The sequence below is a fragment of the Ambystoma mexicanum genome, chromosome 6q (assembly GCF_040938575.1).
Source record: "Ambystoma mexicanum isolate Mex_15411 chromosome 6q, UKY_AmexF1_1, whole genome shotgun sequence".
NCBI classification, from domain to species: domain Eukaryota; kingdom Metazoa; phylum Chordata; class Amphibia; order Caudata; family Ambystomatidae; genus Ambystoma; species Ambystoma mexicanum.
In genome coordinates this window covers 182602837-182747015 of record NC_090937.1, presented here as the reverse complement: position 1 = coordinate 182747015, position 144179 = coordinate 182602837, and the positions used below count along the sequence as shown (strand labels likewise).

The window sequence follows — 144179 nt, the reverse complement described above, 5'->3', positions numbered from 1 at the left end:
TATCATTCTAACGCATGTAAGTCGTTCAATAGTGTGCATTGTCTAGATAGCATTTGTCCGTGTAGAATGCCATTAGTTACAAGAATTGTCATTGACAACAAACGTTTATTAAACTTATCTTGGTCATTTAAAAACAGTTTGTTTCATTCCTTTTCACAGGTGGTACAGGCTGGTGGCCTATCGTTCCTTTACATGGTGGCTCCACGGGAGGCTTGGACACCGCGTTCGAAGAGTGATACCCGCCTGTGCCGTTTGTGCCATTAGAGAAACGTTCCCGAGTGACAACGGTCAGTACAGGGGATTTTCTCTCGCTGTGCTGCAACCTGACCTGTATAATCTTTAAAGTCTTGTATTTTTGTGTCATGAAAATAAGATACAAAATAAAACACCACATATATTTTAACAACGGTTGTTTCGATTTTTTTAAATGAATCAAGTGTGTCTCCATTCAAGGATGGACGTCAGACATCTGTGCTCCGAATGGGTGAAGGTTTGGTCGCTGTGAAGCAGGGTGGTCACTATCGATCTAAGCTAACATAACATATTCTCGATAATGCATGCACTAAATAACACTTGTTCAAAGTCTTTCAGTAGGTTATGTCTCTATAAAAGTCACACATATATCTATACTAACAATTACCATTGGATTATACAGGCCTAAGGGTCTTGACCACTATAATACACCAGTTGAAGTGTGGGTCTGTGCTCACAAGAATCTCCGGTATGTGGCATTTGTTATTGATAAGCAACGATATACTATCAAAGGCGGTTCGCGCTAGTGGATGAGCGCTGGCATGGGGGGCTGTCAGGGGCGCGAAAGGCCAAGGTGCCAAACTGCATGTACACTTCAATAGGTATCCCACGCCAAGGGGCCATCGGTCACATGGCCTCCTCAGACCCCGTGTCTCCAGCCAGGCCTCCCCTTGAAGCAGGCCGCCCCCCTGCAATCCACATAAGTGTCTCCATTCAGCAGTCTTCCTGTGCCTTATCTGCACGCCCCAGGCCCATCCATCCCACCCCCCTCTATCAAAGGTGGTTCGCACTCGGGGATGAGCGCTGGCATGCGGGGCTGTCAGGGGCGCGAAAGGCCAAGGTGCCAAACTGCATGTACACTTCAAAAGGTATCCCACGCCAAGGGGCCATCGGTCACATGGCCTCCTCAGACCCTGTGTCTCCAGCCAGGCCTCTCCTTGAAGCAGGCCGCCCCCCTAAGACCACGACATACATACGTCATTCATTCACAAACACACCCCTGTTTCTAATACTTTATAAACCACTTGATATGTCTCATGAGAACATCTTTGTGCTTTGCAAGTCAACTCCTGGACGTGTTACCTGGCAACCACTGAGATCTACGCTAATCTGCTCGTCGTCGTGCTATCCGTGAACTTCTGTGACCGCTTAGAGCAAACCCATCAGTGTGCTACCTGTGGCCACCCACCTATTCTCCTGCAACATACTGCTCTGCTTGCTGAATCCAACTGTTTGTTGGTCAAGATAAGGCCATGTATCCTAGTCATATTTCGCAGATTTTTAAATTTCTATTTGCGAGTAGAGTACACAATAGTGCTATGTTCATTGGTCTCATTGCTATTGACTTGAGTTTCCATTGCTATGCTATCAATAGATCTATTTATTTTCATCTGTCTATTGTCATCGAATTGCATCCTTTGGGGGTCCAATCTATAATGTAAGCATGTTTCCTTCTCGTGCAAGACAGAACATCCAAGGGACGAGTCACATGTTCAGATTTTAATCACATCATTTATACATTTCTGCAACTTATGCAAATACTAAGCCGCACATAATGAACTGGTATAGTTCCTGCGACCAAAACAAACCTTGCATTGATCATTGTATGATTCATTTACTTTTGTATCAAATCTTTATTCTTGAAGATTGTATAATAATGTCGATATTTACTTTTCAGATTTATCAACAATGCCTGCCTGTTCGATTAGCGGTTGCCCTTCGAAGACCCATGAGAAATCTGAAGGCACTACAATGCATGTATTCCCGAAAACTGTTGATCGAATAAGAGAATGGGTCAGACATTGCGGATATCCACTGGATGAGCTGGAAAGTAGAGTCCAAAAAGTCTTACTGGACAAGAGGGGTGATCGATACCCAGGGACGTTTTTATGGGAGGGCAAAAGGGGCACTTGCCCAGGGCCCCCACCTTGGAGGGGGCCCCGCAAGGGTGCCTGCTCTAAAGAAGTAACATTCCTTTGTTCACCAGACTTAAATAGCACACACAAGGATATTGCTGAGGCTCTAAACCTATTGCCTGTCTGTTTTGGAAAGTACATTTTACCTCAATCAATTCATCATGTAATGCTTTCTGTGTTCACTGTGGTATATTTAGTTTGTGTGTTCCTTGCGGCACAACTCCTGTAGCATTCTTTCCTTTCTGTGGGAATTATGTTGATCATGTGCAATAGCCACATTTGAAATGCATACTGGTAAATTGAGTGCCACAATGGTTTAAAGGTTAGCACAGTGTGTTAAGCACTCATTGCAGTGATGTGTTACTATGCAAGATTAGAATAGCACATTCCTGTAAGGCTGGCTGAGCCTTTCCTATGTCTGAAGTTTATAAACCTGCCTGCATATGTACTTGGTCTTGCAGCACAAGTGCTATAATCAGCAATATACCTGCACCAGATAGGGGTTGCTATAAAAACGAACATGTCATCCTTATGGTGAAGGTCTAGAAATTGGTGTGCTCAGTAGGGTGTTGTAAAACCTAGGCAATCGCCTCCAACCATGAGCATAAACTATTAGTCCAAGAGATGAATAAGTATCAGAATTTGGAACCAAAGCATTCATGCTTGTATCCTGGCTTTGCCAGCAGACAATGTAGTAATCCTATCAATCATCTTATATCTCGTACATTAGTGTACTGTTTTCTGTAAAGTTTGCCTCCCTGCATGCTGGTGGCATCATTTAGCCCATTACTTGATCTTTCTTCTTATGTAGGCTATTTGAGTGGAAGGGGTGGTAGACAGAAGGGATTTCCTTCTCAGGGTATGATCTTCAAAACAGCTTCACTCATGGTTTCACTTGCTATATTGTTGCTTCCACTATAATAGTGAGCATTGATATATTGCACACCACAGGAACTTGTTTCTTTGATCCTAATGGCAACACTATTTGAAAACTATGTCCCAGTTATAATCTCTGTCTGTGTGTATACAGACACCTTGCTGGTAGGTTCTAATCTGCATCCTCTATCCGTGCTATGGTATGTGTAGCTTTCTCCTTCCTTCTGCTCTATCCATGCTTGAGCACGTTTGCATTCTGTGAGGCAGCAAAGGTGAGATCTCTATTTATTCTGGATTACATGTACCTTTTACATACAGTCCTGAATTAATACTACAGGCTGCATACCTTCCTGGATTCTATTGATATAAAGTCTCCTGTATCTATGCTAGAGCAGAAGTAACCTCTTCCTAGACTGATAAACAAGTAGCATTTGAAGGCCAACATTATCAGTCTGATTAGAGCAAGAATGAAGAGGCTAAGGGGACTTAAGGGAGTAAACATCCTTATTTTTAATGCTGTGAGGCAGCATATCAATTTATGGGTTGTGATTGCGGCGGGGAGGGGGGCATCTCAGATATTCTTGATCATTTAATTCCTTTGGTTTGGTGGAGGGGGGCCCCAAAGCAGTCCGTGCCCAGGGCCCCAAAAGTGCTTAAGATGGCCCTGTCGATACCGCATCTGCAGCCAGCACTTTTCCTTGGACATGTACACAACATCTTGGGTAACAAAGAAGAATAAATGGCGAACGACACAGAAATTGCTCAAACGCTATTCCCACTCTATTCGTCCACATTCCGCCACCGGTGAGTCAAGTGTTCGGATTTAGCTTTAGGCCTTGCGGTAGTGTGTAGGTAGACGAACGGATTAATTGATATTGTAGGTGTTCTATCCCTTGTAATAATTTCGATATTGATATGAGTGTATAGTTTTTTGAATAATGACATTTATCAATATATTCATTTTCGATTTCATAACCCACAAAAGCAATGTATATATATGGGAACAGGGAACTGTGCTATATTGAGCATTTTTCAAGTATTCTGTCGCCTTACATGGCTATTTTTAATATTGGCATTTCATTATCAATCATTAATTTACCTTTACAACTTCTTGACTATCCCTTGAATCTGAAGCAAGAACATTCTACATCCTTGACGTGGTCGCAGTTATCAACCACTTCTAGCGCGTATCAGGTAATCTTACTAGGCTAATCCGCTACAGACTTGTTTTATGCATGTCAAGTACTAGTTTTATTTTATCGTGTAATTATTTTACCGAATGTTTGGTTAGTGCTTTCCAATTGATATACACCTTAGTTATCGTCAACTGGTGTTTGTTTTCAGTTATAATTAGTGTTATCCATACTAATGCAAGTACTGTCTTTCAGGGCGATGCTGAAGCGTCCGCCACATCTACAACATTTCTAGATGTTCTTCACCAGCAGGAGGTCTGGATACTGACAGCTCCATCGAGCGTCATCATCAGAGCTCGAATTCTTGTAGTTTGATTGTTCTACACAATGTTTCATTCGTGGTTAGCCGTTGATATGTACCTGTGCTGTCGACCCCAGGTGTGTGTTATGTTTTCACTATTGTAATCCTCACTAATGCAAGTACTATGTTTCAGGCCGTTGATGGAGCGTCAACCCCTGCACTCGATGCGGAGCCTGACATTCAAGTAATTCCAGGGGAAGTGGAAGCGTGACCATGCGTATACGAATCGGCGCAACAGCTTTCGGAAGTGCGCACTACATTTGCAACATCCATAGATATCCTTCAGCAGCACGAGGTATGGATACTGACAGCTCCATCATGCGTGATCATATAACGTGATTCCATTTGCTATACTTTCTTCCCTATTAACGCAAGTGCTGTGTTTCAGGGAGACGACGGAGCTTCCACCACAATCACAACATCTCATTTAGATGATGCAGATGTAAAGGAATCGGAGAAATAAGTCGATGAAATGTGATCATATTTAGATTTTCCTTGATTCTTTTGGACAATGCATCATTTGTGGTTATCTCTTTTATATGTACCTGTGCCGTCGACCCCAAGTGTGTGTTATGTTTCCAATATTGAAAAGCATACTAATGCAAGTACTGTGTTTCAGGGAGATGCGGATGCCTCCTCTCCAATACAACCATTCATGGCAGTCCATGCAGAGCCAGAGGTATGGATACTGACAGCTCCATCGAAATAGATCATCACTGGTCGAATACTTGTCGTTTGATTGTTGCACACAATGTTTAAATCGTGTTTGGCTATTGAGATGTACCCGTGTGTTCGTCCTCACGTGTGTTTTATGCTAACAATATTTTGATACATAGTAATGAAAGTACTATGTTTCAGGGAGACGATGGAGCATCATTCCGTCCTGTCTATGCGGATACAGAAAATATAGTCGTTGCAGCGCAAGAGGAAGGGAGGACATGCGGAAACGAATCGGAGCTACAGCGTGCAGATGTTGAAGGTCGAGTCAAAAAAGTTGCAAAGAAAAAAAAACAAAAAAAGGTTAGTTACAAACAGTTCATAACTTTAAAAAAATGTTTGTGCTGGGGACTATTTTATGTTTTTTTCCAGTCAATTGGACTACACTTTATCTTGTGTTTAAACTGAACATCCCTTTTCCAATCTCTCCTCCAGTTACCCGTGGGTGTCAGAACTATACATGCACAGACAGTGAAGCGAATGAGAGATGTTGCTTGCCAGACCATGTACACTATGGAGGAACTATTAATTGAGGCGAGGCGTGTTCAGGCTCGAGATTCTCATGTCCAATGGCCAGAACATGAATTAAATGTGTTTGGAGACTACAGCAAAGTTGCATTGGACCATAGCTACAGTGCGACCGCACCACCACAAGAAGATGTTATTGAATGTATTGAAGATAGCTCTGAAGTAGTTGCAGATCAATTCACACAATCTACACCCGCCAAAAATTTGCCACCAAAAAACCTGTCGACATTGTTGTGTTCTCCCATCAATGTTGAAGGAATAGATGTCGAAATGACAGAGAATGAACCAGCCGCAGCATCCATAGACGCATCAGAACTTGATATCAGCGATATTACTTTCCAATGTGTTGAAATCTCCACAACGTCACAGGCCGAAACAACGTTGACGCAGGATGACAGTCTAATGAAAGAGAGCAAATACATTGTATTCAACAGTTGTTTGATGGAAATTATAAGTATGCTGAAATGTGTGCATTCCATTAGAGGGAAAGTATGTGGGAAGCCATTCGTTAATGTGACTCGTCAAATAAAAGGCAGTAACGTCAAAATAAATGCCGCCTGTAGATTAAATCATAGGTTCTCATGGTCTGCACAACCGATGCTGGGGAAACTGCCAGCAGGCAATCTACTGTGTGCAGCTGCATCACTTTTTAGTGGCTCCAGTTTTAGAAAGTTAGAGGCTTTCTTTCAGTTTGTGGGACTCCATTTCATTTCTAAAGCGCTGTACTACATATACCAACGTGATTATCTGTTTCCGGCCATTAGTGATGCTTGGAAAATTGAACAATTGTCTCGAGCAAGTACATTCGAAGGCAAACGATTCAGGCTAGCCGGCGATGGACAGTGCGACAGCCCTGGATTTTCTGCCAAGTACTGCACCTACCACTTTCAGGACATGGATAGTAAGAAAATTGTGAGTTCGGTGGTCGGGCAGGTAACACAATGTACCTCGTCAGTGGCCATGGAGAAACTAGGATTTATAAAATCAGTGGAATATCTACAATCAAGGGGAATGCACATCGACCTCATAGCCACGGACAGACACGTTTCAATTGCCAAGACAATGAGAGAGTAGTTCCCACATATTAAACATCAATTTGACGTATGGCATCTTGCTAAATCAATCAATAAGAAAATCTCGGCTGCTGGGGAAAAAAAAAGGTTTTGGAAGTATTTTGCAGTGGTCCCATTCTATCACCAACCATCTTTGGTGGAGCTCAAAAACTTGTGAAGGGTCAGTGGAAATACTACTTGAAAAATGGCGGTCACTGATGCACCACTGTACCAACGTTCACCGCTGGACAGCAAATCAACATTTCCACCAATGTGAACATGGCCCTTTGTCCCCAGAGGAGGCATGGAAGAAGAAGTGGTTGATTCCATCTTCACCGACACACAAAGCCATTGAGAAGATTGTTTTCGACAAAACTCTATCAAGAGATTTGAGAGGACTGACAGAATTCTGTCACACAGGAGATTTGGAGGTGTTCCACAATATGTGCCTAAAGTACAGGCCAAAGCGCTTGCATTTTAGCTTTCGGGGCATGAAACATCGCACTCTACTAGCGGTCTTGGCCCATAACAGCAATGTCGGACGTGAACAATCTAGGACTAGGGGTAAAGTAAGGATGCCTCGCTACACTAAGGTGTTTTCAAAACGAAGTAAGTAATGGGTGATCAAACCACTCTATGATGAAATGCAGTTCGACTTTGTGAAAGGCCTTATTGTTGCTGTGTTAGAGAAGCACAGATATGGAAGTTTGGACGTTTCTGTGCAGAGCAGTGATCCATTGCCACCGAACATTGCGACTGTGCCATGCCCACCCGAAGCACAGCTGGTTGTGAAGTACAAATCCCGGTTTAAATAATTGCAATACGATTGTCTTTTTGTAAATAAATGTTATTGTACAGTGTACCTGTAACCCTAACTCCTAACTTCACCATCATGGGTGGCGAACAAGCTGGGTGTCATCTTTGAATTCTCTCTATTCACCTCATATATGTGTATGTATACATTTTTCTCATGTCTCATCTCATGTAAATGTAAATGCTGTGCACTGTTAACGGAGGGGAGGCTTGCGTATTGCAAATAATAAAACAAACAAACAATAAATCTCACTTTTAACTCAACTCCTGTGGTACTTTATACTTTCCCTGACCTTCCGCCAAAAATTAAATGTCTCAATTTGGGCTGCAAAGGCGCACTACATAGACGGATTCTAAACTTCAAGTTCTCACAGATGCCTATACTACGTGATGTTGCAAATAAAGAATGCGAAGGACAGCGGCTTTGATTTTCAACTGGCGCCCAGATGAGGCCCACAAGTCGCACTGGAAGTATAAGGGTCTATTGTTTTTTGACCTTGAGACGGGGACCATGCCGAAAGAACTACATTTGAAGGGGGTGCGCAATAACGTAAGAGACGATAAGGCAGAAAATTCAGAAACTAGACCGAGTTTCATTTTAGTTCAGTATATGAAAAATCGTTGTCAAGAGCACGTTCCTTTTACAGACTGCATTACGAAGAGACACAATGGAAATTTCAAATATAATGTAAGTAAATCTTTACACGCTTTTATACCGGAATGAAGATTTAATGAATGGATGCATGAATAAATGAATGAATGAAGAGCTAGGAAAAGCAAGGAAAACGTGTTCGTAGTGGGCACATGGGCATGCAGGTCCACTGGTCTCACCGATCTCGGTCCTTGGCCCAGCCACTTTTCCCTGCACTGCCTACCTGCACTACGGGACTGTCTCTGTATCCTTCAGCCCCTTCTCCCGGCATTTACCTTGCACTTGCCACCAGCTGGCCCTATTATTTAATTTGTAGTCCACTAACCATGTACAGCACTTTTACCCCCCCACCCCCCTTCCCCATGCGCGATCAGAAAGACACCTGGCCTAGTAGGATCGTTGTCTGTCTGCCCTTGTTCCCCACCTGCCTCGTCGCGCCTAGAAACACTTGAGTATAGGCGCGTTACAAATGCCATATCATATATCATATCATTCCTCACGCATGTAGACTGTCGTTTATCATTGTGTGTTGGCCTCAATTTATTTCGTTACTTTTCGCATTGATTTTAGAGCCGAACATACTCCATTGAACTATCCTTGCAAGCAAATAGTTTCTGATCGGCTATAATAAATAAAATAAGTAATATTAATGAAGATCGGCTGGCGAGACTAAGTATAATTTTTTTGTTTTCATAACAGGTATTTGCTCCCCTTCTGCTACTGCCATCGGTTTGAGACACCAGCAGATGGCTTTTACAGTAGACACCTGCAGCTTCGTGTGAACAACTGGAGCACACTGACAATTTTATGGGACGATCGCCAAGGGCCCACATGCCCTTACGCTGTACTAGTGGCTAGAAGCAACATATCAACCTTTACGATGCACTAGTGCCTAGTTGATGGAACAGCCTTGTGGTTCACCGTGCTTCCAAAGTGCTTCTTTTAATGAAAAGCAACACCCTGTGTACCATGGCGGATACAGATAAAAGAAAATAAATGGCTTTCGGAGTTCATATGGCAATTGCTGAATAGTCTCTAAACATTTAATGTAAAATAAATGTACTTTACCAAATGTACCGTGTTGCTGTTTGATTTTAAAGTACAGTTTCATATTCCGAATTGTGGCGCGCTGTGTTGTGAGATGGTCTGTGTTGGTTTCCGGGTTCTGTGTGGAGTCGCGTAGAAGACGACTGGGCGCGTTTGCCTATGCAGCACAGTAACGTCACAGAGAGAGGCGGGGAATATGAATGTTTGGATAATGTCAGGCTCAGGGGCGGGGGAATTGATTTAGTGCCGCAAAAGCAGGTCAGCCAGGGCGATGCGGCAAGTGATAGGATTATCAGAAAATGGCGGCGCCATGGTGCTTGTTTTTGCGTGCGTTTAATGGACGAAAACTCGGGTAAGGTCCATAGGAAAGTTTTCTAAAATCGAGCCACTTAGGCTTAAAAAAACATGGCCGACCCGTAGGGACAATACAAATTTTTACTAGACCATGCCTTTAAGTAGTTCCCAAGCACATGTTCTTTCATGGTGTATGAGCCTGGCGCCATAGGCCCCAAGAGGGTTTTGGAAGAGGATGCCAGGCTCTAGAGGCCCGAGTCCTGACTCCACCTGGCCAATGGGTTTGCCAGAGGGGGTTTTGGGCGAGGGTCGTGACAGCACTCCCCCCTAAGGCCGCTCCCATGGTGTTCCTTCTGTCTGGCCCAGGTTTGGTTGGGAAGTTCCGATGGAATTTCCTGATTAGACGTGGTGCGTGGATATTCTCACTGGGCTCCCAGGATCTATCTTGTGGTCCAAATCCTTTCCAATCGACGAGATAATATAGCTTGGTCCTAGAGTATTTAGAGTCCAAGATATCTTTGACTTCGAATTCTGGTTCTTCGTCAACAAGTATGGGCTTAGGTGGTGTCCCAATCCATGTGCCGGGTTGCATTGGTTTCAGGAGGGACACATGAAATTCCGGGTGGATTTGTAGATTAGGTGGTAAATCCAGTTTCACGGCTACTGGGTTGATAATTGCCTTGATGGTATAGGGTCCTAAGAATCTGGGATGAAAGGTCCGGGTTCCCTTGATGGGTAATAATTTAGCGGCTAACCAAACTTTATCTCCTACTTGATAATCAGGGGCCTTTTTCCGGTGTTGGTCGGCGAACCTCTTTTTGTTTTTCTTTGGCATGAATAAGGTGTTCCTTTGCCCTTTTGAACGCCTGAGCAATGGTTGTGTGTAGAGTCTTTACCGCTGGCATTTCCAAGCTGGCTGGAAGGTCTAGTTCAGAGGTACGTGGATGTCTGCCATAAAGGGTACAGAAGGGCGTTTGTCCCATGCTTGAATGCAAAGAATTGTTATATGCATATTTGGCTATCCATAGTAGGTCTTTCCAATTCCTTTGTTCGTGGTGCAGCATGCACCGTAAATATTCCTCGAGTGTCTGATTGGTTCTCTCGGTTTGGCCGTCCGTTTGGGGATGGTGACTGGTAGATAGCCGAACATCGATCTGCGCCATTGCACAACGTTTTTTCCAGAAGTTTGAAACAAACTGGCTGCCTCGATCAGAGACCAGAACCGAAGGGAAGCCATGTAGCTTAACCACGCCCTCCAGGAACACATTTGCTAAAGTGGCTGCGTCTGGGAGTGTCATGATCTCTGCTTCCAAAAGGTCAGGGTTTTCCCAACTCCCTTGGAAGCAGATCCATAACCCAGGTTCCGAGTGCCAACCAGTCCCAATTGGGACCTTTTGGACCCAGTCCTGGCGCCAGTGGCACCAGGCTCATAAATATGCCCAGTCCCAGCGCTGGAAGCACCGGGCTCATAATGCTTGGGTGGACTTACCTGCAGCAGACCATGCTGCTTACTTGCCTGCCAGTTGAGCCTCTGATCCTCTTCTGTTTGGAACTACTTTTCCTGTTGGGTGGGGCAGGAGCCACTCCCTAGATTCAGAACACTGGAACTCTTCTGGAAAGCAGGAACTCTTTTCTTACCTAGGCGTGGCTGTGGAAGGAGACACCTAAGCACTACAGGAGGCTATTTAAACCACACCCGGTGGATGAATCTTGCTTTGCGTTATTCTGCATCCTCTGCAGCAGAACGCTCATCGTGTCTTCTGCATCGGATCCTGGGCCTAAGGAAAAAGGCTTACCATCCTGAATCCAGTCTTCAGCAACACCTATAAAGACAAGAAAGAACAGGTTAGCATTCCGGCATCTGAAAGACAAAGGCTTACCTACTCTTCGTGCGCTCCGGAGGTCTTCACACTGCATTCCGGCATCTGAAAGACAAAAGTTTACCAACTCTTTGCACGCTCCGGAGGCCTTCGGCGCTGCATCCTGCATCTGAAAGACAAAACAAGGTGCGTTTAAAGACATTGGGGAACTTTAATACTCACGTGCCATTACTCCTTTCCACATCTAACCCAGTGGGTATTCCGGCACCCTGCAGCCGCTCCGAACTCGTACCTGCAAAATAAAAAGACAGAGCGCATCGTGAAGCAGGCAACAAGCGCTTACTTACGTGCTTCCAGGCGCTTCTATTCATCACACGGACTCCATCTTCAACCCACTTCAGCCCGTCATCCGCCATCGCCGGAACCCTGCAAAACAAGAGACATCATTACTAAAGACTTTAAAGACAATAGAATTACTCGAAACTTACCGTTCGTGCAGTAAACGACGGACAGCAGTCCTCTGAAGTCAAGAGGCCTGCGCTACCTATCCAGTGAAGAAACTGGTTATAGCACCCTGCCCCGAGGCAGAAGGAGAGCTCGGCATTCACTTACCTAAGGTGAGAGCGTTAACCTTTGGGGGTCTACAGGAGAGCAAAAAAGGAAAGAGATAGGGACACCCCAATAACCCCAGTTCATTAATCCCATATTTTCTATCTGCAGACATCTTACTCTTGAAGTCAGGCATACAGTGCACAGAGGTCCAGCCCAAAGAGCCAACCGGGTGCTACACATCACCTTTGAAGATACGGTAGTCGCCCAGTCAAGACCGGCGCCTCTGCGAGAATCAGGTGAGCGTTACAGGGAGGCCTTTGAGAGGAATAAAATGGGCCATCTTCGAGAATAAGTCCACAACTACAAGGATGGTGTTGAACCCTTGGCTTGGAGGTAGATCAGTGATGAAGTGAAGGGAAAGAGTGTGCCATGGAACTGGAGGAATGTCCAATGGTTGTAGGAGACCAGATGGTTTTTGTTTCTGTGATTTATTTTGTGCGACGACACCGCAGGACTGAATATACTGAATGATGTCCTTACGCCAGGTAGGCCACCAAAAGTTCTCTTTCACCTTATCTAGGGATTTGGTGATCCCAGGATGTCCTTCGATCAGTGAATCGTGATAGTTTGAAATAATATGCTGTTGTAATTCCTTCTTGGGTACATATAGGCGATCCCTAAAAAAGGGTTGATGGTCCTTGATGGTATATTGTTCTCCTTGAGTTTGCCAATGCGAGGAAGGCATCAGGATTCATTGTCCATTGGATTTCTTTTCGTAGTTCTGCTTGTGTTAAGGCTGTCGTGATACCCAAGAGTTTGTCTTCAGATATAATAGGTACTCGGCCTGGAGTTGTATATACCATTTCATCTATGCCCATGCGAGATAAGGCATCCGCCTTTCCGTTTCTGACTCCTGGTCGAAATGTGATTACATAATCATATTCGGCGAAGAAAAGGGTCCACCGTAATTTGTGCGAGGACTGGTACTTGGCTGTTTTGAGATATTGCAGGCTTTGGTGGTCTGTGATGACTGTAATGGTGTGTCTGGCCCCCCAGAAGGTAGTGCCTCTAGGCTTTAAAGGCGGATTTGATAGCCAGGAGTTCCTTGTCCGTGATAGCATAATTAATCTCTGGAGGTGAGAACTTTTTCGACCAGAAGGCCACAGGATGTAGCTGGCCGGTTTCCCGGTCTCTTTGTGAAAGGACAGCCCCCATTGCGAGACTGGACGCATCAGTTTCAACGACATAAGGGAGGTCTGGACGAGGATATTGCAGGATTGCAGTGGAGGTAAATCTTTGTTTAAGTTCCTGAAAGGCTTCTTCTGCTTCTTCGGTCCAAGCAAACTTTTTATTGTTTTTTCGTAATAGTACTGTGATTGGGTGCATAACCTGAGAGAAGTCTGGGATGAACCGGCGGTAGAAATTCGCTAAGCCCAGCATGCTTTGTACCCCTTTCAGAGACGTCGGTGAAGGCCATTTCAGAATGGCATCTACCTTGTACTAAGATGTCGTCTATGTACACTAAGGCGCACACATCAATTAACTCCCTTAAGACATCATTCATGAAATATTGGAATGCCGCAGGAACGTTGCATAACCCGAAGGGCATGACTTGATATTCAAACAAGCCGTACTTAGTATGGAAGGCGGTTTTCCATTCATCTCCTTTTCAGACTCGGACCAGGTGGTACGCTCCTCGAAGGTCCAATTTGGTATAAATCTGGGCATCTTTAACTTGGTCTAGCATCTCAGGGATAAGTGGCAAGGGGTAGCGGTTCTTCATGGTAATCTGGTTCAATGCGCGGTAGTCAATACAGGTTCTCAAGTCTCCTTCCTTTTTCAGTACGAAGAACAAAGGACTGGCTGCGGGGGACTTCGAAGGACAGATAAATCCGTTTGCAAGGTACTGGTCTAAATAGGATTTCAAATGAAGGTTTTCCGGTTCTGTGAGAGCGTAGATCCTGCCGCAAGGGATTTGTGCACCAGGAACAAGGTCGATCTGACAGTCATAGGGTCTGTGCGGCGGCAATGTATTGGCTTGGTCCTTTCGGAAAACATCCTGGAAATCATGGTATTCACTAGGCAAGGTATTAGTTGCTCCCAGGGTTCATACTGTCGCTCCGGGAGTCATGGGGATACAGACGTCGGGTTTCTCCTCTTGGTAATAGCAGGCAGGGGAGCAGTCACCGGGGAAGGTTAATTTTCGTGCCCGCCAGTCTATCAAAGGGTTGTGAGCAACCAACCATGGCATCCCTAGTATTAGCCTGAACTGAGGTGCCCTGATGAGATCAAATGAAATAGACTCCCGATGTCTGTCCTGGCACAGCAAGGTTACCCTGGCTGTGCACTGGGTTACTGGTCCGGTAGCGATTTCTGTCCATCCATTTCCATCCACGGTGGTTACCTTGTCCATAGTTGACTTAAAACACAAAGGAAGCCCCATCTCTGCTGCCAGTTCTTGATCAATATAATTTCCAACTGCTCCGCTATCGATTTATGCTTCAACGGCATGCATTCTTGACGACTGTTGGTGGTTAATTAAGATCACTGGTATTGCAAAGTGTGAAGTCAGCAACTCTTTCTTCTCACTCGACAAACTGACCTCTACTTTTGTCGAGCTTGGTAGTTTTCCGATTCATTAGCTTCATCCTTCTCTTTGGCCTCGACTGTTCTTCTTGGGGGTTTTACTGGACAGTCCTTCAGGAGATGTCCTGGTTTCCCACAATACAAAAAAAGTTGTTGTCTTCTTTTGTCCCGCTCTTGTTTTTTCAATGGAGGCCGTATCCCTCCAATCTGCATGGGTTCTACAGCGTTTTCAGGTACACAGGGTGTTTTTTCCCTTGGTCAAACATACACGGTCCGAGGGTCCATCTTAGACCGGTCTGCTTTTCAGTCCTGCAACCGGTGGTCTAGCTGCACGACCAGATTTATGAATTCGGCACAGTCTCTGGGTGGATCAACCACCTGGGCTAAGACGTCCTTTAATTCGCCTCGTAAGCCTCGATGGAATAACGTGGTTCTTTTGTTTTCTGGCCACCTAGCTTCGGCAACCAGTCTGTTGAAGGTAGCAATGTATGTTAACAAGTCCTGATTCCCCTTTCGGAGGGACAAGAGTTCATTGTCTACTGCTTGTTCGTGGGTAAGGTGAGCTAAAAGTTTTTCTATTTCTCTCTGGAACCCCCCAAAGTCATGTAATAGAGGATCGTCATGGGTTACCAATGGCACCGACCAATCTGCTGCACTACCACTCAGGTATGATGAGACAAAAGCTACTCGAGCTTGGTCGTTTGGAAATACAAAGAAAATGAAGGCGACACTGATTGATGAATGCGCATACTTCCGTGGGTCACCTGAGAACCTTTCTGGTGGTGCCAGGGGAACTGTTACAGGTAACGTGATCTGTACCGGAGTGGAGGTAGTGGATGGTATGGCAGGGTTTTGCATCGTTGGGTTGCTTCCAGGTAGAGGCGTCTGTCCAAATATTGCCTGCTAATCTCTTCAGTGCGTTCTTTGGTCACTATTAGGTCTCACCGGAGGGCATTAGTCTCTGTCGGGCAGAATGAACCTCAGCACGAAGCTCTTCTAGTAATTGGGCCAATTGGTCCATTTCTGATGTCTCCATGGCGCCCAGGTGGATTTGTTATGGTAGGCTTCGCGTTCTGTTATGCTCACCTGGTATCCACAGGGACGCCACCCAGCCGGGTTACTCGCTGGTATGCTTCTCAGCTTTGCCCAGATGTGGTCTGCGGGGGAAGGTTATGCCTGAAAATACAGGAGGACTGTGTTCAAGACTGACTGACTGGGGTAAATATCCTCCCTCCACCCCCATATGATTTCAGCCCCTCTGGCGCCCTCTCCTCACCTTGTGGTAGAGTTAGGCGTGCTCTGTCCTGCCTTCTTTGCAGGGGAGCGTTGTCTTTCATGGGCGTGTGCGGTCCAGTTACTTCTCTGACGCGGCCCGTTTGATATTGTTCAGGTAGGTCTTATTGCTGTTCTTTAGTTTTGTTGCTATCCTGCATGCCTTTCTTTGTTTAATATGTCTCTTTTTGCTCCCTTAGGTATGCGCAGCTTCAGTGCGGCGAACTGGCTTGGTTGAGCCCCGCTGGTAAATGATAGCACATTAAGAGCGCTATGATGCATGCGGTAAGTAAGCGCTTTGCGCAGCGCTGCGAAGTCTTGCCTTTGCTAACCTGTGTTTTCCTTCCTTGTAGGTCGCGGTGTTCTTCAGCACGAGTGGAATGTCCGGAGTGGTGCCAGCCGAGAGGCGACCAGCCAGGTAAGCCTTTTGAGCAGTTCATAATTTGCAAATGTCTCTACTGCTTATTTTAATGTTGCCTCTATCTTCCTCTTTCAGGTCGTTCTGTCCGGGAGGCGTGCAGATTCGAGGAAGCTGTTCTCAGTAGCTGCGAATGGCTAAAGATGAAGATTGCAAGTAAGATGCTGCTGCTAATGATGTTCCTTTTGTCTCCTTGCAGGTTCTGCTTCTCTGAGGTTCGAGGGAATATCTGGACACGGTGAGTGTCATGTTGCAAGCTGCAAAGTAACGCGAAGCTTGTTGTCTTGCTCGGGTGTGGTTTAAATAGTCCCAACAAAATAGTCCAGGTAAAGTAGTCCCTAGGCTACCACACCCAAAACACTAGACCGCATAGCTTGGGGATCCTTAGAACCAAGCTATGTGGATGCCTCCATGTTGGCTGACAATACATTCAGTAGTTCCCAAGCACATGTTATTTCATGGTGTATGAGCCTGGCGCCATAGGCGCCAGGAGTGGCCCCAAGAGGGTTTTAGAAGAGGATGCCAGGCTCTAGAGACCCGAGTCCTGACTCCACCCGGCCAATGGGTTTGCCAGAGGGGTTTTGGGTGAGGGTCGTGACATAGGGTCAGTATATATGAGCCTGGTCCACTTCAAGAAGACTGGTCCAATCCCCATTCTTGTCATGGTGGCATATAACCAGTCCCACCTGACCGAATCGAAAGCTTTGGTGGCATTGAGGGCCGTCACTGCACATTTCTCGGGTCATTTGTTAGTGCTGTAGATAACATGGTGCAGTCTGCTCAGGTTCTCGGTTATGGATCGTCCTGGGACATATCCTGTCTGGTCTTGGTGGATCAATAGTGGGACTACTTTACGCAGTCTTCTCGCTAGCAGTGTCGTTAGGATCTTATTATCCGAGTTCAACATGGATAAGGGCCTGTATGAGCCACACTCCTCGCCTTCTTTACCGGGCTTTAATAGGGGGATGATCACAGCCTCTCTTATGGTTTCTGGGAGGGTGCCTACTTCGTACGCCTTGTTAAACACTTGGGCTAAGAGTGGCGCCAAAACGTCTTCGTACGCTTTGTAAAACTCCCCTGGGAGCCCATCAATGTCTGCGGTTTTTCCGATCGGCAGGGATCTGATGGTTACCATCACTTCTTCGGGGGTAATGGGCTCATCCAGGGCCTCTGCCACTTGTGTGACTAGTTTAGGGAGCTTGATGTCGTCTAGAACGTCTTCAATTTCGGTGTCTGTGGGCGATGGGGTGCTGGAGTAGAGGTCCTGATAAAACCCAGAAAACACTGAGTTTATTTCTGTCTGTGTGTGTGTGCTACTGAGCCATCTTGTTTGCGAATAATGCATATGGGTGTTCTGGGGGCTTCACGTTTGTACAGCCAGGCTAATAGTTTTCCGTGTTTGTTACCCAGGGCGTGGCTTCTTTCAATGTGTTTCGTGTAGCTGAGTTTCTCCATCTTATGCCAGTATGTAAGGCAGGCCTGCTTGAGCTCAACCTCCTTTTCTAAATGTTCTGACCTAGAGTTGGCCTTCGCGTCTAGTTCCCTCAGCTCCTTTTCAGTATGCTCTAGTGAGGCCACTATGGACCTCTGGGCTCCCCCCACTGCTGCAATCATTTCTCCCCTCATGACCACTTTGTATGCCGCCCATATTGTGCCGATGTGTCGTACGCTGTTTTCATTGACCTGCCAGAAACTTGCATGCTTTTCCAAATTTGGTCGCAGAAAGCTGTATCTAGTAGGGCCTCGCTTCTCAGCCTCCATGTGGGTATGGCAGGTCTAGGTGCGAACACCGTCCAGGTGGCTACTAGTGGGGAATGGTCAGATATCACTCTAGGTAGATATTGTGCGTCCCCGAACACATCTTGTTGCTCTTTGCTAACAAATATATAGTCTAGCCTGGTGTAGACCGCATGCAGAGGGGAATAAGAGGAGTATTCCCGTTTTTCTGGGTGGTGTTCCCTCCCTATATCTAAGCTTGAGGTGTTGAGTCAGTGCAGTTAATATTTTGGCAGGCGGGGATGGGCAGGTATGTTTATCGTCTGATCTGTCTTTGCGTGGGTCCAGGGTGCAATTGTTATCCCCCCCCCCCACATTGGGGTACTGTCTCCAAGTCGGTTATATAGTGAGTGGAAGAAAGTTGTGGCGTCATGGTTAGGAGCATAAGTGCTGATTAGACAGACCTCCTTTCCTTCTATGGTGCCGTGTACCATGGCCATCCTGCCTTCATTGTCTGTTTTAGTGCTCATTAATAGTGGGGGGATGGTTGGATCTATCCAAATCAGGACCACTCTCGTGTAAGAGGAGTAAGTGGAGCCTATTAGTGTTCCTCTCCAGGACTTGGCTAACGCTTCAAGCTTGCGTGAGTCCAGGTGAGTCTCTTGTAGCAGGGCGATTCCGACCTTGTTCTGTTTTATGTACATGTGGATTCGGCGTTGTTTGACAAAGCTGTTCATTCCCTCGACATTCCATATCAAAATTCTGATCTCGTCAGCCATGATTAAGTGTCCAAGTGTTCACGAGGGTGGCATCTCTGGCGGTTTCTGTTCCGGTTTTGGCGGTTGTTACAATTATAGGTGGTCTTGTCTTTTCTTTGTGTGCTTCCCCGATACTAATACTAACACCCGTATTCCCTCCCCTCTTGAACTTCAAACTCCCCTGTAAAAAGAACTATCCAGCAGGGTTTTCCCTGTCATGACTACCCCGTTTCCGCTCCATTTGACCGTATACAGGTCTTGTGGTGCCCTACGGGTGGGTTAGATATACCCAATAAAAATAACTTCTGGGGGCAGAAGGAATCTGCTTAGTCTATTCTTCGTTGGAAGCAATCCATCTCCTGTACTGTCATGATGCCTACCCCCGGGGACCCAGACCAAGTCCAGCAACCCCCGGAAGCAGGCATCAAGTTACCCCAAGCAAGCCCAACAACCCCCGCTAGGGGCTATTTGGGTGCAGTCCTGGCGCCTACGGCGCCAGACTCATATGGAGAGTCAGGCCTGGCGCCATAGGCGCCAGGCTCATAGATTAAAACTCAGCTGATGCAGACCATGCTGCAAGAGCTCCAAGCCAAACGAGGCTTGGAAGGGACTATTTTACCTAGGGACTATTTTTTTACTCGGATGGGGCTGGAGAGGAATACTTACCTCGGACTACTTTGGAGGCTATTTAAACCACGCCCAAAGAGCAGCACACGCTTCGCGTTATTCTGCATCCAGCAGCGTAACGCTCACCCTGCCTGCAAGTCTGCATCCAGTCTTCTGCCACGCCCGCCTCGAGTTTGGAGCTCCTAGAAAAAGGGAGAAAGAAGGAGAAAAGGTTAGAACAAGAGCAATACCTTTGATCCTGTTAGGGAGAATTCTCTGTAAGGCTAATTTCCCAAACCTAATGAGTCCCCCAGCAGCTTTGCTGGATTTTTGGGGTTTATTTTTTTTTCTCTCCTGCTAAGAGTGAGATTCTTTTGCTCCCACTCTTAGACACGATTTGAGGTGTTCCTTTAACTTTCCATGTGTTTTATGGGCTATGGGGGCTTTTACTCCCTAGGGTCTCATGTGTTTTTTTGCTGTGGGTTACACAGCACCCTCCGTGCCATAACCCAGGGGTGTGGTAGCGACCCCCCAACATAGACTCCATACCCTGGGACTGACTACTGTCTCCCAGGGCATGTAAAGTCACCATTGGCTTTGCTAGTCCCAAATTATGAACAGAAACCAGTACAAACCATCATATTGTGGACGTACTGGTCGGGGCAATTCGATTGCCCCGGGGTCTGTTGTTCGAGGTGGAACGTCTCCGTCCCCCCTGATCGAGTTTTGGCTGTTGGCAGTGGATACTACTTTTTATATTCGACCGCGAATATATCTCTATGGGATTTTCCCATTGTTCGAGGCTACCAACTTTAATTATTTAATTCTTATAGCCTCGAACATACCGCCGGGTTATTTATTTAATATTAATTCACCGGTTGGTATTTTTTGCCAGAACTCGATTCTAAAATGGCGTCTGTGTTCTCTTCTGTGACTCCAACCCAAGTCGAGCCCTTTGTTCCACTTTTTGGCATGCTTCTCCAAAGAAGCCTCCAAAAGTGGTGCCACTCTGTCTGGGTACCACAGGGGGTGTGGGAGGGGGTTTAGGCACCCTGGACTGAGTTACCTTGGTAACTCAAGTCGCACTCTTGTGTGACTGGCCCAAGTGGTGAGCCGGCCAGCTCACCACTTAGCATGTTTGATTGACAGCTAGGCTGAGTGAATGGGGGTGTGTTGCATAAAAGCAGGGCTTTGGGGACTGGAACTTCAGAAGTCGCCACAGGACCTAAGAATCCGAGGAGGGAGAAGCTGAGACGACCTGCAACGACGACGCCACCGGTGGAGCCCTGCTGAATTGTCTCACCACTTTTCCCGACGACAGAGGAGATCTCCAGTCCGGAGAGTCTTCTTCCTTTGACTGGTGGGGATAACCAGTTTTGCCTTCTTTTCACCTTCCTGGAGCATCTCGTGGCCGCCTTGCCCATGCCAAGCACCCCGGCAACCGGAATACCATGGTTTACCACTACCGCGAAGAGAAGGGTAGTACCTTTTAACCGGAGAACTCAGCGGCTGGTTTCTTCCCTGGCAGTGCAACGACCTTCCTCTTTCCTCCACGGCGAGACCTCTTCTTCCTCTGGATGAAACACCGACTTGCACCTGCTGCCAGGAACAACTGCCCCCGCTGGAGCTTCCTTCACACTTAAGGTACTGTGTCCCGCCTGGCTTCCCTTGCGACAGATTGTTCGGGGTGACAGTAAAGCCTCGACTTTCTAACCTGGGCTGGCCTGGGACAACCTAGCTAACTTTGACTGACTTTAATTTCATCCTTTTTGTACGAACCATCTACAAGACTCTTTGGGCATAACCCCACTGTTTGAACCTGGACCCCTTCTGCTTGCTCTCTCCAAGAGTGGGCTTTGCAATTGACTTCCTTGCTCTCCAGTAGAACTCTGCCTATCTTGCCTTACCGTGGTTCTTTGTAAAAGTATTGAAACTTGTGTGCTTCCTTAACTCTGCCTTTTTCCTCCCTTTCTTTACAACTTATTAGAGTGTCATCTTATGTTAAGCGCTCACCTCTGTCTGAAAATAAGTGGTGTTTCTCACTAAGACTTGTCTAATAAGTGAATAGGGTTGTATATATATGATAGTGACTGTGTGCTGAATTTACTTACCTGGTTTTTGCTAGTGTAAATTACAAGTGTGTTTTTAAATAAATAATTATATACTTTTACACCAAAGCTCTGGTCAGTGTTTGTTTGTGCTACTGTGTCTCTGTACCTATTGTGTATACTCTGCATACTGCCTAACTCTTCTTGAGGGAAGTCTGACTGCTCAGCCACAGCTACCAAGTGAATCTGTGTGGTACAGACTGCTACCAAGTGGGTTTACTGCCAAACACCTGTAGTCTTAAATCTTTTGCAGTGGTCCCTAAGGGAACTGCACAGGTTTCTGCCTAACAGATCCTTACCTGAATTCCCGATCCATCGCGCCTTCGAGCTGGAAGAAAGAAGTTATTTTATGCGTGTCGCCTCACCTGCTGCAGCGCTGCACTGAACTCGCCAGCCTTCGCAGCATCTTCACATTTCACTGCATCCTCCTGCATGCTACTGCCGCATTCCGGCACCTAAGGAGAAGACAAGAACAGCAAGGTGAGCCAAGGGAATACATAGAGGAATACCCCCCATAGGCTTACCTGATTTTACCACCGGGGTTACTATTCTTCTTCACGGGTCGGCGCAGCTTCCACTGCATCCTAGCCGAACCCCAGCGCCTAAGGGGAAACAAAAGGACAGCAAGGTGAAATAAAGGACTAACAAGGGGAACCCTCCTCACCACAAAAGACTTACCTGATTTTACCGCGGAGGCATTATTCCCCGAGACTTCATACTTTCTCGCAGCGCCTGAATAAGGGAGAAAGTAACAGGGTACATATGGACATTATTTTATCGAACTGTGTTGGATAATACAAATCCTTACCAGAACATTACCGGTTCCCACAAGGAACTCTTCAGTAGGGTCAAGCTGCAACCTGCAAGGAATCGGACAAGAGTGAAAGTCAGGCATTTGAACTCTTACGAACTACATACTTACGGCGTCTTGCCGGGAATATCAGAGTCAATATTGTCCTGGAACTCACCAATTCCTTCGAGCCAGTGAAGCAACTGGTTATCTACGCGCCCCTGCACTCAATGCAGGATGGAGAGCTCATCTTTTCAAATCATCAGGTGAGACTATAAGAGGGAACATCCAAGGTGATCAGTGGGGAGAACAGCGGGGTGGGGGGATTTACGCTCAACTCCACAGGTGGTTAATTCCCTTTCTCCACTTGCAGAAGAATATTTCTACGGGCCAAGCAAACGAAGCTAGGTGGACCAGTCCAGTCCGTCATTTCGGCTCTACGCGTCACATTGGTGGAGACCGCAGCAGTCCAGTCTAGATCGACGCCTCTGTGGGAGCTAGGTGAGTGTAACAGGTACAGCTCCTGTAGAAAATCAATCTCGGTGCGCTTAGGTAGGTGTTCAGTCAATTTTGTGTGTGCCTTTCATACAGCTGCTCCTCCTGTGGCTCAGCGTGGTTTGCGCCCTTTCACTTCAAGGTCCTGGATCTGTTCACCATCCATCCATTTTCTAGCTTCAGCCGGCGTTTCGAACAGGATGGCTTTGTTGTTATGTAGCACTTGCGATCTTGCTGGGTATAAGAGCATATAGCGTAGGCCTGCTTTTTTCAATCTCACTTTTGTATAGATGAATTGTGCTCTCTTCATTTGGACCTGAAATGTGTAATTGGGACATATGGCTATCTTCTCAAAGCCCCTTTGAATTTGGCCTCCCGATCTTGAGAATGCTAGAATTGTTGCTCTGTCTCTATAATTGAGCACTTTAGCTGTCAGTGGCCTAGGCGGAGCCTCCGGGGGGCGGCCTTTTGGTGAGAGATAGATGAGCTCTTTCGATGGTGAAGCCCTGTGAGAGTTTCTCAGCCCCTATCTCCTGTATCAGGAGGTTCTCAACGTAGTTTGTGGGGTGGGTTCCCTCAGTGCCCTCTGGCAGGCCTAGAATTCTGATGTTACGGCATGCCTGCCCTTCGGCTTCTTCAGCCCTATCTTCCAGGTGTTTTACTCTTTGCACTAGCTCGTCTACGTCTTTCAGAAGCTGCATTTTGATCTCAGTGTTTTCTCAGACTTGGGTTTTGAGCGCTTCGGTCCTGCCAGCAACAGTGCGGACATCTTGTTGCAATAGGCTCAAATCTATGGCTACTGCATCAATTTTGCTCTCCATTGTTGTTTGAAGCGTCTTGATGGCTTCCAGGATCAGTGAATTGCCTGGTTCTGCCGCCACATCCGAGGATCCAATTGTTGTTGCGGTGCTTTTGGTGCTGACTTCTGGTTTTGGTGGTCCATCGGCCGCGTATGTCTTCATGGTGGTCTGTTTTTGTTTGGATCTTGCCCCCTTGGAGGACATCACTCTAAGGGCTGGGGGTTAGGCTAATTTTCAGGCGGGGCACCATTCCCTCTGCAGAAGCTGTGCAGCCAAGAGGTAGCGTGGTTATTATGCACACGTTGCTGGTGCCTTTTCGGTAGGGGCACCACTCCATAGGTCACCACAGTTCTGTGGCGCCGGGCGTTATCACATGTGTTCCCTCTGGGGTGAGTTTGGTGATATCTGTGATCCACGGTGCTTCCGTGGGCCGCCCGTTCTTGCGTGGTTTCTTTCCTTTTTTCTCTCCTCTCCACCCCTTTATCATGTGGTATCAGGGCAGAGGGTCCCGCCTGTGTCCGGGCCCCCCGCTCAGTCAGGGCGCTTATCAGTGCACTCACTCTTGGGTGTCCGTGGTGCCTGTGTTTGTTGTGAGGGGCAGTCCCCTCCTCCTCCAAAGCAGGGCCCGGTCCATGCTGGGCACTCCGCTCACGTAGTGCCGCAAGACAGGCTGCACCAGCCGGCGCCAATCTTCACTGCGCTTGTCCTATTACAGCCTACCCGATCTCCAGTCACCCAGCTGCAGTGTCCGTGTGCGCCTTGGGTGCATGCAATGCTCTGCCTCTGGTCCGGCGCAATAGGCTCAAATCTATGGCTACTCATCAATTTTGCTCTCCATTGTCGTTTGAAGCGTCTTGATGGCTTCCAGGATCAGTGAATTGCCTGGTTCTGCCGCCACATCCGAGGATCCGGGCATTGTTGTTGCGGTGCTTTTGGTGCTGACTTCTGGTTTTGGTGGTCCTTCGGCCGCGCATGTCTCCATGGTGGTCTGTTTTTGTTTGGATCTTGCCCCCTTGGAGGACATCACTCTAAGGGCTGGGGGGTTAGGCTAATTTTCAGGCGGGGCACCATTCCCTCTGCAGAAGCTGTGCAGCCAAGAGGTAGCGTGGTTATTATGCACACGTTGCTGGTGCCTTTTCGGTAGGGGCGCCACTCCATGGGTCACTACAGTTCTGTGGCGCCGGGCGTTATCACATGTTCCCTCTGGGGTGAGTTTGGTGATATCTGTGATCCGCGGTGCTTCCGTGGGCCGCCCGTTCTTGCGTGGTTTCCTTCCTTTTTTCTCTCCTCTCCACCCCTTTATCATGCGGTAGCAGGGCAGAGGGTCCCGCCTGTGTCCGGGCCGCCCGCTCAGTCAGGGCGCTTGTCAGTGCACTCACACTTGGGTGTCCGTGGTGCCTGTGTTTGTTGTGAGGGGCAGTCCCCTCCTCCTCCAAAGCAGGGCCTGGTCCATGCTGGGCACTCCGCTCACATAGCGCCGCAAGACAGGCTGCACCAGCCGGCACCAATCTTCACTGCGCTTGTCCTATTACAGCCTACCCGATCTCCAGTCACCCAGCTGCGGTGTCCGTGTGCGTCTTGGGTGCATGCAATGCTCTGCCTCGGGTCCGGCGCCGTCCCGTGCCGTGGCATTCATCCCCTCTGTGAGGGCGAGACCCAGCGGAGGGAAAGCTGCCCAGTTCTCGGAGTGCAATGGTGTGGCAGTCCGGGTGGGCCTTCCCTCCCCCTTCTCTCCTCACCTTGAACGTCTCCCTCCGGCTGCGGCACTGTCTGCATCCTCGGGGCCTCCGTTCCACGCCCCGCAGCGGGCCTCTCGTCTTCCGGGTCCCCCTGCACCAGCATTGTTGCAGCAGCTACTCCAGGAGCGGTGTTTGCTGTCCACACAGCGGCTCTGATGCTTCCCCGCCACCTCAGGGGCCCTTATTCAGCGGTGTCTCTGTTTTTCTTTCGGCCTGTCGGCTTCCTCGGAGGGCAGCCCCTCTGCGACGCTCCAAGGGCGTAGGGCAGCCGGAGCCTCCAAGCTCGCCTTCCAATGCTTCACCCTCGCAGCAGTCTCTCTGTTTCTCTTCGCTTCTCAGCTGTGCGCGGGGCCCCCCACTCCACTCTTCGATTCTTCTGGGCTATTCTAGGCTTGGATCGTTGGTCCGGATCGGTGGGCACAGCACCATTCAAGTCCACCGGTCTGGTGGCCGCCATTTTCCACTCGGCTCCGAGGCACCGCGGTCCAGTGTTCCGTGCCAGTCAGGGCTCGCTGGGTCGCAAGACTTGGGACAGAGCCACCGGAGATCCTCTGTAGTAGTTGCAGCAACACTCAAACGCTTTAGATGCCTTTAAAAGGTATTTTAGCAGCTTATTTTGGTCACATTGAGCGGAGCTTGCCGAATGTGTGACTTTCCTACATGGCGGTTAGCCACGCTCCCCTTGACTGCGTGATTAATGGCCCTCAACCTCTGTTCTTGAGCCCCGGACATTGCCCCTCACATAACAGTGCCATCTGACTTGAGAACTGCGACCGCGCGGGTACTTTCCCGGGCTACTCAGGGACACCACTCTCGCCCTTACCCCCAATGTGCCTGACCCTCAAACCTGTAGACCATGTTCTATCCGTGCCTCGTACCCGGCAACTGCCATGCGGCCGCCATCACCCCCTGGCCTCTACCTATTGTAGTTGGAACCTAAAGACTGTACCTTCTGCCGCGATACCCTTCGACCGTGTGCCCGAGCTGCGGACTCACGGCCCTTCAACCGAGTTTAGCGAGGGGCAAGCATGCCTACCTCTATGCACTACAGGAGTGATGCCCTTTGCCAATTGCCCCGACCCGCATGCTTAACAATATTCCTACAGGCCTGCCTGTACCCCTGACCTTGCAACGATATGACCCGTATCCAACCTGCGCTGAGGTATAAACAATGCACCATGACCAACCCGAGCCCGCAAATTCTGCATCGGGCTAACACGACACAGTAACGACACCCCTAGTCCGCCCTCTCTCCCGCCACATAATACCGCCAGCCGTACTGCAAGCCACCACTATCCTCTGACCGTTGTAATAAAGATAAACCCTCTTTCTTTGCCCGTACCTTATCTTCTGCTCTAACTGCTGCCCGACCACTCCTTGGCGACTGTAACCGTGCAATCCCTTCTTGAATTGCGAAACTCCCACTGAACCCACGCTGGAAACTCCTTCTCCTGAAACGGCAACACGGAACAGCAACGCAGGATCCCGATCCGATTTTCAGCGAGATGCAACACGGAGCAGCAACACAGAATTCCGACCCGATTTTCTGAAGGAAGCGGGAGACCGAGAGAGAAAGACGGCAGCAAGCGGGCCTTTATAGCCCGTTCCTCTCTCTCGGTTCCCTACCCCCCCACCTTCCGGTGTCGACACGCCCATTTCTGGGGGGCGGGCCTCCCCCTCGTTTTTGGGCCCGCCCAGCTTCTCCGACGCAGTGGAGGATGCTGGCTGGGAAACCCCCACTAAGGTGCGGCGCACGCCATGCCTCCTTCGTCGGCGCATTCGCCCGCCATAGCTGCTGCGGGCTTCACCACTGTGGGCAGCTTCCCAGCTGATGTAGAGGAGGTGTGAGGGGCTTCCAGGGGCTTCCGCCGACACTCTACAACAGAGTTTTCTACGCTCCAACTGCAGTGCCCTCAGCCGCTGCGGGCAGTTTCCCAGCTGATGTAGAGGAGGTGTGAGGGGCTGCCAGGGGCTTGCGCTCACACTGCGGCAGAGATTAATTCGCTCTAACTGCAGCTCCCTTAGCGGCTGCAGGCTTTCCTCTGTTACATCATCCCTGGACACCATACTGCACCCTAAGGTGTGAGTTCTGAAAACGGACTCCTGACAGACCGGCTATTCTATTCTATTCTGATCGATACAGCTGTAATTTCTAAGTGCTCTGAAAACCACCTATGATTTAGAAAGAACTCATCGAAAAAAAGGACACATTGTACTATGAATCAAAAATAAAACTCTGTGCCTTTTTTCTAAAAGACAAAAGATCAGACATTTGTCTGATGGAGAGAGGAAGTGTATTCCACCGCCTAGCACCCAAAACGGTGCTATATCTCCGAAAAGCTCCAGCTTTCTGAAATGTGCAGCTTTAATTGCCTATAGGAGCTCATATCGAACAAAACGCTTCTTCAGATGGATCATACCAAAGCCATAGGGAGTTTTATGGGTCATCACCAGAAGTTTAAACTCTGTCCTGGCACTAACAGGAAGCCAGTGACGTTGCTTCAAAATCGGAGAGATGTGATCCAATCTATGGCTCTTACTAGCTGTCCAATGAAGCACCACTGATGTCATCCTTAGTGTTGGGGGCAGTCCCCGGATCACCGGGCAGCCCCGTACTCGGGTCGGGTAGCACCCGACGACACATGCTGCAGTGCGGCGATCACGCCGCGTGATGAAGGGTGGGGGCTCATCCCACCCGCTCCGGGACACCGGAGCTCCACACACGTGGCCAGGTCCACCTGGCCACCGCGGCCCCGGCTCTGGGGGCACCCAGGCCGGGGTCGCATCCCCAACCCGCCTCACATGGTTGGGGGACCCACAGGGACGGCGTTGCCCGGCAGGGGCACCGTCCTCCAGCTGGGCCCCGACCTTGGGCCCAGCACACGTGGCGAGGCACCCCCCAGGCACCAACACAACACACACACGCGGAGTCAGGTTCACTCGTGACTGCCGAGCCGGAAGCGGCTCGGACCTTTTATTAGGTTGGTCACATGGATAACCATGTGACCACACAACACCGTGGACTGTACCATGGCTCCTTGCAGGGGTGCCATGCAACACTTAGGTTCATTACGTCAGGAAAAATACCCCTGCACCCAGTACACATCTACAAATGAGGAAAACATGAAAGGACACATGCAGACAGACTGTGGATAAGAGAGGAGAGTGGGGACGTGAGACAATGTCTTTTGGAATTCTTGCAAGGATGGATAATTAATAAGCACTTGGATTTTCTGTATGTGTATTACTGGGGCTGCATTGTAAGGTACACAGGTGCAATTTTCTTTTTTGACTTTTGCCTTTTAGTTTTTAAAATTATTTGCCACTGTTAAATTGGCCTTAAAATGGCGCCGATTACATTTTTCAGTTGAACGCTTTCTTTTAAATGAAAGCGTTCCCCACCGTCACCGTCTTGGTGTTCCAGGCTGTGCTGCGTATTGCTCGAGTATTTAGAGAAATAGACCCCCTTCGGATGTGCTCTGTCAGGTGATCTGATCCGGAACTGGTAACACTGGGGGTGTCGTCATCTTGTGTCATGCCACTGATTGAGAGTTGATTGCCTGGTGCACCCTGAGTGAGTTTGGGTCATGGCCGGATGTGGATTACATGCTACATGATCCCTGGATGCCTCTCTTTAGCACGTTTGGAGCAGCACGTCACCTTTACCCGCGCTTCACATCCATCCTCCAGCCTTCATGATGTCTGACTGTAAGTAATTCTACGCTGATGGCCGCCAGTGATATTGGTCCCTGCTTCCTGCAGTTACCGTGAGGCTGAATGAGGTTGCAAACGTAGTGCTCTCTTAGACGCTGAAGCTTGAAAGTTATGGAAGGAGCACCAGCGCGTGTTGTAGTGGCTAATTACTATACCTGCCAGCAAGTTGGTCCTTGTTAAGGTGACCCGTATGGCAGTGCATGAGAATGGAAACAGTGGGTTGATGTGAAGTCTATCTTTTTGCAAGGCGTGTGATTTGGGCACCGACACAAAATGTTTGCACTGTTCCTCCTGCAGAGGTAGATTGCTGCTGCTGCTCCTCTATCTACTCGCTGGATCTCGGCGGCCCTGTTGGATCGGTCCGGAACATGCAGAAACTTCTAGACTTAACCAGTACCTGTTATTTAGCCCGGGGGAGGCTGGATCTGGTGGGCCTGCCGGGTCGATCTCCTTAGGCTGCACCTTGCAGTCTTGTGCTGTCAGTGGGATCCCTCACGGCTGTCTCGGATACGCTGGCCTGGAGGTATTTAAGTGATCTCTCCAGTCTGGCAGGCGGTCACCTGCATCTCAGCTCTTCATGTCTTCAGGTTCTGTAGGGTGGTCTGTCCGGTCAGCTGCTTAACTTGTCCATTTCTGCACCGACTAGCACTACAATGAGATGCATTTCTTTGGTGCGTTTAGCCTGCTTCTGTACTGCATTGCTTTCCTGTAGAGGTTGCTTTGTGGAAATGAAATGTGGAAGAAATCCTGCTCCTGCTAATCTCCTGGTGATGGTGTACAAACTGCATGTCTTGCTCTCCGACTGGTTCCTTGTTTGATCTGTGAACTTGCCGTTGCAGTTATGCTTTTTATTTACACTGCAGCTGGGGAGACGCTTTGTTACATACTCTGTCTGCATGCATTATCTACACTTACATGAACCGTGATGCCAGTTTATGTAGTTTGATATGAAAACAGAAATATGGTACAATTGAGGCAGTGCATCTGCCGGTCTTCCAATTCTTGCAATGTACAAGACTGATGTTTTTAACATGTTTTTTTCTCCAGACAATTTATTTGGCATCTGGTAATATGAGCTTTTATAAGTGCTTACATCAACCCGTGTACTGGGAAGGCATTAACAATTTATTGAAATGACAGTTACCGCCCTCATTGAATGACTTTTGTAGAGTAATACATCACGTTTCATTGGTTAGCTAATCAATGCCTGAATATTTATGCCAACATTACTAAGAGTTGTTTGAATTTGGTCGGTGATTCTGGTCAGTTATTCATTTGCATTTGCCTTGTGTTTCACATATTGGGTGGTGCCACATGTTTGGTACTGGAACTGGGGAGGAATTGGGATGATATATGGGGCATGTAGGAGCACAGTTTATACACCGGTATCATGCTGTAGTTACTTTGAAAGGTATGGTATTGGGAACGTTGAACACCTGAGGTTTCTGTATGCAGCTGTGTTATGCTGTTTGGGTATTTGATTTATACCATTGAAGGCTGCTGGGGTTATGTCTAAAAGATGATTGGGTGGTCTGGTGGAGGAAACAGTCTGTGTATCTACGCGGGTTGGGATTTGGCGGTGGAACAAACATTTTGTGATTTTGATGTGATGTAATTGCAGTGGATATTTAAATTCTTCTTATATGTTATAATAATGCAGTGGTTTTATGGTTTCCTGATTTTGGGTTACAGGGGATTACTTGGGGAGTTCGAGTTCTTTAGGAGAGGAGTCCAGGATGTTGGACTTCTTGGAATGTGTTTTAGAATCTTTTTCTATTCGCTGTTCTTGTTGTTTTGCATATGTTTCAGAAAGGGGGGTTAGGGGTCTCGGTTGGGGTCACAAATACTTTTGAAGGTCTGTTGAGGGGTCCTTTTTGAGTTGGGTTGGGGTGGATTTTCTGTGTTTGAATATGGGGGATCAATTGCGAGTTATCTCGTGGAATGTGAATGGTCTGAACAATGCACAGAAGAAACGGAAAATTTTGGCTTATATGAATGAGTTGAAAGGGGATGTTTATTTTCTCCAGGAGACACACCTTTTGAAAGCTGATCTGGATGGTTTGAAGAAAGGTTGGGTTGGGAAGGTCTATGGCTCATCTTTTGAGTCTAGGTCTAGGGGTGTGGCTATTCTTATAAGGAAAAATGCACCAATCAAGGTGGTCAAGGAGATATGTGACAAGGAAGGTAGAATGGCTGCTGTTTTAACAAATATTCAAGGAAAAGATGTCATTTTTTGTAATGTTTATGCGCTGACATCGGATGATGGTGCCTTTTTCAGAAAGGTAGCTCAAACAATTCAGGACCTCAAGTCCAGTAACATAATCTTGGGTGGCGACTTCAATACAGTTGTGGATTCAGCTTTGTACAGGAGCAATACTAGACATTGTCGTAGGATAGACATGCAGTCTCAGGTTTTTCGTGATCTGCTTGCGGAACATAATCTGAAAGACTGTTGGCGAATAGAAAATCCCTTAAAGAGGGAATATACTTTTTATTCTGGTGCGCATGCTACATATTCGAGAATTGACATGGTGTTGATGGCAGGAGATTTGTTGCAGGAATGCAAAACTAGTAGTATAGGTAATATTGTGCTGACTGACCATGCTCATGTTTTGGTGGATTTGGGTTGGAGTTTTACAATGTGTAGACAAAAAACTTGGAGACTAAATACCATATTGCTGAACAATCTAGATGAGATGGACAAAATTGTGTCTGAAATAGACTATTTTGTAGAGGAGAATTGTACTGGGGAAGTTGGATCTGATGTGATTTGGGAAGCGTTTAAGTGCACAGTTCGAGGTATGTTTATTAGTCTAGCGAGTGGTTTGAAAAAAAAATTGGACAATACACAGAATGTACTGGAACTGAAGATTAGAGATTTGGCAGGAGTTCTGATGGTGGATCCCAGGAGAGTGGATTTGCTTCCTGAGTTAAACAGGGTGAAAAGAGAGTTGAGGGAGTTGATTTCTAGTAGAGTGGATAAGAAGTATTTCCACCAAAAATGCTTTTATTTTGAACATGGGGAGAAATGTGACCGCTGGTTGGCGTATAGATTGAGGTTGAGAGAGTCTGAGCGTTCAATTCTATCTCTTACTGATTCTGATGGTCGGGTCACTTTCACTCCGGATGGTATTAATGAAGTGTTCAGAAAGTTTTATGTGGATTTATATAAGAATGAATCACATATTGAAGCGGATAATGGAGATTTCCTGGATGAGATTTTCAGTGGAGGATTCTGCTTTACTGGAGGAAGATATCTCGGTGGACGAAGTCAAGTTTGCAATATCAAAATTGAATGTTGGTAGGTCTCCAGGGCCTGATGGATTGCCAGTTGAATTCTATAGATGTTTGCCTAATTCAGCGTTGACACTTTTGACTGAGGTGTATAAGACCTCGAAGGCTAGGGGTATACTTCCGGACTCCACTAGACATGCAACTATCTCTGTCTTTTTGAAAAAAGACAGGGATGAAACACTTGCGTCCAACTACAGACCGATTAGTTTGATCAATGTGGACAATAAGATTCTGGCTCTGCGAATGGAAAACCTTTTGCCGGGGCTGATATATCGGAACCAATCTGGTTTTGTTAAAGGTAGGATGACGTCCAGTAACATGCGGACATTGCTGTGTACGATCACGAAAGCGTCAGAGTTGTCTGAAGACTCCGCTGTCCTATCACTTGATGCAGAAAAGGCATTTGATAGATTTGACTGGCGATTTATGTTTAAAGTATTAGAGAGGATGGGTTTTGGAGTTCAGTTTTGTTCATGGATTGAACTACTGTATACCAGGCCTACGGCTGATGTCAAAACTAATGGTCAAAGGTCGGCACCTTTTGAATTGGAACGTGGCACGAGACAAGGTTGCCTGATTGTCTCCTTTTGTTATTCGTACTGAGTATTGAACCCTTGGCTATAGCATTGAGAAATGAGGAGGGTTTACAAGGCATAAGTTGTTGGGGGATGTTGCAAAAAAATGTGGTTATACGCTGATGACTTGTTAGTGGTCCTCAAGAATCTTGGTGAGTCTGTACCGGTTCTTATGAACATTCTCGAAGCCTTTCAATAGTGCTCTGGTTATAAGATTAATTGGGCGAAATTGGAGGTTTTACCGTTAGTGCCGCGGTGTGACAAACAATTGATAACCAGGTTGGGATTCAAGTGGTGTGTTGAGAAACTATTGTACTTGGCGGTATGGATTTTGCGTAATGTCGCTGATTTTGTGAGGGAAAATATGAAGATGGTGTGTACTAATTTCAAATCGGATTTGAAAAGATGGAGTGTGTTGCACCTTTCCCTTTGGGGGAAGGTGAATTCTTTGAAAATGGTATCGACTCCTTGCGTGAATTTTGTTCTGAGCATGATCCCTTTAGATATTGAGAAGCATTTTTGGCGAGAGTTGGATAGACTCATGATTTTTTATGGGATAATAAGCCTCCTCGCCTGAAGATTAGCAAATTGCAATTGCCTTTGTCTAAGGGTGGGTTGGGGATCCCTAATTTCAAGGCATACTATCTGGCTTTTATGTCGCGGAATCTATTTGAGTTTCTCAAATCGGAACATGAGGACTGGATATGTGCAGAATCTAGCCATGTAGGCCCTTTGTCGCCTAGGGCCATTTTGACCAGTAAGCCACCTCAAGCGAGGGTAGAAGGCCTGCTGACTAGGAGTTTAAGGAATTCTTGGGTGGCCTTGTGCGAGTGTCTGGGTTTCAATGCTTTAAGAGATCCGAGTGCTTCACTTTGGCTGAATCCAGGGATTAGACTTGAAGGGAAAACTTTGTTCTGGCAGGATTTGTACCTAGCTGAGGTGCATTGGATTAGTGATTTGTTCAATGGTTTGCATTGGATGACGGCTAGGGAATTACGTTTGAAGTTTGAAATTCCTACTTTTTTTTTTAGACTATCGGAAGATCAGGAGGCGGTGGATTTGGAAAAGTGAATCAACATAGACATGCTTGGATGGATACCTGAAGTGAGTGGATGTGGCCTGGTTAGCTATGTCTATAGACTGGTTGTGTCGAACTATCGGGCTAATGATGCTTTGAGATTGGATTGGAACCGGAGAATTGGTGAGGATATTACGGAGGATGATTGGACAAGTATTTGTGAGAATGTGAAATTGTGTTCTTTGAGTCTTGCTGATAGGTCGCGTCAAATAAAGATTTTGAATAGAACATATTGGACACCTGAGAGAATGATGAAAAGAGGGATGAGTGACAGCTCGGAATGTTGGGCATGTTTACATGAGGAGGGCACCTTGGAGCATATGTTGTGGGGATGTTCGAGGGTGAGAGGTTTGTGGTTTGAGTTTGACCAGATCTGTGAAAAGATTTTGGAGGAGACGGTTCATATGGATTTTAAGACAATCGTGCTGGGCTGTGGGGATTTATTGGAAGACCTGACTACTTCTCAGAAAAAATGGATCTTTCGTGTGGCAATGGTGGGGAAGAAACTAATTTTGAGACATTGGAAAACATCTAACCCTATTACTATTGAGGAATGGATTTCAGAGATGTATTCTCTAGCGGATATGGAGAGGGTGTTGTATCAGAGAGAGAAGAAAACTGCATTATTTTACAAGATTTGGGGTACATTTCTGTTATATTAGACCAGTTCATTGGATTGTTTTGTGACTCCTGGGGGTCAGGGGGGTTTTCTGCTGTATATAGTTTTGTTGGCTTTGTTGTCTTTACTTCATGATGTTATATTATGTACATATTGTTTCTATGTTGTGTAATTCTTGAAAATAAAACAGATTCCATAACTACTTGATATGTGTTGAGCATACAGAATAACAGAAAATCCATAGCCATGTTGCATTGACAGAGCATAGATTATTATAAAAAATAACATTCTTGAATCTGTCAAATAAATACAAGCGTAGCTGAAAAACATCTCCATGGGTGTCTACTGACATCACAATGGCATGCAGAGAAAAGTCCATCTACTTTGTGATGTCATGGAATCCTGCTCTGCTCATGTGCCAGAAGGGCCTTCTTTTCTTGCATGAAAGTCCTGCACAAGGATGCACGACATCTCGGATCTCAGCAGTGTCACACCCACATGAGGAAAATGAAGGATCCCACGCTTGAGGTTTGATAGTAAGTACTACCGAACAGTGTGCATGCTGTACCTTTGTTTCTCTGGGGCTCGATGGGTATATCCTAATATATTCTGGGAGGTCAGGGTGGTACTAGGGTATCCATTGACAACCCTGTTAAAGTTTGGAATGGGAGTGCTTTAAAGAGTGTAGATAGCGTGACATTTCACCAACATGGGAACAGGGAGAAAGCTGGTCAGCATGGTGGGGGTTATTAATCCCCAAAAATATGTAAGAAGGATGTATGGTGAAATATGGTGGTGTTATGCTTCACAAATCAAATTAATGTAGTAAATTAATGGTGTAGGACAGGAGCCAGAAAGGTCATGCGTACAATGGTGGCATGTCTGCAACAAAAGTCCTAGAAAGAGAGCTGAGAGGGCGTATATTTCTATAGTCTGGAGGAGCGGATTACGAGAAAGTATGAGACATTTCAATATTGTAAGATTGAGAGAAAGCCATAGCATGTCATAAGGTGCCAAATATTTGGATGAATAAATATTATTCTCCCCTTTTTTTCATGTATGTATATTTTTTTTAAGTGCTTACAGCATTTTACAGGTTTACAGTGACTTTTTCGAACGCCATATTTTCGAAATGCCATTTTGTCAACACAAAATTGCAGAATTTTCTTTTTTTTTTTTTAAATTTATTTTTGAAATGGGGGGTTCCCCCCAACCGCCCGTTTTTTTTTTTATTGACAGTTTTTTTTAACTAACGAAACAAAAACAAAACATATATAAAAAAATAATGTGAAAAAAACATTTTCGACATTTTTTTTCTCCACAAAATGGCATTTTGAAAATATGTTTGACAATTTAACCGGATACCCATTTTACATGCCTTATGCATCAAAACAACAGTCATGTATGCATATTTGAAACTAGCACTGTCAGTTTACATTATGCCCAGTTATTAAATTCCCTGCCCATTGTCATATGGCTGTGTGAGATCGCTCAATCTCTTTACGGCCTGCTTTCCAAAAAGTCCTCCTGTTGTTGTTGGGAGGTTGCCGCCTTCAGTCCCTGCAGCCGCCACTGCATCTTGGCCATGATGGGAAGCAGTCCTGCAGTTGAACATCCATGAGCGGGGAAAGCCATCTGCCTTCTAGATCCACTTTCCACAGGAAAGCTCTCCTGGATCTTTTGACCTTTCTTCCCATAGGCCCTCATGTCTGTCCTCTGCCTTGCTTCTCTTATCCTGCACTGGTCCTGACCCTCCTCGTCACTCCACCTCATGCTTCTCCTTCCTCCCAATGTATAATGAGCCATTGCAGATTGGGACTTCACCATGGCCTTAGGCAATGCATGCATAATATAAACTCTGGAATATAGGTACGTTGTGGGCAAGTTCTTATTTAAGTTTAGCTCCCTAACAGGGAGTTCAGGGGTGCTCCCAACCAATCAGAAAGCTTAGAATTGGAACTTTACCTCATGATACAGCCGGTGTTCTGAGCGTCCTAAGATGCAGGAGGGCCACTATCTTCCCTGCCCATGGGACAGCAGGTAAGTGCTTCCCTTCACCCCCAATTTCCACCTCCTCTCGTACATTTCTGCCCCACTGATGCCCTACTTTCCTGGAGCTTCTTTGGCCCCCACCAACGTCAGGAACAATTGGTAGTGGCTGCCATTGAAAGGGAGAACGGACTAGGTATAGTTCCCTTCTCCCATGCCAATGGCAGACATTTTGTTTTGCAGGTTTTTGACATTTTAGTTATAACACATAGCATCATTAATGCATTTCTTAACCCCAACATTTAAACACCCCTCTCCACCCCCCTCGCTATGGATCCTCAAAACTGACACCACCAAAACACAGGCAATTGGTAGCATCTCTTCTCTAAGTCAGGGTTCTCTTTCTGGGTATGCCTGAACCCAGGGCGATTGAGTCTCTCCCCGAATCCCCAGCCTGGAACACGGCACAATCAATGTCACTTCCTGTAAGGGGGGGTTTAACCCTCTCCCTCCATCCTAACAATCTACCCTCCCGTATTTCTCAAAAAAGGGGAGCCATACACCTTCAGTATCAGAACTAGACTCGGCCAACAGGTGGGTGAAATACTCCATATCATATATGGCCTGGATTTTGGAAACCCATTCTTTCTCCAGAAAGAATACGCAGATTTTTCTACAATTGGGTGAGGCAACATCTGGCAGCAACGAAAATAATATGAACCATACGGCCTTGTTCCTCCTCTGTGCTGAGCCCAAAATGAACAAGCCATGGGGAGAGGTCTCTCTGAATTCCATCAACCCCCTTTATCCAAGACAGGACCTCCCTCCAATATGTCTGCACCCTGGAGCACCCCCACCACATGTGGAAGTAATCTCCTTTTTCACACTGGCATTTCCAACAACGGGGGGGGTTGTATCCATCCCTCATCCGGGCTATTCTCACTGGGGGGTAGTGCCATCTATGTAGCAGTTTCAGGACCTGATGTCTGTGTTGGAGGGACGCAGTGGAGCGATGAGCCCGCCTGCACATTTGCGCCCACAGTATGTCCCCTATATTTTTTCCCAGGTCCTGTCCCCATTTGATTCTTTATCCCCCGGGATTGCACAGAGGAGCAATTTGTAAATCCCGCTATCAACCCTCTAGACCCTGTCTGTGTGATCAGAAATCTCTCAAAATCTGTCTGCTCCCCCAAATCTCCTTAGTTAAGACTCCTTTTAATTGTAGGAAGTGAAAGGGCTATAGTTTACGCAGTCTTCCAGTCTCCCCAGAGATATGAAGGCACCTCCTTCCCACAATTGTTCCACTCTGCTGAGCCCCGCCTCATAGCAGGACTGGAATGCCAATGGTTCCTCAATCCCATCCCTGAGTGGGGGTGCCCACTGCAGCTCAGAGGCGACAGCCATGTCGTAAGCCATCTGTTCTCCCCACCCTCTTTCCAGATGGTCCACAGAGCCCGCAGGACTGGATGACGTAAGACTCTATTTGGGATTTGCCCTCTGGGGACCCATAACCATTCATCCAAAGTGACCGGGGCCAATACCTCGTTATCCATGGCCACCCACTGTTTCTCTGACTTTGGATTAAAATGATGCACCAGGACGCTTAGCTGGGTCGCTTTATAATTTGTTACTACATCTGGAAATCCCACTCCCCCCTCCTCTTTTGGCCCAACTAATGTCCCAAAGGAAATCCTGTGCTTCTTCCCTGCCTAGAGAAACTGCAACAAGGTTCGCTTCACCTCAGACAGGAAGAACATGGGCACGGACACTGGCAGCATTTGAAACAAGAATACAAATTTGGGGAGAACCACCATCTTTATGGCATTCAGCCTCGCCATCCAAGAGAGCCCCAATCCCTCTGATCTCTCGTTTCACGGCTGACCAAAGGAGGACGACGTTACCAGGAAACAGATCCCCAGGGTGCTGTCACCTGTAGCCCCAAATATCAAAACGTGTACTTCTGCATCCGGTATGGAAGCCCAGCCACATATTTCCTTTCTCCATCTGGCAGCTCCCCAATCGGAAACCCCACAGATTTCCCCAAGTTTACTTTAAAGCCTGACAACCTCCCATAGAGTTCCAGACTTTCCAGCACATGATTGGTGGAATGAGATGGTCTGGTAAAATAGAGTAGGGCGTCGTCGGCGAAGAGGCTTATCTTACAGTGCAGCTTGCCCACCATAACCCCTCTGTTGTTACTGTTGTCCCTGACCGCTGCAGCCCACAGCTCCATCTCCAGCGCATAAATCAACTGGGAGAGGGGACAACCCTGGCGTGTGGCCCTCCTCAGTGGTAAGGGCCCAGATTCATTCCCGTTAACCACAACCCTTGCAGTGGGTTCCGAATACAGAGCCGCTATCCAACCCATCCACCTTGGGCCCATTCCCAGAGACGTGAAGACCTCCTCCATAAAGACCCAACTCACCCGGTCAAATGCCTTCTCTGCATCCAGGGATAACAGAAGCACCCCCCTCCCCCGTACCATCTGCAAGCTCAGAACATCAAGAGTTTTCCGATTGCCATCTGCCCCTTGCCTATTTAACACAAACCCCACCTGGTCCAGGTGAATCAGTCGGGGCAGGTATGTTTCCAAACATTTTGCCATGATCCTGGTCGATCCTGGTCTTTCCCGGGTTTTGGTATGACAACTATCGAAGTCTGGAAGAATGTCGGCGGTATCGTGTCCCGCCCCACCATCTGATTAAACAGCCTGGCCCCGCCAACAGGGTTTGAAATTGCTTATAAAAGTCAGCTGTGAAGCCGTCCTCCCCTGGAGCCTTCCCTACCTTCAACCTCTTGATGGTGCCCCCAACACCTCTACCCTAGGTATCTCTTCCTCCAAAGTGTCCCTCTCCATCCCTGTAAGGTTGGGGAGGTTCTGTTTGGCTAAGTACAGCCGCATGTCCTCCACCGATTTCCCCCATTGGTCGAGCATACAGCTCCTCGTAAAAGCTTGCGAAGCAGTCCGCTACTTCCCGCCCCCCTTCCGAACCCGACCCCTTACATTCATGACTCCCTCAGTTCCATAGCCAAGACTGACGACTCCACTATCACCATGACAAATAAGTAACAAACTGAACCAATGCAACCTAGCTTCATACTGAATGTATGTGTTACTGTGTAACTGACCATATCATTACCATGGGCCTCATTACGAGTCAGGCGGTAACCGAGCCAGAAAAACCGGCAGGTTACGGCTGGACTCGTATTACCATTCCGCCTCCGTGATTCCCGGTAATTCCGGAGGCGGAATTCGGTAAATCCCCCTTCCCATGGAGTCCCATAGTCCCATAGGACTCCATGGGAATGGGGAAGTGGAAACACCGGCACTATGCTGTAATGATGCTGGTGTTTCCACGTCCGCCTGCAGGCGGGTGGTTTTAAACCCGCCAGGTCAGACCTGGCGGGAGTGACACCTCCCGCCTGCAGAACTCGAGATCAGCAGGTCCGGAAAGAACGGTGGTGGTGGATTTACCACCAGCGTTCTTTCCGGACCGGCCTACTCGTAATGAGGCCCCATGTATCAAATGATGCCATTATGTAACCGTCTGATCTCATGACTATGTAAACGTATCTTTCAAGTTATTGTAACCAACTCCTTAAGTCACAGCGCCTAGCTGCCTTTGGGCTTTGTGCGCTCTATAAATGCACAAATAAATAAATACATACATAAACCCCTCTCTCCACTCTGCAGCCTCTCACCCTATTTGACAGAAGGGTCCCCACTGTATCCCCCCTCTCATAATGTCTCTGTTGTGCGCACCCGAAGTGTACACCAAGTGTACTGGCTGTTTGGCTGTTCGGGTGAGCAAGGGGTGAGGGGGAGAGAGACCCGACTTGATTACGCGCCATTTTGATAACAGCCTTTATTTCATGGATTGTTCTGTTTGCAATCTCAGATATCTCACTTGCAATTTGATTCACTTCTTTCTGTGCTGCACCATTTCAGTGTTACTTCTAACCTATCATAACTACGGGCTGTGGGGCGTGGCTTATAACGCTGCGTAGTAGTATTCGCGCCCTGTTTTCTGTTTACTTTTTTCGGCAGCCCGCTGCTGAGTGGGAAATCTAGTGCACCGATTCCTTTCAAAGGTGTTTTAGCTTATGCTAATTTATAATCTATCAAGTCAACAGAGAGTGATTTCGACTCTTATATCGTAACCTATAGTGCGATGATTTTTGCACAGTTCTCCATCACATGCACCAGGTTGGGACGCTTGAATTGAGATGAGAATAAGTTCATTTGTGTAGCTCTAACTCATGTTGTCAATTACTTATGACAATTGCTTTTGCATTAATTCCACATTTTTGAAGTGGAACTACTTGAGATTACATTATCTGTTATTTCTATAGAATATTAATTGATTATGGCTAGCAATCTAAGAAGCAGGTGTATTTGGAAATCCTTAGAATGAAAGCACCCCGCAATGCCCCACCCATAGTGCTTAGTGGGGCTAGCCTAATGCACTGCGATACTAGCTAAAAAAAAGACATTGATTTTTCTTTGGTGCATTTAAATCTAACCCTAATGCTAGCACCACCACTCAGCCACTTAAAGACAACACCATCTGTCATGAGGTTGCCTTCATGCATATGCGCGCCCAAACACACACCCTCTCGGAACTGATGGTGGACTCGCACTCCCCTCAAAGGGCCTTTGACATTTCTCCTCCGATAAGCTTTCTGAGTCAAGAGTATGCGGGATAATTCACACACTGCTACTACTGCCATGGTATCAGATTGCCCAAAAGGCTTGCCTTCTGACATATCAATCCTTGTCCCTGCAGTAATGGCAGAGTTGGAAAAAAGAGTGTGTCTCTCTGGCGGTCCTTCCATGCCAGTTGCTGCACCGGCAGGAGGTGTTGAAAATGTTCACGTGCACCACAAAAAAGGAGGTATTGAAGCTGATAAGACCACACCACATAATAATGCAGCTGGTAATGATTCGGTACTAATGACTCCTTCTGCAAGTTCACCCAAACTAAGTCCCTCATATCTTGAACTAAGAGACTGCGAACATTTGTGTCGGTTCCTATAGATTCTTAAACATCAATGCCACCGCTTCCTCCTCGGTCACACAGATCAATCCAACGGTGGACCTGCAGAACTTGGAATCCTCCTTCCCTGTGATAACAAGAATATTCAACTTTTTAGACAAGGATCGTGACTACACCCACTACGAGCTTCGGGATATAAAAACATCAATGTCTGATATCTTGTCAAAGTTAAATAAACTGGAAGGCTTTATTCGTGCCGACATGTATAGGTTAGAACGAAGTAGGCCGACCATTGCTAAGCCACCAACTACAACTACTAGTTCAATAGCATCACAAACAACCAAGACTCTTAATGTTGATTAAACTACCCAATCATATGAAGCACACACTTCTTCTAACACTCCCACTCGATCATATGCACAGGTTCTAGGGGGAGCTGCTGAAACTCACCCCACGCATTTAATGGATTACAAGCAGCTATGTCAAAAAGTGCTTTCTAATTGTGATAAAATTGATCAGATCCACTATTTTCTTCAGATTGGAGGGCCCCTGTGTACTTATTTTTTATTTATTTTGTTTAACCATTTTTTAAAATTATTTTTTAAAAAATGTTAGTTTAATTTTTAAACTTTTCATTTGTCTCCAGTTTTCCAAATTTGCTTTTAACTCGTTATAGGTTTGCCAAGGCTTAGAAATTGACATTGTAAAGATGAGTTTATGCGATCTGCCGTTAAGCATCTCCATCCACCTCTCTTCTGTCTCCATCGTCTGTTCACTGATCTTATAGTAGGTTCCGAATCTAGATCTTTGTTCGGAGAGTTTATTAAATTCCATTAGTAAGTGGAAGAGTGTTTGTGATTGTTGAATATCTGAGCAAAAGCGGCAAAAGTCTTCTTTCAGAGAAATTTGTCTGATTTTGGCTAGGTAGGAATGGGTTGGTATTGTGTTCATTCTAATTTTCAAGTATATTGCTCGCATTTTGGCATCAGGAAAGATGGTCAGGTAAGCTGGGAGTTCGTTGATAGATCTGATATCAGTCTTGCATTGTAGATTGAGGGTGTATTTCGTTTTCTCTTCCAGGGTTTTTATCCAATCGTTTTTCATTCTTTTTGTTTTTGCGTGTTGTGGGCTTAGCGTTAGAAGAAATCTCTCACGAAATGCTGTTTTCATAGAGTGTTCTAGATTGTTTTTCCATTTGGCAAGCATTATGTTGTTCATTGTTCCTTCGTGGGTCTTCAAGATTTGAATTGCTGGTGTTTTCTCATTGGTGAGAAGCTTGCGGTATAGGTCTAGTTGTTTCCATAAGACGATTGAGCCAATAGACTGTACTGCTACTTCATTTCTGATCCTGGGCATAGGAAAAGAAGGTGGCCGCTGGAGGATCTTACGCCAGAAGGAAGCTTCTAATTTTGTCCAGCCGTAGTCCGTTGCATTTATCATGGCTTCTGTTCCATAGACTATTGTCGGGATGACCTTTTGTTTGTAGTATGTGATTATGGGTTTGAGTGAATATTTGCCAAATTTTCGGTGGATCACACATCCTTGTCTTGCAAGAGATTGGATCTTTTGTTCTAGTTTCAAAGTCCACTCTTTTTCGGTTTTGTATTGGTTTATGTGGATTCCCAGGTATTTGAATGTTGTAACTTCTTCAAGCTGATTATGGTTTAGATACATTTTTAGTTGTTTCCCATTGTTATTGATCGATTTGGTCAATTGCATTATTTTTGTCTTTTTTGTATTGATGGTGAGTTCGTTGAGGTTCATGTAGTTACTTAATTGCGTGAGACTGTTTTGTAGGCCTGAAGGAGTCTTGGCCAGAAGGATAATATCATCTGCATATGTCATGATTTTGACCAGTGTTGAATTTATCTTTGGAGCATTTAGGTCGTCAGGTTGAAGGTGTATGTCAATGTCTGCGGTGAAGAGATTGTAGAGTGTAGCTGCGAGGGGGCATCCTTGTTTTAATCCATTTTCGGCTGGTATTTTCGGAGTTGTATGGCCTTCTTGTGTAAGTCTTATTGTTACAGTGGTATTTGAATAAAGTTGTCTGATTGGTCCCAAGATGTCGTTAGGGCATTTCCATTTTTCAAGTTTGTTCCAGAGTTTTTGCCGAGATATCCCATCAAAGGCCTTATGAAGGTCTATGAAGGCCACGTAGATTTTTGTTTTGTTATATATTGCTTCATGTTTTACCAAGTTTAGCAAGAGTAGGTTGATATTTGTCCCGACATTTGGAGTAAAAACCAGTTTGTCTTGTTGAGAAGCGATGTGTCTCGGTTGCCCATTGATTGAGTTTTTTTAGTAAAATCGACGCGAAGAGCTTTCCTAGAGGGTCTAGTAGTGCAATTGGCCGGGAATTTGTCGGGTCATCTCTCGGTCCTTGTTTGTGAATGGGTACAATGGTTGCAGTTTTCCATGATGTTGGTATCCGGTTTAGCTTATTTATGAGTGTCCTGTTTCTCATTAGATTGGCCCATGAATGCGGATCTTTCTTTATCATTGCATTTGATGTCCCGTCGGGACCTGGTGCACGGGAGATATTGAGTTTTTGTATGATGTCATAGATTTCTTGATATTTGCAGGTTACTGTCCACTTTGTGTCTGGTCTCTTTGCTGTTGTTTCAGTTTCTGGTGAGCGTGCTTTGTATATTTTTGTGTAATGTTCAATCCATCGATGTTCTGTCACATTTCCTGTCAGTTTTTGTTGGTGAACTGAATTGTTGTTCAGGAGATTCCATAAGTCACAGAGATTGTGTGTTTTGTAGGTTTGTAAAATTGATTCTGCGTCTGCTTGTAGTATCATCATGCAATGCGTTTTGATCCAGTTGTTGTAATGTTGTTTTGCTTTTATTTGGATGAACGATTCCTTATCTTTTCTTTAGTTGTCGCATGGGTTTTCTCAGTGTCCTTTTCCTTTCGGTGGCCTCCTTGTTGTAGGAGTGCCGATGAGATTGTGAGGTTTGTTGTGTAGTTGGTATATAGTAGGGTTGAAGTAGCCATTGGTAATTTTATTTTTGTTCATCGGGTAGGGTAGTTTGCATGAATTGTCTTGTAAGTGAGGTTATTGCTTGTTGGGTTATGCATAGTTTTTTCCCAGCTGTACAGACTTTTAGCGAGACCGATTGCGTGGGCTGTGGTTGATGTGGGATATCTTGTCCGTGTACGACTAGTTGATTAGGATCGCTCCTTCTCGTTGTTATTATGGTTGCTGTTTGTACTGTGGCTCTCAGTTCTTTCGAGAGATAAATGTAGTCAATTATGGCAGATGATTTACCACGGGACCAGGTGGGGAGAGGCTTGTTTGTTTCCATTTTTATTAGCTTTTGCAACAATCAAACAACACACAAAAACAAACTTAGCAGTACATGTTATCCATTTTGAGTATTTCGTATCATATTAGACTGTACTGTTGTCTCCCCTTTACCCTCCCCCCTTAACTTGAGCCTACTCCATTTCAACGTCCTCCATTACCTCCTCTCGGGGTGTTCTCTCTTATGTACTTGAGAGGTCTTATCCTCGCTTAAGCATATCTGGGTGGACCCAACCAATGTGGCTACTAAGTGCCTCCAGGCCGTCAATGCATCCGCTTCCCCCCCCCCCCCTTTGTTGGCTGCTTCGGCCCATACCACCGTTTCTGTTTCAGCCCACTTATTGAGGTCATTCCACCAAACCTCCACCTTAGGCCTGTTGCATGCTTTCCAACCCATGACAATCCTGCGCTTGGCCAGTATGTTAGCTATGTCTTTAGGTTTGCTCACATGCTTGAACTTGCGTGGTCTAGAAAATCCCTCCACTATACATGCCCACACCAACTCTACATCTAGCATGATCCCCTTTTCCATCAGGCGGTGGGCCACTTCTTTCCAGAATGTACTAATTTCCGGGCCTGCCAAGAACATGTGGGTCATTTCCGCATTCACTTCTCCGCATTTGGGGCATGATTGTATGTTTGCATTTTTAAATCTGGCTATCCTCTGGGGGTGGTCATGTACGCTCTATGAGTTACATATAGCTGGATTTGTTGTAACCTTGCATTTCTGGACACCTTCTTGTGGTACCTTTGGGCTCTCTCCTCCAGCTCATCGTTCATACCTTCCCCCACTTCCTCTTCCCACTCCCGTCTTAGCTCGGTCACCTCTTTCGCAACCCAGCTCATCAGTAGTTCATAGATATGGGAAACTTCGTGCCCTCCCTCTGCGATGTCATAGATTGTTTAAATGGTTGTGCCTGGTTGGTCTTCCAACACTATTTCAGACCATGTCTCTTTCACCCTTCGTACCAGCCTGGTATATGTAATGTATTGCCCTTGATGTAGGCCTGTTTCCCCCTACCAATGCGTTAAATTCCAGTATCTTCCCATCTTGCCATATGTATCCCATTGTTGCACTAGCCACCGATTCCCAATGCCTGCGTATTGTTTTTCTCAATTGGGACGTCCCCTTTGGTTAGTGCTACTAGTAGAATTTGCGGGGAGCATGGGGTCGATTTGCCATCCCAATTTCAGCATTCTCGGACCTCCCTTTATCTCCGATTTGGGAAACCATATCCATTCCTTCAAGAAATATGGGGTACACTCTGACCTCAGCAGTCTGGACTCTGCCGTTAGGTCTTCCGATAGCCATTTGGCCACATATTGTAGTTGGCTGGCCCAATGATAGATCTCAAAATTGGGAAGTTTTATGCCTCCTTTATCATATATATTTTGCAATTTCCACAGGGCTATTCTATTTCTAGTGTTGTGCCAGATAAAGCCTCTGCATATGCTCTGGAGTTTGGTAAAGAATCTTTTAGGTATCATGTACGGTATATTTCCAAAGAAGTGTAGCAGTCTTGGTAGTACAACCATTTTCAACAGGGTCGCCCTATTTACCATAGCTAGAGGGAGTTTAGACCAGAATCTCATACTATTCTCAGTGTTTGTTCTCCACTGTTTGGTAGATATATATCCCCAGGTATCTAAAGGTTTTGGTCTCCCAGGGTATTTGCAGTATGGGTAAGTGTTCCCGCGGAATTCCTTTGTATCTTCCTAGGGGGAATATGCACGATATTTGGGGGTTGACCACAATGCCCGAGAGCAGCGCAAACCGCTCCATTACTTCTAGGATGTATTGCAGGTTTTCCTCCGGGTATCTTAAGTATAACAACATATCGTCCGCATACAACGATATTAGGTGTGGCCCTCCCTTTGTGAAAATCCCCACTTCTCCGTACTGTTGTCTGAGGTATATCGCTAGGGGCTCTAATGCTAGGATCTATAGCATCGGGGACCACGGGCAACCCTGTCTGGTGCCTGTACTGAGTTGCCACCTTTCTGAAATAACCGCTCCTGTCTTAACTCTGGCCAGTGGTGAGCTGTACAGCAGTTTGACTCATTTTAGGTACTCTGGTCCTATACCGTATTCCTGTAAGGCCGCTAACAGCCACGCCCATTTAACAGAGTCGAAGGCCTTCACTGTGTCCAATGAAACTATTGCGACTTCTTGCGCCTCTGTAACGCTCACCTGATTCTCGCAGAGGCGCCGGTCTTGACTGGGCGACTACCGTATCTTCAAAGGTGATGTGTAGCACCCGGTTGGCTCTTTGGGCTGGACCTCTGTGCACTGTATGCCTGACGTGTAGAGTAAGATGTCTGCAGATAGAAAATATGGGGTTAATGAACTGGGGTTATTGGGGTGTCCCTATCTCTTTCCTCTTCTCCTCTCCTGTAGACCCCCAAAGGTTAACGCTCTCACCTTAGGTAAGTGAATGCCGAGCTCTCCATCTGCCTCGGGGCAGGGTGCTGTAACCAGTTTCTTCACTGGATAGGTAGCGCAGGCCTCTTGACTTCAGAGGACTGCTGTCCGTCGTTTACTGCACGAACGGTAAGTTTCGAGTCATTCAAATGTCTTTAAAGTCTTTAGTAATGATGTCTCTTGTTTTGCAGGGTTCCGGCAATGGCGGATGACGGGCTGAAGTGAGTTGAAGATGGAGCCCGTGTGATGAATAGAAGCGCCTGGAAGCACGTAAGTAAGCGCTTGTTGCCTGCTTCACGATTCGCTCTAACTGTCTTTTTATTTTGCAGGTACGAGTTCGGAGCGGCTGCAGGGTGCCGGAATACCCACTGGATTAGATGTGGAAAGGAGTAATGGCACGTGAGTATTAAAGTTCCCCAATGTCTTTAAACGCACCTTGTTTTGTCTTTCAGATGCGGATGCAGCGCCGAAGGCCTCCGGAGCGTGCGAAGAGTTGGTAAGCTTTTGTCTTTCAGATGCCGGAATGCAGTATGAAGACCTCCGGAGCGCACGAAGAGTAGGTAAGCCTTTGCCTTTCAGATGCCGGAATGCTAACCTGTTCTTTCTTGTCTTTATAGGTGTTGCTGAAGACTGGATTCAGGATGGTAAGCCTTTTTCCTTAGGCCCAGGACCGGATGCAGAAGACACGATGAGCGTTCTGCTGCAGAGGGTGCAGAATAACGCAAAGCAAGATTCATCCACCGGGTGTGGTTTAAATAGCCTCCTGTAGTGCTTAGATGTCTCCTTCCACAGCCACGCCTAAGTAAGAAAATAGTTCCTGGTAAGAAAAGAGTTCCTGCCTTCCAGAAGAGTTCCAGTGTTCTAAATCTAGGGAGTGGCTCCAGCCCCACCCAACAGGAAAAGTAGTTCCAAACAGAAGAGGATCAGAGGCTCAACTGGCAGGCAAGTAAGCAGCATGGTCTGCTGCAGGTAAGTCCACCCAAGCATTATGAGCCCGGCGCTTCCAGCGCTGGGACTGGGCATATTTGAGCCTGGTGCCACTGGCGCCAGGACTGGGTCCAAAAGGTCCCAATTGGGACTGGTTGGCACTTGGAACCTGGGTTATGGATCTGCTTCCAAGGGAGTTGGGAAAACCCTGACCTTTTGGAAGCAGAGATCATGACAGCCTCCCCTTCTGTCTGCTCTATGACCCGGTGAAGCCTCCTAAGATTATCTGATATGCTTCTATGTGGGACGTAACCAGTTTGATCAGGATGTATGAGTTTGCATATGACCCATCTCAGTCTCCCGGCCAATACTCCCGTGAGTATTTTGCTGTCCTTGTTCAGCATGGATAGCGGTCTATACGATCTGCGGTCCATGCTCGGCTTGTTGGGTTTGAGAATCATGATGATTATCGCCTCTCTTGAGGATTCTGGCAAAGTTCCGATTTCGAAAGCTTCATTTAACATGGCCAATAGTGAGGGAAGCACTTCCGTCTTATGTTTTATAGAACTCGCTAGGGAGTCCATCCGTCCCCGGGGCTTTGCAAGTGGGCAATTCCTCGATCACTGCTTCTAATTCTTCCAGTGTGATAGGGGTGTTTAAGTCTACTCTCTCTCCAGCACTCAATTTGGGTAGGCCAATATCTTCTAGTGTTTCCACTATCTCGCTGCCTTTTCCTTCATCTGTGTCTCCATACAATGATTTGTAAAACTAGAGGAACCCTTCTTTCACTACCTCTTGGGTATTGAGCATCTGTCCTCCCTCCCCTTGTATAGCTCTAATCGTATGTCTTGGTGTTTCACTTTTATATAACCATGCTAACAGCCTCCCGGGTTTGTCTCTGCCGGCGTGCTGCCTCTCTATATATTTCTTATAGTTTAGGTTGCATAGCCTCTCCCAGTGTCTTTCGCATGCTTGCTGCAAATGGTTTATAATATCAGCCTCGTCTAGGGAGTCTCCTCCACTGGGCGTGGCCGCCTCAAGTTCTTACTCTGCCTTCTTCAGTTCCTGTAATATGCCCCCCTGTAGTCCTTTGGATTTAGCTATCACTGATCCCCCTCACCACCACTTTGAATGCCTCCCACAGGGTGCCAGCCAACTTTACGCTTCCAGTATTATTTTCGCCATGTTAGGACCAGTGGTGAGTGGTCTGAAAAGATTCTAGCTCTATATTCAGTCTGCACTATCTCTCCTATTATTTCCGGGGAGGCAAGCATGTAATCTAACCATGTATACAGATTATGTGGGGCAGAGTAATGTGAGTAGTGTCTATCATATGGGTGGTGTAACCTCCAGATGTCTTCTAGCTTAAAGTCTCATCAAGGTCTGCAAGATTCTAGCTGCACGGGTGGGTTTGTCCAATTTCTCATCCGACCTGTCTATTTTGTGGTTTAGCGTACAGTTGAAATCACCTCCCCATATGACCGCCCCCACCCCCCAGATATGGGCTTAGATTACTATATAGGGTCTTAAAGTAGGCCACAGTAGCTTGGTTCGGGGCATACGTGTTGATAATACACACTTCTCTGTTTTCTATCAGTCCTCGTACTGTCCCCATCCTCCCATCCGACTCCACCGCGGATCGTAGAAGCTGAAAGGGGACATGTGGTGCCACCCAGGTGATTACCCCTCTAGCATATGCCGAGTATGTTGGCCCCACAGTGGGCCCTTTCCATTTCTTCCCTATCACCTCTTGTTTTTTTTTTTTGTGAGGTGGGTTTCTTGTAGTAGGGCAATATCTATTTTCTGCCTCCTCAGGTACATCATAATTTTATTTCTCTTCAAATAACTATTTAGCCCCCTGACGTTCCAGGTAACTATCTTAAGTTCCCCTGTCATTATCCATACCCAGTTCCGCTTTTGTCCCCTTTCACCACCTGTATCTTGGCAACGGCGCATGGACGTAAGCTCATTTCCTAATTAAAACCACTGCACACCCTCCAACTCCCTTACCACCCTCCACCCTTCCCATACTCAACTGTTGCCCAGCTCCATCCCTGGATCTCAGAACTTCCTGCATTTAGTACCTATTTGGCAGGGCCGATACTAGGGACCCAGCAGGGGGTTACTGCACTATCGGCAACCCGACTAAGCTATCTATAGGGGTGTAGGAATGAGTCCATCGTGTCTCCTGTTATTATGCCTCATTATGTTATGCTTATTTAGTACTGCGTGCTCAGCCCCCAGCCCGTTACTTCTAAATTTGCATTGTCCTATCTGATATTCAAGTCCCAATGTCACAGTTTATACAGAACCTCAGCTTCTGGGATCACGCCTCACTTTTCCGTGCCATCCTCCTTCTGGCTTTGTTCCCAACGAGCAATTCTGGGCATCCAACCACTCCATCGCATCCTCAGGGGTCTCGAAGAACAGGGCCTGTTTTTGTGGAACACTTCCAATTTTGCCGGGTACATCAGCATGTATCTGTAGCCTGCTTCGCAAACCAGAAGTGAATAATTCGGATATGCCATAAGAGATGCGGATGCTCTTTGTATTGTGCCTCCCGTCCGGAAGTGTTCCAGGATCTTCTCCCTGTCTCAGTAATTCAGTATCTTGGCAATTATTGGCCTCGGAGGGGTACCAGGGGGGGTCTTCTTGTAAGGGCTCTGTGTGCTCTCTCCACCGCGAACCCTTGAGTGAGTGTCCCTCCTCCTATTTCCTGGAGCAGCATGGTCTCGACATAGTCCGTTGGGTTAGGTCCTTCCTCGCCCTCCGGTAGACCCACTCTGCGTATGTTGTTCCTTCGGGTGCGTCCTTCGGCTTCCTCCGCTCTATTCTCCAGGTTGCTTACTTGTTGTTTCAGTGCATGGATCTCCGAGGCGTGAGGTGCGCGAGCGGCCGTATTTGTGGTCACTTCTTTCTCCAGCTCACCTGTGCGCTCTGCCATTGCTCGTGCGTCTTGTCTGAGTAGGTTGACGTCCTCCTGTACTGCGGCACTTTAAGCTCCAATTGTCGCCTTGAGTTCGGCCATGGCTGCCTCTAGTTTCATTTCCCACGTTGCTTTTAAGTCTGAAATTGCACCCAGGATCTGTTGATCATTGTGTGTTGGGGTTGTGTCTATTTGTGGATTCCTGTCTTTGTTCCTGGCCCCCTCCGATGGCTGTGGGGTCTTCGTGAATTCCTCCAGTGTGGATTGCTTTCCTTTAGTCTTGGGGTTTGGATGCCATCACGATGGCTCTGTTTGTTCCAGTTCAGGATGGCTAGGGTCTGATTTCTATTAGTTGCACTATGGAACCCTGACGGTCTCAGGAACTGAGGGCACAGCCAGGGAGGGTTAGGATGTGTTCCTCCGTATTGTGGGCGTACTGCTGCTGTGGTCATGCCATGTCGTTCCCTTCCCAGACCGGTGACATTATTTTGGGAGCCTTTCCACAGGAAAGAGGGTGTCACCCGTTTCTTCTAGTTCACTTCCGAGCAACTCTGATTATTTAGTGCAGGGCACTAAGGGGCCACTTGGGGTATTGTGTGGCATGAGCAGACTTGCCCTTCCACTGTCCAGATAGCATCTGCGTTAAGTATGTTCTGTGTTGTCTCTATGTTTTTAGTGTTGTAGGTTACTGGGCCACAGGTTTATGTGTGTGCCCCCTTCTCAGTGTCGCTTGGGTCTCGCCCCCTTCACGCTCGATGCATCCATATTTCCATATGTAGTCAGGATGCAGGTAGTTCATGGGCTCCCTTAATTTCGCCCAGGCTGTGCTGTTCAGGGCCGTGTCATCAGCAGGCAATGTATCATAGATCTATGGGTTCAGCGCAGAGGGCCACTTCACTGTTGCCGCAGCACCTCTCAGCTGCGTCGATGCTCTGCTACAACCAGAAATCAATGGGGGTAGTGGCATTCAATGGCGCATTTATCCGTTGCTGCGCTCTGGTCTCCCGGTATCAATCCGTGGCTAACCGCTCTTCAGTACGTTCGCATCACCCCCAGGTCATTACAGCTGAGCTCGGCATGTATTCATTTTGGCTCCAGTGTTTAGTTCTTTGCATTCGTTGTCCACAGTGCTGCACGTGTCTTTTGTCTCTCCACGCTTTGCAGTGCTCAGCACTGGGCTCCCACCCGGGTCGCTATCTCAGATTTCACCTCATATACATCTTGGCGACGTATAAGAGTTCTGTGGTCTCTGCGTTCTAGGGGCTTCCTATTACATGTGTCCGCCGCTAGCATAGACCGTTGTTGGTCAGCTGTTCACACATACGTTCTTGCCAGTATGTGTGGCTTCCGAGCCCTTGTTCTCCGTGGTGTGTGCAGGCGGATCGTGTGCCAGGGCACTTTGGCACAGCGTCCGCTGGCACGCCGCAATGGCTTCTCCCTTGGTTGCACTTCGTTTAAGTTCAGTCCATTGCATGCAACAATGACTCACCGCAGTGTCTTGCAACAGTGTAGCAGCCTTCCCGTCTCAAGGGCTCGTCGGAGAACTGGCGTTCTCAAGCACCCGATTGCTGCGGTCCTTCAGCGGGGCACCCTTGTCTTACCGTGCTCTGTAAGGCGAGCATCGTTCATGTCCAGCTCCTCATATCAGTGCTTTCCTTTGTTCTCGGGTGTCCGCCATTTTGGCTCTTCGTTTGCCGATCTGGTCCTTCATTAAAAGTCTCCTAACTTCTGTCCCGCTTTGCGGTTTCACACTGTAGAAGGCTTGTTGCAGGCCCTTCGCGTTCCGACGGCCACCAGTCTATTTAGATACTTCCTCAGTAGTAATTGATTGTCGCATACTTCAGGATCATTATAGGATGGTCAGGAGCTCACGGACACACAGCCTACTAAATGGCTTCTAGGCCACGCCCCTCCCCCCCCTATGTACTGATAACCAGTTTGTTGAATCCACCAATCCAAAGAACGGTAGTCAAGATAAATTAGACAGCCCTTCTGCACTCGCTAATTTGATTTTTGTCGAAGTGACTCTGGATACTGGGCCTTCTATTCAATTCTTATCCCGGAGAGAAAAACGTTTGCACTTAAGGGCACTAAAACGCAAAGCCAGCTGACAAACTGCTCAACAGGCGCTTGACAAAAAATAAAAAAAAGTGACAGCTGTGAAAACGAAAGAACATAAGGCTGTTGCAAATAATAATTGTACTCCAATTACTGTAGAGGCAGTTATTGATTTGACTGAGCTCACCGAAGAAAGTAAGGTAGCCCTGCAACTAAATAGTAAGCCCCCTAGAACACTTTCCTTAACTGGCCATGTCCCTAAGGAGAAAGCCCTTAAGGCAAAAGTCTCTGTTAACTTAACTCCACACACAAGTCCCACTAGGCAAGGGGAATATCAAGACCTATCCAGACAAGTTGAACAAACAACCATCCCGGTCGTTCCACGACAAACACAACTTTCAGCGTTTTATAAACAGATTCCAAATAAACCAACCAGGCCTAGCTCTTGAGGCTAAGGGACAACCTATTATGGCTGACTCCATGCCAATGTACTCTTCTCCAGCAGCAGAGAAATCTCCCGAACCACCTATAACATCCAATACTGTTTCTGCTAATAGTTCGACAAACACTAAAATAATTGATTCTTCACAATCAAATGCCATCTCTATGACAGACCAACATACTACGCCAACAAAGACAGAGGAAAATCCGTTATCTAATTCCTCTGCTTAAGAGATTGTCATGGACAACTCATCGAATATAGTTGGTTGGTTGAGTAATTCCAGCAGCAATGGTGAAAAGCGACTTAATCTTTTATTCTACAGGCTTTTCATACAATTCCGGCTCTAAGAACTACTGTATGATCTGTGAATTCCAATCCTCCTTCCTAACTAAATTAATATGTGCACACAGAACTGATCTTATTTTGATTGGTCTAACCCCGCATTTGTTTGGTTCTAAAGATGACGCAACCACCTTTAATGAGACATATGAGGCGATCATACCTAAATCTACCTCAAGTGAAGCCAGGTCATTTGTTACTGCCCTACCGGACCTGGTGGTGATCACCCAACTTGCTGCCCTTTCAAAGATCAGCAAGGATTGCTCATGGCTGGCCCCCTTGGCTATTAGTTTAAATACTGGCAAGGAGCCCCAACCAACACTGTAGCCAACCCTTCTTAAAAATTGCCTCCTGGAATTCATGCGGCTTTTCTAACTTGTTTGTTTGGCTTCATTCTACTTCTCCATCCAAACTCTTTGATATAATCCTTTGTCAAGAAATCATGTGTCGGCAGGATTTCCAAATGAATGGCTTTTCGGCATTTCTTTCTGGGGCACAAAGGGGCATAGAAGGATGACCCTATGGGGGGTTGGCAATTCTTATTAACAATAGTCTTGCAGTGAGATCTCAAATTGTGGCAAGTTCACTGGAGATCTTAGCCATTTCAGTATCCTTTGGCGATGCGTCCCAGTTCTCCTATCTTATGATCTCAATTTATTGGAATCCGGCCCGCATACAGTTGGACAAAATGTTTGACCATCTCTCAAAGATATTAGAAGAGGCTCTGGTTCTAAATCCTGAGTACAGCATTATCATAGGGTGCGACTTCAATGCTTGGTGTTTATACTCCGCTTCAATTTCAACCTTCATCCAACCCAGGGATGATCCATCTTCTTCTGGTGTGCAAGGCTACCGCTGGTCGGAATACCTCTCACAATGGGATATTTTTTTCTGGGTTTTGACTCTCGGGTTCCCTTGGTTACTTGGAAGAGTGGCTCAAAGAGTTCTTGCATAGATTATTTTGCAGTTTCGTCTAACTTGCTTGGTCTTTGCAAACCAGTATTTATAATGAATCCTGTTTTGGGGAACCATGTGATTATTTCTCCAACAATCCAACAGGTGGTGGTGGCCTTGCCGAGGGATTACAATGTAACCTTTCCCTACAATGGAACTCCTATCTTTGTGTCTGTAAAGCAGTAGACGGTAGTCGGAATGCAGGGTTCACAATGAATGATTTATTGCTGATTTAAACTTTCAAACAGCCTCTCATTATAAACAACAAAACATGCTTAAATGTGGTTCAGCAGGCTTGCTCGGAAAAATGGGTGAATCAATTCAGAGTTCGCATGAATGTCCTCTTAAGCTTGGCTCCTCTTTGAAAAAACAAAATTATCAGGTCACATAAATTCCTTTTCCCGGACACTAGCTTTCCATTCCTTCGCCAGCTGTCCAAATTGGGTTTAAAAAAAACGAAAAACAAACATAGAGGGTAAACCCACGGAAAACACTTTCCTTTGGAAATGGTTTACGGCCAGACTTTCCTTGTCAGTGAATCCGCTTCGGTAGTGTTCCCGGCGCTGCCGCTCTTCGAGCCTCTCCTGGCGGAGGGGCTGCCTCCTGATAAGGATCTCCGCGGTGCCGAGCCTTCAGCCTCCTAGTACGCCCAGTGTACATCACCTGGGGATTCCTCCCACTTCTCTGTGGTCTCCGGCCAGGGCTGCTGCTGTAATGAGAGACGCCTGATGAGTTTCCCGGGGCTTCTTTTAACTCATACTTTGCTCCTCCCCTCCCCTCAGCTTCCACCCGCCTTTCCTGCCCACTTCCCACACCTGCAGCCAGTTTGCCTTCACTCCTCCACCCTGCTCCATGCACTGTTTGTCCCACACCTGCAGCCAGCTTGCCTTCATACCTCCGCCCTGCTCCATGCACTGTTTGTCCATCCCAACCTGTACTGCTATGGGGGCATCTGTCACTGTACCGCATGACAGGGCTGTATCTATACCGCTTCCCTTTGTTCATTTTATCTTTTCCCCCACCTCGTCTCCATTTCCTGTGGTGGTTTATGGGACATGATGATTGACAAACAATTGTTAGCCGATGAAAATGTGGCTTTTACATTTTTTTCCACTACAGCAAGTAGTATATAGGCATATGTATATAATTAAATCGGAGTTGGCCAAGTTAGCCCAAATGTAGGATTTACCCAAAGTAAAGCATGCCCAACCTTACTGTAGGGAGATTACCTGGCCAAAACACTGCAACAAAAATCTGGCCTTGAGATAATTAAAATCTATCAATTTAGTCCCGGAAGTCTTCTACAAGAAGAAAAAGGCTATTTGCAATGCATATAGAAACAACTGCTTAAAAATTAAGTGCCAGCTTCACAATCTGGATAATCAAAATATTGTTTTTCATCTATGCCATAACAACCGGGGATCCATATGGGCAATGCCAAGAGCGGATTTCTCAAAGCTAAGGACTTAGAATCTAGGCAAAGCTATGTTAAAATAAACTTTATGATCTGGATTGGTGTCACACGATCAATCGTATTTCCTCATTACGATCATATAAGGAAATCTCACAATTCATCACAAAACGGACACCTTGTCAGCTATATCTGGTGCAATTTCCCTGCAACAAATTGCGTGATCTTTACTTAAGGTTCAAACTGAATCAGATTCCAACATATGAGAGAATTAAGTACTTGTACCCTCATATTAGAAAGGACGCCAATGAGAATTGTAGATTTTGTAATATTCTATCTCAAAAAGAAACAATCAAACATTTGGTTATTTTCTGTCATTATTTTGAAGAGAAACAAACTCTTATTTTTGGAACCTCGAAAATTGGTAGTACCGAATCATCTAGGGAATGGCTTTGGACTACATGTATGTGGGGGACTAGTATCAGCCTGATTCTCTGTCAGGAATCACGGGTGGAAGCTGTGGCATTACTGGAGGCTCTAGGCATCCTTCTCCACTCCCGCTCTAGTCCTCATCCAAGATGGCGGACGCTAGTATAAGAGCAGACTCCGCCCCCAGCTCGAGGCGTTGTATTTGTGTTGTTTGTCTACAGTGCTCCGCTGCGCACTCCGAAGTTTCCTTCCTGTGCCTTCCGTGTTTTTCGTTCCTTTGTTTCCCTCTTGCTAGTTTCCAAGTTGTTCTGTTTCTAGTTCTGTCCACTTGCTATCCCTATCTTCCTTCGGTAACTGCCTTTCTAGCTATTCTTTCCCTGGGCGTTCTACCGGCCTTCCCTGATTACCGAATAAACCTCTTAGATTTCGGCTCCTCTCCGCGGCGTTTCGCGATTCCGTCTGATTCCATGGTAGCGTTCGGAACCTCTCTCTCTGGTTTTAAACACGCCTGATTCCTCTTCTTTCCCGGTTTTTGCCGTCTTAGCATCTAGCCCTTCTACCTTTTTCTGTATCTCTCATTCTACATCCTTCTCTTTCAAGTCAGTCGTGATTCCCTTCTATGATGCTTACTTTTCTCTTTGTTTGTCCAAAGGCTGTATCTCTTCTTACCTTCTTTGTTAGCAGCTCTTTTCCGTGTGTATCCTTTAGTTTATTTATATCATCTGGACCAGCTGCTACTTAGCTATTCTTACCCATTCTCCGGTTATATCCTGTACTCATCATTCATTGACAATTACTACTCCTGCATACGAACTTACCTTTTATTGCTGCATCTTCTGGAAAACAAGGACTTCGGTTTTCAATTCTGTGAGGCTGGACGTCAGGGTTTTTTCAGCCTTTCGGCTTTTTCCCTGAATTTGGGGTTGGCTCCCCAGGGTCCCCCGAGGGCAGGTTCCCATCCCTGCCAAGGTGGCCTCCGGAGGAGCCAGACCCTATCTACAAGATTGGAAGGATCGAAAGCCTAAGGAGAGGCCATTATTTGACAAGAGGGAATCCTGCATGAAGTCTTCTTCTGTTTCCAAGAACAAGTCATCAGAGGAATCGGGTGAGGAGGAGATTTGGGAAGTAGGGTCACGGCCTGACAGCATACAACTCCCAATAATTCCCATGGCGTCCTTAGAGCAGTATCAGGAGTTGGCGGTAGCTATGCAGAATCTCACTGTGGAAGTGCAAGCTTTAAGGACCGAGAATGTGGCACTTCGACAACAGGTTGTGTTACATCGTGATGATCGAGGTGATTTACCACCCATGACGCTATCCTATGGCAAGTATGATGGGTACCCAGGAGGTTTCAAGGACTTTATTGATGCCTGCGAAGTATATTTCACCTTCAGACCCCATGCTTATGAGACAGCTTGATCCCGATGTCGGGTTTTTCATTGCCAATCTTTCCGGAAACGCCTTATCTTGGGCCACCCCATTGGTCACTGGCAATGATCCTTCCTTAAATGATTATGACTGATTTGTGGAGTCACTTAGAGATAGATTTGACTGTCCTGAGGTACTTTATTCTTCCCTGGAAGCAATATTATATGTATGTCAGGGAACTACAGATGTGCAGACGTATATCTCCCGCTTTCTGAGATTAGCGGCTAAGGCTAACTGGCCAGATTCCGCCAAACAAACTATTTTCCGACGTGGACTCCATAATGATATCAAGGATGAGCTAGCATGCGTGGCGCATCCTACTTCCTTTCAAGAACTGATGATCTTGTCCTTACAGATCGAGTTCAGACTAGAAGAACGTTGCCAAGAGAGAAGACCGCGTACCACTCCTCAGGCTATTATCCTACCTTCCCAACCTTCCCAGTCTCCTAGGATCAGCCACACTGCGGATGAACCAATGCAAATAGGGGCCACACGGGGTCCTTTAACACTTGAAGAACGAAGGCGACGTTGAGACTCAGGACTCTGCATGTATTGCGGTTCCTCTAAACACCTATTGAGGAATTGTCCTGAAGTCCCACCCAGGAGGAAGGAAAACTTCAGCCCCCGCTCCTATGCAAGGGAAGTATCGCGGGAGCTACCTACAACCCTTGCAACTACTCGGGATCAATAGAAGACATAGAAGACAGTCGGCTAATGGTCTTCCGAGTCTTACTTTGGTTGTCCGGTCCAGAACCCACGGAAGTCATGGCAATGCTGGATTGTGGTGCTGCCGGCAACTTTATAGATGTAAACTGGGCCAAAGAACATCTTGTTTCTACGAGACCCAAATTAAGACCCATTCCAGTAGAGGGAGTCGATGGAACCCCATTGTCATCTGGTCCCATCCTAAGGGAGAGTAATTCACTAAAGATGAAGTTGGGAGAACATCAGGAATTACCTGGTTTTTGATTTGATCAGAGCAGCTCACTTTCCTCTGGTAATCGGAATACCGTGATTGAGGAAGCATAATCCTCATATCGACTGGGCATCTAATCGAGTGAGTTTTAACTCACTATACTGCGGTTCTAACTGCATGAACCATCCTTTCATGGAATCAGAAGAGGAAGAGACTAGCATCATCAGAACTAAGACAATATCCTCAGTTCTGCTGCAGTATCAAGAATATTCAGAAGTATTTCAGGATGCTTTACCCAGATTGTTGCTGCCTCACCGTGCAGAAGACTGCGCCATAGATCCGATTCCAGATTCCATAGTACCCTTTGGTCGTATGTATCCTCTATCTCTACCAGAAAGGCGTGCTTTAAAGGACTACCTAGACACCAACCTACAGAATGGTCTCATTCAGGAATCTAAATCTTCCTGTGGAGCATCTTTATTTTTTATCCCTAAGAAAGACTCCTCTGAATTGCGGCCATGTATTGATTATAGAGGTCTAAATCAAATTACCATCCGAGATCGTTACCCCATGCCTTTGATACAAGACATTTTGCAAGCAGTACAAGGAGCAGTTTATTTCACCAAATTAGATCTCAGAGGGGCCTACCATCTTCCAAGAATAAAGAAGGGTGATGAATGGAAGACAGCCTTTCGAACCCCTCTGGGTTTATTTGAATACAAGGTGATGCCATTCGGTCTGGTCAATGTCCCGGCAGTATTCCAGAGATTCATGGACAAGTCTTCGCTGACATGTTTTTTCTGTCTATAGTAGTATACCTGGATGACATCTTGATATTGTCACAAACCTTACAGGATCACCGTCAGCAAGTAAAGAAGGTCTTACACCGCCTTCAATCTCATTGACTATTGATCAAACCAGAAAAATGTCAGTTTGAAGCTACATCAGTATCGTACTTAGGATTCATCCTGTCCAAGGAGGGTATTGAGATGGATCCCAGTAAGATTAAAGCTATTCTAGAATGGAAGGAACCTCAGAACGTTAAGGAGGTACAGAGATTTCTGGGATTAGAGAATTTCTACCGAAGATTTATTCCCAACTTCTCCAACATGATGTTAGCCATCACTTCCCTTCTCAAAAAGGGGGTCAAGTTCACATTCAATAAGGAACCCAGAGAAGCCTTTCAGCAACTGAAGAAGTTATTTACTTCCTCCCGGGTTTTGGTGCAACCAGACCAAACCAGACCATTGTTTTAGAGACCGACGCTTCCTTAGGGGCAGTTGGTGCCATCTTACTTCAGAAAGCTTTGGATGGTCTGGAACACCCAGTGGCATACTATTCCAAGACCTTAACCAGCAGTGAACGCAACTACTCATTTCTCGAAAGGGAACTATTAGCCATCAAGCTATTCTGCCAAGAGTGGCCTCATCTCTTGCTAGGTACCACTCAGTTTTTTGATCCGCACAGACCATGGTAACCTTCGAGTGCTGCAGCAGATGGAATGTACCAATGCACGCCATGCCAGATGGGCCTATTTTTTTTTTGCAATTCGATTTTCTCATTACGTACATACTTGGATCAGAAAACAAGAAGGCGGATGCATTGTCCCGTTGTCAGGGAGAAGACTCTGGCCCTTATCAGGGTCATGAACTGCTGTTCCCTGGACTGAGGATAATAGCAGCAGCCCACTCCTTCCTCCAAGATCTAGTTCCACAATATCACGGGCAGACAAATCGTCCATCGACGGTCACCCAAGGGAGTGATGGGCTCTACTACCAGGATACTGCACTCTATATCCCTACAGAAAGGCTTCAGAAACAAGTCCTTTCCTGGTGTCACAATTCCTCCTTATCAGGACATCCAGGTATCAGGAAGACTCATGAACTACTGAGCAGAAACCTCTGGTGGCCTGCTGTCAGGTTCAGGTTCAAACTCCCCCTTCTCCTCACCTGAATCCTCGGAGGTGCTATCCTTAAGTGCAGCTTCAGGCTTCTTTTTATCCTTCTTCTTTTCCTTGGGTTGGTTATACTTTAGTTTCTGACCTCTTCTTTCGTGTAAATAAGGTCTGGCCCCTCCAGAGGCCACCGTGACAGAGATGAGAACCTGCCCAGGGGGACCCCCAGGGGGGCCAGCCTCGCCCCAGGGAAAAAGCCGGAAGGCAGAAAAAACCCTGATTCTGGTGCGTTGCAGATGTAATGAAAAGTAGCTTCCAAAGACCAATGTCCAGCAATGATAATTGTCCAACAAGATGAGAGGGGCTCAATAATGATGAAGAAACCAGAAAGGATAGAATGAACGGAAGTTCAGGAGAATGAGTCTAGGGCAGACAGGAGAATGCAATAGAAAATACCTGTGGTTAAGAACACATACACCGTTAGAAATGGAAACTAAAGTCAAGTAGGAACGGGCAGGCGCCGGGTGCTAAAGCTACGGATCAAAATGAAAGTGAACAATAGCGAGAGCAGTTCGCCTGTAAGACAAATGAAAACAGCCATGCAGCACGGCAAGGCGCCGTGAAAGTACAGTGTGAAAATGGAAGTAGCGAGAGCAGCTCGCATGCAGGACAAAAGAAAAGCAGCAGCTCGCGTGTGAAATGAAAGCTGCTGGGTTTAACCGGCAAGGCGCCATGAATGCAAGTAAGGAAAACGAAAGTGTGGATAGCGAGAGTTACAAGCGAACAGAAGCAGGGCAGCGGGGAAAAACGGCAAGACGCTGTGTAAGTACGAAAGGACAGAGAACACAAGACGCCGTAGAGAGGAATCCCGGAAGCCCGGGAAGCAGGGAACGGTTGTACACACAAGAGAATACGCAAGAGTAGGCACAGGAGTGCGAGCGAAGTAACAAGAGGTAACAGATACAAAGCACTGGCTGAAGGAGCGGAGCCGGATGTTATAGTGCAGGCCGCCATGTTAGATGAGGACTAGAGCGCTACTCTGAATTGGTTAATGTCTCCAGCAATTCCATAGCCTCCACCCGCCGGTCCTGACACCTACTCTCCGAAAGGATGTACAAAGATGTGTCGTCTTGTCCCATCTGTGCTTCCAGCAAATACAGACGGGAAAACCCACTGGATTGTTGCAGCAACCTCAATTACCTGGGAGTCCCTGGGAACATATATCCACAGACTTTATAGTGACCTCCCTAAATCCTATGGCATGACTGTCATCATGGTTACCTTGGATTCATACAGCAAGTTGGCCCACTTATCTGCCTTCCCTCAGATTCCTTCAGCCCCAGAAACTGCAGCCATCTTTCTCAGAGAGATTGTTCGTCTTCATGGACTACCCAGAACTATCGTTTCCGATAGGGGCACCCAGTTCACCTCAAATTTCTGGACGCCTTATGGCATTCATTGGGAATTCACAAAGCCCTTTCATAGGGTTATCACCCCCAGAGTAATGGACAAACCAAAAGACTTAATGCCAGCCTCGAGCAGTATTTGAGATGCTTTTGTAGCCCCCAACAGGATGAGTGGTTTCGCTTTCTCCCTCAGGCTGAATTTGCATACAACAACTCAATCCACACCTCCATTCAGATAAGCCCTTTCTATTGCACCTACGGGTATCGTCTCCAACACTTACCATGGTCCATTGTGCCCTCCACCAATTATCCAGCTCTAGACAGTATGCTTAAGGACTTGCGTGAGGTACAAGCTTTAGCTAAGAAGGCACATGAGGCTAGTCAACAATCACAGAAGAGATGGGCAGACAAGAGTAGACTGGTCAATCCTGATTGGAAGACTGGTCAGTTAGTCTGGCTATCCTCTAAATTCATACCTAAATGGGTCCACACTGGTAAGTTCTCCCCACGTTATTTGGGTCCTTTCCCCATAACTACTCGAGTCAATCCAGCAGCCTATAGACTCAAGCTACCCACGTATCTCTGGAGGGTATAACCAGTCTTCCATAGCTCCCTACTTAAGGAATTCAAAGAAGACCCTTTTCAATGACAATGTGGCAGGGTGCAATCACCAACGGTTCCAGTCCCAGACGAATATGAGGTTGCCTATCTAGTAGATTCCAGATACCGCAAGGGTAGAGTGCAATACCTTCTACTTTGGAAGGGGTACCCAGTTGCAGAAAGGTCTTGGGAACCCAAAGGTCACATTCATGCGCCTAGGTTATTAAGAAGATTCCATCTGAGGCACCCCGGAAAACCGGGGGGTCCCCCGAGGGGAAGGGGGTATACTGGGGGGTATACTGTCAGCAATCACAGGTGGAAGCTCTGGCATTACTGGAGGCTCTAGGCATCCTTCTCTGCTCCCGCTCTAGTCCTCAGCCAAGATGGTGGACGCTAGTATAAGAGCAGACTCCACCCCAGGCTCAAGGCGTTGTATCTGTGTTCTTTGTCTACAGTGCTCCGCTGTGTACTCCGAAGTTTCCTTCCTGTGCCTTCCGTGTTTTTCATTCCTTTGTTTCCCTCTTGCTAGTTTCCAAGTTGTTCTGTTTCTAGTTCCGTCCACTTGCTATCCCTATCTTGTTCCTTTGTTAACTGCCTTCTAGCTATTCTTTCCCTTGGCGTTCTACCGCCATTCCCTGCTTACCAAATCCATAGGGATTTCAGCTCCTGACTCCAGGGTAGCGTTAGGACTCTGACTCTCTCTCTCTCTCTCTCTCTCTCAACGCGCCCGATTCCTCTTCTTTCCCGGTTTTCACCGACTTAGCATCTAGCCCTCCTACCTTTTTCTGTATCTCTCGTTTTACATCATTCTCTTTCAAGTCAGTCGTGATTCCTTTCTATGGTGCTTACTTTCCTCTTTGTTTGTCTAAAGGCTGTATCTCTTCTTACCTTCTTAGTTAGCAGCTCTTTTCCGTGTGTACCCTTGAGTTTATTTATATTATCTGGACCAGCTGCTACTTAGCTATTCTTCGCATTCTCCGGTCATAGCCTGTACTAATCATTCATTGACAATTACTACCCCTGCATACGAACTTACCTTTTATTGCTGCATCTTCTGGAAAACGAGGACTTCCATTTTCAATTCTGTGAGGCTGGACGTTGGGGTTTTTTCAGCCTTTCGGCTTTTTCCCTGAATTTGGGGTTGGCTCCCTGGGGTCCCCCGAGGGTAGGTTTCCATCCCTGCCAAGGTGGCCTCTGGGGGAGCCAGACCCTATCTACACGATCGGAAGGATCGAAAGCCTAAGGAGAAGCCATCACTTGACAAGAGGGAATCCTGCATGAAGTCTTCTTCTGTTTCCAAGAACAAGTCATCAGAAGAATCAGGTGAGGAGGAGATATGGAAAGTAGGGTCACGGCCTGACAGCCTCTCACTAACAAGATTGCTCTCGAGTATCAATGAAGAACTTGCGAGTAAGCTACAGTCTTTGCTTGATCAGTAGCTGTCTGAAAGTCTTGTTTAATAATTATTATGTAGAGCAATCCTATGGTACTCATGGGAAGTTGTTTTATGTAAGGTATTACTGTAATAAGGTGTCAAGTTATCGAAATAGTGTAGGAGATATTTTCAGATCTGGACCTTAAAATGCACAATTTTGTTATAGTAACACTCCTCAGGATGTAAACCAATACTTAATGCTTCCTTCGTACATCAGTCTATGTGATTTTGTTAATTTGTTACGTTGCATTTTGTTAAGGGTTTGATGTTATGCCCTTGACATTTTGGGGTTGCCCGAGCAGAACGGCGCACAAATCCCCGTTTTTTGGTGCACAAATTCCATGAATCAGCCCCTTTATGTTATGGTTGGGGCTAATTGGTCTAAAGTGATACTCATGTGTAAGACTATTCTGTCCCCAACCTTTGGTGATTCATACGCAAGCATTTTAGGATTTTAGTGGAAATGAGATGAAAGTTTGTTGACAAACAAACTAAAAACAACTAATAAAACAATTTTAAAAAAATCTCTGTCGGGTATATCTCATCCTCTTAACCACCTCCCCAATTAGGACTGTTTGAAGTTCCTGCCTCTTGTCCCTCATATCACCCAGTATGGCCTCCTATCTATGCCACTCTGATTCAGCTGTGAGCGTAGGCCTCTCAGCCCCTCACGCAGCTTACTTTCGATCAGTGCCCGTCACGTTTCTTCCATGCTCCGTAGCCATCCCAGCCTCCCCATTGTCCTTAATTTCAAAATAAGTCAGTATTTATTCCTTCAAGACGTCCCTAAACACCTGGTCCCTCCGCAGTGTGTTGTTACATCTCCACCTATAACTCCTCGCGGCCTCCAATGATGGCCAGCTCACCACCACAATTTCGTGGTCTGACCACATAATAGCTTCCGCCCTGTGGCCCCCAACCTCACCCTCCTGCGGCCCTAGCAAAAGGTCAATACTTGTGTATGACTGATGTGGAGGGGGAGAAGAATGTATAACCATTAGGTCCGGCAAAGACCTACGCTTCACATCTACCCAGAAGTGGTCCTGCAGAAGATCCCTCAGGGCGAGATTATCTCTCGTCAACCCTTTTTTTTTTTCACGCCCCCTTTTGCTGACCACCAGTACAGCTTGGGGTCGAGTATCAAGTTGAAGTCCCCCCTCCACCCCACAGCAGCATAGCTCCTTCTGTCCACCCGTCCATTACCCTAAACACCTGATGCACGAACCCCACCTGCCCCACATTGGGCCTGTAGAGGGTGACAAGTGTGATCTGTGTAACCTCGCATGTACCTTTCATACCCAAGAACCTTCCCCCAACCCCCCTCTTGATCTCGATCTCCTTCAGATGGAGTGACTTGCCCAGCAGTATGCCCACTCCTTCCTTCTTGGAGGTTTTGTGGGGGCCCAACAGTTTCTTCCTATCTCCTTGCCCTTTATCAGTGATTCCGCCCAGTGTCGATAGTGCATTTCTTGTAGAAAGAGGACCAGCAGTTTTTGTTTGCGGAACATGTTACTAGTCAGAGGTCGTTTGTTTTGAGAATTCAGGCCCTTTACGTTCAGGCTACCTATCGTCCATTTAACCATTCCCATTCTTCACCCATCGCCCGTTACTCCTCTCGTGTCTACCAAGCCTTGAGACCTCTTCATCATGTGAATTCTATAGCGTGTACTGAACTCCCCTCGCCTCCCTTCCTGCCTCCCTCCCTCTCCCAGCCCTTCCACCTCCCCCCCACCCTCCTCCTCTGTTTCCGCCCTCCCCTGCCCATCCCTTTCCTAGATCGAGGCATCCGATCCCATCTCCCAGTCATGCTGGGCATGGTTAATGGCCCAGCAGGGACTCGGCCCCTGCCCCAAACAATACTTTAAGCAGTCCTTCCGTTCTCACCACCTCAATCTCTTCTGGAGGGGTTTAAGCCCCCCCCCTAACTCTTGGATTAAGCCCAAAACCAAGCCCCCCAACTCCCGGATCCCCCCCCTCACCAACTGTGTGCCCTCCTCCCTCCTAGCACTCTTCCATTTTATCAACTCTGGGTCCCAAACAAACTGGCCAACTGAGCCTTCTCTTGTCAGCTAGAACAAACCAAACCGTAACCCACCCCACCCCTCATTGTGAGACATCTACCTCAGAGCCCGGGTGTTTCTCAGCAGTTGTAAATATTGCACTCAGTTTTACTGTCCCCCCCCCCTTTCAAGCATCTTCATTCCGCGGGGGAGGGGTATTTAACTTCTGGTACGTTCGGCTCCCTTTTGCCCTCCGCTTTCCTCTCAACGAGTCTGGGCCCCTAAATCGGTGATCAGGGTCCGGTCTGGTAAAGAACTGCCACACCCATGATTATCTCTGGGTGCTAGAGGTAGGCATTTCCTCTACCTCATCTTCCTGGTCCTCTTGATTGTTTCCTGAATTGTTGCACTTCTTCCGTTGTCTAGGCCCTACAACTAGTGGTGGTGGTGGCTCCTACGGAGGAGGGATGGCAATAGCTGATGCAATATTTTAAGATAAATAGCGGTTCTGCAAATATTCTTCCAAGCATGTTCTGTGTCCTAGATTGTAAATGGATAATCAATCAAAAATAGACATAGGAGCTGTGCAAGGGTAAGTTTTCAGTTTGAAACTGCATTCCCATCTGATCTAGGAAGTTTTAAACTGTTCGAGAAGCACGGACCCGTTCACGAAGTGTGGATGCGTTTGCAAACATGTCATGTCATCATGCCGTGTGCACGTGAGGTCACGTGACACTGTCTGGAAAGTCTGCTGTGATGTCAGACATTTGCGAACATCGGCGATCACAAAAACATTGGATAAAGTTGCAAAAAGTGTATAAAAGTGTTAAAAATGTTGCTAGGAGGTGGGGAATGCCACAGTTTTAAGTTAAAACTTTGTACATCGGTCAAAAATGTGGCTACATTGGCGGTAAGTATTATATTAGGAGTTGCAGCAAATTAGGGTGCACTGGTAAAAACCCATGAAATTCAGTGAACAAACGTTGTTAAAGGGACGTTATGGTTAAGTTGAACTAACAAAAACCTATTAAATTCAGTGAAAAACCTTTGTTAAAGGGACGCTATGATTACAAGTAAAATACGAAATCCCCCAGAAATTCGCCAGTTATCGTAAGCTAAGCAACCATAACTCGCGCCACCATCGTGCACTGCTAACACTAACACCCAGGACATCAAATTACATTTGTGATGTTTCTTTGATGTCTTGGGTGTTAGTGTTATAAGTGCACATTGGTGGAGTGAGTTATGGTTGCTTAGCTTACCATAACTGGTGAATTTCAGTTTTTTGGGTGTTTTACTTGTAACCATAACGCCCCTTTTAACAAAGTTTTTTCACTGAAATAAATAAATAAATATATAGGCATGGTGCGCAGAGGTAGAAACAGACACAAGGATACAAGTTTCGGAAACCTTTATTTATAAAAATTGCATTTCAAGAATGCCTAACTTGCCCTATTTCTAAATGGGAGTAGTCTCGACCATTAAAGTACAGAAGAAAGAATAGTCCAAAAGTCTGTCAGTCAAAGTTAAAGACTCTTTGTTAAACCTATGCTTGTCCTCACATTCTAACTTATATATGTTATCCAATACCCTACATATTATTAAGTGTCTCAAAAGAATATCAGGATGGTCATGAGCTTCTTCTCAAATCCCTTCCCCAAGCTTATCTCACTTGGGATCTCCAAAAGTTCATTTTGTTCAAAACAGTTCACAAAAACATGCAGTTCAATAGTTTTGATATTCGGCACAGTTCATGCACTTCTCTCATGCTTCCCTCGCCTGATTCAAAGCTTTCAAGTATAAGACAGCTCTGTTTTAACCATGTTCTCTTTCTCAGGCTTCCCTTGCCTGAGTCAATGCTTTCTAGCTTTAACACTGTTCCACTTTTACAATGTTCCTAGGTGTATCTTGCCGGCTTTCCTTGCCGGAGCTTGCTTATTTATTTAGTTGTGCATTTGTAGCAGCGCGCTGAACCCTCCGGTATCTAGGCGCTAGTTACATTAGGGAAAGGGGAACGGGTGTACAGGTAAAGGTAAACATGGAAAGTAGGAGCGTATTGTCAAGGATGGCACTCTATTAAGAGTGGCACAGGACACCCAGGAAGGGTTTGGGTGGTTATGCCAAAGTAAAGTGGACAGATAAGTACACACACAGCTGAAAGAAAGGAGAACGAAGAATAGGCAAATGTAGTAAGGAAAAAGGTACAGAATGGATTCCCTCTTGGGGTGTATGCAGATATAGGAAAAGAGTATTCCACGAACCTTAGGAAAACTCTCACATTCTGCACAGTTTGCTATAACAGAGGCCCACGCTGTTTGCTCATGGCTTGGAACAACAGCTATGGGTGTCTGTAACGTAGAAACTAGACAAGGGAAGGGGCAGAGGTTGCCTGACGGAAACCAACAGACAAGCTCTGTACAAGGGGTCTACAAACAGTACAAGAGAAGACACTACAGATAAATCCAGGGAAAAGAAAGTCGAATAGCAAACTAGCAGAAGGAAATGAAGGGAAAGCCGTATAACAGGATTGGATAGGAAGAAAGAACTGAGGGTTGAAAACAAGGAAGAAAGCAAGGGAGCAGCAGTCAGGAAACAGAGGAACTGTAATAAAGTAAATAATGAAGGTAAACTGATGTGGATAGCAGAGGACGGTAGGGTACAAGGTAGAAAGCTCAGAAAAGCAGGGAAGCAATGGGCAAGCCCAAAAGGAGCAGGGCTGTAAGGAAGGAAGCCCCGAGGGATAGGGCTTAGGGCAGCGGAGTGAAGCAGGCTGCACGGCAAGGAGCCCAAAAGGGCCGGGCAGCAAGGAGTGAGCCCAGAGGAGTAGGGCCGCTGACTGTAGAAGGGTGCAGGAGGACTGTAGAAGGCTGCTAGACTGGAAGCCCAGCAGACGAAGACTGTAGGTTGAAGGCAGTGGAGTGTGATCTGCTGTAAGGCAGGAGCCTGGGAGGCAATGGCGGAAGGTAGCAGCGGAGCGTGATCGGCTGCAAGGCAGGAGCTTGGAAGGCAAGGACGGAAGGTAGCAGCGGAGGGTGATCGGCTGCAAGGCAGGAGCCTGGAAGGCAATGGCGGAAGGTAGCAGCGGAGCGTGATCGGCTGCTTGGCTGGAGCCTGGAAGGCAATGGCGGAAGGTAGCAGCGGAGTGTGATCGGCTGCTTGGCTGGAGCCTGGAAGGCAAGGACGGAAGGTAGTAGCGGAGCGTGATCGGCTGCAAGGCTGGAGCCTGGAAGGCAAGGACGGAAGGTAGCAGCGGAGCGTGATCGGCTGCAAGGCTGGAGCCTGGAAGGCAAGGACGGAAGGTAGCAGTGGAGCGTGATCGGCTGCAAGGCAGGAGCCTGGAAGGCAAAGGCGGAAGGTAGCAGCGGAGCGTGATCGGCTGCTTGGCTGGAGCCTGGAAGGCAATGGCGGAAGGTAGCAGCGGAGTGTGATCGGCTGCTTGGCTGGAGCCTGGAAGGCAAGGACGGAAGGTAGCAGCGGAGCGTGATCGGCTGCAAGGCTGGAGCCTGGAAGGCAAGGACGGAAGGTAGCAGCAGAGCGTGATCGGCTGCAAGGCTGGATCCTGGAAGGCAAGGACGGAAGGTAGCAGCGGAGCGTGATCAACTGCTATGCAGAGGAACCGCATAAAAAAGATACGTAGCTTGAAATGCAAGAGACTGAGCCCCTGCATGCAGCAGCTTTTATACTGCCCAGCACAGAGGCAGGCTAATTGGTCGCACCTGGCTAAGCACACCTGCAGACAATCGGCCACCTCCCTCTCTGTTCCTGAGCTGGTGGAAGCAGAGCAAATCCCTAGGGCTTCTGGGGATTGTAGTTCTGATGATGACCAATAGGAATAGCCAGGAATAGATGGTTATAGCCAAGTGCATTGTGGTTATTGAAGTTTGTTGGAAAAAAATAGAAAAGTACCAAAGTCTCGAAAATGGGAAATAAGGTCCATAATGATCGTCAATGGATGTGCCCATGGCGCAGGCATGACACGTATATTCAGGACGTTCAGCAGTAATATAGTTTCTGATGCTTGTAGATTTGCTTAGAATCACATGCTGTGCATAGTCTGACATCTACTGGTAATTGCGGAGTATTGCATCTTTCTTTCGAAGATTGAAAGGTGACATTGACATGGGTGTGACTGTAACACTATCCGTGACGTGTAGTGTACCCAATTCCCTCACGCGTCGAGGTCCCTCAGATTGCTTTTTTCCACCCAACTAGTTGGTCACCTTGTGCAGAGCTCACTAGAGTTAATATTGCTTAACATTGAATACTTTGTCCTACGGGCATCTAGTCTTCCGCCTACTTCTTTTCGACGACTGACTCATGGGCTTCCTGCTGCCGAAGACATCCACAACTGCTCGGCGACTGCTGAACTGCTCGACGTCTGTCGCCCGCTTGGCCTTGGTCCTCCGGCCAGGTCCTTACAGTACGGAGTGAGGCCTGGGTTTATTCTTTTTCAAGAATGCATTTCCTTTTCCCTTCTCTTTCCTTATTTGGTCTGGCTGCCATCACCCTCTTCTATGAAGAGAGTGCCCTTTAAATTGTGTCCGTCGTGTAAGGGCAAATTCCCTTGGAAGGACACCCATCGCTGTTGCAATCAGTGTCTACCTCGAGACCACGACAAGCGTTCTTGTAAGTCCTGCAAGCTCTTTGGTCCCAAGACGTTAAAGGACAGGCGGACTAACCAGTGGGAGACCTACGTGATTGGCGCTGTCACTTTGGATGATGAGGAATCCATTGGCAGCCATGGCTCTGAACTGGAAGCCATCAACCTTTTGGCGGAACCCTCAGGTTCCCAGACGCCCGTCCTCGAAAGAGAGGCCACCAGCTCTGTTATGGGGAGTTTACACTCCGGCGACAAAGGCACACATGCATCACTAAACCCCAAACACACAACCCCTAAGGCCTCCTCGACAGAGATGTTGAAGAAGTGCGTAACGCCAACAGGCCTGACAAACTTTGACGGCACCTTCCAAACCCTGCGGTTCGGCACCCTCCACACAACCGTTTTCTTGGCATGTGACTGGGCTTTCCTCTAACAAGGGCATTCCTCCAAAAAGACACACGGTCGCCGACACACCGACCAAGGGCACGCAAGCACCTACGGCTTCGGTGGAGTGGTCAACCGTGATGGCACCTGCTGGCGCGTCGAGACCTAGCATTCAGCAGCCAAAAATATGCAAGAGTCTCACAGCTATTATTTCGGCTGCAAGGGAACACACAGGCACCCCCTCTCATCGAGAGGAGTATTCTGAAGCCCCCTAGCATTTCTCAAAGGCTTTATCAGGAACATCTTCCCCCTTCTGACCAATCCTTTCCACCTCCAGACCCGTCTGCATCTTCCCTGTGGACTAGGCAGAGATTTGAGAATGATATGGACAAAATGGGCCAATTTATAGATTTCTCAGATAAATATATTACTCCCAAGAGACCTAGGGAAAAGGACTCCTGCCCCATTCCACCAAAATTACAGAAACTTCCCATTTCTGCTCAAGTCCATCAAGAGGTGGTCTTGGATTTCTCAGAACAGGAGGATACATATGAGGAGAATCCATTTGATCAGGACACAGCTGACCAGGATCAATCAGCAGATCAGGGGCCTTGGCTTTCACCCACACACACCCCTGACCCAGACATCATTTGTCTAGATCCACCTTCTTCACCTCGACAAAGGCAGTCATCTGTGGATGACCAAGTGTTATTTAACGCTATTCTAAAGAGAGCGGCCAATCATTTCGAGATTGCTACACATGAGGCAGTCCCTATAATATTCTCAAGGAGAAGCCTCCCACTAGTCAGACTATCCCATTACTTAATTCGATAAAAAAACGCCTAGCAAGACAACCCTCGGGTTGAAAAATATTCTGCCCCTCTCCATCTGACTCTATGTATATACGAGGTCATGCCACACCGGACTCCCTGGTTCTTACAACCACTAGAAAGAGGACGGGGGTTCCTCTGTCCATGGCAGAAGCCCCTCCGGATAAAGATTGAAAGAAACGTTATGCCCCTGGGAAACGTATTACTACCTCTGTGGCCTATTCAACCAGGATTGCAAACAATACGACTCTCCTGGCTAGTCACCAGCGACGTCCAGTGGGGCCTACTCCAGGAAGGCCTTCAAGAGGTCCCAGAGCCCAGGCGATCACGCCTGCTGGCGGGCATGACTGAGGGCAGACAGGTGATGCACAATATATTAAACACTCTGGACGCTGCTGAGACTGCTTTACGCACTCTATCCCGGGGAGGGGGGGTCATTTTAAGAGACACGCCTGGCTGAAGAACTCGGGTTTTGAACCAGAAACTCAGGCCTCTCGTATTAATAAACCACTTGAGGACTACAACCTCTTTGGTAAAGCTGTCAATGACACCCTGGAGACTGCTAAGAAGGAGCACGAAATGCTGAATTCTCTCTGCCAGATCACGGCCAAGCCCATCCACCAGCATGCAGGCTCTACCTCCTGCCATTCCTTTCATGGACAATCTTTCTCTGTCTCACCATGGGCAGTATGGCTCTGGAAGTACCCGCTGGTCCTCCGGCCAAGGCTCATCCGGTAAAAGCCAGTTTCAGCAGAGGTCAGCGTAGAGGCAAGGGTAGAGGCAGGAACTCTACTCCAAGAAGCTCCCTGGCCTCCACCTCAAAGTGACTCGCCAGTTCGGGACCCTCCCACGGTCGGAGGTCCGTTGTCATTCATTCACACATGGGAGGGGATCACATCAGACCAGTGGGTGGCAAAGACCGTCACCCACGGCTACTTCATTGAGTTTCACCGGCCATCTCGATACCAACCACCGAAGAGCAGACCTCTTTCGCCAGCACACCTGCAGATCCTTCAGGAAAAGGGTGCCGTAGAAGTCATCCCCATACACTAGGTAAAGTATGTCAAACCGCAAAAATTCAGAATGACAACACTGCAGGACGTAATCCCACTGTTGCTGCAGGGGGATTACATGGCCGCATTGGATATGAAAGATGCATACTTTCATATTTCATTGTGGCCAGCGCACAAAAAGTACCTAAGGTTCATGATAGAAGAAACCCACCATCATTTCAAGGTTCTTCCTTTCGGCATTGTCTCAGCTCCACGGTTGTTTACGAAGGTACTGGCGGTAGTAGCTGGTCACCTGCGCAGGCAGTCCATCCCAGTCTATCCTTACCTCGACGAGTGGCTCATAACAGGGGATTCGTACGTCTATGGTTCTCGGTCAACAAGAAGAAGTCCAGTCTAGACCACAGCCAAGTCAAACAGTTTCTGGGGGCTCTAATTCGGACTAAAGACGGCCTCATCTTTCCTTTCAACAAGAGGGTTCAAAACATGCTGTTCCTGATGCCTCACTATGTAGCCAGTCACAAGGTGACCGTACGCAAAGCCATGTGATTGTTAGGGATGACTACTTAGTTCCACACGCTCGCTTGCTCATGCGCCCAATGCAATAGTGGCTCTCGAGCCAATAGTGTCAGGCCAGCAGACAATGGGATGATCTAGTGGCTGTCTCGGCAGCCCTCGTTCAGTCTCTGCAGTTGTGGTCAAGGGAAAACCTTCACTACCCCAACGGTAGAAGCCACTCTCCCCACAGACGCATCTCTGACGGGGTTGGAGGCTCACCTCCTCCATCAGACGGCGCACAGCGTGTGGTCCCCAGTGGTAGCATCCAATCACATAAACTTGTTGGAAGTGCTAGCAGTTTTCAAGGCCCTGAAGGCTTTCTAAACACACCTCCAGGGGAAGACTGTTCTAGTCTTCACAGACAGTACTACGGCCATGTATTACTTAAACAAGGGGGCACTCACTCTCTAGTGCTGTCCAAACTGTCCCAGAACATATGGAAATGGGCTCTCAAACTCGATCTTCTGGCGAACGTACCCAGCAGAGACTTCCCTCTACAAGTAGAGCATGAGTGGCGAGTGCACAAGAACATTGTACTCAACGTCTTTGCAGACTGGGGCTTCCCAGAGATGGACTTGTTCACAACTTTGGAGAACGCACAATGCCTAGATTACACCTGCAGGTACCCTCAGAACCGCTCCAAAGGGAACGGTCTCTGGATAACATGGTCAGGGATATGTGTCTACACTTTTTCCCCGATTCCCCTGCTCAGCAGAATAGTGCACAAGATGCACCAAGAGCCAGTCAGGAATGACTCTGGTGGCCCTAATGTGGGTCTGTCAACCTGGATTCTCCCATCTCATTACAGTGTCAGTCTCCCCTCGCAGTAAGATGCCATGTCCTTACAACATGCTGTCTAAAGACCAGGGGGAAACACTACCTCCATGCCCTCAAACTCTCAATTTAGCAGCCTGGTGTCAGGATTGGACCCAATATGGGACAAACTACAACCTCCAGCACTCGGGCTGCAAGTACGCCCAAACCGCATGGACATCCTCATTCACGTTCTGGACTTAATTCAGGAGGTTCTGATTCCATGCATCGCCAAAGAAAACCAAAGGTCACTGTGTTCCCATGCTCTAGTTACCATGAGCGTTCTGCCTGGAGGTTGCCATGGAGACTGTGGTGTCCCTTGCATCCCCAGCGCAACGTTTGGCGCTTTGGGGGCAGGCTTACTGACTCCCACGGAACAGCTACTTAAGCTTCTGGGTTTCAGGGAACGCCGCTTCTGATTTAGTTAATCAAGTTGCTGCCAGGTTTTTCCACGTCTTGGTACTTTCCTTGTTCCCGTTCCTGTCCCTATCTTGTTTCCCAATCCCTTGCCCTTGTATACCTTGAATGGGACCGCTGTCGAACACGGAACGAACAATGACCTGTCTACCTTCCTGCTGATTCTGCTTTGGTGTTTCTCACTCTGCAAACGGACTTGGACTGTTCACATGACTATCCCGCTGCCTGACGCTTTTGCCTTCGTTGTGACCTGCTCCTCAAACAGACCCGGACCGCTTCCACAACCACGCTACTGCCTGCCGCTTTTGTCTTCGTTGTGACTTGCTCCTCAAACAGACCCGGACCACTTTGTTCACTCTACCAAGCGCACAGACAGGCAATTCCATCTGACCTGGATAAGCCCCTCCACGTGTGTTTGCCCATCCAGCGCAGGAACTCAGAGACTTCCACCCCTAGCGCTCAGGAACCGTTAAGCATCCTCGTTCCATCATGGCAGGTGGTCCCTGGGACTAGAGACATTGACCACTACCCCAACAGGCGCCCTCGTGCCGTTCTGGTAAGGTGAGCTGGACATACACATTGGGTGCACATCCTGGATGGTTCCTCCTTGTTTCCTCGGATGGAAAGTGTTTCTTTGTTCCCTGTATGTTACTAGATCCTCATCCCTGATTAGCAGTCACATGGTCTTGTCTCCATATTTCAGGAAATCCTGTCTGCTTGAAACTAGGGACTGGAACTGAGAGGGGTCCTCTGCCTCGTGCCCACTGGGAATAGTCGGAGCTCTATTCAGGTTAGCTTATTTGCCATAGTCCTAGAACAGTCTTGTTATCCATGTTATATCTTGTATTGATTACCCTTGTGTTCGTTACAGTTCCTGGGTGCAAGTGGTTTCCTCTGCTGCCAAACAACAGTTCCTGGGTTCGATTGGTACCCTTCTCTCTCAACTAATTGATCTCTCTGCATGAATTTTTTATTCAGAGAGTTACATTGGTAGAGAGAATTCTTCGCCTACACTATGAGAGGCAAGAACTCTCTCCTATGCCACACGGCAATTTCAGGTATCTGACAGCCTTGACACCTGGCTCCTGAGGTCATAGAGTGCAGGCACCTCCAACTCCCTCAAAGATGTATGGACATATTCAGAGAAGCATGGAAACCTAACACCAGGCATGGCAAATCCAGCAAATGGAAGCGTTTTGTCATCTGGTGTAATGGCAAGGGCATCAATCCTATTGAATGCACACCAAAACATATTGTCCTGTAACTAACACACCTGTTAGACTCAGGACTGGTTTTCAATTCCCTAAAGGTCCACTTAGCTGAGCTTTCAGCATAAACCAAGTCCCAAAACAAGGTTTTGTGGTGGAAGATTCCATTAATTAAGGCATTTATGGAAGGGGTAAAAAGGCTTCATCCCCCTATTTCAACCCAGCTCCTGGGTAGACCTGAATGTTGTTCTCACCAGACTAATGGGGCCTCCCTTTGCCACCTGGAAGGTGGTCTTGTAGGTGAGTGCCTGAAGGCTAGCCTTGTGCATTGGTTCAATCACCTCTATAAGGAGAGTTAGGCTCTTTCAGTTTAGCACCCATTCGCCTCGATTCACAAAGATACAGTGATTTTGCGCACACACCCACGCTTTGAGCCTCAATTTATCTCCAAGTTCCATTTAAACCAATCCATAGAACTACCCACCTTTTTCCAGAACCCACTAACGTTGCGGAAAGAAGCCTCCACAGACTAGATGTGAGGAGAGAGGTTATTATCTGGAAAAGACAAAGCCACTAAGAAAACCAAACCAGCTTTTTGTTTCAGTGGCAGCTGATAGCTGATTTAGAGACAGGATCCCCCTTCTCTATCTCAAAGTGGATCATAAATTGCATCACACTGTGTTAAACTTGCCAAGAGAGATCTGCCCTTCAAACCTAGAGAACACTCTGCTCTGGGCGCAGGGGCTAGCATAGCATTAATTGCAAATGTTCCTCTGAGTCCATTTGCAAAGCAGCAACTTGCAGTTCTATACACACCTTTACACAATACTACTGCCTAGATACACACTCTAGGTCTGATTCTCAGGTGGGACAAGCGGTGGCAAGACATCTTTGCTACTGTTCCTTCACACATCCCACCATCATCTCTGGGTACTGCTCGCTAGTCTATGCACAGCATGTGATTCTAAGCAGATCCACAAGCATCAGAAGACATCCATTACTCACCGTAATAGCATTTCTGATGATTGTATCTGCTTAGATTCACATGCGCCCACCCTTCCTCCCCTCGTGGAGTAGAAGGAACATATACCTCTTACACCTTCTCTCTTATGTACTGACTCATGCTGACTATAAGGCTCCCTCACGGCAGAAAAAACACAAGAGGGACCTCCACGCGTGAGGTATTTTGGGCACACTGCACATCACGTTAGGGATAATGTTACAGTCAAGCCCATGTCGACGTCCCCTTTCGATCTTCGAAAGAAAGATGCAATACTCTTACCACTAGATGTTGGACTATGCACAGCATGTGAATCTAAGCAGATTCAATCATCAGAAATGCTGTTACTGTAAGTAATGCATGTCATCTTGGCTCCGTAGAGCTTAGGGGAAAAGCCAGGTTTTCAAGTGTCTCCTAAAGGACCAATACGAGGGTTCCATTCTCAAGAACAAGGGGAGATTGTTCCACAGCTTGGCGGTGACTACTGGGAAGCTTGAGCCTCCTGCAGATTGGCTATTGAAGCTGGGCACTTTGAGCAGTTGGTTGTGTGAGAATCATGGTGGGCGAGCAGGGGTGTATTTTTCCATGCGCTGAGAAAGGTAGGCAAGTGCAGTTTCAGAGAGGCACTTGTGAACGATGGAGAGGATCTTGAAGTTGATCCCCTCTCGGATCGGCAGCCAATGGGTGTCTTTACTGGCTTCTGAGACGTGGCCGTTTTTGGTAAGTCTGAGGGCAGCTCGGAGGGCATTGTTTTGGATGATTTGTAACCTTTTCAGGTTGCGTTCTGAAGTGCCAGCAAAGAGGGCGTTGCAGTAGTCCAACTTGGCCCTGGTGATGCTTCTGGCAATTGTAAGGCGATTGGGTATGGAGAGGAAAAGCTTACTGGCGTTTATCAGTTTGGCTGTGTAAGCGGCAGCAGAAGTGATGGCGTTAACTTGACGTGATGGGTCGAGTGAGACGTCCAGATAGACACCCAGAGTTTTGGCAGATGGGTATTAGGTTGCCGTCGATGTTCAAGGAATGGCAGGCCGGATCCAAGTTCCAGAGAGTGGTGCGGGAGCCAATAATGAGACTCTTGGTTTTATCGTCGTTTAGGCATGGCATGTGTGTTGCCATCGAGTTTTGGATGATGTTGTAGACTGAGTTGATGGTAGCGGTGTCTTGGTGGTAAGAGCCTGAGAGGGGAAGGAGAATTTGGGTGTCATTTGCGTAGGTGAACGAAGAGGGGTTGTGTATAGATGTCATACAGAGTAGGGGAAAGGCAAGAACCTTGGGGGACGCTGCAGGTAACTAACGTGGATGAGGAGGCAGGATCATCTACGAAGACTTGAGGATCTGTCAGCTAGGAAGGATTTGATCCAGTCAGTGGCTGCAGGAGAGAAGTTTGCTGTGGTGGTGAGGTGATCGCAGAGAAACTGATGGTCGACAAGATCAAACGCAGCTGAGAGATCCAGCATGATGAGCAAGTACCCGTGTCTTTGATGTCATCTAGTTGATTTTTCAGGTCAAGCAGGGCAGTTTCCGTGCCATGCCTTCTGCGGAAGCCTGATTGACGGATGCAGAGGATGTGGCTGGCTTCATGGTATTGTTGTAATTGGATGTGTGCTGCATGGTCGAGGATCTTTCGGATGAAGGGCACTGTTGTGATGGGATGTGGTTGGTAGAGGGAGTTTTTTTTTTAGCAGTGGAAGTATCCTTGCTTCTTTCAGGGATGCTGGAACAATTTTAGTGGAGAAGGAGGCATTGATTATGGCTGTGATGAATGGTGTGACTGACTCTACACAGTCCTTGATGATGGGGGTCGGGCAAATGTCACCTTTGCATCAGGATGGCTCGAGGCTTTTGATTATGTTGGCTACTTCCTGTTCTGAGACAGGGTGAAAGTCAAAAGGCATGGAGGATGAGAAGTGTGGTGTCGCAGGGTGAGAGGAGGGTGGTGGTTTGGCTCGGATGGCTTGTTGCACATTTATTGTTTGCTGGAGTATGCAGATTGTTTTGTAAGGGCTACCTTGGTGCACCAGTCGTCGTCTGCTGTGTGAACGGTGGGAAAGGTGACTGGAGACTCGAGATTGCGCAAGATTGTGAAGAGTTCACAATAATTACAATTGACGCTTTCTATTCTTTTGTTGTAGCTGTTGGCTTTGGCGGAGTGTATGACCTTTTTGTACTCTTTTTCTTTAGAGCAGGTTTGACTTTGCGCTGTTTGAGGGGACGAGTATGTCAACTGCTTGAGCAATCATGGCATTGTAGAGATCGACTAGGGCCCAGGGTCGGTTGTTCTGTTAGTTGGGTTCTTGAGGTCTGAGAGAAGTGGTGGAAGGTGGTCCTTGGTTAGGTTCTTGGTGCAGCGAGCTAGGCCATGAAGTTTCATTGTGTGGCAGGAGGAGGGCCGTTTGCCCATCGGGATCTCAAAGGTGATGGTGTGATGATCTGACCATGGGCAGGTTGAGATGGTCGGGCAGGAGATTTTAGAGTTGATATCAGCAATCCAATCAGGGTGCGGCCATGGAGGGTGTAGGGTCCGTGATTCAATGAAGGAAGCCAGCGTGATCGAGAGACATGGCTACACTTTTGATGTGTATGTCAGAAGGGTCGTTAAGGCCCAAGTTGAGGTCACCTAAAATGATGAGTTTGGAGCTCAGTTTTAATGAGACATGTAAGAGATCTTATCGAAAGAGGAGATGCGGCCAGGGAGTCGGTAGATGAGGTGGAGATTGATGGTGCATGTTGGTGAAATTAAGAGCTTGGTGGCGAGTGATTTGCAGTTAGGGATAGGGCTTCAGTAAGTGGTTCTGATGGCAAGGGTGTTTTTTGAAGATGAGTGGGACTCTGCCACCTCTGTTGAGGATTCTGTTGTTCCGTAGGATGGTGTAGCCAGCGGGGATGGCAATGCAGGGCCAGCGGCAGGATGGAGCCATGTTTCAGATATGGCAAGAAAGCGAGGCCATTGGCGGTCAGGAGGTCGGGGATATCAGGGGCATGAGCTGGGACTGACCTGGCGTTGATTAAGGCACATCTGAGAGTAATGGTAGTGGGGCTACAGCGGCACGTTTATTTTTTTGGCTGGGTGATGTGGGTGGAGTGTTGGCCGTGTGCGTATACGGAGATACTTGTTTCTGGTATGGATGGGGGGAGAAGCTGTGGATGAGGGTGTGGAGGGTCTCCTGGTGCATGTTTGGAGATGATAGTTCCTGATGTTAAGTGATGGAGGAAGGCTGGTGATGGCAAAGGTGGGTCTTCTGGTGCAGGTTTGGAGTTGGTGGTTTCTGGTGGAGGAATGCTGGTGAGGGCAGGGGTGGTTGTTATGGTGTGTGCATGTATTGGTGATCTAGGCAGGGGAACGGGATTAGCGTATATAGTGCACTGTGTATGGCTTTACTGACCAGGGATTCTTCGCTGGGGCACGTCACTCACTTCCTTACTCCACTCGGGAGTTACTTTATGTGCCAGATTATGAACTGTTTCTCTGACTCCTGTGCGCAAAAACCTCTGAGTTTTTGGGCAGCTCACTCCAATTCTTGACAGTCACTGGCGCATCAGGTCACACAGTGTTCTCGCTGAAGCATTGGCAAAGTAGTTAATTGGCCCTCTCTTTTCACAGTGCCTTTTGTCATAGCTTGCTCAGTCAAGGAGTAGCAGTGTGGGTACTCCCAGCGTCAGGCTAATGGGCCACTAACAACCCTGAAATCCACCAATGTCAACTTCTGTTAGCACAGCAAAACTCTGAGGTACAGGATGAATGTCACAGAATAGCCCCCACAGTAGCCCGTGGGATTTCCCCCAGGCCACACACTCCACCGGAGATACAGCAACACTCTACACCCCTCACCTGCGGTATGGAAGCATCATACATTGCAGCCTCTTTACTGGTTACTTTCAACCCTATAGTATTTTACATTCCAGTATTGCATCATCTTGATACGCAGGGTTTCCTTCCCCATTCGTCCTGCTTTCCTCATGTGGTTTATGATGAAGACTTTCGAAATGGCACAGCTTTACTTATTCCCATGCCTGACCACTCCAACATTGTTGCATTCAATTGGGATCTTGCATAATTCAATAGTCTCTTCTGCAGCCTTTCCCGTAGGTTTTCACTTCCATCAACTTTATTCAACTCGTTTTTCACCTCAGCGATACTTTAACTTTTTCATTTCACAGAGACTTTGAACAATGCATTATTCCACAGGACCACTCTGTTACTTTGTTTCATCACAGTTTGAAACAATCGAAGCTTTCTTTCAACGTGTGCCACTTCTTACGCATAACCTTTTCAACTTGGTAATCATTTGCGTCGCTACAAACCGGGCTCTCATCACTTTGAACTCACCAGTTGTACTTTATCAATGCATCCTTCACAATTCATTTATCCGAGGTCAGAGTAGCCCCCCTCCTGCCCATCAGACCTTCCTGGGTGGCTTCGGTGCCCAGGGAAACAAGCAATCTCTTGGCACAACGCTCGGAGAGATTAACCTGCTTCTCAGCTTCCTTTCATGAACCCTTTCGGCTTCTTGGAGACACGGCCTCCTCGTCATGCTTTCTCCTGCTTTATCCTGCAGCCTTGTAGCGTCTCGGCATCCTGTTTTCTCAAGCCTTGTTCTCAGTGGCCTCTGCTCAGCTGCTTGCCATCTCTCCTGCTCTCCTTCTCAAACTCGCCTTTGCCTTCCTGGCTTCCTGTGCTCCCATTGCGAATCTGGGTTCCACCTTTAGTTCGGTTCTCAATTGAAGTAAGGTGTTTGTGATCATAGCTAAGTACCTGACTTTGCCTGTCCTCATTATAGGGACATTCACAGAAAGAGAAAGGTCCTTTTGAGTGTAGGTGTTCTGTCGTAATGTTAAGACAGGAGAAGCATTGAGGGTTCTGTGGAAACCAGGGGTCTGGCTGACAGTAGGCTGAGAGGATGTTTGTTAGGGGGTTATTTGACTGGGGGGATACCATGTCTCACCTTTCGAATAATCCCTCCCCAATACCAAGGGACCCTCCACCCAGGTGATCCCCCAGGAGTGGGAAGGGAAAAACGGAGGTTTTTCACAAAATATATACATATATATATATGATCTCAAAACTCTCATCTGACTCGGAAGGTTCGGAATCCTTGATCCGTGCGAGAAGTCTTTGTCTTTTCTTTCTTTGATTTTGCCTTTGTCGTGTCACCAAGACGGTCTTTGAAGAGATAGGGCCTATCCTCCCCTGCCGCCACAGTAACCTCCTACGGTGATAACTGTTTGGGCACTGTGGCGACCTGACAGGAAGTGTCCAGAATATTTTGGAGGGAAAAGCCAATTAGGCACCAAACACCTCTTTGCAGTGAAGAATCACAAAATGGATGCATAGTAACTTGCACCGTTGATTGTTTCCGAAAGAAGACCAGCAAGTTTGCTTGCCCGGAAAGTGTTGACAAAAAGATCAGCTTGCTGAAGGTCTGCTGTCCAGAATAGAGCGCTAAAATGGATGGAGGTAGATGGCAGTAAGAAGATCTGCGGTCCCAATCTGAGTGCTGAAGTAAGAGGAGTCAGAAATGTGACTTTGTTCTGGGTGTGGAACGAAAGAAAGCGGGAAATCGTGAGAGCCCAGTTAATATGAGGCCACGCAGGCGAAAAGGCCGGGAGAATCCTAGGAAGGGAACCGGGAGGGAGCAGAGACACACGGGAGAGCAACAGAAAGGCAAAGGCAGCAGCGGGGCGAGCAGAGATCCAAGTGGGAGAAATGAGAGGGAGGGAATGTGCACTGAGAGGATCGGTGCAAGTCAAAGCAGGGAAAGCAAAAGCAAAGAGCATAGAACACTAGCATCTTACCCAGGGACAGGAGTGAACAGGGTTGCAACGCACTCGCGTTGAGAACTCGCCGGTACATAAAGTCCTTCGGAAGTCCGGCAGCCATTCTGAAAATAAACTAGACCGTCCCTAGGGATAGAACATAGTGGGTCACGCGTGTATCATACTTCCCACATGAAATGCAATGTTCTGCGCCCCCTGCACCAGCGATGCCATAAAGACCAGCGGGCAACTGTGACAGATGCAATACCATAAAGGTTCTCCTAACGAACAGTGTTCATTTGCTGTTTAAGGCTGTTCATAAGTTTCTGTGAAAGCCATTGATGCCTAATTAGTTCTATTCTATGCGCACTGATGTTTTGCAGAGCTTCTGTATAAGGGATTGGGTCTCTTTCAGTGAGGTTTCTCCTACAGAGATGTCCTTTAAACACAGACTTGGGAACTCGGCTAATCTGATGTATTTTAACCAATACGTGTGCATTATTTGCCCTTTAGTTCTGGGATCTGCTACTTCTTTGTTGCGTTTTCATGACCTCACCATCGTAATTCAGGATTTGGAATGTGTTCACCCCCTTGCCTTAACCAATCACTGCGCAGCCTTCAGTGGGGCTGTGGGAAGTTGCGGCTTGGTGTGTGTGTGTGTGTGTTACTTTACAAGGTTCTGGCTGATATTTTCGGTTAAATGAAGAGGATTCTTAAACTTCAGAGGCCTACTTGTGTTATTGATTCAATTAGTGTAAATGTTCAATGTTATTTGCTATCATTATGAGTGCTTCTACTGATTCCCTGACTAATGTTATGTGTTTCTGTACCTGCTAAGGATATGTGGTTATACTTGGATGTAAGATCTGCGCTTTATTGCTTACTTGCCTCTTAGGATATGGCTTACTTAAGCATGACTACTAAGGCATTTTTGGGCCTACAAAGGGACTTCTAGATATGTCTGTGGCTGCTTTCTTTATGCTGTGTGCCTTTTCACAGAGACGTTCGAAGCTTGTGTAAGGTGTACTTGCCCTGAATAGTGTATGTAGTATGGGGAGCACCGGTGGGAATGTACGAATGATCAGCAACCTGTATGTAAAAATTGAGAAATGGGCCAACACCTTACCACTCACATGCACTTTATTTGGGCGTCTGGGGTTAGAATAAGAACACAACACCAACCCTAAGCAAAAAAAAAAGTGCCTCCAATGGAACAACTGTAGGGCTAGCCCCATATTCCCTTTACCCGTGAACAGAGAACTTTACGAAGACATATATCTGAGTAAAATAAGTTGTACATTTGTATTGTGTTGACATGAACGAAACACACCAACGAGATGGTAAGCTCAGGTGGGTAGCTTTATATTAAATAAGTAAATAAATATAGCAGCACTACCTTGACAAATTCAGAAGAGTGGTAGAATAAATAACACCCTTGGCAAACAACCTTTATAACACAGGAACACCCTATATTATGCATTACTTCATATCCGTGGTACCCGGAGCTGGTCACTTTACTATAAAGCAATATATTTAACATTTAAATAAATGTACACTGTAATACTTATATTTGTTGACAGTAGAATCTCTTACTTACATGTAACAATTGTTTATAAAGTGTCAAACATAAGCTGTAGATGCGCTCACAAAGTTCCTGTCAATGAATTATGTACAGTTCGGTCAATACCAAGCAATACATTATCGGAATGCAGTAATTCCAACATCTAATTCTGTCGGGATCGGAGGATCCGCCTTCTCAACCTTGGCCCCAACTCTGTGGAACTCACTCCCCCCCTCATATTCGACAAACCCAAGACTATATGACCTTCCACAAAGCTCTAAAAACCTGTCTCTTTCCATAAAACCGGCTAAGACCATCTAAGGCGACTCAGACTTTTCAACCCGATGACAAATGTTCAATGAGATCCTGAGCGATGACGCCACTGAATGCGCCCATTAAGTCACTAATAAGTTTACTCTGAATGCAGCAATCGCAAAAGCGCACTTGAAATCCGGAATACTGAGCTCATTAGATCAAACTCCACGCAGACACTCAGCTCTCCTATCACTATGCTCACTCTCTACGCTACACCAACACACAATTAGAGCGCAGCTACACCCCTCGATCAATTCGGCCTAGCTGCTCACATACGAACAATATTCCAAAAACACCCAACATTCTGATAAAACGCAGCTATACCTGCGAAAATCGGCCTAGATGCACACATAAGCGCCCTACACAGGCCTAGCGCAGCCAGAACCCGGTGTTGGTGACCTTCCTCCAGACTGCACACATTCAACTGATATCAAATACTACCACACCTAATGCTAGGATGCAGCTACCATCAGGCAATCGCATCAGCTGTGCACATAATCGGTACACCCAAGCATCCTATGACACCCTACTCTCTCGACTGACCTGGACTACGGTCCCAGAGGGCGTTCAACCTACCAGCGCTTTGAGGTCATACCAATGATATATAGAGCGTTATATAAATCAATAACATAAGGTATACTGCTTAGATCACAGCCGGTACATAGTACTGTATCTATTTTGATCACAAACATCAGAGGAACGTGTAAATATTACTGACTTCCAGTGAAACCAAATGAATAGCCCCTAGGGTAGCTGCATTCCACCCACACACCAAATGACAGACTACGTGTAAAAACCCACAGCTACACGAAAAACCGGCCGATCTCATGATACCAACAAATGGAGCCTCAAAACTGGATCTATCAGAATGGCCTCTCTGCGGGCCGTGCCGCGAGAGTTCCCTATGCACCTGCCCTACCAGAGCAGCACTAAGTTGCTGAAGGAAATAAAATAAGAAATGGCTGCGATGAAAATTGCCCCAGCTAGACCCCGCTCTGCAAAACAAAAGGTTGGGTGGGTGACAATAACAGATCCAGAAACTCTGTATATGCAGGACGCCTATGGAGTGGTCTTAGTAGATATGGCTTCCTCGGAAGGAGAGGTACTTGGGGCTGTAAGGAAAACCCTGTAATGAGGGTTGTGGTTTGTTTTTTATTACTCCACCCCTAAACGGAAAGGAAAGATGATACACCCCAACAAAGCAAATTCACTCCAAACAGCAGCTCCCATGACAGTGCACCATGTATGCTGTGAGGAAACTATCCTTGCCTTACTTTTCTAGTCTGAGAACAAATGCCAGCCATACATTGGCTCAAAGAAACAGTGCTCAGAATCAGCACCTGTCCATCCCGGATACACAGGCGACTGCCAAATGCTGAGCCAAACTGGTACCATCTCCCAAATGGCAAAGGAATGGCGCACAAACAGAAGGTACAGCCTTCACAGATTGTACGAAAAAGGTGCACATAATCTCAGATTAGCTGCTTCACAGAATGCTAAAGTGCTCAAGCATGGATTCAGGAGACCAGTTGAACACGAGGAGAAAGCTACACATGCCATAGCATAAATAGTGGATCACGATTAGTAGCTACCAGGGGTCTGTATCCAGAGAAAGATTAGAAGAGGCGCATGGCTTTTAAGTGGTGTTGCCGAAAGGAACAAGTGACTGTGGTGTGCAATATATCAATGTTCACTATTATTGTAGAGGAAGCAACACGATAGCCATTGAAACCAGGAGTGAGGCTTGTTTGAAGATCATACCCGGAGAACAAAACCAGTCTGAAGGGCAACAACTTAGAAAAATGTCGGGACTAGTAATGTTAACAAGTTGGGCAATACGAGATGGCCAGGATCACACACTGGTTAAGAGGTGACGCTAGGATTTTCACCCACTCTGCAATTTCTGCACTTTAGTTTTCCAGTTCTTACCATCAATTAAAATAATCCCATTTTATAGAACTGACTTGGAAAGTACATAAATAACATAACCCAACATGGCAATTTTTGGTGCCTGGTGTAATGAGTGCTTAACACACTGAGCTATCTTCCGAAGCATCCCAGCCCTCAAATGTATTAATATGCATTATAGCTCCGGCACATGATAAATGTAATCCCCACAGAAAGGTGAGAATGCTACAGAAGTTGTGATCAAGTCAACCCACAAACTATGTATGACGCAGTGAGCCCAGAAAGCATTACAGGATGAATTTATCAGATCAGAATGCACTTGTCAACAACAGACACACCCTAGGTTTAGAGCCTGAGCAACACGCCATAAAATATCCTGCTTGTGCTATTAAATCTGGTGAACAATGGGAACCGACTTCTTTAGCTCAGGCAGCCTTGCGGATCCGCGGGGCAAGTGCCCCTTTTACCCTCCCATAAAGACGTCTCTGGTGATGAGGCTGTGACTCATCAGACTGAGAGAAGGCTGTCCAAATTCTTTGGACACAGTACGTACTTGCATAGCCATGAGGTGACAACAGCTTCCCTGATGGGGCCTCCACACTGGTAATCAGGGAGGCTTCTGTCGCCTCAGCTATCAATAATATGGGTGGATGCCTGCAGCTTCTGTCTGAGTGGATGGCCATATTTAAATGGCGGCTGCTCCTGGGCAAGCCCCTTCGTAATTGCACATGACCTATGCTTGAGTGAAGAACAAGGTTGCCGTAGTCCCAAAGGTTGATGCACATTTCTGCTTTTTGTCTGTCTCTCGTTCCCCAGGTTTGAAAACTCAAAACCAGTTCCATTTAAGGCAGGTTATATATATGATATGATATGATAGTTTATTTATATAGCGCCTATACACAATGTGTTTCAAAGCGCTTAATTAAGCATCACTCTCATTAAGTAGGTTAATGAGAGTGATTGCATACCAGAGAAGAGGCCACGTGCTCACGATTCCAGGTAATGGCCATTCACCAAAATATGACTTTCTGCATGTAGCAGTCACAAGTACAAAGTCTTTGGAACATCATTTTAATAATATGTATGAGGCGATCCTTTTTCCTTTTGTTCATCTCTGGCATATTTAGATTTAAGGGCTATTCTTAAACTGTGCAGCACTGATGCTTAATGGCTCACATAAATAGGGCTGGGCAACCTTTGACTCTCCGGATGTTGTGGACTGCATCTCTTATCAGCCCTCGCCAGCATAGCCAATGGTGAGAAACCCGGGGAGGAGTCGCTTAAATAGGGTTGCAGGACCGATGCTTTCATCTGAATGAATTCCTTGAATGGATCAGCCTTAAAGTAAATTGTTTCTCAAGAAAAGCAATCTCTCCCACAACGTGCACCCATCTATTCTTTTGGAGGCATAGGCATTTGAATAACACATGTTGATAAGACGTTCATTGATTTGCTGTCAACTATCTTTGCCCTTTTAACTTTAAATAAACCAATGTCCTGTCCGATAAAGTACCTATTTCCAAAGCATCGCCACCAACCCCTCATGGCGGCCAGCAGAGGACAGCTAACCCTCCCTTCCCCCTTGTGAATGGGTATGGCCCTGTCTTGCTTCCCTGAGTCAGGGTAGTTTGGACCTGGCAGCAGCAGACCTGAATGAACTGGAGCCCCACCAACTGCTTTTCCTGTATGGGTCTGTGTGCCACCACTCGCCTCCCCAGGGTGCAACTTCCCAGCAACCCTACAGCCCATCACTCCCAGTTATCCCTAAGGTCCTATACCTGGGACCTTAGCTGTGTGCCCACCATTCTAGAATACACTCACAGATATACAACACAACATCTCCCTCTACCGAGGTACAATCACACACTAATAGGAGACAGGGCAAGCAAACAGTTCCCTGTACAGTGAGGAAGAAATGTCTACAAGATGTGCAATACCTTTGTAGGCGTAGGTTGGGCAGTTGGAATTCAAATGCATAGTTGTGCAGGAACCATGGTATGTACTCACATGCAAAGGTGATAGAAAGGTGTTTCCCACTGTTCACAATGCAAGACTCCTACTCTCCCTTACTCCTTGGGCTTTTACTGGCAGCTATGACTGGGGAGGGCCTCGGGCCGGCAGGCTGGCTACTCTGTAACGTCAATACATATAGGCTGAAATGTGTGGTGGCAGTGCGCTTCAAAATATGCCTAAGGGACAAATGTCCCCATTACCTGTACTCCTTCCTTGTCAAAGTCTCAACATAGTGAGCGGCGCTCCCATTGAGATGAGGAGAGGCTTGTCCCTTTTTATGTGTGATCCCTCCTCTTAAGGGGAGGCTAAACGAGCCTCTATGCCCCTCAGACATCCTATGCACTACCCAAAACACCACAAAGTGAGTAGGTACGAAAACATAACTGAACAGGAAGAGGCCATCCACCTTAGGGTCCCTTTCACCTGGACACCCAGTATTTCAGCTAAAGGAGAGGGGCCGCCAGGAAGGGAGAAGGGTGAGCAGCTTGACAGTTGGAGGTGGGGAAACCAGGACTTCAAGTATGGCACAATAAAGATAACTGAGGCTTCTCTGTTTGGATCTTCCTTATGCCTTTCAGTGGGAGGGTGCGCTTGGGGTCTTCCCCAAAGGGAAGGAAGAATGGTACTTTTCTCTGATGCAATGATGACTACGTCTTGAGCCCACAGAGCAAGTGCAGGTTTTCCTAAAGAAGCACTAGATGCAGGGAGTCCTCCGGGATGGAGGAGAAGACCCTGATTAGGTTGTCTACTCTTATATTATCCACCCACAGAATATGAGAGGCCCTGCTCGACAGGAGCTTTGCTTCTGCCCATTATAAATCTCTGGTTATCTTTGCCATAGAGTTGGATTGAGTGTTCCCCCCCTTGTTCTAACCAGGACTACAAATCCATTTTCGGAGGTGGAGAAGTGTTGGGCTGTCCTTGAAATGGTTGCATGCTCCCTCCAGTCAATGATCTGTCTGGCTTTAGAAGACCCTGTTATGCAGAATCCTGTGCAGTGCCCTTAAGGACCACTACACACAATTAAGACTACGAGTGGTAGTACAATTTCACCTTTGGTACAAGCCTGTACTACACAGAAAAAGTGGTAGCAATGGCTGAGCAGCCAGACTTATCTCAAGACCAAATGAGCAGCAGTAGAGATTACACAAAGGACTACAATTACTGTGACTCAAGCAAACACTGACTCAAGGTTTCTGGTAAAAAAAAAATAAGTACATTTATTTTTAAACCATCTGTTCACAAAGCACTTCACTTCTATTAAATTAAAACCACACTCCAAATATACTACACAGAACCAATTCCCCTTGTGCAGTTCAATTCAAGGTAAGGACATTGGGATTTGACAGACCAGTGTTGTGAAACAAAGCCGTTATCGTGGGTTAATACGCGATCACTTTTTGACAGTAATGACAGTTCGGTCTAACGAAAGAAAGGCGTACCCACGAGAAGAAATGTTACCGAAGTCAAACACACTTAGCACATGAATTAACACAAGAGACTAGGTGATAAAAATCATAGGCAATACTTTTGTCAAGGCGAATGGAATCAGAGGATACTTTCTAAATGTAGATAAAAGTCAATATGCCTGCGCCAGTGTCAAATGGAACACGGGTCCTGTTGTCGAGGATCACAAGGTTAGAACAGTTCACAATTTGAGATTGCCAGCAGTACTTGGATATTGTCAAAAGGGAAGCAAAGATATAAGAGGGAAGAAAGACATGGACAAGCCTTTGAGGAATTGGGGTGAATGCTTTTTCCCCACCAAAGTTAGGCACAGTACCTTTTTTCGTTTGAAGAAAAGCTGGTGCTACGGCAGTTGTTCCTGGTAGTTCCTGCAGACTCACGGTTCCTGGAGCTTCAGTCGTGGGGACAAGAAGGACGACGTCTGGAGCGACCTGCGCTACTCAGGGATGAGGCCAGCAGCAGCGAAGCAACGGTGAATAAAAGGTGCGCTCATTTAAAACAGGAGAGGCTCTTCAGATGGCTATCAGGACCACTACAGCTGTGTGCAGCGATTTCGACCAAGAAGAGGATCCTCTGGCTGTGGAAGGTGAGCTGGTTGATCCCACCAGGCTCAAGGGAAGACGACTCTGGACTGGATCTTCTCTGTCATTGAAGGGTAGGTAGCTCAGGACTGCAGCAGGGCTTCACCGGGACTCTGGAGTTGCAGCAACCGTCTTCTCCTCCGCTTCTCTTCGGTTCTTGCAGTTCCAGTGGCGACTCTGACTTCTAGCCCAAGAGTCCTGCCTTTTATGGCACAATCCCCCATTCACAAAGCTTGGCTGTCAATCACTCAGCAGGGGGGTTGTCCGGCCGGGACAACCACCTCAGCCAATCGACACAAAGTGCGACTTGGGTCTCCAGGGGGTGACTAAACCCCTCCCTCACATTCAGCCCACCTAGATGCCAAAGGAGGGCTTCTGGACAGAAGCCTGCCAAAAGTCGGCGAACAAAGAAGGCAAACCTGGTTTGGCACGAAAAGTAAAACACAAGAAGGACTTTAACAAAAAGAAATGGCGATAAAACCCGACCGGAGCCAAAATAAAAACTATTTGGTCAAGCGGGTTTAAGTTCGAGGCTAATACAATAGCCTAAAACAGTACCACGTTTATATACTATAATCGCGGTAGAAAAGATAGGATAGGTACCACTGCCACCAGCCAAGTCTTAGTGTTAAGGGAGCAAAACAAAGCTCCAAGAGGCGCAGACAAAAAGGAGTAGGAATTAACCCTTTCCAATACTCCATGTAAAATGGGGTGTACTGGGTCTGCAGTTGAAATGACTACATAAAGTAAATAGTCCCAGAAAAATTGAGTCAAAGTGGCTGACTACTGTCCCCCAGAAACAGGTAGTGGGAAGTCTTGTAGACAATCCTGTCACTGTACTGAAGGTGCTGTGTAACACACACAAACAGTTGGGCTCATGGAGCGGTGTGGCTCCAGAACCCAAGATCACACAAACAGCTGCCGGAAGAATCGGGTAACATAGGTGAGCATATCCTGGGATCCTTGCTGGAAGTCTAACAGGCGTTCCTGGGCACTATAGACCTGCTCTGGATGGTCAAACATGGTCTTAAGGGCTTGTATGAAGCCATCATAGTCATCCAGAAGAGTATCGCCGGAATTAACGAGGGGCGTAGCCCAGGTCAAGGCATTTCCTGAAAGGTGGGAAATTATGAACCCCACCTTAGCCCTGGGAGTTGAAAAGTAATAGGGCTTAAAAGTAAAGTGGACCAAACATGAATCCAGGAATCCACGAAGGGTTTTTGCTGAGCCATCGTATTTGTCCACTATGCCGCCCAGTAATACGCTTTCTTTTGTGGCAGAATCACGAATAGAACTAATTGTTTGAGAGCGGCGTTTTCCGCCTTTAGATTCTGCACCTTGGTTGATAGCTCTTGCATGCCACGCATCAAATCCTGGACAGCCGCTTCCATGTCCATATCGATTTCGGTCGGGTGGCGTCTCAAACTGTCAAGGAGTTCCCCCCTTCTCACCTGAGTTCGATCTTTGCTGGATTTCTTGGTCGATGCCTTCTTGCGAACTGATCAATTCTTGAATAAAGCTGCACGAGTCTCTTCCGACTCCAGGGTGTGTTGAAGGTTCCGGGATGCAGGGATCCTGGAGTCCGGGAAAGTAACAGGGTGCGCAACAAGCACACAAGTCCAGGAACCAAGAAAGGAAGGAAAGGGACTAGGATGGGGTAAGCTGGAAGAAGCAAAGGATACAATACCGCGAGCTACGGAGCACACGTCTGGTCGCTACTTCGCAATAGCATTGAGATGCGCGGGGCCGCGGGGGCGTGGCACATTTATGGGACGTACAACGTCCGCCGTGAAGGCTGGTGCGAGGCGTGTCATGTGATACGCCCATGTTGGAAGAAACAATGAATACAAGCCCCGTCGCGATAAGGACCAGGAAGTTCAGAAGGGGCGCGTTCTGTGGGTCATGACAACCGCCCAACTTGTGATGAGTCCCCAAGTGTCTAGAACCACCAATCAGGATGCCCGCATCCAAGTACTCTTGGTGCCGGTATACTGTCAGGGGCTCCAGAGCCTATATATATATATATATATATATATATATATATATATATATATATATATATATATATATATAATGGATGACAACAGACAACCTTTGCGAACCCCCTGCTGTATATTCCATACACCAGATATTTGTCTTCCTGATTTCACTCTGGGATAGGAGAGTTTTATTCGCTGGGTGGCACTGTTGCATTACTCTCCAACTGCCAAAGCTCTGCAACACTGCAAACAACCATTCCCAATATAGGGAGTAAAAAGCTTTAATTGCGTCAAGGGACACTACTACACAATGTTCCTTGCAGAGATTGGTATGTTCAATAACGTGCTGTAGCCTACAGAGGTCCAGGGTGGTACTACGTCCCGGCACAAACCCAGTTTGGTCCATATCTATCAAGTCAGTGATAACTATACAAAGTCGCCCGCTACTACTGTGGTAAGTATTTTCACGTCATAATTTATCATGGCCAGGGGGCGATATGAGTCGCACCTGTCCACTGGCTTCCCAGGCTTATGTGTGGGTATTACCAAGGTCTCCCTCATTCTAGCCGGGAGCACACCCTTAACCTAGGACTCGTCAAAACCCTTTAGCAACACTGTAGCTAAAGTAGAGCTGTATGCTTTATAAAATTCCAGGGGTGGGGGGGTCCTTCGCTCCCGGGTGTTATAATAATAGAGAGGGAGGCGGGGGCGTGGCTTGGCGCCGATGGCGAGCGGTAGCTGATCCGCCGAGCTCCGGCCGAGACGCCGTTTCCTGATCCTTTTTCTCCGGCTCGCGTGCGACCCCGACTTCTGAGAAGGAACGAGCGGTTGGGCGAAGCAGCCCTGCACCTGAATAGTTGTTGGGCCCACCAAATTGGACCCCCCTGAGACTCCGGTGGCCCTGAATCGGTTCTCCCCCCCTCCCGTTCTTACTGGATCCAAGATGGCGCCCCGCACAGCATAGCGGTGCCTGCGAGGGGTACCCCCTCCCCCAACGGATTCCAGGGCCCGGCGGGGAGAGGCAGCAGCAAAAGAGAGGCTCCGCTCTTCTAGAGACCACCTCTACGGACCACACCATCACACACGGGGGCAGACCACAGCTCACGGCCCGATATTTGGCCAGGTGAAGGGCCCCACCAGTGATCTCACAAGTGAACTAACTTTTGAGGCCTAAAAACACCCGCAACCATCGCTCCAAGATGGCCGCCAAGAACAAGACCAGAGCCGCCACCATGGACTCCTTTGTTTCCACCAGGGCGAAGACCCCCACTCAATCCAAGGCCAGCTCCTCTGAAGTTGCCCAGTCGAGCGAAGAGGTGGCGGCCGATAACCACTCTCAGATACTTGATGCTATAGCCTCGCTAAAGACGCATATAGACTCCAAGATCGACGAATTCAAAGTCGATATTCAACTGATCCGCCAGGACGCTCGCAACTTAACGGAGAGGGTCGCGACCGTTGAACAGTCGGCAGAGGAAGCCTCCACGGCCATCACAGCCATAAAGTCCGAAGTTGTCCTCCTGAAGAGGAAAGTCACCTTTTTGGAGGAAAAGGCGGAGGAGGCCGAAGGTCGGGCCAGACGGAGCAATATCAGGATCCTGGGGGTCCCGGAGGGGAACGAGGGAGTAAATACCACATCCTTCGTCGAAACCCTTCTGCTACAAGAAATAGGGGCCGGCAAATTGACCCAGGGATTCTCTGTCGAAAGGGCCCACAGATCCCTTCAGAGGCGCCCTCCCCCCGGATCGCACCCCAGACCCATAATCGCTAAGATACTGAACTTTCAGGACAGAGAAACTATCTTACGGCGATCCAGGGAGGGGGGCCCCATCGAGCGAGGAGACTCCAAAATCTCCATTTATCCGGACTACACGCAGAAGGTACAAAGAGAGCGGAACTCATTTGTCCCGATAAAAGCCCGGCTCCGACAACTGAACCTAAAATATAGACTACTTTATCCATCGCGCCTAAGGGTTGTCTACAAGGAGAGAGTGGTATTTCTCGAGAACCCAGATGCGGCCAACATGTGGCTTGAGGATAATAACCTGGCGGATGGCAAGGACAACTCACAGACTGAGACCTAACCCCCCAGCGACCCCCATGTAAGAAACATCGCACGTGAGACCGGAATACAGAAGGTAATCCAACTACAGTTTTTTCATTTGGAAACGGCCTCGTTCGGCTCTGCCGCCAGGCCCTTGCCCCACCCCCAGCGTAGTATTTACCCGGTCTGGGCACCCGCCTGACCCAGCTCGCGCCCGACTCCCGGATGGGCTCCGACGGCTCGAGAGCGCCTGAGCACCGCGACAATGTTGTAGTTGCTGGGCGCACCAGTTTAAGTTTTGTTGTTAGTTTTATTAGTTGTACAGTCTTCATGCCTCTTTTGCCAACGCAGACCGAGATGGGTCTGGGACATGACACCGATGAACGAAATGCAGTGGTATCCCCCCTGCAGCCCACCCGAACAAGACTAAAGTGGAGTCGGACCCCAGAGTCCCACACCAAATCTGAAACTCGAACCGGATGGCGGCACAGCTTACTGTAATGACCTGGAATGTGCGGGGCATGGGCTCATACCTCAGGCGCAATCGTATACAGTCCTACCTCAGGAGGAAGAAAATCTCCATTGCACTCCTTCAAGAGACTCACCTCACGACGGAGGCCATGTCTAAAATTGCAGACCGATGGGCTGGGACTGTTAGAGGGTCCCCCTACTCTAAATACGCCAGAGGGGTGCTAATATGGATAAGCCCGGACGTCCCCTTCCAGATGGAGGGAAGTGAACAAGATAAAGAAGGGAGATTCACAGCGATTTGGGGCACATTGGAACAAACCCCAGTCTGCTTCATCAACTCTTACTTCCCTCATCACGGGATATCGGCGTACCTCGCCACATTGATAACGAAGCTGACTCGGTACCGGGACCGCACCTTCATATGGGGAGGGGACTTCAACTGTGTTGCTGACACGAGTGCAGACAGATCGCTGCCCCCCCCACGCCCGAGCAGCCTCACATCCGGTGCCTTGAGGGAAACTCTGGAGCAACTCAACTTAGTGGACATCTGGAGGGAACACCATCCGACCGACAGGTCCTACTCCCACTACTCAGCTCCACACGGAGTTCACACAAGAATTGACTATCTGTTCATCAATAAGGAACTTACCCCACACATAGCAACCACAGAATACCTGGGGCGGACGATCTCCGACCACTCCCCACTGACCATGTTATGGCAAATGAGAGGCCCCAGACCCCCGATCCCCATGTGGAGGATGCCGACCGCGGCACTTGCGGACCTCGAGTTCAGGGAAACCCTTGCCGAAAAATTGGAAGAATACTTGGAGAACAACATCGGTTCGGTCCCCTCCTGGGGCACATTATGGGAAGCAATGAAGGTGGTGACCAGAGGCGAAATCATATCGAGAGCCGGCGGAACTCGCAGGCAGTTGCGGAGAACCCTGGAAGCACAGGAAGCTGAGATCTCCCGACTGGAGTCCACATGCGACAACTCTATGGAGACAGAGACCAAGCTGAAGGAAGCCCGCACAGAATGTCAGCAGGCATGGGAAAGACTGGAAAAATTTGATTTCGCCACGCACACCGCCAGATCTCATAAAGAATCGGACAAACCGGGAAGACTACTAGCATGGCTCTGCAAACGGGAACACCCCAAACATCTCCCAGTGGAGATACGGGACGCTAATGGGTCATCCCACTCGACTCAGCTAGGGATCAATGAAGCCTTTGCTAAATTCTACACAGAACTGTATACCCACAAGACCCAGATTCCTGCTGCAGACATCATAGACACACTCGAGGAGATAGAACTTCCCCACATTTCGCTCGAGCAGAGAGAGGAGCTGGAAACCGAGATCACTCTTGAGGACGTTCAAGGGGCAATCAGGTCCCTCTCCAACAACAAAGCCCCTGGCAGTGACGGCCTCCCACCTGAGTTCTATAAAGCGTATGAGTCCATCCTTGCCCCAGTTCTCCACGAGGTCTACCAGGAGGCACACACGGATGGGATTCTCCCCAACACCATGAAGGAAACCATAATAGTCCCCATGCTCAAGCCACACAAATCGCCCACCGACTGTGAGTCCTATCGCCCTCTGGCTATGCTAAACTACGATGCCAAGATCCTCACATCCATATTGGCCCGCAAGCTAGCCAGGGTGGTGGGTTCCATCGTTCACGAAGATCAGAACGGATTCGTTCCTGGGCGCAACACCACTGCTAACCTCCGGAGGTTGCAGCATGTAATGGCCGAAACATATGACAGGGACGAGGACCTGGCGGTGTTGTCGCTCGACGCCATCAAGGCCTTCGACTCCATATACTGGGAGTGGATCAGGGAGGTCCTGAGAAGATTTGGCTTTGGAGGGGGCTTCATCAGGTGGGTTGAGGTCCTCTACAATTCCCCGACGGCGAGAGTAAGAACGGGAAGAGTGGTTTCAGCGGCTTGGGATATACAAAGGGGAACAAGGCAGGGCTGCCCGTTATCACCCATGCTGTACATACTGGGCCTGGAACCGATTGCATTATACTTCAGGCAGCAGCTTTTCGATGCTGGCATTAAGGTGGGCAATGCACACCACATAATATCCTTGTATGCAGACGACGTCCTTCTTTACCTAAGCTCCCCCGAAGTTAACGCGCCAACCGCGTTGGAGATACTGGACAACTATGCGAAGTACTCAGGGATCCGCTTTAGTAGGAATAAGTCCTCTGCCTTCCCCTTGGCGGGCTTACGCAACATTCCGGAAAACAATCTCCCAGAGATAGGAATAAGCTGGCAACTGGTCCAGTTCCGTTATTTGGGGATCAACATAAGCCACACCCCGCTACTCATGCATGAACACAACACCGAGGCCGCCATCACGAGTCTCCGAAGTTCTATAAAGTTTTGGTCCAAGCTCCCATTGGCCATGGTGGGCAGGGCAGCGATTGTCAAGATGATCGTACTCCCCCGATTCCTGTATTTCTTCGTAAACATTTGCCATTACATTAGACCGTCCTTCTTCAAGAAGCTGGAGGCCATCATCAGGGACTTCCTTTGGGGCCCACACAGGCATAAACTGTCGCTGTCCGTCCTCTCTCTTCCACACAAAGAAGGCGGAATAAAGTTACCGGATCTCCAGTTGTACTACCTGGCTGCCCAGCTGAGTCACATAACGAGATGGCTCTCGGATGAGCCTTCAGCAGAGACCGAACTGCTGAGGCAACCCTCGGACAATGTGATCCCCAAGGAGATCCTATGGCACCCTACATGGCAACCCCCGGTCCCCTCCATGGTGATTGACCTGGGAAGAAAGATATGGGCCAGGTCCTGCTGCATCAGGCGAATACGACACCCATACTCTCCGGACAATCCCATCCTAGCAGACACCTGTCGAACGGCTGCAGACATCTCTACGGCAAGGAGGTGGGAAGAGGCCGGCATTTACACATGGAGCGACATGTATGAGGAGGGAGAATTCAGGGATTTCGAATCTCTTAAGGCTGCCGATGGAATTCCCCCGGGCCAGTTCCTCTGGTACCATCGCCTCAAACAAACTGCTAAGAAACAATGGACCGGATGGCCGGAGGAGCCCTCCCCTGACCCTCTGCTACAAGAGATGCATGACCTCTCGGACGGCTGGAGACCTGTCTCCAGGCTTTACAGCAGACTATGTGATAAAACCAACCCTAAATGCGAAGATCTGAGGACAAAATGGGAGGCGGACCTTGAGACCCCGATTTCAGATAAAGAATGGGAAAGAGCGCTGATATTTCCCAAAAAAGTATCCAGGAACACCAGGTTTGGCCAGATCCAATTGAACGTTCTTTACAGGACATACATGACCCCACATAGGGTTGCCTCCTTCAATAAGACATCCTCCCCTGCATGCCCCTGGTGCGGGAATGATAAAGCAGATGTGATTCACATGTTCTGGACCTGCACCAAGGCGATGGCACTGTGGTCCAAGGCCAAACAGACCTGCATGGACGCCGGAATGACAAGATACGAATGGACTCCTGGCGAGTGCCTCCTGGGGACCTACCCCAGACCTAGCAAATCCAAGCACGCTGTTAAATTAATGGACATCTCATGTATCCTGGCTAAAAGAACAATAGCGATGGCCTGGAAGACGCCGTCGGGCCCCAGGCAAGAGAGATGGCTCAAAGAATTCGAGAGATGGACAACAGCTGAAACCAGGGCCTGGCAGGAAGGAATCACGAACAGTGGCGAAACCGAAGGTGGCACTTTGGAATCATGGAAGGCCCTCCTCAGAGACATACGCTTCAGCGCTGACTACAAACCCCCCTGAAGTCCCACACCACTGCATTGACACTGCTCGGATGCCGGCATTGGTGGAACCACCCCTGTGTTTGACCCCTCTTGCTTCCTGAAACTTTGGGTCATTGCCCCTAACCCACCCGTCCACTGTAAGTTTGCTACAACATGAAGACTGTTGTTGATTTGTTTGTTCCCCCCCCCTTGTTTCCCCCTCACCGTCTCCTCCCCAGTTCAAACCAATGTTGATTTCTTGTTGTATTGCACGTTTTCTTTTTCTTTTTTCTATCAAAACCAATAAAATACGTTTTAAAAAAAATAGAGAGGGAGGCAATTGCTTCGCTAAATTCCTCCACCGTGATGGGCTGATCTAAAAAGGTCTACTGTGTGTCAGTAAGCTTCAGGAGTAGGATTAGTGGAAGAGCGTCAGCCACTTCCCCCTGTGGCACATGTTCATTGAGGCAATATAACTGAGTCTAGTATGTAGTGAAAATGTCATTGATCGCAAGCTGGGATCTCCACGGGGCCCCGCATTCGTCACAAAGCAGTGTGGTGAGTGGTCTAGGGTGTTCTCGTTTGCAAAGCCACGCTAAAGGTTTCCCGGGTTTGTCCCCTTCTGCGTGTGCCCGAATGGTTCGTGTGACATAATCAAATTTAGACAACCTCTCCCATGACTCTAGGCAACAGGATCAGATCTCAGCTAATTTTTCCTCGTCCGACCGCAAGCCTGTGTACCGGGCCTCCTGCGTTCGGATCTTCTCCTCCATAGCTTCAAAATCCTCCCGCAATTTCCGGTGGATGGCCCCAGCACTGGCTATAACCTCACCTCTAGTCGCTACCTTCATGGTTTCCCAAATAGTGCCCCACTCTTCCTTACTTCCCACATTGTGTTTTAAAAATTAACCGACAATGTTTTCAAACGAGAGTTGTAAAGTGCTGATAGGCATGCACCACATCAGGATTGGGGGTTTGGGCTCCTAATGTTCCATGCAATCACCAAAGTGGAGTGGTTGGATATTGAACGGCCCATATATTCAGCAGTACAAAGTTCGGCCACCTGTCCCGAGCCAACGAAAAAATAATCAATCCTGGTGTGTAGGTTGTGGGGAGATGGGTAGAAGGAGTAACCCCTAACCTCTGGGTGTAGTTCCCTCCAGGCGTCCACCAAATATAGGTCAGTTAGCATTGTATTCAGAGCAACAGTAGCAGAAGATGGACCCCACGGGGAGTGGCGGATCTGTCAAGTGCAGCATCTCTGAAATAATTAAAGTCACCCCCCCATAGGAAAAGACACTTGCGCCGAGACGTAACATGGGTACATAGTGTGTGTATGTGGGATGGGATATTATGATTTGGAAAATGTGAGTTAACAGTACAGACTTATTTGTGATCAAGATAACCCCGTAAAATCAAATACCGCCCCTCCCTGTCGACCTCTAACAGCTGGAATGGCAACAAACAATCAATCCATGTAAGCACTCCCCTGGCATATTTAGAGTATGTGGCACCATAGCCCGTCCCGCCCCAATGTTTCAAAGCTATTAGCGCCATGGCTGCCTTCAAACTCTTTCCAACTCCGTCCCTGGTGGATGGAGCAATTACTGGTCCATTCCAAGGTTGGCAGGACCGGTAATTACCCATTCACCAAGGCCCTTCCCCATTCCCCATAGGGCTCAATGGGAATGGGGAAGGTGCTAATAACGGTACCGCAAATTGTGGTACCGTTATTAGCTCTAGAGTCCCTTTGCGGGTCCCGTCCTTAACGCCTGGAAAAACCAGGCCTTAAGGGAGGACCTGCAAAGGGAACTTGTAGTAGGGCGGTAAGGGATTACCGGCACCGGTGCCCTTACCGGTGCCGGTAATCCCTTACCGCCTACCTCGTAATGAGGCCCAATATCCTCTATCGTACCTTCCCACAGGTCCCCATCCATGTGAAATAATGTTAATCCTCCAACTGTCAACACTGCATATGTAGGGAAAGTCATATAAAACACCTTGTATTGCAATGGTTTGATAATAAATGAACCATGATTGAGATGGGGCACTGTTAAATTTGGCGTGCAGGTAGTGACCAGCCACCTGTGTTTAACTAATTTGGCATATCCTAAATCATCATGTTTTGTTTTACTTAGAGACACTTCACACCCTTCAAGCGCCATTTGTGGGTTTGGGGAGACCATGTTATTGCTGATGTGTTGGGTATAAATGGCTTCCCCGGACATATGCAGTTCTGTTCCTTAAAAATAAAACAAGTGTCCAACTTTGGCACTAAATACAAGTCGGCCTCCCAATTCTGAAAAGCCACTAATTCAGGAGTCACAATTTTGATGCATTTGTCCCCCTGCTAGAAACCCATATTATGCACTAATCTAGTCTGATAGATCAACTGTGGGGTGATGTACGGAATACATAGCAAAAAGCCTACCTCCATTCTGTCTACATCTATATAATGGAATGTGCCCTTGTATCAGCTGAGACCCTCCATTTTGAACTTCTCTTTGGAAAGCATATTGACACAGTTTCTGAGGATTCACCACATTTAAAGTGTCAGCTATCAGTTTGTCATGTTTTACTACAACGTTAATGCTATATTCCATTATCCTTGAATGTAATAGGATTTCTTGTATTGACCTTTGAGCGCCTTCTTTCCGGACCTGTACCCATTCTTTCACTTGGGCAGATTTAATCTCAGATGTATTCATAAATCTCTCCAAAACCAACTCTGGATTCACGCTGCTATAGACGTTCTGATAGAATAATCTCCTGTTCGCGAGAATAAACCCCAGGGCTTCTTCCACTACCGCCCCAGATGTAGCCCCCAGTTCTATCAGAACCTGACAATTCATCACTCAACACAGCCTGATGTTAAGAGCAACAATACAGTCAAACTGCTTTTGAATAAAGTGACACAATGGGCCTGATTACAAGTTTGCCGGTCCGGATTTAACAGTGCCGGTAAAACCGTACCGGCACAGTTTTCTGGACCGGCTAACTAAGAGTTCTGCGGCTTTGTGGCATTACACCCGCCCGGTTTAACCTGGTGGGCATAACACCACCGGCCGCAGACTGATGTGGAAACACCAGCACCATTACTGCATGGTATCAGTGGTTCCGCGTTCCCCATTCCCATGGAGTCCTATGGGACTCCACGGGGATGGAGAGTAACGGTATGCCGGCGCCGGAATTTCCGGACCATCGGGGCTGTAATGCCCCTGTAATTCCAGCACGTCCGGCGCAAGTAATTCCCCATGGGTCCAGCGGCAGCCTGCCGGTTTGACCGGCATGGCTACCGCCAGACTCGTAATGAGCCCCAATGTCTTCCCCCACACTGCATGAGCTGCTGTTCCATCATCTAGATTCCTCTTTCTCTCCCTCGAGTTTTCCTTCAAGTCCCAGGGATCCTGGTCCAGTGGGCTCCAGCCCAGGACACCCATCGATCGACACGCAGCACCACGTGCACTGTAGAAGTAAGGAAGTTTGTTTCTTTTTTATTTAGATTACTGACAGATTAAGTATCAAGTAAAATACTCTTTTATATTGCCATTACTCCATTTCCCTTTGCCACCTGAAAAATATGTATTATACAAACCCATTATATAACCTCTCATTTCATCCAATATCCTGGAAACAAAAGGATGTGTTATATAGCATATAAACATATGCATTTTATAATCACAGCTCCCTCTAATACTCTCTGAAAGCAAATGAAAACATACAATTTTGTTCCACCTATGTTGAAGCCAAAAACATATTAACCTAGAAATACAATAATACAAGCCTAAACCCTTTTTTAAAAAAATGTTTGATAGGTAGTATATTTGTTTTCACACCTCACATCCATACTCTGATGCACACCATCTCACCGGTTTTATCCCCCCCTTTTTTTTACAAGTTACATTAATAATTCCATTCACACCTACTTACCTGCTAGAGTGCATCTACCTACCTGTTATATGGCATTTTACTTTGAAGGGATTCACTATATTTTTTCTTGCTTTGATTTTAGTGTACAACTACACCTTTCATTCCCTACTAATTTCTCCAGCTTGTTCCAGCCTTTTCACCTCATGTTTTGGGTGAAATGTCTTTATTTGATTGATGTGGACAGATTGTTCCACAGTCAGCTCTCCTTCCTTTATCATAATTCTGTAGACCACAGGTGAAACCTTGTCCACAATTTTGTATGCGCTGCACCAGGATGCTAGAAATTTGGCATTCTTGTGTTTAACTTTTGTAAAGTTTTTTTTTTAATTTCTTTTTATTATATTTTTATAACAAAAAAACACAAAACTGAATAATATCAGCAAACGCAATATTGTTGAATCAGCACATTCACCCCCTCCCTCACTACTAATCCCACACCCCTGCCTAGCCTATGTGACCTATCCCCTTATACATTCACAGTCGCAGTGCATCCGCCTCTCTCGGTGTGACCTCTACGGCCCCTCCCCATTTCTATCTGTAAACAATGTCACAGTTAACGCTATCCAACGTTGAATATCTATTCCCGCCTCTGCCTTCTGTTCCCTTAGAGCCCTCTCCCATGCGCCTGTCTCAGCCATGACCCTTTTTCCAACTCCCTCCACCATCTGGCTATACACGGCTCCTTAGTGTCTTTCCATCTCATGGCTATGCTAGGTTTAGCCAGTATGTACATTAAATCCTTGATTCTAGTCAGCGGTTTTCACATTCCTCTTGTATCGTCCTAGCATGCAAGCCTCTGGTGTCTGCATATCTAAATCTATCTCACCCTGGGTAGCTTTGTGTGCCACTTTCCTCCAAATCTTCTGTACCTTCGGGCATCCCCAAAACATATGTATCAGGCCAGCCTCCAACTCCCTGCATTTGGGACATTCCTGTCTGTTTGCCCCTTTAAACGTTGCAATGACTGCAGGTGTGAGCTGTGAGGTATGCTCTCTGCGTAATGTACAATTGTATGAGTTGTAGTCTGGCGAGGTACAATAAGAAGATTTCCAGGAATGCCACTTTTCCCCATTCTCCATCCTCAAATGTTTTCCCCAATTCCATTTCTCCCTGTATTTCAGTTCCGTTCGCGATGTTTGACCTATCAATATTTCATGAATCCTAGAAATGGCATGCCCTCCTTCCGCTACACTAAGCAGCCTTTCCATTTCATCACTGTCTATAGTCTCCTCTCCACTGTTCGGCCATCTGTCCCGCACCACTTTAACCACCTTGTTATGCAACAGGATCTGCCCCTTGAGTATGCCTGTGGCTTCTTGTAATTCAGCAAACAACATCAGCCCCCTTTCATTCAGCAGATCCCCCACTGTGGCCACCCCACACTCTTCCCATATTGCTCCCACTGCTGCCCTGCTGTCAGGTGTCCCATCCAATATTACCGCTACCAGAATTTGGGGCGACAGTGGGTTCCCCTGCCCCATTATTCTACAGGCCCTCCTCCATATCCGTATGCCCAGTTCCATCAAATATGGATGCCTCGTTTGTACATTGGCGGGGATCCAGAGGAGGTCTCTCAGGTATCTACTCCTTATAACTGGCTTCAGTAGTGTTGGTTCTGCCGTAGGAATGTCTGCCATCCGTTATACTACATAATGAAGCTGGCACGCCAGGAAATGCAACTCGAAATTTGGTACCTTTAGACCTCCTAGTTCGTATGGTCTTTGCAGCGTTCCCAGGGCCACCCTCTTCCTTCCTGCCTGCCATAGGAACCCCCTGCATATTCCTTCCAATTCCCGGAAGAACTTCCCCGGTATGTTATACGGGACATTCCCGAAGCAATGCAAAAGTCTCAGCAGCGCCACCATCTTTAGTAGCACTGCCCTACCCATCACTGACAGGGGCAGCTTGGTCCAAAATTCCATGGACTTCACCAAGCCCTGTCAGGCTTGTACCGTGTTACATTCATATTCCTTTTTAGGGTCATGGTAAATGTTAATTCCTAGCTATCTAAACAAGTGTTTACTCCAAGGTAATGGTAGGACTGGCAATGCAGCGAGTGGGAACAAGCACAACTTTCTCTTGTTTATTTTGATTCCTGCCAGTCTACTCGAATTATCTAGTCCCTCTAGTATGTGCGGCAGATTCGTCACTGGATCGTTCAGATATAACAGCACGTCATCCGCATTCATGGACACCTCATGCCTCACCCCCGCCTATGTTTATACCCACATCGCCATACTCCTGCCACAAGTACGCTGTCATGGGCTCGGCTGCTATGATATATAACATTGGGGACAGCTGGCATCCCTGTCTTGTGCCCCTGTACAGTTGCCATGCTTCTGAGTATGTGTTCCCCGTTTGACCTCTGGCCATTGGCTCAGTATATATCAGCCAAACCCATCTCATGTATTGTGGTCCAATTCCCATCTTTGTCATTGTGGCATATACCCAATCCCAGCGTACTGAATCAAATGCCTTTGTAACATCTAGGGAGGCCACTGCGCTCTCTGTGGCATGGTCTTCTGTGCTATAAATCATATGATGCAGCCTTCTAAGGTTCTCTGAGATGTTTCTCCCTGGTACGTACCCTGTCTGATCTGGATGGATCAACACATGTATAATCCTGCAGAGACGATTAGCCAGGATAGCTGTAAGGATTTTGCTGTCTTCATTCAGCAGCGATAGTAGCCTATAGGATCCACAATCAGAGCTTGTTTTGTCTGGCTTAAGTAGGGGAACTATTAAGGCCTCCCTCATGCTCTCTGGTAGTATGTTGTCTGTGTACGCGTCGTTGTACACCTTGGCCATCAACGGTGCTAGCGTGTCAACGTAGGCTTTGTAGAATTCACTAGGGAGCCCGTCCGTACCCAGCGCTTTCCCCGTTGGCAGTGTCCTAATGGTGGCCGCAACATCCTCTGGGGTTATTGGAGCCTCCAGTGTCTCTGCTTGGAGTGCATAGAACTGGGGCAGGGTTGCGAGTTCCAGGAACCCCTGCGTGTCTTTCACCTCGCTTCCTAGGGGGTCTGTGTAGAGTGCTCTGTAATATTCCGAGAACACCTAGTTTATGCCTGTTTGTGTATTCACCTCCTCCAACTCACTATTCCTTATGGAGCAAATGTGTGATCTAGTATCTTTCCTTGTGTACAGCGAGGCCAACATTCTCCCAGGCTTATCCCCTTGTGCATGGCTCCTTTCCAGGTGCTTTGCATAACTAAACTTCCCCAACCTGTCCCACTGTGTTAGATGAAGTAATTAAACTGAAACAAGCATGTCTGTGTTCTTTGTTAACTCTTGCTTCTCCTTCCAACACCCTCAGCTTTTCTTCTATTTTCTTGCGGTCTCTGATATGACCTTCTGTACTCCTCCTGATTCCGCTATCATTACCCCCCAAATGACCACTTTGTACGCCTCCCAGACTGTGCCCACCTTCTGTACACTCCCCTCATTTACCCCTATATATTCAATATTGCTCTTCTGAATATGCTCAGCGAAGGCAGCATCTAACAGCGATTCGCTCTGCAGCCTCCATATGTGAATGGGTGGTCTTGGAGCTGCTACCTGCCACCTTGCCATAAGTGGGGAGTGATCCGACAGGACCCAGGCTAGGTACTACAGTTCCGTAAAGTCCATTTTATGTTCCTCTCCAGTGTACAAATAGCCCCACATAAAGTATACAGTAGAATAGACTGAGAAGACAGGAAATACTGTCACTACTCAGTTTTTTTACTCTCCATAGATCTATTAGTTGGAAATGCTTCCATAGCGAATACCTTGGCCAGGGGAGAAGTCTGCTCGTGTTTTGCATCTTATCTGTCTAAGGTTGGGTCTAGTGTACAATTAAAGTCTCCGCCCCAGATCAATGTGCCATCCATGCAGGGTCCCAACCTTGCATACAGTGATCTAGAAAACACTGTTGCATCATGATTTGGGGCATAGGTATTCACTATACAAACCTCACGGTTTTCTATTACCCCGTGCAATATTACCATCTTGACAACAAGGTCAGACTATGAGGGCAACACTTAAAAAGGTACGGCAGGGTCCACCCAAATGAGGACCCCCCTTGCATACGTAGAGTACATAGAGCCCACCAGTACACCTCCCCACGCACCCGCCAGTTTTTGCACATCTAAGTGTTTCCTGTAACAGTGCTATCCCTACCTTATTCCTTTTGATATATGTGTACACCCTTCTACGTTTCACGTAAGCATTAAGCCCTCTGACATTCCATGTCATGATTCTAACCATACCGGCCATATTCATGCTATTTCAAATGGACTGTGTCCTCCAACGTATTCCATATCTTTGACATTTAAGGTCCACAGCTGTGCTACTTCGGAAATTTTTGGCAGAGGGCGCCCTGCGTCGATGGCGTCAGGTCAATGTCCCTCGAAGGCCTCTGTCGAGGGCGACATCACCGAATGTTATAAATAGGGTGTCCGTAGCCTCAGTTCTGTTTATTCCACAAATGTGTTTGCTTCAAGAACTCGGTGCACCTTGTGTATTCTTCGTGAATATGTCTTCTTCATCTACGCCTCTGACTCTGCGGTCTGGCTTTAAGACTGGCTGGGACTGTAAGTCTAAGATGTTGATAACGGACCTGCACCGCATTTGTTTGTGGTGTCTGGGTGAGAGTCATGACACTGACGATTGTTCGAAATGCCCGTCGCTGACTGCTAAGGCCTTGCGGGAGTGTAAGGGGAAGTTACAGGTAGGTCGGGGTACTAAACCCAGTAAGTCCCGAAAATCTGCGAAAGGGATGTCCACCAACGATTCGAGGGGTGACTTTCCTCGTCAGAAGGAGTCCCGGGAATCTCGATCCCGGAGTGGGTCCGGCCACTCATCCTCATCTCGGTGCTCTTGGAAGTGGCGTCACCGGTCACCTTCCCTGTCCTTGTCGGAGGATGGCACCGCAAGGTAAGTGGCTTGTCCCACTAAGTCCTCGACTCCCGAGGAATGGGAGGCCTTCAGGGTGCAGATTCTGGCGATTTTCCAATTCCAGGGCACAGTTCCGTCCGCACCTTCAGAAGAGGCTGGCAGGGAATGGTCTCGGTCCAATGCTCGTGCGTCTTCGGGCCCGGGTCCTCGGTGCGATAAACATCGGGAACCGTCGAGGTCCCGTTCGGACATGGCTCCGGTTGATCGCCAGAGACATGCTAGGTCCAGGTCTCGGTCTTCGTCTCCGGCGAAAACGCAGAAGTCTGGTAAGGACTCAGAGTCGGCGCTGTGTCCGTCGAGTGCGGCAGTCAGTGCTTTGCCTTCACTCCAGCCCTCAGAGCCGTTGACACCTTCGGGGCCATTTTGCCAGAATTTGCAGGGGGAGGTCCCTGGTACTGTGGATCCTCCAGGAAAGGCTAAAGCTAAGACAGGCCAGCCTTTTGTCGACTCCAGGCCCACTCTTGTTCCTAGGCAGGAGTTCTTTCAGCCTCAGGATGATCTCTATGAGGATGAGGAGAGGTCGGATTTTGAGTCTGACCCTGTTGAGGCTGATGAGGCTCCTGTCTTTTCTGGAGACAGTCAGTTGGAGGAGTTACAGCAGTCATTGCATGATGCCAGTGGCCTGGACACTTCTCCAGAGGTGGAGTTTGGCAGGCCTGAGCCTGGGGCTCATGCAGTATCCTCTTATAGGAGATTGATGGCTCGAGTTACTGAGTATCTTGGTTGGTCCAGTCCTCCAGTGGCATTTGTTCAGGATGATCTCACTGATATATTGGATCAAGGTCCTTCCACTGACCCATTGTTGCCGTTTCATTTGACTTTGCAAAAAATGGGTGGCGGCTACCTGGCAGACCCCGGAGTCTCTTCCGGCGGTTAACAAGACGTTAACCAAAAAATACCTCCTTTCCAGGAGCGACCCCAGCTACCTTTCCTCTCACCCCACTCCCGAGAGTTTGGTGGTTCAGGCGGCAACGGCCACCTCGAGGCAGGCGGCGTACCCTACCATCCCTCCTGATAGGGACGACAAACAATTTGATGGTTGGGCACGCAAGGTGTTTTCTGCGGGGAGTATGGCGCTGAAGTCAGCCAACTCCACTTGTGCCTTGGCAAGATTTACACACACTCTGTGGAATTGTGTTTCTCTAGCGGCTGAGCATATTCCCGAGGGGGATAAAGGGATGGGTTCCTTGCTCTCGTGCAAGATGGAAAGGATGCTATGTGTGAATCCCTTCAGTCGGAATTGTACACGGCCAACAGTGTTAGCCGGTGCATGGTTTGCGTGGATGCAGAAGTCGGATTTTGCTCCGGATGTACAAGCCTGTTTTCTGAACATACCCTTTGAATGCTCGCATTTGTTTGGCAGCAAGGCTGACGAGAGCCTTGAGAGGTTGCAGACCTCAAAAGCTGCTGCTAAATCTTTGAGCGCAGCTGTGCGTCAACCACTCCTCCACTGCTGTCCCCTAGGCCGAAAAGGCAGAGGTTCTTTTCATTACTACTCCTCTTTTGGTAGGACGCGAGGAGCCGCCAGTCAAAGGGGTCAATGTAAAAGTACCCGTGGTGGTCGGGGAAATAGAGGTGCCGAAGCCGCTCAGGCAGCTGCCTCTTTGCCTTCAGGCGCTGCCGCAGCCGCTCCAAAACAACTATGAGGCCATGTTCCATTTTTCGCCGGTTGGGTGCAGACTGTCTCAGCATCTCGAAGAATGGCGAGCTATTACTTCGGATGTGTGGGTTCTGGATACAACAGCCCACAGCTACTGCCTTCCCTTCCTAAAGCTGCCTCACGACAATCCACCGGGGACTGTCTCTTTGAAGCTTCCGGATCCGCTCCTTGTGCAGGAAATCTTGACCCTGCTGGAGAAAGGCACTATAGAACTGGTGCCTGTAGCGGAGAGGAACAAGGGATTGTATTCCCCATATTTTTTTTATCCAAAGAAAGACGGGGGATTGAGACCCATCTTGGACTTGCGTTGGTTGAACAAACTCCTCAGGAAGGACAAGTTCAAGATGGTCACTCTTTCTCAGGTCCTCCAGGCCCTTCGACTTCAGGATTGGTTGGTGTCTCTGGACCTACAGGATGCTTACTTTCATGTGCCGTTTCATCCAAAGCACAGACAGTACCTGAGGTTTGCGGCTTGTTAGGGAGAATTCTCTGTAAAGGCTAATTTCCCAAATATAGTGAATCCCCCAGCAGCTTTGCTGGATTTTTGGGGTTAATTTTTTCTCCTGCTAAGAGTGAAACTCCTTTTCTCCCACTCTTGTGCATGATTTGAGAATGTCCTTTGACTATGTAATGTGTTTTATGGGCTATGGGGTCTTTTACTCCATAAGGCTTCATGTGTTTTTGGTATTTGCGTTACACAGCACCCTCAGTGCAGTAACACAGGGGTGTCATAGTGACCCCCAAACATAGACTCCATACCATGGGACTGACTACTGTGTCCCAGGGCAGGTAAAGTCACCATTGGCTTTACTAGTCTCAAATTGTGAACAGAACCAGTACAAACCATCATATTGTGGAAGTACTGGTAGGGGTAATTAGATTGCCCCTGGGTCTGTTTTCCAAGGGGGCACTGTCCAGTCCCCCCTTGTCGAGTTTCTGGCTGGTGGCAGTGGATAACACGCGAAATATTCCACCAATATTTCCTATGGGATTTTCCCATTCATTTTAAACGCACCACTTTTTTTGGTGCAATGTTAAAGATACCGCCGGGTTATTTATTTAATATTTATTCCCCGTTTGGGTCTTTTTGCCAGGACTCGGTTTTAAAATGGCGTTTGTGTTCGCCTCTGTAACTCCAACCCAAGTCGAGCCCTTTGTTCCACTTTTGGCGGGCTTCTGCACAGAAGCCTCCAAAAGTGGTGCCACTCTGTCTGGGTCCACAGGATGTGTGGGAGGGGGGGGAATAGGCACCCTGGACTGAGTTGCCTTGGCAACTCAAGTCGCACTCTTGTGTGATTGGCCCAGTGGTGAGCTGCCGGGCTCACCACTTAACATGTTTGAGTGACAGCTAGGACTGATGAATGGGGGTTTTCTGCATAAAAGCAGGGCTTTGGGGACTGGAACTTCGGATGTCGCCACAGGACCTAAAGAATCCAAAGAGGGAGAAGCTGAGCCGACCTGCAACGACGACACCACCGGTGGAGCCCTGCTGAACCGACTCACCACTTCCCAACGACAGAGAAGATCTTCTTCCAGGAGAGTCTTCTTCCTTTGAGCTGGTGGGGTTAACCAGTTCGCCCTTTTCTCGCCTTCCTGGATTGTCTCGTGGTTGAATCGCCCGTGCCAAGCACCCCGGTGGCCGGATAGTCACGCTTCACCACTACCGCAAATAAAAGGGTAGTACCTTTTAACCGGGAAACTCTGCGGCTGGTTTCTTCCCTGACATGCAACAACCTCCAGCTTTCCTCCACTTTGAGATCTTCTCTTCCCCTGGAAGAAGCACTGACTTGCACCCGCTGCCAGGAACAACTGCCCCTGCTGGAGCTTTCTCACCATTTCAGGTACTGTGTCCCGCCTGGTCTCCCTTGCAACAGACCGTCCAAGGTGTCCCGTAAATCCTTGACTCTCTAACCTGGGGTGACCTCTGAACTGTTAACTAACTTTTCTGAACTGATCTAACTCCTTTTTGAACAATCTGCAAAGACTTTTAAAGTGTACTTCAACTGTGTGATCTTGGGCACATTCCGCCTTGCTCTCTCCAAGAGTGGACCTGGCCTATGAACTTTTTGCTCTACAGTAGACCCTGCCTTTCTTGGCTTGCTGTGGTTCTTTAAAAGTGTTGGTATTGTGTGTTTTCCTATTTCTGCCTTTTCTCTCCCTTTTTAAATAATTATTGGAGTGCCATCTGGGTTAAGCACTCACCTCTGTGTTGATAATAAGTGGTCTTCTTTTCCTAAGAATTGTCTAATAATTAATCCAGGAGGTGTATATATTTCTAGTGACTGTGTTTGAACTTGCTTGACATATTAGTGCCAGTGTATTTTTACAAGTGTGTTTTTAAATAAATAATTGTATACTTTTATACCAAAGCTCCGGTCAGTGTTTGCTTGTGCTACTGTATTTTTGTACCTAATGTGTATGCTCTATATACTGCCTAACTCTTCTTGAGAGAAGTCTGACTGCTCAGCCACAGCTACCAAGTAAATCTGGGTGGTACAGACTGCTACCAATTGGGTTTACTGCTAACACCTGTAGTCTTAAACTTTTTGCAGTGGTCCCTAAAGGAACTGCACAGGTTTCTGCCTAACGCGGCTGGCAGATCACACTTTCAGTTTCTGGTCCTGCCATTCGAATTGACCTCCACCCGAGGGTCTTCACCAAGCTAATGGTGGTGGTGACAGCGTATCTCAGGCGTGGGGGGATTCACGTCTACCCCTACCTGGACAACTGGCTGATCCGTGCAAGTTCTCCCAAGCAAACAATGGATCATCTCAGCCTCACCTGCCGCTCCCTCCACAAGCTGGGCTTCTCCCTCAATTTCAAGAAGTCACATCTGACACCTTCCCACAGCTCCAGTACATCGGGGCTGTGTTGGACACGTCCTTGGGAAAGTGCTCGCCTCCCAAGGTGAGGGCTCATCACATTGTGCAGATGGTGGACACATTTCGACATGCCCAGCGTCTTCCGGCTTTCGAATTCTTGAGGTTGCTCGGCCTCATGGCATCCTCCATTTTTCTGGTGCCAGAGGCTGGACTGAGGATGAGATCCCTGCAATGGGTCCTGAAGATGCAGTGGTCACAATTCTCAGGCAAGATGTCGGATACCGTTCAGATTCCACTCTTGGTCTCGCATTATCTTCTGTGGTGGGCCAACGATGGGAATCTGATGAAGGGAGAGCTGTTTTGGTGACAGTAGTTGGTGACAGTAGTGACGGACGCTTCCGTCACAGGATGGGGAGCTCATGCCGACGATCTGACCGCCAGCGGTCGTTGGTCTCCGTCAGAGGCCAAACTCCACATCAACCTGTTAGAGCTGAGGGCCATCAGGCTGGCCCTGAAGGTTTTTCTGCCATTTGTGCAGGGGAAGAGTGTCCTGATCATGACGGACAACACAGTGGCCATACATTACCTCAACAAAAAAAGGGGGGTAGGGTCACTCCCGTTGTGCAGAGAGGCGATGCAGCTCTGTTTCTGGGCAATACAGCAAGGAATATCACTCTTGGCAGTACATCTAGCCGGAGAGGAGAATGTGGCGGCAGACGCTCTGAGCAGGCAGAGCACGGTCTCTCACGAGTGGGAGTTGGCTCAGGAAGTCCTTTGGAGATTTTTTCGCCCAGTGCCAACCGGAAGTGCGAGAGATTCTGTTCAAGGGAATTTCCTCCGAGAGGAGCCTTCGGAGACACATTCATTGTGGATTGGTAATTCCCACTTCTGTACGCGTTTCCTCCGGTCCCCATCATTCCTCAAGTGCGTTATGACCACTTTTAAGGGCCACAAGTTGTGCCACAAGCAAGCACCCACAATAGCCCTAAGGGTCTTAAAATGTCCACAAAAGGGCTCCGGGCTCATATGCTGTAAAGAAGACACATAGCAGGTTTGCTGTCCATTATTAACATGGGAACTTTAAATCCAACATGGAGACCACTGCATAGCTCAGCTCTTAAGAACCAAGCCATGCGGTCTAGTGCTTTGGGAGTGGCTGGCCCTGGAACTACTTTTCCTGGAACTACTTTACCTGGGCAATTTAAACTGCACCCAAACAGCAGAACACGCTTCGTGTTATGCTGCACCTAGTAGCGTGACGCTCACTGTGTTCAGCTGCTGGTCTTCATCAGCTCCCTGCAGTCCTGCAAGAACAAGAACAAGATTACTCTGCCTTACCTGTGAGTACACGATCCAGCATTCAGCATCTCAACCATCCCTCGCTGGAAGTCCACAACCTGTGGAAATGAGGAGAGAAGAAAAGAATCAACATCACTCACCTGTGAGTACTAGCCTGAGGGATTCCTGCAATCCACTGTCACAGCCTTTGCTCGAACATTGCGACCTGAAATAACAAGAAAGGGAATAATATTAAAACAAGCGCGGTTTTAAAAACATCGAATTGCATTATTCGTTCCTGAGTTTCGTCGCGCTACGTTGCGCTTTCATCCAGAACATCAAAGCAGCATCCTGCAAAAGAAAGGGAGAAATATTCAGGTGCGCTTTCAACATTTAACAAGCACGCTGCGCTCTTTGCATTACTTACCTTAACGTAGTCCTGGGGCCAGGTTTCATCGTTCTCTCGTCCACTCGTAGCACCTCAGTGGCCTGTGAGGAGAAGAAGAAGAGAACACAGGTTAGCTTTAAACAGACAATAAAAGAATGCCGAGCTTCGCGCTTTCTCTTACCTAAAGCGTGCATCTCCACCCGGCACTGCAGTGCCAAAAGACTTTCTCATCTGTAAAGAAGGAAATAAAGACAGTCTGCTGTTATATGTTGGTTTGCAGAAGTTTCATTAATAAGACTGATAAAGCAGCAAACCTACCTGTCTACCAGCCGACTTGGGGTCACAGCAGGCCTGGACCCGAAGAACAGTGCTCTGCACCAGTGAAGCAACTTTGTCAGACTGTCAGCAACCGCTAAGCGCCCCTGCACAAGAAACGCAAGATGGATAGCTCACCATACCAGAAAATGAGGTGAGAAAGACTTGGTGGGAGGGGGATTGGTTTGAGGGAGGTGGGAGATTCACCCACTAAAGACAATTATTACAAATCCTACCCGTCCCCTATATTACAGATTCATTATTTCCACGTTGGGCAACTACTTATCCAGGGTTCCAGACCTCAGAGCCTTCCAGACGCCCCTGGGGATCTCACGTCTAGCAAAGTGTTAAGGAGGTTGCGTAGGTTCGGATCCCACATGATCCTCATTGCTCCAGATTGGGCCAGGAGAGCATGGTACCCGGACCTTCCACGCAGTCTTCCCTACTGAGAGGATCGTCTCTCGCACGAGGGGGGTCGGGCTCTCCATCCAGAGGTCAAGACTCTCATCCTTCACGCTTGGAATCTGAAAGGTTGAGATATAAGGATTGGGACCTCCCGGATGACGTGATGGAGGTGTTGCTTTCGGCCAGGCGGCCGGCAACCAAATCCCTGTGCTGTTAACGTAAGCTTTGCGACTGGTGCAGAGGACAGGATGTCGATCCTTTTCAGTGTTCCATTCCCATGATACTGTCTTTCTTGCTTTCTGGTCCTCAAGTAGATACCATTAAAGGTTATCTGGCGGCGCTGTCTATCTTCAAGCGCTCGTCTGAAGAATGTCCTTATTTTAAGATTTCTTTGATTACCCAATTTCTAAAAGGGCTCAATAATGTGTTCCCGCCGCCCCCGTTTCAGGTGCCGATATGGGATCTGAATTTGGTCTTGAAATTCCTGATGGGTGCTCCATTTGAACCTGCACTCTTGTCCTTTGAGACTGTTGTCTTTCAAGACGGTTTTCTTGGTTGCGGTTACATCCGCTGGCAGAGTGAGTGAATTGCAGGCACTTTCATCTAAGCCACACTTTACTGTGTTCCACAAGGATAGGGTTGTACTGAGGGTACATCCTTCCTTTCTACCTAAGGTAGTGTCTGAGTTTCATTTGAGCCAGAAAGTGGTTCTTCCTTCTTTCTATCCTCCTCCTCATCCTGGTAAGGAAGAGGAGCGACTCCATAGGTTGGACCCTAGGAGAGCTTTGAGCTTTTATATTTCTAGGATGTCCAGGATCAGAGTGGATGATCAACTCTTTGGTAACAGCCTGGCCCAATCGGTGTCCAGCGTACCCCACAAACAGACCTTGGCCAGGTGGATTATCCTCACCATTACTGAATGTTACAGATTGGTGGGCAAGGACCCTCCTGTAGGGTTGCAAGCTCACTCCACTAGGGGCGTGGCTACTTCCACAGCACTGCAGCGGGGAGTTCCTATTAGGAATATTTGTGATGCAGCGACATGGGCGTCTATCCACACCTTTGTCAAACATTACTCCATGGATAGGCTCCATGATGAAGATATGGCCTTAGAATAAAGAACTGCTTAACCAGTCATCTGATTGGGTATTCTAAATTCTTCTCCCTCCTCCATTTTCTGGTACTGCTTCGGGAGTTCGTCAAAGATGTGGCATACGTTGGAGGACAGAATCCATTCGAAGAACAAGTTACTTACCAACTGGTAACGTTCTTTCGACTGCATGTACCTCCAACGTATTCCACACCGCCCTCCCAGCCTGCCCCTCTGGAGAATTTCCTTTTCTATTGCAGCTTGCGTTCCCTCAAGGCTCTGTGCAGTCAAGCCGGCATTGTGTACGAGCATGTCACACGTTATGGAGGAAAAAACATAAATAGGGTGCCTGTAGCCTCAGTTTATGTCATCCGGTGACGTCGCTCTCGATGGGGGCCTTCGAGGGACATCGACCCGACGCCATAGACACAGGACGCCCTCTGCCGAAAAATTTCTGAAGTAGCAGCACAGCTGTGGACATTACATGTCAAAGATTTGGAATACGTTGGAGGAACATCCAGTCGAAAGAACGTTACCAGTTGGTAAGTAACTTGTTCTTCTGGGGTATGAATGAGGCCTCCATCCGGGTGCCAGCCTCAATAAGAGCATAAATGCTAGGCACTTCTCTACTAACCCTCCCCCCATCCCCACTCCACACAAACCACAAACCAAACTTGTCCAGCCTTGCTAGGCATGCTAGGACTTTCCTGTTTCCGCTCCATTCGACCTGGTCGATAGACTAGTCTCCCGGTGCCCTATGGGTGGGCCTTAAAGTAGGCCAAAAAATGACTTCCCAGGAGGGTGGGGGGGGGGGTATTGGGTCTGCTTTGGTGTTCCCTCTACCGGGTTCCTTCTGTTATCTGTTACGCTCTTGCAGTTTAATAACATCATGTAGCTTCCCATTTACTCTCTGCTCTTCGCCTAGTCATGTTGGCTCTGGTTTTCGGCCTCCGGCATCTGAACCAAGTCTATCCACTCATGCGCTTCTGTTGGGGTCTCGAAGAAGAGAGTCTTGCCTTTGTGTAGCACCTTTAGTTTTGCCGGCTACAGCAGCATATATTTTAGGCCAGCCTTCTTGAGTCTGGCTTTCGTCGCAATGTATTGGGCTCTCCACTTCTGAACTTGAAAGGTGTAATCAGGGTATATTGAAATGTTTGCTGATGCTCTTTGTATCGTTCCACCCGCCCTGAAAAAAGCCAGGATCTTCTCCCGGTCTCTGTCGTTCAGTACCTTTGCTATCACGGGTCTTAGTGGCGCACCTGGCAGTGGCTGTCTGACAGGAGCAGGGGAACTTACGCAAGGATTCACAATTGAAAGAGCACATTGCGCCCTTATTTCCTGTATCAACATGTCTTCAGTGTAGGTGGTAGGATCTGACCCTTCAGCTCCCTCCGGCAGCCCCGCGATTCGAATGTTATTTCCGCGCACCCTGCCTGCCGCCTTCTCTGCCCTGTCTTCAAGTAACTTGACCCTCTGAAGGAGGATGTCTACATCCTTGGTTGTTCTCGCCCTTCCTTATTTTCCTTGACCTGCTCCTCCAGCTTCACTGTGCGCTTTCCTCTTACACGTACATCTTGCTGCAGGAGTCCCACATCTATGATCACAGCGTCAATCTTGTGGCACTGCAAACCACACTAGAAAACAATGGCTTCCAGGAGTTGCTGATTGCCCACCTCTGCTACGTCAGCTAAGGAGGTTAGCTCTTCCTTCACTTTGACTCTGCTGTCTCCCTCCTGGGGACTGGATGGGCATTTTGCAAAGGTTTCTAGTGTGGATTGCTTCTGCTTTGACTTATTGTTCTTGGCTGCCATTGTGTTTGGCCTGGATTGCAGTGTCTTCTGTGTGTATTGGCCTCGGAAGGACGCTCTGCTTCCACAGCTGTTCATGCGCCATCTATTGCAATGCCCCAGGATCTCGGTAGTGGCTCGCCAAGTGGCCTCTGCCCTTAGCCGTCTGCTCGCTTAGTGTGTCGTATCCGTCATGGTCACTTCAGCATGGGGTCCTCCACAAGCCTGCCTTGCGGCACACATTAGCCTTTACAACTAGAGTACCTTGTGTGCTTGGGCGGACCCACAATGTGTTCCCCCTTCCTGTTTTGTCGCTCCTTGTGCAGGAAGGTAACGGAGCATATGGCTATTATAGCATGGATGCTGCTCTGTCCTGTAAAGGCGTTCTCTAGTGTCCCACCAATCTATCCTTTACAGTGCTTGCTGATGTCCCCAGCATGGGGCCCGCCTGACGTGGTAGTTTGGTCTTTTGCTGCCTTGATCTGCTCCTCAGCACAGGCTGCACACTGACTCCCGGTTTTTCTCCACCTCCGTGCAATCAGGGTGGTTGCAGTCCTCTATTCAGGATCTGTGAGTCCGGGTATGGTCCTGTACCACGCCTTCTCTTCCTTTACAGGTTCCTGTGGGGGTCTGTGTCTTATGCGCCCTCACATAGTTGCTCCGCCGTCCTTGCGGCAGCACCGGCTCAATGGTGTGTGAGCCTTAAACCGCTGGCTGATTTACGCCTGCTTAGCTGTGTTCTCGGTTCATTGGCGAGGCTCCCCCTGCACGGGAGGGTATTGCCCCTTCTGGTACTAGTGCCGGTTTGCACGCCACGCTGTGCTGTGGCTTCTAGGTGCCCCGTAGGCTCTGCTTGGTGGCCGTATCTCGGCCCGTTTATAGTACTTTTCACTACGTACCCGGAGCCTACTCGCTTTTTACCCCGCCCCGCTATTGTCCAAGGTGAGGATTCCACTGCCCTCCTTGCAGCACTATCTCACTTAACACCAGAAACTAAATGGTGCCATTTCTTGTGTCCTAATAAGGGTAGGGGGAACAGAGGGTGCCCTGTTCCCATGTAGCTATGATCACAACTCTTCTGGGCCCCCCCCCCCCCCCCCCCTCCACTCCTTACCGTTTGTTCCAACGTGTCTGGTCTCCTCTATGGGCTCGACTCGGATGTCGCTTCGAGCACTGCCAGGGCGAATCAGTCTTCTCTCACCCGCCGCTGCTCAATCCTTCCCTCTGCGGGCCGCGGTATACTGGTCATTACGTTTCACCTGCCAACTGCTAGGAATCTTTTGTCAGACTGTATTGGGCGTGTCTCCCTCCAGCTCCATGCACCCGGCGTTGGTGTTGCTGCAGTTTTGGCTGCAGTGTGTTTCAGCCGTAGGTTCCTTTTGTTCTCGACCCTGTGCTTTGCGTGTCCCTCTTCCTGCTGATGCACCGACTCTGCTCTCATGGACCCTTCTCTGCTGTGGCCCGATTCACGACCCGGTCATCCAGAAGGCTGAAACTCTCCCTTAGGCGGTCCAGCAGCTTCTCTCCGGCACCCATCTTTCTCCGCTCCCCTCAGTCCGCCGTCACCATTTTCTTTTCCTCCACCTAAACCTGCGCACTCCAGTCTCTTGGCGAAAGCTCACTGCAGGTAGTGTCACAACTCTTCTCTCCTGGTCATTAGTTGCGCAGCTGTTTCATGCGGCCGCACTTTCGTTTTAAGTTGATTCCGGCTTGTTTCAAGTGGCAAACTGAGCTCCTGCAGAACCGATGATGAGAAGCTCAGAGAGAGCGCTTCCTCCTCACATGGCTGTCGGCCACGCCCCCACCTTTTGTAAAGTTGCATTTAAAAACCTGATCACCTACTTCATACTCTCTCACAGATGTTTTCTTATTATAGTATTATCTGGCAATGTCAGCGGCTCTTTCTAAATTCTGCTTAGCAGATGCAAATGCATCTACAATTCATGAATACGTGGAAAATTTGAGAAATCATTTACCAGAACCTGTTTATTGGTCCAGTATAACAAATGTTGTGGCAAAACCATATTTCGAGGGGATTGGGTCCTCCGACGTATTCCATATCTATGACATGTAATCACCACAGCTGTGCTGCTTCGGAAACTTTTTTCAGCGTCTGCGTCCTGCGTCGATGACGTCGATGCGCTTTCGTCGAGGGCCTCCTCCGACGTCCGACGTCATCCAATGTGATAAGTAGGATGCACGACGCCCGTAGCCTCAGTTCCGTTTTTTCCGCGAACGTGTTGCTTCGTGAATCTCGGTTACCGCCTCGACTCTTTGGAGTTCTGTTCTTCTCGGTTCTTCGAACCTGTTCGTTTTGTGAAAATCCTTTGTGTGAGGATGTCTTCTACTTCGTCTTCGACCCCGCATCCGGTTTTCAAGAAGTGCGGGGAGTGTGGGTCCAAGATGTCGGTGACGGACTATCACAACGCCTGCCTCTGGTGCCTCGGGGAGGCCCACGACACGGATGACTGTATCGACTTCCAGTCGCTCACGTCCAAAGCCTTACGCGAACGTAAGAAGTTGTTGTCGGTAGGTCGGGTGTCCAAGCCCAGGAAGTCGAAGTCTGCGGGGCTTTCGACGGATGATTCGAGGGGTGACTCTCCGCGTCATCGTCGGAAGTCTCGTGGGTCTCCTTCTAGGAGTCGGTCTCGCCACTCCTCAGCCTCTTCGAGGCATTCTCGGAAGCGCGGACACCGGTCGTCTTCCAGGTCCTCTTCGGAGGACTCTGCCCGGCACGTCGCTTGCCCCACCAGCCGTGCGACGCCGGAGGAATGGGCTTCCTTCGGGAAGAAAATGCTGGCGATTCTTGAGTCGCAGGGTACTAAGCCGTCCGCGCCCCGAGTGGGGTCGGTCGTGAGAGGTCGAGAGACACCGCTCGCAAGAGTGGTCGGCACGAGTCACGGGAGAGGTCCCGTTCGGACAAGGAGACTCGTTCTCGACGTACCCGTTCCAGGTCCCAGTCCTCGACGCGTTCGAGACCTTGTGCACCTGTGAGGTCTTCGAGGAAGACATCAACGTCTGAGGCGTCGAGGGCGTCGACAGGCTTTCTCGAGGCTCCGGCTCCGAGGAAGTCGTCGAAGCCGTCGACGCTCAGGTCGTCGAGGGACACGCTCGGGGCTCCGGCCTCGAGGGCTGTGTCGACGCCGCCGATGCTGGAGGCGCTGCATCTGACGTTGACGCCGATTTCCTTGTCGCCGATCCTCTCGCCGCCGATGCCGGTTCTCTCGACGCCGGCGCCGATTCGCTCAACGCCATCGACGCCTTTCATGTCGGAGGTACCCCGTGGCACGGGAGAACCCCCTAGGAAGGCTCTGGTTAAGAGCAAGCACTCTCGGGTGCCTTCTTTTCGCCACCTGGAATATATTTCAGAGGCGGATGAGGATTCTGATGGCCTGGTTCCTAGTCAGGTTCTTTGTGCAGGATGATCTGACGGAAATCCTTGATGTTGGTCCCCCAACTGATCCGGTACTGCCGTTCCATATGGCTTTACAGAGAAGGGTGGCGGCGGCTTGGACTGTTCCGGAGAGTCTCCCAGCGGTGGGCAGATCCTTGTCGCGAAAATACCGTCCAGCCAGTAGCGACCCCTGCTACTTGACCAGGCACCCCACTCCTGAGAGTTTGGTGGTGCAGGCGGCCACGGCCCCGGCAAAGCAGGCGTCGTACCCTACCATCCCTCCTGATAGGGACGACAAACGTTTTGATGGCTGGGCGAAGAAAGTGTTTTCTTCTGGTGGTATGGCGCTTCAGGCGGCCAACTCCATTTGTGCCTTGTCTCGTTTCACACACACTCCGGGAATATGTTCAGCCGCTAACGCAACACAGTTCCACAAAGGGGACGAACGGGATGGTTTCCTTGCTATGGTCCAGGATGGTAAGGATGCCATGTGTGAGTCCGTTCAGTCGGGTTTGGACTTAGCTGAATGCGTCAGTAGGTCCATGGCGGCGAGCACCGTGATACGCAGGTTTGCGTGGTTGCGGAAGTCGGGGTTTGCTCCTGAGGTGCAGTCTCGGCTCCTCAACATGCCCTTTGACGGTGAACACCTTTTTGGCAGCAAGGCTGACGAGAGCCTTGAGAGGTTGCAGACCTAGAAAGCTTCAGCGAAGTCGTTGGGCGCTGCAGTTCGCCAACCTCCGCCTTTTCGTCCTAGGGGACAGCAGTGGAGGGGTGGTTCCTTTCGCTATTACTCGTCCTTCAGTAAAGCGAGAGGAGCTGGCAGTCAAAGAGGCCAACGCAGGGGTACCAGAGGTGGACGACAGGGTACCCGTGGTGCCAAGGCCGCTCGGGCAGTTGCCTCTTTGCCCTCAGGTAACGCCGCAGCCGCTCCCATTCAGTCATGAGGCCTTGTCCCATGGTTCGCCGGTTGGGGGGGGAAGGCTGGCGCAGCATCTTGTAGAGTGGCAAGCCATTACTTCAGATGTGTGGGTTCTGGAGATCGTAACCCACGGCTACTGTCTTCCCTTTCGGCACAGGCCTCGAGACAATCCACCGGGGAACCTCTCTTTGCAGAGTCCGGATCCGCTCCTTGCGCAGGAAATTCAAGCCCTGCTGGAGAAAGACGCCATAGAACTGGTGCCTGTAGCGGAGAGGAACAAGGGATGGTATTCCCCTTATTTTTTGATTTCGAAGAAAGACGGGGGATTGAGACCCATCATGGACTTGCGCGGTTTGAACAAACTCCTCGGGAAGGACAAGTTCAAGATGGTTACTCTCTCTCAAGTCCTCCAGGCCCTTCAACTTCAGGACTGGTTGGTGTCTCTCGACCTCAAGGATGCTTACTTCCATGTGCCGATCCATCCCAAGCACAAGAAGTACCTGAGGTTCGTGGCTGGCGACTCGCACTTTCAGTTTCGGGTCCTGCCGTTCGGATTGACCTCCGCCCCGAGGGTTTTTACCTAGCCAACGGTGGTGGTGGCAGCGCATCTCAGGCAAGGGGGGGATTCACGTCTACCCCTACCTGGACGATTGGTTGATCAGGGGGAGCTCTCCCGAGCAAGTCCTGGATCATCTGTCCGTCACCTGCCACTCCCTTCACAGGCTGGGCTTCTCCCTCAATTTAAAGAAGTCCCATTTGACGCCAACACAGCGGCTCCAGTACATCGGAGCAGTGCTCGACACTTCCCTGGGGCAGTGTTTTCCTCCCCAGGTGAGGGCTCTTCACATTCAGCAGATTGGGCATGCTGAAACTTGTGCACCGACGCTCCCAGCGTTCGAGTTCTTGAGGTTGCTCGGCTTCATGGCATCCTGCATTCTTCTGGTGCCAGAGGCTCGCCTGCGGATGAGATCTTTGCAGTGGGCGCTCAAGACGCAATGGTCGCAGTCCTCCGGCAGGATGTCGGACCCGGTTCAGATGCCGCCCTCGGTCGCCCGGGACCTTCTGTGGTGGGCCGTCGAAGGCAACTTGATGAAGGGGGCTCCATTTTGGCTTCCCTGGCCGGAGGTGACGATCATGACGGATGCATCCCTCACGGGTTGGGGAGCTCATGCCAACGGGCTGACAGTCAGCGGTCATTGGTCTCCGTCGGAGTCCAGACTCCATATCAATCTGTTGGAGCTGAGGGCCGTCAGGCTAGCCCTGAAGGCTTTTCTGCCGACTGTGCGAGGAAAGAGTGTACTGATCCTGACGGACAACACAGTGGCCATGCACTACCTCAACAAAAAGGGGGGGGCAGGGTCACTTCCTCTGTGCAGGGAGGCGATGCAGCTCGAGTTCTGGGCCATCCAGCAGGAAGTTTCGATCTCGGCAGTTCATCTGGCCGGAGACGAAAACGTGACGGCGGACGCTCTGAGCAGGCAGAGCACGATCTCTCACGAGTGGGAGTTGGCTCAGGAGATTCTCCTGGAGATCTTCGCCCTTTGGGGGACCCCTCAAGTGGATCTCTTCGCCTCCAGTGTCAACCGGAAGTGCGAAAGGTTTTGCTCGCGGGAATTTCCTCCAAACGGAGCCTTAGGAGACGCGTTCGTGGTGGAGTGGTCATTCCCGCTGCTGTACGCGTTTCCTCCAGTCCCCGTCATCCCGCAAGTGCTGCGGAGGTTACGGAAGTTCGGTTCCCGGATGATCCTCATTGCTCCGGCGTGGGCTCGGAGGATGTGGTACCCGGACCTTCTCGACTTGTCCATCTGCCCTCCGCGTCGTCTTCCCTACCGAGACGATCTGCTCTCACGGGAGGGGGGGTCAGGTTCTCCATCCAGAGGTCAGATTCCTCAACCTTCACGCTTGGCTTCTGAAAGGTTGAGGTATAGGGATTGGGACCTCCCTGAAGACGTGATGGAGGTGTTGCTTTCGGCCCGAAGGCCAGCAACGAAGTCTCTGTACCGTTGCCGTTGGCGTAAGTTCTGCGACTGGTGCGGAGTTCAGAATGTGGATCCTTTTGCATGTGACATCCCCATGGTTCTGTCCTTTTTACTTTCTTTGGCCCACAGTGGCTTGCAGTTGGGTACCATTAAAGGTTACCTGGCGGCGCTGTCCATCTTTAAGCGCTCGTCTGAAGAGTGTTCTTACTTTAAAATCCCTTTAATTTCACAGTTTCTGAAAGGGCTCACTAATGTGTTCCCTCCGTCACATTTCCTGGTGCCCGGTTGGGATTTAAACCTTGTTCTTAAGTTTCTTATGGGTGCTCCGGTTGAGCCTTTACATTCTTGCCCTTTGAGGCTGTTAACTCTGAAAACTGTGTTTTTAGTTGCGGTTACTTCCGCTCGCAGAGTGAGTGAGTTACAGGCACTTTCAGTTAGGCCACCCTTCACTGTATTTCACAAGGACAGGGTTGTCCTTCGAGTTCGTCCTTCTTTTCTTCCGAAGGTAGTGACGGAATTTCATTTGGCCCAGAAGGTTGTTCTTCCGGCATTCTATCCTCCTCCGCATCCTGGTAAGGAAGAGGAGAGGCTCCATAGGCTTGATCCTAGGAGAGCTTTAAGCTTTTATGTTTCACGCATGTCCCGGGTCAGAGTGGACGATCAACTCTTTATTGGTTACGCTGGAAAGCGTTTGAGGCAAGCTGTGACGAAACAGACTTTGTCTCGCTGGATTATTTTGGCCATCTCGGAGTGCTACCGCTTGGCGGGTAAGGACCCACCGGCTGGCTTGCGGGCCCATTCTACCAGGGGTATGGCTGCGTCTACTGCCCTGCAGAGGGGTGTTCCTATTCGCAACATCTGTGATGCGGCCACCTGGGCTTCAGTACATACATTTGTACGTCACTATTCCCTCGATTCCATCTGAGCACAGGATCTGGCCTTTGGCAAGGCGGTCCTTTGCTCTGCTATTTGATTGGCTATTCTAAATTTTGATTCTAAATTCTTTCCCTCCTCCTTGCTCTGGTACTGCTTTGGGAGTCTGTCATAGATATGGAATACGTCGGAGGACCCAATCCCCTCGAAGAACAAGTTACTTTCTTACCTGGTAACGTTCTTTCGATGGGATGGTCCGATGACGTATTCCATATCGCTCCCGCCCTGCCTTCCCCGCTGCAGAATTTCTTTTGCGATTGCAGCTTACGTTCCGCAAGGCTTTGTGTCTGACTGGCAGTTGACTAGTGTCACACGTTCTGGGGGAAAAAACTACAACTGAGGCTACGGGCGTCGTGCGTCCTACTTATCACATCGGATGACGTCGGACGTCGGAGGAGGCCCTCGACGACGGCGCATCGACGTCATCGACGCAGGACGCAGACGCCGAAAAAAGTTTCCGAAGCAGCACAGCTGTGGTGATTACATGTCTTAGATATGGAATACGTCGTCGGACCATCCCATCGAAAGAACATTACCAGGTAAGAAAGTAACTTGTTCTTCTGCCTGTCTTATAATTTCGTGTGGGCTGAGGTTTGTGGATTTTGATGGTGTTCACCTAATAGCCATTAGCACCAAAGGGAGCCGCAAATCCCAGCTGGACCCTGCTTCAGCTACTAACGTTTTCAAAATATCAATGTTTGATCTTCTTTTTGTGGTTTAGAACATTGCAAAAGAAGGCTGATGGGAAATGTGCGATTTAATTTTCACTCCCAATATTTGCCACATCTTTGTCATCACTGTACTGGTAAAATTACTTCCCCGGTCTGATACTATTCTTTGAGGCAAAACGAACCTGGAGAAAATGATTTACTAGCAAAGTGGCTGCTGTTTGCGCACTGCAGTCAGGTGCTGGAATGCACTCCAACCATTTGGACATTAAACAGGGGACTGTCAGCATATGTCTGTTTCCCAGTGCTGATCTTTAGACTGGGTCTATAAAATCTACTTTTAAATCTGATCAGGGAAGAGGCTGGGCATAGCCAACATTAGGAGGAATGTGCTCTTGAGTTTATCAAACGTGCCACCCGCCTCTTGTGGTTTGTCCTCTACTCCCCGGGATCAGACTATGGGGTGAAGAGTGCTTCCTCTTCCAGGTCTGTTCATGCTCCTGCTCATCAACCCATCTTAGAAGGTGTCCCTCACCTGGACTGGCTGCTCTTTTTACCCTCCCCTCCCAGCACCTTTCTTTGTGTTCTTGCTGCCTATCATTGCTCCTAGAACATCAAGCCTGTTTTGACAGTGCAATACGCCCTGGGACTCTACATCCACCGGGGATTCCCCTAGTACTCTCTTAAAACTTAATGTGAGGTCCCTGTCTTCTTAAGTCATTAATTCTCCCTGGCTGTCTTCACTCCCCCTGCTTTGATCTTCTTCCAGATCCATCTTGCAGGTTATGATACGTGTATGGTGTTGCTAGTATGCTCTCTGCCTGAACTCAGCAGGCTGCTCATAAAATGTATCCCCTCTCTTCTTTTCTGTTATGACGAGAGAGCAAGGGTACTAGATATCCTATTGAAAATTTGAGATGTATCTCGATCCTGCTGTATTCCTTTGCATGTCTCTAACTGCTACAAGGCCGCCCACCCTGCTTGAGGTTCACTGTGCTTCGTGGGGCCACTCATCCAATGGATGCGCCTCCTATTATGCAATGTGCGGTGACCCTCTCGGACGCGGCTGCAAAGGCCCTCCCTCGATATATTGGGGTGCTAATCAGTCTACCGAAATGGGCACTTTCGCTCTCAGACCCAGCTTGCGCTACCGCCCGCAGAGCTGTGCGATGCCCAACATGCCTGTGGTTATATAATTACTACTGAGCCGCGCTAATGTTCCTCATGACATTTCTACGTGCTCTTGCTCACATATTCATACACTGGCGAGTTGCCCTAATGTTATACATCTCACTTCTACATGCTCTGGCACCTATGAGTATGTTGCACCATCAATCATGTACACTCTAGAAAGCGTACAAACAATCTTGAACGCATCATTTATATTGAATTATCTCTGTCAGTAAGGAAAGTACTTATCTACTTGAAGAGCAGCAAAAGAAGAGGAAATGACCCAGGCAGGACATGATATACAGGGGAAGGAGAAATCTGGATTGGTTAAGACAAGAAAACTACTCAAGAGGGGACTCATGGGGATTGGTAGTCCATCTCTTGGAGTTTTCTGAGTTGTTTTGTAATACAGTTGTAAAAAATAAAAAAAAAGAAATACGTTTTGAAGAGCTGCTGAGGGGTAAAGAAGAAGTGAAGCATAATGCTTGCCTTCGGTCTTGATATAGACTCACAATTGCCTATATAGTTGCATGTGTCTAATCATGCACGTTCCTTTTACTAATTTATATTCACTCTTGTGCCCTCTGAATACTCCCCAGGTAGTCATATAAAACAAACATAGGAAAAATAACATTTTCCACAACCCTTCTTAAACCAGTCCCTCTAGCAGGCACAGGAGATGGCATGGTGCCACGTGGAGGTAATGCAATATGTTTAAGATGAGTTTCTTGATGTAGATGATTTAGATTGCTGAGCGCTTAGATTTTGATCAAAGTAATTCTAAAAATCTTGCGACTTCAAACCAAGCATCAATTACGAGACTTTTATCAGTCAAGAAATTCATAAACTGGTATGGTTTTTACAAAATAAAATGTTTGCTCTTTGTAATCAAATGCTTTTGTATCTTCAGGATTACGAACCGTTTGCTTGCGCAGTATCCCTTGCAGAAAAAGCTGATCAACAAGTGTTACCACTCCTTGGAAAGTCTTTGCCATAATAATTTCAAACCTTGAGTGCTTCCACTTGACTTCTAGGAGATTCCCACACCGTAGGAGCCAAAGCAAAAGAAAAAAGAGGACAAGCAAAAGAAAATGTCAACCAGAAGACCAGGCGGTACAATTCCCACGCCAATTGTGCCTTCCAATCAGAAAACTGCAAGAAGGGCTGTGAATGCCACACCCATAGCAGCTCCACAGCAAGGCCTTGCAAACAAGAGTCTCTTGGTCAAAGGAGATGTCAAACCCAAAGACAGCAGTACGTCTATATCTACACCAGCCAAGTCAGAGCACAGGATAGTAAAGGAAACCAGAGCAATAATCATAGACCTTGGCACAGGGTATTGCAAAGCTGGATATGCTGGGCAACAAAGACCGTCCTGCGTGATTTCTTCTACTGTAGGAAAGCATCTACAGGAAACTGCTAAAACAGGTGACAACCGCAAAGAAAGCTTTATTGGACAAGAACTTCAGGATGCCAAGATACCCCTGAAGCTGGTCAACCCCTTAAGACATGGCATCATAGTAGATTGGGACATTGTGCAGGATATCTGGGAGTACATTTTCCTTGCAGAACTGAAGCTTCCTCCAGAAGAGCATGCAGTTATGGTGTCGGACCCCCCACTGAGCCCCATGACAAACAGGGAGAAGTACGCAGAGATGATGTTTGAGACATTCTACACTCCAGCAATGCACATAGCCTATCAATCCCGCTTGTCTATGTATTCCTATGGTAAGACGTCTGGCCTTGTTGTAGAATGTGGCCATGGGGTCTCCCACGCTGTTCCTATCCATGAAGGTTACACTTTGCCCAACATTACTGGCAGGGTGGATTATGCCGGCGATGACATCACCAGGTATCTGATTAAGTTATTAAATGAGTCTGGCAACAACTTCAAGCAAGAGCATGTCCACCTTATAGAAGAAATGAAGAACAAGTGCTGCTATGTGTCCTCAGAACTTGACTATGAAATGGGTCTACCAATCAGTGAGTATATGGTAGACTATGAACTCCCGGATGGCCAATGCATCACACTTGGCAAGCAAAGATTCCTCTGTTCTGAAGCTCTTTTCAAACCTTCAATCATAGGATTAAATCAGCCTGGGCTGCACACCTTGACTATGAGCAGCCTTAACAAATGTGACACCACCCTAAAAAAAAACATGATGAACAATGTCTTGCTATGTGGTGGCTCTACCATGATGGAAGGTTTTCAAGAGCGTTTTCAAAGGGAACTGAACAAGCTGTACCCACATGAGAAACCACAACTCTCCTTTTCTCCGGACAGGAGATTTTCTGTGTGGACTGGTGGATCCATCTTGGCATCTCTAAAGTCTTTTCAGCAGCTGTGGGTTTACAAAAAGGAATATGATGAGCGGGGAGCTTCAGTCATCTACAAGAAATGTTTCTGAGCAGGGAAGAGGGGCATACACCTTCTTCCCTGGGAGCTGTACTAGATCAACTCAAAATAGCATTACCATGCTGTGAATGCTGATGTGATCATAGCTATTATCATCTGCAGGCAGCAAATAAAGTTTTTAAAGATCCAAGGAACTTTCTGGTAATAGTGTATTCATTCTGTAAACCTTTTATTGAGTTGTCATGTAAGTTGCAAGAAAGGTAACCTTCAGGCTGGTGATGATGGAGGTCCAGACCCAAGTTTAATCGTCCATTCAAAGGCTATTGGACCTTAAAGAATGAGAGCCAAGCCGCAAGCCCAAGCCTCTGAGCGTATTTGGAAGGCTTGGAGCATGAGTAGGAGGCAATCTGGCTCCACCACATGTCTTGGGAACTAGCAAGGAAGGAGTGTTTCACTGAAAACTCCTGTTTTCTGGGTCATTGTGTGTGCTGCCGCCCATGTGGTCTTCCAGCGCACATGTGTGGCAGTCCTGGTGATGGTGGGAGTCCTGAAGCGTTGGGGTCACACAGTCAAGGAAACACACGCATGCACAAATACATACATTTGTTTAAGTGCGCGCGAGTGACTGAGTGCATTAAGAATGGTGTAGCATTTGGTTGCGCGTGTGAATGGGGAAAAAGTGCAGAACGAATGATGTAGTGTATTAGTGGGGGAATAAATGCAGTATGAAAGTGGGAAGAAAGTCTTATTGGAGTCAAGGGGTAGTTGGGGGAGGATCAATGGGGTCTCAAAAATATATAGACATGTTTTCGAACAGCATATGGTAAGTTCAGTAGGAGAAATCCTGACACTTCCCTTTCTGCCACAGTTTTATATCACATGATCTTAGCTAGACATCTACAGACGTTGTACTGTGCATTTCATTCTAGGTGTGCATTTACCTCTAGTTGTTTGGTTTCCACCTAGACACAATAATAACCACTGCATGCTTTCATAGTTCTGTTCTTTCTGATGAGTTTGGATATGAAAGTGCATATCCATCAAACCAGTTCATATTTGATAAACATGGAAACATTTGTAGCAAGTGTTTGCATAACACAACCTCCCAATAATTTTGCATCTCGCATTTTATCCTTCCTTCCTCTTTACCTGCTCCACACAATGAATGTTTATTCTCAAGGCCCACTGCTCTGTTACACTGAACGCTCTGCCTTGCGAAGCACTGCTGTTCAGCTTTCAATTTGTCCATTTCAGAAAATAATGCTAATGTTAGCGTGCCTGCTGCTATGCCAGCACTTTTGCAGCCTGTGGCTTAACAAATTTAGCCCACTCAATTCACCCCTATACTAAGTGTTAGTAACCAATGTCACCGCCCTTGCTGTCCCCAACACTAAATGTTAGTAACCCATACACTACACTACACACATAATATGCTGCCCAAATTGTTTAGCTCATAACCTCTCCTACAGTTAGTTCCCTGGCCTCTTTCATACTATTAGGTTTCGATAGCAGTCCACTATGGACAGGGTTGGTCTGGTCACTACTGGATGTGCCTCTTTGGGGGTGGACTCAGCAGGTTCCTGTGTGTCTGCTAGACGTGGTATACCCTGTTCATAAGGACTCTGGACAGAACCACAGAACACACCAGTGAAGCAGGAAATGAATCGTGTGAATGAGGGGTTCATGATTCCATTGGTTTATGAACCAGCATTGGCCGCTGAGTATTAGGCCATGTGAAACACACAATACCTGGAGGAGAGCAGCCAGAAGCTCCCTAGTGCAGACCTGGCAGTTGGTGAAAGGCAGGGGCACACACCCTCGGGTAGCATACATAGTCGAATTCCAAGATGGGGCTGAACACCACTATGACCTTTGTCTCCAAAGGGAGTGGGTGAGCCCTTAATCACACTATTCACTTTACCCGATTATCTGTTTTTAGGCTTAAACAAATACAAATTAAGGAAAGGTTAAGGATTAGCCAATCCCTGGACAGTAAGCCAGTTCGATATGTGAACAACCAATCAGAATGTCTGGCACAGGCCAGGCCCCTCCTGATGGAGGATAAAAGGATGGGGAAAACTCAGAGTAGGTGGGACACCTGCAGGAGACCGACAAGTCTGTTCTTACTCCCTTGATGTTGGGGGAGCTACTTGCAAACACTATGCAAGAGGAAGCTTGAGAGGAGGGAGCTGTGCCTGCTCATATTCCCTTGTACCAAAGGGCCAAGAGAGGCAACCCAAGCCCATGGCAGGAGAGCTTATCAAGATTGTCTGCTGGATAAAGACCCTGAGAAAGGGGGAGGGGGACTAGAAATACCCATCCACATATGTTATGTTGATATACCTTTATACTGTGTCAAATCACCACCATTGTAGTATCAAAGCACCTGCTGTATGCTGAACCTGAGGTCCAGGAAGGACTGTATGTGGAGCCCGAAACAAAGACAAGGTCCATCTGTGAAACAACATGCAAAACCAAGCTTCAGGAAGGACCTTACTAGAAACCAAGGGTGCATCCAGGGTCCCAGCGGGACCCCCTTAAAAATCAGAACTAGAGGGGTAGGGGTCTGGTGGGACAGTGGGGATGACTCCTCCGAGTGCCTCCAATGGATTTTGATATCCAGAGTCCTTTGGAGTGGTCCTAAACCCCATTGGCCTTCACTGATAACGGGTAACGGAATCCACCATACAAGTCAGAGTTTTCAGGGCTTTGGCATTGTTTACCCTGGTACCCTCCTGCACCATCTGCGCGGTTCTGTTGCTTCCAAGATGGCATCTGTGTGCTGAGCTCTCATGGTGGGGGACTGTAAGGGCAGGCACACGCATGGCTCATAAAACAAGCCTTAAGCATGCTGTCACCGGATCGGGCACGGTGCAAAATAACCCGTCTGGGCCCGCACAAGACACCTGGTGTTCTGCCCACTCCTACACCTCGGAAGCTTGGATCCATTTTGACCCACAGGGACAAGCAGGTTCAGCAGCACCTCCCACGTCATGTACTGGGACGCTGTGTAAGGTACTGATGGTTACAACAGTAAAGACATAGACACAAGTAATCACAGTTCAAGGGTGTTTGTCTCCCATTATAAAGTTCAATAGATGCCTAATCTAAACCTAAATCTAAGATGGGAGCAAGCTACGACCATCAAATTATAATAAGGCAAGTTACAAAAAGAGTGTGAGATAATGTTCACCAGAAAAGAAAGAAGTGTTCTCAAAATGATGTCAGGATGGTATGGCTGAGTCTCCCTTCCCCACGTTTCAAGCACGGGACACAGTAGGAGTTCTGCCTTGTCCTAAGCAGAGCACACTCCTGGGCCTCTCCAGCATGAGACTCACAATTCCAGTTCAATGATACCAGAACCTTCAGGGGTCAAGACTCTTCTCTGTCAAGTCTTTGTTTGTTGGATTAGAAGGCCTGATGGATCAACAACAAAGTTCCTTTTGGTAATCTTGTACCTTTGGGCGATTGCTCTTCGCCCCTAGGACCTCCCGCTGCCGGGCTCGGATCCTCTTTGCAAAATGGGCCTCCCTCCGTCAGGTTCACTACGGCCTCTCAGATATCGCGTGTAAGCTTCAGGAGCTTTAATGTCTGAGGGTTGTCCACAGTGTTTGTTCCCTGGTTTTTGTACCCGGTTGTTTAAACAGTGTGTTGACGTGAATTATTCTTCACCCTTCCTCATAAACGTCAAACAGAGGGAGATCCCAGGGGCGAAGAGCAAACGCCCAAGAACATTTGTTTGCCGGGCTCGGATCCTTCTTGCAACTTGAGGTCACTCTGTTGGTTATACTGCGGCCTTCTTTAACACAGTTCATGATTTGCTTATTTTCATCAAAAAGGTTCCCTTCTCATGGTTTTCTTTCAGCATCCCACTGTCGGGTTCACACTTGCCTTATTTCATAGTTCACAATCTTCTCAGAAAGTGGGGTTCCTTTCCCCTTGCTTTCTCTCCGGCATGGGTCAGAGACTTTCAATGGTACAAAGGATTTGACATGACCTTTGTAGGACCACTATGACATCTCACTTCGCCCCTTCCTAGAGCCTTCTGGTACTTGCAGTTTTCATCACAAGAGGGCCCAGCGAGAGTCCTTCGAATGAGCACTCCTACGGCTCCTGACCAATATGCAGCTGGCCCTTCTCTGGGCTTTTACAAAAGTTCAAACACACACAAGTTCTTTGTTCTTGCGTTCCTCCAATATTGCCACTTGCAACCTTGGGCTCAACACACGTCAGCCGATGAGTTTGAGAAAGCTGATAGCAGACCGTGTTGAACCCATTGGCTGGTCTTGCCTCTGATGGCACAGGTGGGGAGGTGTGCTGGCTACCATGGTACCGTCCTTGACTCTAATGCGGGAGGCTCCCGTGCGCCATTGACCTCTGCTCCTCCACATGCCAGCTGTAACTCCCGGTTTTATAATTTCCCTTTCAGAGGCTTTGCGGATCTGAGTTGGAAGGCAAGGCCAGTTCCCCCTTTGTTGTCCTTCCAGGTGTCGCGTGTCACTGCCTTTGTCCTCCATTTGAGCTGCCGGTCCAGTATAGCTGTATTCTCGTGCATTTAGAGCATGAGAGCACAGTACAAGCAAGGCTGCCTTTTATCCCTGTGGGGAAGGGAAAGGGCCGTCGGGGGTGTGTGGTTATTGTCAATTGCCTGACTCATGCCGCCAACACACGGGTCAAGCAGTCAGGTAAATGGCTCTGGTGTTAGTCCGTTGTCTGTTACTGTGTAAGAAAGTGTTTGTGTCCAAAAGGTGCGGGGGTAGAGCTTCTAAATATCCTACAGGGTACAATGGGGGAAAAGGTGTTACAAGGAAGGGGGTACTGCATCTCAACCCTTGGTGTCCCACTTCCAATCGCTAAGACCCCTCATCCAGGTGATCCTTCCCCACTGGTCCACCCCTAGGAACTGGATCCAATAGTGATGGCCGTGTCCTGGCCACCTGGATGGCACTAAACCCTGGGGATATAAGTGAGACCCCTTTGGGTTTCTCACAGCTGCCAGTCCAAGACTCCTTCCCCGTGAAGGGGCATGCGATCTAGAAGGAGCGACTGTCACAGATGAGGTCTGCGAACCCATAGTAATGCCTTATCTAGAGCCTGTACAGAAGGAAAGCCGGCAACCTGAAGCCACTGTACTGAACCAATGGAAAAAGTGGTAAACAGCCCCCCCACTCCTCTCCTAACTGATCCTCTGAATGCCACAAAAGAATTGTGTAGATCGGTCAGGACAGCGTATGTATCAATATACAATGCTCCTGGTGCTCTTCTTTTGCTTCACTTGACAGTTTGCCTTCTACTTTTAGATTTATGGACTGTTAAGTAAGGTGTGACTGTTAGCCGGGTTGAGGGGAGACTATTGACTTCTTTGCCATTTCATCTCTCCCTCCACCCCTGTCGTTTTGGTGGGTGTCCCACCAGTAGGGATAACATGGCTAAACAGAATGAACCACTGAGGTCTACTGATAGTGCTTCTATGCTTCAATCGCCCAAGAAGAGCAGAAAGACCCAAAACACAGAGCTCTTGTTGCACAACCCCACACGGAATCAAGAAGACTCAGGCATTCCAACCACTAAAAAAGACCTACAGAATCTGCTGGGAGGGGGGGGAGCCAAAAAGAAATTCAAAGCAGCGTAGCAGGTCTATCCAACACAATAAAAGAAGTAGATAAACTCCTGGGCGAGGCAGAACACCACATAGAGGAAGTAGGGATGACAACTTGCGAACAATCATACAAAACTGCAGAACCAAGTGCCTAGAAGAGCTGAAACTGAAATGGTATACCTTGCATACTAAGCAAGAAGATGCTAAAAACCACTCTTACAGAAACAATGTTAAGTTAAGGGGAATCCAAAGTTCCTTGACAGAAGAAAATTTGAAAATATTTGCTCAAGAGCAGTTCTGTTCGATACTGGGGATTTCAGAAAACACACATATGGAGCTAGCGCTCATGCACAGCCTGCGCTACAATACTGCACTCAGTGGACGCAGGTGAGTACATCTGGTGGAAGATCTGGCCTATTACTTTATCAAGCAAAAGATTGCTTACCTTCGGGCTCAAGACAGAGGTCTTGATATTAGATACCCTTCTGTGCGTTGTCAAATTCCAACAACTTTTCCCTTAGGTCTGAGGGCCCTTCTCTTAAGCAAAGATGGTAATCTACAGATGGGGGTTCCCTAGCACGCTTCGATTCAGTCATGAAGGTACGAAATGGGCAAAAGAATCAGTGAAAGAGGCTGAGGAACTATTGGCACCCGAAGACTTGGGGGAAACCTGGAAGATTCAACCTCAAATGCCCAAACAACGTTAGATATAGACAACTGCCAGGGGTAGCAGCAGCGACCCTTGGTGACTCCCATTTGACCTCTAGTACTGTCTTTCGAAACCCGTCAAGGTTTGCAGAGAAAGTGCGAAAATAAAGCTGGTTCTTGCAGGCCTCTTTAATTTCGAAAAATCATACTGTGAAGTTTGGCATTTACTAATGTGCCATATTCGCAAGGGCGCAGTTGGAGGTGAGTGTCGGTCTATATAGGACAGGCAGAGTAGATGACCCAGACCCAGAGCTTTTTAAGACCTTAGTGTCAACTTGAATGTTTGATTTTTCTATCATTTTGTGCACAAATACTCCACGCGTGGATGTTACTGTGGCCTAGATTTTCCAGTTGCCAGGTAAAATAGTTGGTATTGTATTCTAATGTATACCTTTTCATGTCTGACTCCTTCTGCTTCTAGACACTGAAATGTATTTGTACTTAATCTTAGTACTAACGCCTACAATCAACCTCAGGAGGATGAAGGGCTGAATCTGACTGCCAGAAATATGCACTTGGCACATATATTGTCATTACTGGATAGCTCAGCCAGTTGAAAGCTCAACTCTGATGTCATTTAATCAATTGTGCAGCGAACAATAAACATTTATCAAGCTATCTACCCATCACCCTCTCCTGTCCCCCTACAGTCCTCTTTCAAGCAAAATATAGCATGACTATTATGTCATGGCCCGCTAGTAAACCAGATAACTTATTCCTCCTGTAGTAATAATATATTTATAGGAAATGTAACCCGCAAAGCCAGCACTTTACCAAATGCTATGGTATGCACATGTAAGGAGAAATAGCTGGTAAGATAGCTGTGTGTTTAGTGCTCACCAATGTGTGCTCTGCAGGTCACAGGCTTGAATCCCAGCAAGGTCTATTCACCCAGTCATCCTTCTGAGGTCGACAAATGAGTATTAATATCAGTTGTCAGGTAACAACAAACATTTTATATGAGAGTGTTTTAAGTGCTTTGGCAAACGTGCTACATACGTAATAGATCATTATAAATGCCTAAGTGTTAGCATCAACAGATTCAAGCATAGGCTCAGAATAATATCACATCCGCCAAAACAGTTTTGAGAACCTGCCCCTATGACGAGATGCGCTAGCACATCTCAACACTTGCGCCAAAAAAAGGAGCGGCCCAATCCACAAAGGACATCTGAATGAGCGCAGCTAATGTGCGCTCATTCAGATGCCCTTTTTCAACCCCTTGCACAAACCAGGGGCCATTTCTGCACATTTAAAAACATCTTGAATTCACAAATGTGCAAACAGTATGTGCTTTTAAATGCACAGAAATGAGGGTCATCCTATTGGGAACAGGCGCAGGGCAAGACACAGATCATGGCAGGGAAATTCTTTTTAATTTACTCAAATTGAAAATGTTAAATAAAATTAACAAAATCATAGCAGGGTTTCATCAAGGTACAATGAGCATTATTTCAGAGAGTCGGCATCGTTATGAGCATTATTATCAACATTGCCAAAAATCAAGACGTGTGAGGTTCCTAAAGCCATCTGTCAGAACATAGTATTGGTGGGAGCCACGACCTAACGGTATTATGAGTGGGTCCCCTGTACCCCTCCCTTTAGCGCCCCTCCCCCATGCTGGCAGGTGCCTCTGACGCCCGTCGCCTGTTTTTGGGCGTGTTAGAGTGATGAGAGATGCCTCAGAGCTGGTGGTTTGGGGAGAATGTCCAGTGCGTTGTTGCAGTACCTTGCCCAATTGGGCCTCATTATGAGTGTGCCGGTCCGGAAAACAACAGTGCCGGTAAGCCTACCGGCACTGTTGTTTCCTGACCGGCACACTACGACCCGCCGCAGTGTGTCACGGAAGCACCGGCACTGTTATTAACGGTGCCAGTGCTTCCGTGATCTCCATTCCCATGGAGTCCTATGTGACTCCATGGGAATGGGGACTTTGGTGTTACCGGGAAGTCAGGCGCCGGTAAAATTCGCAGGGTTTTCCGACTCCGGCAGCCGGGAAGTCAGGCGCCGGTAAAATTCGCCAGTCAGGCAGCAACCTGCCTGTTTTACTGACACAGTTACCGCCGGACTTGTGATGAGACCCGTTGTTTTGAAAATGTGGGTAGGGTATTATTCATAGTTGCTGTTATTTTCTCAGACGTCCATATTTCCCATACCTTGGACCACCAGAGGTTGAGGATCAGTCCTTCGGGGGATTTTCACGTTTGTGCCAATGTTAGGTGCGCTGCTTGGAGGGATGACCCTCACCCCCATGCCATAGGGACCCTCATGGTTGAGATCTCCCAAAATGACTATGAGCGGGTCCCTGGGAATCTCTAACCCTGTGATTCCCCTAATACTGTATAGGATCTCTTTCCAGTAATTCTGCGATTACGGGAAGGACCACCACATATGCTCAAGTGTACCTGTGGCATCGCAGCCTCTCCAACAGGCGGGCGGGATATGATATGATTGTGTATAGGCGCTATATAAATAAACTGTGTGTTTCAAAGCGCTTCACGACAAGGGAGGGAACAAGGGAAAATACAAAACATTCTTACAGGCCATCAACAACAAGAATGTGAAATTAACTATCATACTCAGCACTTGGCCTAGCGACATTTCAGATAGTGCAAGACACAGATAGGAAAGAAATGGGAAACAGACAGGTGACTACTGTACTAGGCCTGACTACATTTCTGGTAGAGCTGGTGGGGTATGGGGGAATAACAAGGAGGGGGGGAGGAGACAAACGGAGTTACTATCATACTATATCTGAATGGTCCCTTGACCTAGTAAGTGCATAGAAAAAAGTAAGAGGGGGAGGAGAGAGAGAGAAGGGAGAGGAGAAGAAAACAGAGAATAAAACGGACAACCTATCATTGTGAATCCTTGCCTCTGTGTTCGCCCTCCACTCTGCTTCTTTTTACTAAATGTTTCTGTTCCCTTTCAACATTGACCTCAGTGCAACTGATTCATGCTGTGCCCAGTGAGACACAGAGTGGGAGATCCATGGAAGGTCCAGCATGAGAGTTGAGGGGGTGAAGGCCCAAGAGTCGATGTGTCCAAAAAGTCAATCCAAGCATTGGCAAAATAATTGGTGAACCATCAGTGAATCAAGACAACTCCAGCAATGGAAAGGGGGCACACAGCAACATCACGGGGGACCAGAAGGGCGTGGGGTTACACAGAGACCATTACAAGGGACCAGAGGGGGGTGGGGCTACACGGAGACCATCACAGGGGAGCAGAGGTGGTGGGGGTACAAGGACACCATCACGGGGGACAAGGGGGGTGAAGGGGTACATGGAGACCATCACGGGGGATCATGGGAGGAGGGTGTGGGGGTACACGGAGACCATCACAGGGACCGGGGGGTACACAGAGACTATCATGGGGACCAGTGGGGGTACACAGTCTCTGTGTACCCCCCCCGGTCCCTGTGATGGTCTCAGAGACCATCACAGGGACCGGGGGGGGTACACAGAGACCATCACGGGGAACCATAGTTTATGTAGGCGTTGTGGGGAATAATAGCCATGAATCGGAAGGTATCTCACGTTGAAGGTCCCTTTCCCATGCCATTATGTATTGGGTTAGATCTGTCAAGAGATCTGTAGAGACATGAAATGTTCCCCTTCCCTTTGAGATCTAAAACCAACCTTTCTAGGGCTTTGGGTTCCCTGGTACCTGCTACACATGTGATTGGGTGCTAGATCCAAAGCCACATTTGGCAATAGCATAACCTTTTGGCATCAATGAGGGCAAATGGTGGTTCTTGTATGCAACACTCTCAGAGCTGACCCTCCCGTCTGTTGAACCACTGGCGAAAAGCCCCTGGTTCCTGCCCTGGTGTAAAGGTGTCTTTTTCAATGGTACTCTGGAATCTGTCCAAGCATGGTTTGACTCCTCATAGGTTATGCCCCTCATCCCAGTAACGTAGTGTTGGTAGTGTGGACTGAAGAAGAAGACTGCCCATCTTCATGTTCCAATTGCGGCCAACCCGAGAGCGTGAAGTTTGCCTCCCTTTTGTGCATCTGTGCTGTTTGAGCAGCAAGGAGGTATCTCCACACATTTGGGACTCCCAGTTCTCTGATGGCGTCCGAGAGGCATAGGACCTTCTGGGAGATTCTTGAGTGTTTTCCACTCCAGATAAAGTGGGAAATGCTTTTCTGAATGCTTTTTAGGTCGTGTTTAATAATTGTAATCTAGAGGCTGTTGATCATGTATAGAAGTCTGGGCATTATGTTCATTTTAATGGCTGGGGAGGATCTCCTCCAAGAGATCTCCAAGGGGGAGCCATCTGGTTGCAAAGACCTGTTCAAACGCAACATCTCCACCCTTTTGAAAACACTTGCTTTCAAATGGTCAGACACAGCGACTGTGCCACAAAGTTAGTGTCCCTTCCGATCTCCAAATGGTGGGTGCTGGTGAATGCTTCGAGTTCCTTGAGTGCTGCTGGTAAGGCATTCTCGACATCTCTTACGGAACGGGAACTCCCCACACAAAATAGCCCTATACAAAGACAATACTCTCCTCTTCCTATCCCCGAAACCCCAGGTTATCCATGATATGGCATGCAAATGGCTCCATGGTTAACGTGAACAGGAGGGGTGACAGTGGACAACCCTGGCGCGTCCCTTCCGTCATATATATTGGCTGGGTGATGAAGTAGTTCACCCTTATCTTCGTGTGCAGGACTGCCATTAGAGCCAGTGTCCAAGTTCTAATATTTGTCTCGAATCCAAAGGCCCTTAGGGTTTCTTCGATAAACACCCGCTCTGATGCTAGCAAGGTGTTTGATCGATTAATCACCAGCAGGGAAGTGGCTTGTCCACCCCTCGAACGTATCTCATTAAGGTCCAGGGCTCTGCGAATTTTATCTTGGGTGGATCTGTCTATGATAAATCTGATTGGTCTGGGTTGATTAGTGTGGGAAGGGTCCCTGCTATTCTGTTGGCTAGTATTTGCTCAAATATTTTAGCGTCTGTGTTTAAGAGGGGGCGATTGGTATGTATGAGTCACATTCGGTCCCCACTTTCCCTGGTTTAAGAAGTACAATTGTTAACGGTTTAAGCTATTTGTCACTGGTGAGGTAGTGAGGACGGAGTTAGAGACAATGGCTAGTCAGATGCGTTGACAGTTGAGTTTTAAATTGTCTATAGAACTGGGCGGGGAACTGTCCGGGACCAGGGTTTTATTGGTCGCGAAGGATGCGATCACTGTAATGATTAATGATTATAAGTGACTGTCTCCACCTCTTATTAAGCGCAACCTATGTACAAGGCATCATGGCGCTAAGGGACTGAAACAGGAATAGCTATTTGGACAAACCCTTAGATACAGTTGAATAAATGATTTTTCATGAGGCGGCGGAATAACACATAGTTTTCAGAAGCACAGAGAATTAAAGATAGAGTTCCAAAGTTGACCCACAGCTATAGAAAAAGCCCTAGACTGTAGAGCACGTAAAGGGATATAGGGGTGGAATCTCGCCTGTAAATATTCTGCCCCTTTCCTGTAGTAGGCCCGGTGAACTAAACAGTGATTTAAAAAGAATATGTTTCCGTAACATAAGCCAATCTAAACCAAGAAGAACCAGGGTAATATGAGCGCTGATGGGCGTGTGGATGGCCACTCTTGCCGCTGACTTTTGAATGACCTGCAAGCGCCTGATAAGCTACTCAGGCTGTGCAAGGTAAAGTGAATTGCAAGAGCTTAGCTACAGGCTCCAGTGGTTGCTTCCCTGGTCCTGAGATGGAATAAAAGGAAGGGCCTTCTGCAAGATTTTAAGCTGGAAGTGCATCCTTTTGGCACACTGCGTGCACTCGGGCCTCTGCTTATAAGGATGACGATATTTCTACCCCCAGGTCCTTCACGAAAGGGACTGATGAGGGAAACGGGCCCAAAGAGGCGGACCAAAAAGTAGTCCAGAGGTCAAAGCAAAGGGGAGGGGGCAACTACCAACACGTCCGTCTTGTCCCCATTCAACCTCAGTCAATTGTTAAACAATAATCCGACACTGCTGCCAGGCTGCATGTCTGTCTCGTGGATGTGGGGATTTGGGTGTGTGTCTTCCTGTGTGTTGTCTGATGCGGTTTCCTCTGTTATTCCAAAGCAAAGGATGAGTTTGGCTTTGAACTTCCCTCACGTGGGGTCCCTTTCTTAATTAACATCTACATTCAGCCTCTGGCCAAACACAAAGGGGAAAGAGAGTGAGTCCCATCTGACAATAAAGATTTAACCCAGGCCAGAATGGCACCGGAAAGGCTGGCTCCTAAGAGTCAGTCGAGCAAGAATGCATGGTCGATTGTATCAAAGACGGTAGATAGGTCCAGCAAAATCAACGCTCCCATGCCGCCTTGATCATAAAGTCGAGCCAGATCATTCACAACTGAAACTAGCATGCTCTCTGTGCTGCATCCTGGCCTGAAGCCAGTTTAGGAAGGATAAAAAAAGATTGTTCCAAAAAAGCGCTAAGCAGGGGACAAAATAAAGATTCCAAAAGTATCATCAGGCAAGAAAGCAGCCTCTTGTACAACACCCCCCTCCCCTCTGTCGGGTTCACTACGGCCTTTCCAATATTGTCTGTATGCAATTCCCCACTGAGGGCAACCCTCGACCGGGTTTACCCTTGTCGGCACAATGTTCACAGGTATATTACTCTTGATGCAAAATAACAAAGAAACGTTCTCTCAGTGGTCTTGCCTTTTTCACCTAGGATCTCCCTCTGTCAGGCTCAGATCCTTCTCAGAACTTGAGCCTCTCTCTGAGCCCGATGGAGGGAGATCCAAGGGGGTCATTGAGCAGTCGCCCAAGGTACAAGAGTACCAAAGGAACCTTTTGTTTGTTTGTCGTTGTGAAGTAGCAGGCCTTCTAAGGCAAGACACTTGAACTAGAAGTCTCTTTCCTGATAAACGGTATCAAAACCTTCAGAGGCTGTGAACCTCGTGCTGACGAGGCCCAGGAGTGTACTGGGCTCAAGAGTTCCGCCTTGTCCCGTCCTTCAAACATGGGGAAGGGAGACCAAGCACCCAGACGTATCATTTTGGGAACATCTCTTTCTTTTCTGGTGAACATTATCCCACACTCTCTTTGTAATTTAGTAGTAAGGATTGGCAATTGTTTTTTTTGGTATAGGTCCTTTTTATTTGACAAGACGCCACTAAAACCGCCTTATTATTTGATGGTCGTAGCTTGCTCCCATTTAAGACTTAGGTTTAGATTTGTAACGCTTACCTCTGGTGTCCTGCAGAAGTGCCTGGTCCGGTTCGCCAGATGTGTGGTTCTAGGATGTGGCTGCTGAGCCCAAACCACTCCTTCCCCCTCAGTGTTGCTGCAAAGGCTAACTGCCCAGCGTACAGTTGGGTTGGGAGTGATTTGGAGGTCCGTGACGTGGTAATTCTGATGCAGGACTCTCTGTTTGGGCGATTGTTCACTTACCTGTAGATTCACCAGATGGTAAGCTACTGGATCTATGCTTTTTCCAACCCAACCTGCCGGCTTTCCCCAGGATCTACGGCTGGCAGGCATTGCAGGGCAGGTGCTCACATTAATGACTGAGAAGGAGGAGTAACTGACTTGGCATCTGCCTCCCGGTTGCTTCACTGCGAGAAGCGGCCCAGTCCTGCTGCGGCGCACTGGATGCTGGTAGGTAGTTGGTAGTACTCCTTTATGAGCTATTAATGTTCAGCACTGTCCTTTAATGTTCTAGTGTCGCAGTTCAACGCTATCCTTTATTTGTATTTGTTTATTTGTATAGCGCTCCCTAGCCCAAGTGCATCTGGGCGCATTTCTTTAAGAGGTTGCAGTTACATAAGTACAATATTACATTTACAGTTGATGATGTGCATATAATACAATGGTTAACAGGACATGAAAATATATACATTGCCATGTACTTGCGATATCTGGCTGAGAGATACATTATTTACAGGTTGATGAATGAGGGATGGATATGTACATTCTCATCCTAGGTCCGCACAGATAAGTGAGGCATCTAGGACTCATGGCTGGAGGTCTTGTGTTGTGAGACGTTTTTTTTTATATCTGAAGGAATTGAAGGACGGTTCGGTTTTGATAGAGATGGGTAGAGAGTTCCATAGCTTAGCAGCAAGCCCCTTGCCTTTTTGAAGCTTGAACCTTGGTATGGTGAGACAGTGACCCGACCCCACAGAGCGGCTCAAACACAGAGGTACTGCGGTTGAATCAATTGGATAGGTAACTAGGTGTCCAGTTTGATAGAATAGCCCTTAAATCGTTGTCACTCACGCACAAATACCTATGATTGACTGATGCCAGACGTAGTCTACACTGGCTCTCAGAGATATGATGAGATCTGGGGATATTCAGTGCTGTCCTGATGGTGTTGTTTTGGGTTACTTGTAGTGTACGATAGTCGAGTTTCGACAAGACCAATGTGTTATATTTAGGAACTAGCCAACGGAATACCAACAGTGTTCTGGCTAGGGTAATGCAGTTGGGGGTTGTTAGAAAGGGTCGGCAGGCAGTGATGAGTTTACAGGTATAGGCGGCTGAGGTGGTTATGGCATGAGTTTGTCTAGTTAGAGTGGAGTCTAGCTATATTCCATAATTAAGTGTTTTTAAATTTTTGGAGACCTTGATGGTGTTGCCATCAATGGTAAAGGAGCCAACGACGATAAGACGGAGCACTTCCTCCTTGGTTCACAACCTAGACACAAGTAGTTTGGCTCTGTCTTAAAGTCA

General features: G+C 47.8%; 1 protein-coding gene across 1 annotated transcript; it reads left to right on the top strand.

Annotated features, from left to right (window-relative positions):
• Positions 1-35012: 35012 nt before the first annotated feature.
• On the top strand, positions 35013-129360 carry LOC138515858 (actin-like protein 7B). Its single transcript, XM_069630609.1, has 2 exons — positions 35013-35117; positions 127721-129360. Exon 2 carries the CDS (start codon positions 127902-127904, stop codon positions 129216-129218), a length of 1317 nt encoding a protein of 438 aa, XP_069486710.1. The 5' UTR covers positions 35013-35117; positions 127721-127901; the 3' UTR covers positions 129219-129360.
• The last annotated feature ends 14819 nt before the right edge of the window (positions 129361-144179 follow it).

Bases quoted from the DNA above. Each gene is read 5' to 3' on its own strand.
- LOC138515858 (XM_069630609.1), top strand. From the start codon at position 127,902: ATGTCAACCAGAAGACCAGGCGGTACAATTCCCACGCCAATTGTGCCT.